The sequence below is a fragment of the Sander vitreus genome, chromosome 5 (genome assembly GCF_031162955.1).
Source record: "Sander vitreus isolate 19-12246 chromosome 5, sanVit1, whole genome shotgun sequence".
Classification (NCBI taxonomy): domain Eukaryota; kingdom Metazoa; phylum Chordata; class Actinopteri; order Perciformes; family Percidae; genus Sander; species Sander vitreus.
Genome location: NC_135859.1, coordinates 30556308 through 30700486, shown reverse-complemented (window position 1 = coordinate 30700486; position 144179 = coordinate 30556308). Strand labels below are relative to the sequence as shown.

The following is a 144179-nucleotide window of genomic DNA, read 5'->3' as shown; positions in this document are numbered from 1 at the left end:
TTGCCTGATGATAAATTTTCCCCTTGAACATGATGTCAATATGTTGATGTGCCTTCCTTTATTAAGATACCATCCAACTGATAACAAGTCCTGCTGTGTGTTACCAACATAAATAATTAGAACAGAGACCAAGGAACGGCAGGTGGCTTTTGGCACAAAGAAATAATCATACTTGATGTGGAAAATAAAGTAAAAGGACCCATCTGTTCACAGCAGGGGGAGGTGAAAAAACACGTTAACATATTGTCAGTAACATTATGAAATACACAGTTAATAATTTAGTCATGGCACATGGCTGTGGACACTTGTTTGAAATAATCTAACCGAAGTGAGCCAGCGCCAGATTCAAGACTTCAAATTAACCGCACATTTGTGCACTCATGACTTGTCCACCGGCCATTTTGTCACACGCTCTGCCAATTATTAACCCTAGGGGTTGATGAAGAAAGAGGTAGCAAAGCCATGTAATGCTGAAATAATCATGTCTGATATAAGATCATCCAAGAAGCAGCAGCAGAAGGAAATGGTTGAACCCCGAATTCTCTGTCTGTCCAATACTCCTATTCACCCCCCAAGATCTCAATTGTCTCCAAGAGCAAAATGCATGACCAATTTACTCAATTTAGCAAAGATTTACTTTGAATTCTCCTGATGTCACCTTGTTCAAAAGCTACAAAAAAACCCACGGAAATATAACAAGCTTTCACTAGATACTTGATAAAACAGTTGCGGCACTTATGATTGATGTGAAGTTATATTGGATGGATGGATTATGAGACAACAGGCACATGCTAAGGGTCTTCCCTATACCTACCAGAGCACCCTCCCACCCCCTACCCTCACCATAACAGTCGCCCAGCCATCATTTTCCATGGTATTTCGTAGATTATAATATTGTTCTGTTGTTAGCTGAAAGCTGCGTCTGAACTTTAGTATATTGTTCGGATAAAGAAAGGCTGTCTGAATCCTATCAAAACCTACTTGCCATATCGGATCCACACTGACACTCCTCAAATCTTTCTGTAGCCTATTATGCAATGTCAAATATATTATGTAGTGAAAAATATATTGATCAGTTCATTCATATCTATACCCATTTATTCTGGCACGGTCACAGGGGGGCTGGAGGCTATCCCAGCACTCACTGGGCAACAAACAACAGAAAATACAATAAAAAAATATTAGTTTATACCATGTATTAGCAGGCACTCCATAATAAAGGATTGGGTGCAAAATGTAATAAAGATATCCTTACTTTTGACTAAGCCGTATGGCTTTTAAACAAGAAATGTTAGTAAGAGTTACTTCAAACAGATGCACTAACCCCTGGAAATCCCCGTATATAATACTGTATAGAGTAGTTTAACTAGGAAGCATAAATGAGGGTTTTAGAAAATATTCTATGTTGTGAATGAATTTATGCCATAGCAAATTATATACTGTATACTGTATATGTATGCACCCAGGCTCAGAAGCCATTTTAGATACCCTGGAAGGCTCAAATTACTAAAATGAAGAGGCCGTCTAGGATGGCCACTTGAGCTAATCAAAGTTCAAGAGGCCTCCTGTCAAGAGCTTCTTGACTGTTGTGAGGAAGCACATTAAGGACACCGCAGGTGCCTGCATTGATATAATTACCTTATATTCTGTTGTGTACCAACAGGTTCATCTGTGGATGACTGTTCTGCTAATGAGATTTATTTACTTGCTTGTGTGAGATGATCAGTATAATGTTTACTGGTGTGTGGAATCATCCTTGGTATATAAATGAGATGATTAAGGCCTCACGGCTTCCCTGCTCAGGGAGTTGACAAGCGGCCTCCAAACACAGCAATGCCTCCACCATGAGACTAAACTTCAATGCACATTGTGTGGCTTCTTTTTCTCTGTGAGTCTGCATAAAGATGCAATAATTTCAATTTGAAAATACTGCAGCCTGCAGTCAAACCACTGATTAACAAACCTCTGCAGATGTATTTTGAATAAGAGGGTATAATCCACTACTCAGGATTCATGTATGTGTCTCTGCAGTATACAGTGCTGCTCATGAGTATAGGAACCCATGCTAAAGTTGACTAAAAAGAGGAATAAAAAAATCATCTTTTGGAAATTGATCTTAATGCCTTAATTGAAAAACATTAGGAAAAATCCAGCCTTTGAGAACACCAATTTTCTTTGTGAATAAATAATGTATCGTAAATAAATAAATGTTCTTCCTTAAAATACAGGGTGCATAAGTAAGTACACCCCTATGTTAAATTCCCATAGAGGCAGGCAGACTTTTATTTTTAAAGGCCAGTTATTTCATGGATCCAGGATACTATGCATCCTGATAAAGTCAAAGAAAGAGAATGTGTATTGCCATCTACAGGAACAGGAACAGGAGCACACAAAGATTGAAATATTACAGAATATCAATTGAATAACTTGCATTTATCAAACTGCCAACTTCAGTGTAGCTCTTACAACAATTGTATCCTTAAAAGAAAAAGAGAGGAACTCTTAAAGCTCCGTCTTTTGAATAAGTCAGAATATGATAAACATAAAAAAGCTGATATTTTCTTTTGTATAGTTCTTTAAAAATAAAAAAGGAAACTTGTTTTGGGGAGAATAAAATTACTCTAGGCTGAGTTTTCCTAGTAATCTTACCAAAAAGGCTCAGGATGCTGCAAATGTTGGTATAATATGAAAATGGCTGGTGGACAAAAAATAATAATTTATGAATGAATCAAATTTGAACATGTCTGTCAGTGGCTTGTTGATCTTTACATTGTTAGTTAATTTCTTATCCTGGCCTGGGCTGGGACACACATTCATACGGTTTGATAAAGTACTTATTGGACTTTAACTTCTCATTGCACTTACAATAACGAGCGTAGCTGTCCTCCATTTAGGTCGTCCTGTACGTCTCATCTCTGGTTTTTCCTGCTTCCACCGTGGGTGTTTGTGTGTGTACGCGCGTCAGTCGCAGGGTAAACTGAGCAGCCACAGCATATGGCTCTGTGAGCAGCAGCCCCGCCCGCTGCAGAGAGCCGACAGGATTGAAACAGCAGCCGCTTCAGCGACTTTAGAGTGAAAAAACGCAGCGTACATTGATGTTGAAATGTTTACAGGTTGGCAGGACGGTCTAAAATGTTTTACATGGTCTTTCGCTGTACGTTTTGTTGGTAACTTGTCCACACCTCTTCTTTTGCGCGAAAGGGAAACACACTGTCTGAGGTCACATACGGGCACCTGACGGGCACGAGGCTACATTGCGCATGCGTCGAACTGTGCGACGCACACACGCTCCGAACAGAGACAAGCGGACCGAATGGCTCAGAGGTTTTTTCATGAACCGTGCCACCCCTAGTTCCTATACTCATGAGCAGCACTGTACATAGTATTCGATGACGTCATTTGAAGGGGACGTCGGCCATATTGTATGGTCAAACCTCAGTTAACCGCATTTAACTTTGGTAGGGATAGACGGTTTGAAACTACACCGATGTGGACAGAAAGATACAATCGAAACATGACAACCAAAAACAACAGGACTTATATTGACACGCTGGACACATTAACAAGTAGGCGTTACGAAGACAAAATTAGCTTTGTTGATGAGTTAGACACATACGAGCTGGACAACACTAGGCTGGACTCTGGTCACTCTGGCCTCCCCTCGATCACAAACGTGTCTTCATTTCATCAAGACTAATATGAATTTCTGAAATCTCTGAATACTCTCTGGAATAGCATCTTGGATGAAGGTAAGTAAAACCATCAAGGTTTTGAACGTTGGAAGACCTGTGTAGTAGTTCACTTTTTTATCATCCCTACATGAGTCCACTGTTATTTTAGTGTGGTCACACTTTTCTTTTAAAGGGGAACTATGCAGTTTTCTTTTAGCTTAATTTACCTTAACTGAACAGCTTCAGAGTCATTGGAATGGTTATTGACTTTTTTGGAGTTGAATGGTGGTCGTCTCGCTTCCCCCTAGCGCCTGTGAGCAGAAAAACCACCCTTGCAACTTTTAGGCGACGAGCCGCCGGCCTCAGCGTCAGGAAGTATCGCATGATATCAGGTCTCGCGATGTAACGGATTGCTTCACGTCACTGCACACATACGCCCATTCAGGAACCGGCTAACAAGGTAGCGATGGAGTTTTTCACACTATCGTCATGGCTGAGCCGGCAAAAAAGAAGCAGAAAGCTAGAAAAGCATTGTCAGAGGAACAGAGAAAGAGGAAACGGCAGACTGACCGAGCAAGGAGTCAGACACAAGTAAACATAGGAGCTCCCAAATATCTATTCTGAAGCTGTAGGGGGAGCGCTATAGAGAAACCTGTGAGCAAAAAGTGAAGAAATGGCCAAAACCGCATAGCGCCCCTTTAAATGCTTGTTTTTAGTTAGTAATCTTTGATATTCAGACTGCAAGGCTCTGCAGGTCTTAGACTGGCATGACGTTGGGGCTCTTCTAGACTTTGCTTGCTGGTATCTCTTCAGGGAGTTTCTGGTCCTGCTGTATCTAGGCTTGCTAGGGCTGGTAGTGTCAGGCCCCAGCTTGACAGAGGGGGCCCAGTCAGGGTGTGTTTTATCATGAAGGTAAGCAGGCTTGCCTGGGGGGGGGTCACAGTGTGTCTGAGTTAAGATACATGATGACCAAAACTTTACAGTTTTAAACTGTAAAGTTTATTTAATGTTCATAAGAGTCAAGTCAAGCCTACCTGTAGACCAGTGATTTGCAACAGTTTTTAGATCAAGGACCCTCATTTAGTCCACATTAGTCACAGATCCCCATTTAATGAGATGTTGTCTCACTGAACCAAATTTTAAATATTTTCTTTGATTGTCAGAAATGTCATCCTGAATTCCATGACTACGAGATGACTGAGACCAGAAACCAGAAGCAAAAAAGTCATTCTTATTCCTTTTCTAATGATTGAATGAATGTTTTGTAAAGGAAATATTGATGATGTTTCACAATTCATCAATTTGCTGGGGTGTGGGACATCTTGGAACCCTCGGACCCAAGGTTGAAAACAAGTCTAATGGCAGGCTAACTGTAACATTATTTCCAAATAATGTAACGTTACCAATACACTGGTGTTTCACCTCGAATTCTTATTTTTACTAAACTTGACAGTGATGTCTTTAGATATTACCTGGGATAAACTAATCTGAACACACCCTACTGTTCTGGGAAGGTTTGAAATTCTTCCAGTTGATTCGGGCTAACCATACATTTCTTCTAGCTTGGCTGACTTCTTTTGTAGCATCTCCCTTGTTTCCCTCACTACTGGAATTCTGTAAAAACGTAACGTTAATTGCTATCACTAGACTTGCTGTGACAGCCATAGATTACACAGGTAGTGACCATTTCCTCCTTAAAATTAAATAGTTTTCGTTTAACTCGGGAAATCCTAATATACTGTATCACTTGACTTATTCTAAGTCAAATAATGTGTGACTTAGAATAAAAAATATGCTAGTGCTCCACACCAGCAAATCAGCAGCTCCAAATGGATTCATCTGCGGTCACTTGAAACGAGTATGACTCTAAACCTGTTAAGGTTGAAGAGCCGGCTATCAGTTCGGTATAGGATTGGAATTCCTTGTGGCAGCTCTTTACCAATGAGGTTGAGTATGGTAGCAATGAAGATGGCAACAGGGTGGGTGCTATGATACACCCCTGTTTGACCTCTGTTGCTACTGTTAAAGGCCAAGACCCGCTGATGCTGAGCACTGTGGCTGACATGCCATCATGTAGTAACATGACATCATGTCACTACATGATGGCATGTCCAAATGGATTTGGCTTATTTAATCCATTTTAACTAAAAAACATTTCAAACTAATTTAAAATAACATAACCCTGTCTATATATCAAGTGACTCCTGCACCACTACTACACCACTTTCCCATTTCCCATTGTTGACAAGTAGCAATTTAATCACTTCAGGCTCCGGCACCTTGATTACGTTTTTTGTCTGTGTGACACTGGGGTGTTAATTGACACAATGTTCCGCAACACATGGGTTGATGAAACTCTTTTAAAACTCAAACATGCATGAGCATAATACTGGAATAGAGTTCCTTACTTCCATGAAGTTTAAACACTGGTTTAATAGATATGATATATAACCAGATCATTTTAGAGAAGAACCACTGATGAACCTCTAACACCCTATACATTTGTTTCTAGCATCTCTCTGGTAATAATTAATTAATTAATTGTTAATGTTAAAACATTTTAAACCTCTCAGCAAACAGACAAGAGTAGCTCAACAAGCTTGCAGTGAAAAGTGCTGTAGGACTTATATGTATAATAGCTACATCTCTAACATGCAAGTTGCTTTTCTCATCTAAGTCAGCTTAATTCATTATTTAAATTTCCCTTACCAACATATTCAACTCAAGGCTATTTCCAATCTTGTTTCAATTAAGGTTGACATGTTCGGACAAGATGCTGAGGTGCAACAGCAGCAAAAGAAGAAAAAAAAAACACCCGCACATCTTCCCTAAAATGGCTGCTCCTGTATCCCTCGGAGGGAAACATTATTCCTAATAAAACTCTTTAATAAATACTTCAGGTCCTTGGAGAGTTCCTTGAACCTGAAAGGAAACACTGTCTATACCCAGGAGCAAAGAAGGCCATTACAGCTTGTACTGGAAGATTTAATAGGTGTCATAATTTATCATGTAAACCGAAAAGTGTTTCTTAATTAAGTGTGAGCGTTAATGAATTTTTTAATTTGATCCCTGTAAGTACTTTGCCATGCTAATTGCAATATTCCACACATTAGTTATCGGCTATTGCCCTTGGCTATTTGCTGTCGTGAGGAGGGGAGCCCTTTTTCCCCTCAGCTTAAGTTCATTACCAGAGTCTGAGCCTCCAGCCCAAACTGCAGAGGCAGTGTTGAGAGTCTCTATGTACAGGTATTTGGGTCTTACATTCTGTTCAACTAACATAAGTCAATCTTATCTGATTCTTTTCACACTGACTAAACTGACAGTGAATTGAGTTTACTGATGTGTTTTGGACCGATAAAGTACAATCAGTTGTACTTCTTTCAGTAGTTTGAGCATCTGTGAGCTCATAACAGCACATTCCTGTACCTCAGACTGAAATTGTCCATGAGGGTAATCACTGAGTGAGCTATTTAAAATGACTAATGTGATCCGGGCTCAGTCTTGATGAGTGCCTTTGTATCCAAAGTCCCGCTATCACTGGTGGCAGGCTCATATTGTTAACTGCAATTAATCTGTTTGAAAAACATAATAATGGAGTTGCCAACTGCTGCCCGTGCTAGTATTTTATTAATCAACTGCAATTAGGCAGTGCCGCTATGTCCTTAGGATGACTTTTCATTCACTTGCAAGGGAAAACTGTGCACCAACAGTGTACTCAGTGAGAAATACAGTTGCTACAGAGATCACAGATGGGCTCAGACAGACATAAAGTAGCAACAATGTGGGGAAATTAACATCAGCCATAAACCAAATGCTAGTGCATTTTGGCTGTGGCTGTAAAGTTTGTCTACTCTATCAGTGATTTCAGCAAATAACAGACGCCATTTTGAGGCTGACTTTCACTCTGAAACTCCAGCTGGCTGCGGAATTTTAGAGGATACAGCTTCATATCCCACACTGCGCTTTAGCAATTCACAAAAGCTTATAAACCTGCTCCCCTGCCATGTTTAGTAGTCAAGTGATCACAGTTTTGGGGAAGTTTATGATAATGATTTTTTTCAGCACACTGGTGGGCCTATAGCCTGGCATAACCAGACTAATATGCATTGAATCTCTCAGATAATTTTCAATTTCATATCAACGGTGAAGTCAAAATGCTTCTGCATGCGATTGAATAGACCTACAACCAATTAGAGCAACGAAACTTACCCAAGGTTTTAGTCAAAGTAGTCTTCCCATTTTTGGCTAACTAAATAAATGTGGTTTTCAGTTGCTTAAACTGTTAACTATGAACAATTATGTAAAAGTTATTCAAACTAAACATTAATTAATTAAAGTAATTGTTGATAATGCACACTGAGTCAGACCTTTATGAGTGACCACACTTACAAAATATTCTGCACAATGCTGCAGTGAGTTTCTCCTCCCTTCACCCCTTGCAGTACAGTCACGGTTAAGATGGATTTGCTAAGCCCTTTAATTCAGCCAAAGCCAAAGGAACACAAGGCCATTAACACAAATTTCATCCTCAAACCCCACCCTCTCTCTCATGACATTCAAGCATAATGGAAAACTCGGCAAAGGCAAACGCTTCCGCATAAATGTTTCATGAAGTAATTCCACCCATATGAGGGAACTCAGAAAAAAAATCTGTTGACATTATCCCGCCGATGTTGTTGGAGCATCTGCAGAGGAAATGTATTTAATATTCACAGGCCGTCTTACACTCTGACATTAGCCGAGGAAGTTAATCCCTCAAAGATTAAATTAAATGTAGGCTGGAGTGTTTAGTGCTGCTATTGTTTTCATTAGTGCAAAAAGGAATTGTACTATCTGCGTATGATATTAAATTGTGCTGCTGGGCGAGCCCTTGACATCCATTCTCCCCCACCCCTCTTATAAAACATGTCATTCATGGTCCATAATCTCCAAGCAGCAGGTTAGCATTATAGTTTTTAACTACACTTAGCGGTTACTAAATATGCATTTGTGGTATTAAAATAAATCTCCTGTTGAGATAAAAGCAGAAGGTGCACTACACTCCCTGGCTGCTTCCAGCCATTTGTTCATCTTCACTTTGTAGAAGAAGGGGGGGGTTACAGTGGATTGTGAGGATGATAATGCAACATTTTACTATTTATTCAAGTAATCAGATGTTCTCTGTTGCAAAGGCTTTTTGGGGAAATGTCAACAGGTTGCAGGAAAGCAACATCTGCGAATGTTGATTAATTATGGTTTGACAGATGTTACTAAATGTCTGCAGAGTCTGGGATTTGAGAAAACAGTAGAAAGCCTTGTCCAATCCTGTTATCCACACACTGAACAAGTCGGGTTATAAATGGACATCAAGCACACTTGGCAGCATGGAAACTTCTCTTAGATATCTGTGCAGAGTTTAGTTATTCAGTTTATCATTTCATTATTTCATTAAATATGCAGGTTTAAAGCTTTAGTGCATAACTTTTTTAAATTAATGAACGTCCGTTTCATTCAAGCCATTGCCATATAAGTTGATACAAAGCTAATTAAAGAGGAGCTATGCAGTTTGGCCATTTCTTCGCTGTTTTCTCACTTCTTGCTGGCAGGTTTCTCTATAGAGCTCCCCCTACAGCTTCGGAATAAATATTTGGGAGCTCCTATGTTTACTTGTGTCTGACTCCTCGCTCGGTCAGTCTGCCGTTTCCTCTTTCTCTGTTCCTCCGACAATGCTTTCCTAGCTTTCTACTTCTTTTTTGCCGGCTCAGCCATGACGATAGTGTGAAAAACATCATCACTACCTTGTTAGCCGGTTCCTGAACGGGCGTATATGTGAGGTGCCGTGAAGTAAATCGATACATTGCGAGACCCGATATCACGCGATACTTCCTGACGCTGAGGCTGGAGGCTCGTTGCCTGAAAGTTGTTTTTCAGCTCACAGGCCCTAGGGGGGAGCGAGACGACCACCATTCAACTCAAAAAAAGTCATATAACCATTCCAATATTAAGGGAAATTAAGCTAAAAAAGCTGCATAGTTCCCCTTTAAGACTCTCAGCTCCACAAAACTCTCAGTATTTCTCAGTATGGCTATGTTCAGAAAATTGTGTCGTCTGATGACTTTCACACAGAAAATCGAGCGAAGATAATTACCTCTTCTGAAGAGTCCAAGTTTTTTGAATCCTCTGTGTCCACCTTGGCTACTAGCAACTGCGTGGTGGAGGGGTGGGGCTGGTACGCAATCACGAAAGGCTTGTATCATGTGGATGCGCCGACAGTTTTGTTGTCATAACTTAGAATTCCTCATGGGTGCGACAGAAACTACGCACTATAGCTCTAAATTAAACACCATTGTTCCCTATAAAAATGAGTCATTACAGCAGCAAGTTGCCAGAAGTAGGACAAACCAGTAATAGTTGAGAAGAGAACAAATCTGGGTTATATAAATATATTCCAATGCAACTTAATGTATGTATTAAAATTTTAAAAAAAAAATGATTTCAGCTAACACAAGATCTGCACAATTATAAAGGGTAGACCAAATGTACAAATTAAAATTAGGTTTTAAAAATGATAAAAAGAAAAATACTTTGAAAGTTGTAGGTGATTTCAGAGCTGCGACACATAACTTTTGGAAAACAGTATCCCTGCTTTTCATGCTAATTTGAAAAAATAATGAAGGAGAAAATCATTTTTTGAGTTCCTAACCAAAAGGTTTCTGAAGGAATTTTTAAAAAGAAAAACAACAAAAACAATGACTAAGGCAAATTTGCACTATAAAAACAGCCCAAAAATCATGCCTTCCCTTCTTTTTGAAAATGCTCACTGAATGGTATCTTCTGGGGACACAGTGTGTCTTGATTGACATCTGTGACAATGCTCAAGGTGCTGCACTGTAGACCAGTTTCAAGGTAGTCTCGCATTGCCAGACCTTTCTCCACAGCGCTGCGGAGGAGGGCCAAGCTAGTCCACACAGCAATCCGGGATGGGAGAAAAACGTGCTCTGGTTTATTGGCATTTCTTTAAACCAATCACAATCGTCTTGGGCAGCGGTAAGCCCCGACACAATGACGGTGCCTCTGCAAAATAGGGTCAGGAAGGAACTTGTTTTAGTGGAACATGTATACATTAAAAAGTTGTTTAAGTCGTGCAACAGAAAACTCAGATTGGACAGATAGTCTAGCTAGCTTTCTGGATTTACCCTGCAGAGATCTGAGGAGCAGTTAACCGTAGTCCTCATAACTCAACCGGAGTTTAGTATGCCAACACAAAGAAAGTGGAATTGAATGGACTGAATTTGTCATGCTATGAATTTAGAAGGCGGAAAAGCGATCACAGCAGAGCATGTAGGTGATTGACTAATGACATTTAATTAATGCAGCATAGAACATTTTTTGAACAGATAATCGATCGCTGTAAAATAAAACTATATAAATTACTCCTGGTGTGGGAAATTCACACACATCTAAAGTGCAATGTTATGTACAAAAGGCCGTCTATAAGTAGTGATTGTTAGAGTGCATGTCAGAGAATAGCGCTGACACGCGCTTCACACTGCGAGTGGGCACTAGGATAACTAGCCAGTGGAGATTGCGTCTGTGCGTCTTTGAGAACTGTAAGTCGTATAACTTATGTTGTCAGTTCATTGTTAGCTGGTGATTTTGTTGTTTGTGTTCTTCAACTGCTAGCTAGGTTGCACGTGGCTGTTGATTCCATATAATGGCGATTGCTGAACGCCCTTGCTCACATTTGTATTTTATGTGCATAATTTACATGCTACAGTAGTTACACTGCATTAAGATAATGTAATTAATAGTGGGTTTATTGTTATTATTTGCTAGCCTATATATAATTCCTATGCATTGTGTATGGTAGTCTTTACAATGTTATTTATTTACAGCATTTGACTGGCATAAAATCGGTATATGTCGCCGGTCTTGGCCGATCATGTGAAAATCGGCCAATTCCTGTCACCAGCCGGTCATTCGGTGCATCTCTAGATCAATTCCATGTTACATTACACCTTGTTTTTTCCATAACACCTTGTAGAGCAGTGTTTCTGTTATTTAGCCTATACTCACTGATATAAACAGAGTGGACAAAATACAAAATAGTCCTTACTTCCCCTGTCCCAATCAGCTGTCTGCTTCTCTACACAAAGTGTTGTGAACACCTTTAAACACTGTAAAGCCAAAACAAGTCCGGGCCCAGACAACATTGGCAGCCGTGTTCTTTCTTGTTGTGCGGAACAGCTAGGCCCCATTTTTAATTATAATTTTAATCAATCGATGTGTCAACAGAAGGTTCCTGACTTATGGAAACAGTCAACTATAGTCCTTGTTGCAAAAATCAGCCGCCCAAAGACTTTAAATGATTACAGACCCATAGCCCTTACGTCACTTGTGAGGAAGTCCTTTGAAAAGCTGATCAAAAGAGAACTGACATTTAGGACAAACAGCCTCCTCGACCCACTACAGTTTGCATATAGACTCAACAGAGGGGTCCAGGATGCAACTGTAACAGTACTCAACCTCATCTTTAAACACCTTGAGGGAAACAAAAACCATGCTAGACTACTGTTTGTGGATTTCTCGTCTGCTTTTAACACCATTCAGCCACACCTGCTGGTTGAGAAGCTCTTGCATCAGGTCCAACTGGAGGCCAACCTTGTGGGCTGGATATTGGACTTCCTCACAAATAGAGCCCAGCGAGTGAGGGTAAATAGTCACCTCTCTGACCTGGCCCTCTCATCAACTGGCTCACCGCAGGGGTGTGTTCTTTCCCTCCTCCTCTATATTCTGTACACAAATGACTGTTGCTCTGTGACTGAAAACCGACACTTTGTGAAGTTTGCCGATTATTGTCAGCTTACTAAACAACGAGGAAACTTCACACGGTCCGGTCATTGACCACTTTGTAACATGGTGCCAGGATGCCTTTCTTGAGCTGAATGCCTCAAAGACAAAGGACATGTGTATTGACTTTAGGCAAAATGTCACAAACACTGTAAAAACTAGTATACATGGCCAGGAAATAGAGGTTGTTAAAGAGTACAAGTATTTAGGATCCATTATTGATGACAAGTTGTGTTTTGAGCCAAATACTAGTTTGCTTTGCAAGAAAGGCCAGCAGCACCTGTATTGCCTTAGAAAGCTGGCCAAGTTTAATGTGGACAAGACCCTGTTGACCCTTTTCTATAGGTCCTATGTTGAATCAGTTGTCACCTTCTCCTTAATCTGCTGGTATGGGTCCATTACTGTAAAACAAAAAAACTCCCTCTCCAGGTTAATTAAGGTGAGCAGCTGTATCACAGGTTCTAGGCAAAAAGGCCTGGAGGAGCTTTATCAGAAGCAGATGCTAAAAAGGGTTGAATCTATCCTGTCAGATAGTTCTCATCCCTTACGGGCTGAATTTCGGATGTTGCCATCCGGATCACGCTTTATACTCCCAAAACTCAGAACAAATAGATATAAACACTCTTTTGTACCTGCAGCCATTCTACTTTTTAATTCTATAAAGAACCATAGATAACTTGATTTATTATTTATGTTTTTAAAAATTGCCTGCATGGTAGGTAATCTCTGCATTGTGTGTATGATTGTGTGTGTTTTTATTATACTATCTGCTGCATAACAAATTGCCCCACTTGGGGACAAATAAAATAACTTGACTTGACTTAACAGAAACACCTATACACGTCAGTATAACGCAATAGAATTCAACAGCACCACACCTCCAAAATGCAGTTGCAGTTGCATACAGTTTCAACAAAAACTAAACTTTATAACTGTCATGTAGGATTTATTGCAGGGATGTTGTACTAGACTCTATTCCTTTTAGCTAGGTGTATACAAACTGGCAACTGAGTGTATACAAAAACATGATCAATTCCATTTTTCCACAACGGGTGCAGAACTTGACCTTTAAAATTTACGAAACTTCTGTGGTCCCTCATGTTAGTACCTTGACATTCTGACATGAAAAACCTTGTACGGAACACTCAACCTGGGTTGGTCGACTGTAAGTAGTCCAGGCAAGGTACTGGATAGTCCACCCCTGCACCAGGGTCGGCCTCTGCCACCTCAGGATCCCTGACACTAAGGGCTGCCCCCTGCGTAAGCCTGGCGTGGCTGATGGCTGGTGGCAAGCTGTTCCAACAACTGGAAGACATCACAAGTTAAACACTCATTATTTTAATTTGATGCTAATCATGTGTTAATGAGACTAATCCTCGCAATGATTCAGGTAATTTGCTTAATGGCTCCAGTCCAGATTACAGCAATCAGTCACGTTTGATAAGACGTCTGTTGTGGGGCAGGGGGAAAACTCGGTGGAGGAGAAGAGGACAGGGAACAGGTGAAGGCCAGCCGGCCTCCGGGAGAGTGAAGACATGCTAGTTCACCAACCCTCTCACCTTTGAGCCGTTAATGTCTCGGCTCTGCATGAAGGGAGAGCTTTTTTGATATGTCCCCTTGTTACAAGCAATGCACTAGGAGTATCGCAGCTGTGTAATCAGGCATTTAGCACCATTTTTTGTTTAGATGATGCTTATTCAACCTTGCTCAGTGACACACAAACACACACACACACACACACACACACACACACACACACACACACACACACACACACACACACACACACAAACCCCTTTGTTGTGGTCAAGACAGTTAGAATTGAAGCTATGTTGTGTATTGCCCAAATGTCTTGTTTTCAGAACTATTGTTAGGTAAACCATACAATAGTGCTTTCACATTTAATATTATGACTCTTTTTACCCAAATTGAAACATATTTGCTTCATATTATTTCCCAACTCAACTTCATTTCACAATGAATTGTTTCCCCATTGATTGTCATATTGTACCAGAGGAGGTTTTATTTAAAAAAAATAAAATAAATAAATAAATATATATATTAATTACAATTCTTAATTTAATGGGCAAAGTGCAAGTTAGCTAATACAAGCTAAGTTAACTAAATTTAAAAATGATAAATGGCAGTGCATATATATTCATACACAGCCATGGCGTGTGTGTGATGCTGGCAGGTCTTTTAGTCAGCTAAACTAGCTAGCTGTCACTGAGGTGGCTATACAGGCTAGTTTAAAGCTGAGCTAGCAAAACAAATATTGAGGTTAGCTAGTCTAAATAACCTAGCCTGGCTAACTAGCTAAATAGTTTGTTTGACTGGCCATAGTATTAGCTTCATAATATACGTTTATTTCTGTCTTACCCCCTTTTCCCCACTTTGGGGCATGGATGCTTCTAGAAAGTTCCAGCTAACGCCACAAGGGTTTAGCTAGCTTTTTTTATTTAACTGTTAAGTGACTGGTGGCAACTCCCACTTCTTCAAAATACAAAGCATCATTTTATATATATTTTTATAAATATGTTCCTAATCCTAATGGCTAATTGCATTTATTAAATGGGCTCAGTGACAATTTTTCAACAATTCCTTTAAAATAAAAGTTTGTTTTAGGAGAGTGATGTTTGATTGACAGGGCCCCTATCCTATAGCAGTTGGATCTAGTTGCTGTGGTAGTTGCTGGTTGCTCCACCCATAGACTGTAACAGTCTATGGCTCCAACTCAGCCTCACCCAGTCTCCCCCAAACTTTTTTTGATTACATGAACAGCAAGGTGTAGTCATAAATATTAGCTTCAAAATGACTTGGTGTCAAAAAATAAATAACAATACTGTGTAATTTAAAAGTATGCATGTTGGGGGAGTTTCTGCTTGATTGACAGTACTTTCAGCCAATGACTGGCTTGCTCAACCCACCTCATTTGCACCACCTGTCAAATTATGATTTTCGGGCTCCAAAAACAGCATTCTTTATTTAGATCCCTATTAGCTCCCAAAAAATGGTTGCTAGTCTTCCTGAGGTCAGCACAAAAATGATAAAAATCAATGTTAAGTTATTTCACAGTATCAATGGAAATAACAAAAACCAAACCAAGCATCATCTGAAAATAATTATACATATTAAAAGGTATATAATAATATAATAATAAAAACTTCCACTTAAAAAACAACTGTCAAAATAAACAACCAGTAAATAATACTGATAAATAATATGTCACGAAAAGCACTGCTGAGATGGAAGTGAGGTGTAACATCATACGAAAAGTAAATGAATAAACATTAGACCTCTCACAATTACAGATGGACCCCTGGTGGGAAGACACATATTGTCAGGCAGATCAGTCAATCCTGAGAGGAGGAGTGGAAGAGTGAGCTCGCTTCTCGACTCAGATCAAGCAGAGGATGCTACGCCCCTGACAAATGGCTACAGCATAATGACCTGTGAGTGCTAACAAAAATAAATCGTTTTCTCTTGCATTTTTACTGTCATCAAAACAAATGCTCATTAGCCTTTTATGAGGGATTGTGTGAATAATAAATAGATCCTAATTACCCCCTATCACAAATGCAAATGTGTGAATTAAAAGCAATGGGTAGTAAAACAATAGAGCTTCCATCCCAGCCTAATATTATAACTCAGTTACTGAGTTATTGAGCAATTAATGGCTTAAATTACTTGTTGTGTCCAGTTGCTTTAATTTACATTATTGTATCCACTGATTGATATTAATCCATTGTGTCCCATCCAACCACTTTCCTCTATTCTAATTATTCATCAATGTGATGAAGATGATTATTAAAGCATTTGCTATTGCTCTGACCTTCGACCCACTGACCATTAATATATATATTTTTTTAATGTTTTCAGTTTTGCAATACATTTAAATCACAATCCATGTGCCTAAACATGTAGGCATTTAGAAGAAATGTGTTTTTTGATATTTGGACTGACCCTATCCTACATATCAGCCACAAAATTTGCATATTGTTCACCAAACAAACAAACAGCATTAGACAGCAATATTATAGAAGCTTTAAAACAATGGCACTTAGTCATCACCATTCATATTTCAATGAAGTGCATTTGTCACCTAAATCAGAGGATAACCTATATTTTACACACTAATCTGAGCTAAAGCATGTCAGATGCCTATACAGGGGGCCCAATCCATTGTTCAGTCTGAGAGCTTATCCATGTTTCACATGCTGAGTGACAATGGACTTATGAGTCAGCCCAGTTGGCCTCTGCAGCTTCTGACTGCACAGTAGCCATGCAGGTTCTTTTCAATGGCAGTTAAAGCTGCTGCATGTGTTAATGCACTCAGACCTTCTGTTAATAGCTCGTTCCACTCCGACCACTGAGTTTAAGTTCAAGGAACACACACTCTCACACATTTATATCCTTGATAGATTTATTCATGTGCATGCACATTTTAACATGTAAAATAATGTGTTTGGCTGTTGAAAGAAAGAAGACACACATAAAGAAGGATGCGGATGAACTGAATAAGAAATTGGCATTAGGAGAATTTACTTGGTCCACATCAGATTATTGAATCTATATGGTGTTCACACTCAGTAAAACCCACTGTTGCACCATTTCATTAAATGGAAATATTTATTTTTGTTCAGGCATCGTATAATACAATTTTTTCCCAAGATTCACCTTGCATGCCTTAAAGCTTCGAAAACCCTGGGACCTTATGGAATTAAAAATTAGGTTCTGCAGGTTTGAATAATGTTTGGCTGCATGGCATTAGTTTGTAGTGATAGGTATAAGCATTTAATGTGTTAGGTTTAAAAAGACAGGGAATTTGATTTTGCATTTGATAATCATGCAAATGAAGTACAAGCATAGAATCCATCCGACATCTGACACCGCTCAGCTTTGTTATCAAAGTCTAATAAAGATGAACAGATATTCTATAGCCCACCTCATGTATGGTGTTTGCCTGTGAAAGAGAGTTCATTTCATAGTTGTAACTAAAAACTGATATTCAGCGGAACTACTGTTAATTTGATCACCATCTAAATATGATGAAAATTTGTTGTGGTAAAAGTAAAACCTCTTTGATTAGCTGGCGCTATAAGGTGCTTGAGATAAAAGCTGATACAAATTCCCGCAGGGATGACGGGGTATCTGACACTGACGTGTAGCAACCCCCACTGCCATGTAGATCAGGCTTTGTCCTACAATAGCAAAGCTCTTTCTCTTACACTTGAACTCATCATGGGGATTATAAAAAGGTAGCTCACCACAATCACTTCCATTTCTGTTATTGTTTGTCAGGCAGCTGCATGTGGATTTAGCAGCCCCCTGCTCAACTTTAACTATGTGTGGATTAGATTTGCCTGATCCATTAGATGGATTGTGATTATTACCGCGTCCCAATATCATTTCAGTTCTTACACCCCAACAGTTTGGGTTAAATATGGGTGCATGATTTATGTAATGGGCAGGCAGAATTCCACTGATATAATGTGCAGGACAGATGTGGCCGTTCAAGACAACCCACAGATTTTCTGCATTCTGCATTACTGATGCACTTGCTCATCATCCCCAAAAGGAATGCCACAAAATAGAGGGGCACCCCACCAATTTTACAAATTGAATCAAATTCAAATTACTCATTATGTGGATTATATTCAGCCTGTGAAAAAAGTTGTACAAAGTGTTCTGTGGCTCTAGTATTGAGGAAGATTTCTGAAATCTGAAATAATAATAATAATAACCCTAATGATGTTATCAAAGTTATCCATCTGAGACATGGATATTTATTATTTTTATTAGAGTTGCATTATGTGAAATGTAGGAGACAGCTTTTTCAGAGCTAGGGACCAGGATATCTTGGTCTCTGCTGCTTCATTTTTTACCTTTTTTAAATCTGTCTCTCGTAAATCACCTAACTTTGTGGAAGTGCAACACTAAACTGCTGAAGTTCCCCTTATTGACCTGTTTTCACTTGTCAGGAGTTGTGCGAATAGTTATAATTCAGGAGGTAGGCCTACATACATATATTAAACAATGGTTACGAATGGTCATGAAGTAATGAGATGGATAGCTCAAGAAATAGACATTTTACATTTACTGAATAGCGCTGATGTCTGGATTCTGATGGATTAATGCATGGCAAGAAACTAATACTAATGCCCACGGTGGCTGGATAGTAGCCATATTTAATAACTTTAAATCAAATCAAACTTAAAAAAACACATTTTTAGCTCAATTTAAGTGAAAATAGTTGCAAACAAAACCTTTAAGGGTTTTCAGTAAAAATAGAAAGGGAGAAGAGAGATAATAATAACAACTATCAGTGCCAAAAGGAGATAGTTATTTAACAGAATATAGCCCTCAAATGATGGTTGGTTACCTTTTGTGGCACATAACTAACATCCCCCCTGTAGTTAAACCCCAAACTGAGAGCCAGAAAAACATTCCCATCAGAAAAGATCCTCTTGTTGTGAATGTGATACAGCTCCCTTCACAGGTCTCTGCAGGAAATGCTCTGTAGCTTCTGCCTCTCTGATCACTGGCCTGATTAATAGGGGGCTGAATTGGAAATTTAATTGGATGTGGTTACAATTATAAAGCCATGCTCTCCCCAGAGCGTCAACACTGACGGTGGACTGCGCCAACGGGGGAACAAGGTATCAGCGGGGGAAACATGTTCTGTCACTCAACCCCTACGTTATTCCAAAGAGAGGGATGTGAAGTGTGTCGGATCAGTGTTGCCCACGGTGGAGCCGTTAAAACACCCAGACTGCTCTCATGGTGGCAGCCGTTGACCTCCATGATGGTCTCTGCTGAATAGCCAATTTATCATAAACGGCCAGTGTGGAAGTTGGATTTCAACAACTTTTGCACATTTGGTGCCAGGTTTACTGCAAGTGAATTTTGTGGTTGTCGAGTTGGAAAATCTTCCAATATGGGAGCATGTATAAGCAACACTTTTCTTCAATTTTACTTATCCAGTGATCATAAAATGCTCTTTTTTCTGGCACAGTCAAACACATCGCACCTGGGAGCTGAATAGAACATAGAGTTTTATAGTGAGCAACTGAGCAGCTCCATTGGAGCAGTTCTGTGCTGTGCTGAAAGGGAGTCTCACCGGTAACCAATATGCTAAGCAGGGCTTGTGCAGACATGCATGTTCCCTTCCTCTCTGCATCATTTTCTCTCCCTCAACATTTTTCTTCAGCGTGATTATATTTGATCCATCCACTCAAATTTTCCAACCGATAAACCCTCTTAGAAATCACACTCTCACTTCCTCACATGCCCCCCCCCCCCCTAACCCCAAGGCCTCCGGAGGTTGAGAGAGCCCTCTTTTGGTCGGAGTCAGTATTACACTCTCACTATACCACCACAGTCAACTCCCATCAGTGAAATGAAAAGGGCTCTGTCACAACCCACAAATCATTCCACCCAGTTCTGGCGCAACCATGCGGGCTGTTAGTCCAGCATACATTATAATCCTTGACATATGTAAGATCCATGCAATACTTTTTCCCCATAAGCTTAAAAATTAAAGAGGATGAATTTGAAGCATCCCCTGCCTATAAGCTGCTTTTAGCAGTCTGCAGTAGCAGCAGCCACCATCACTCCTGACTAAGAAAATGGCACAATTATTATATTTAAACCAAGAACCAGTGATTGTGCACCATTGTCTGTGTTGGGCCCGATCTCTAGTTTGTGTTGCACTACACTCTAGAAAGTAAAAGGACTTCAAGTTCAGATTGTAACTCCTTTATAACAAGTTCTTAAATCATGATTTACATCTGTGAACGTATGTAGTCCTGAACATTTTCAGGGAGTTATTTGAGGAGAGTCTTCTCTTATTTATTAGGCCTTTTTGTTTTTATTAGATTTTCATTGTAAAAGTCTCAAGTAAGAATAACCGAAAGAGGATAATCCTACTGTCCGTAAAGCCAACCATACCAGATTGGCTTGGGCTAAAGTAAAGGTCAGTAAGCTTACAGTAAGCAAGCTTTTTGATAGGGCGGCAATTTATGGCTAATCTATCGATTTTTCTTGATTAGGCAACACATTATTTAGTCTATACAGTGTCTGTGAATTGGAACAAAAGCCTATATGTTCCCAGAGCTGAAAGTATAGGTCCTCCAATTGTATATATATATATATATAGATATATATATAGGTAAAAATTGTTTTACCTTTATTTATTCAGGGAAGGTTCACTGAGAGGAAGCCTCTCTTTTGCAGGAATGCCCTGATCACATTCACACAGTTGCACATTTGGTTTAACAATTATTAAAGTACCCAAAGGTAGTCGGTTCTTGATTACACGAGACAAAGAAAAGCTGCACAGAAGCTGGAACTTACAAATATACAATAGATTTTTATTTGGGAAAAAGCTTTTAACAAGTACATTATTAGTAAATGTATGCACAATTTCCTGCCAATCAACCATTCACTAGTCATTTCCACATTACTTTCATGCCATCACATTCTGCATCTGCAGCATCATCATGTTAAAATATAATAGAACATACAGGAAGTCCTTAATCCTATATCATTTGTCATTAACAATGGGAAAATGCAACCTTAAAGCTTCTCAGATCATTTAGACCAGATCAGCTAACACTCCTTAGGTTGGAAATGTGATACTCTACACTATTTAAGCAATATTTTTTTTAAAATCCTTTTTATATGACGCCATTAATAATCTTATGTTTATATGGCGGGGGCTCTCCCTCCATATGGGCAGAGAAAAGCTTCAATGTCAGTCAGCACAACATGAGACTGAAGCAACAGCGCGTGTGTGTGTGTGTGTGTGTGTGTGTGTGTGTGTGTGTGTGTGTGTGTGTGTGTGCGTGTGTGTGTGTGTGTGTGTGTGTGTGTGTGTGATGCAGTTTTTACATACACGTGCACAGTGCATGTGCATTATCAAGTGAGTTCTCTGATTGGGCTCATGGCTAGTTAACCGGGTGTTGATCTCTCTTTCTCTCTCGATTCCCATCCATACTCTCTCTCTCTCCTGTCCTCAATGAATGTCTCTGTCTGTCTGTCTGTGTCCCCCCGCCCCTCCTCCCCTCCCCTCCCCTCCACACTCTCTCTCTGTTGTCATGCCAAGCTGATAAAGAGAACGTTTCATTTAATGCGGGGCATCGGCACCATGGCTGCTCTGCATGAGCGGGGTCGTCGTCAGAGCGTACGACAACCTCGAGCTGCCAGAGCTGCAACGGATAAAGTGAGATTCAAAACAAATGTGCCAAATACTAAAAAAGACAGAAAGACGGAGAGAGAGAAAGAGAGATCAGCAGGGACCAAACATATGTGTGCATAGGAAAGTCATGTCCTATTTAAGTGACTATTATTAGAGCGGGTCACCATCTGCAAGTCTAGATAAAGCAAATGGGGGAGTGGGGGTGGTGACTCTGCGGAAGATTATGCACCAAAACAAACATATTAGCACAAGCTAATGCTAGCTTGTTAGCAGACAAGCTGCAATCTAACATATGGCCTACAGAAGTCTTTACAATGACTTCTCAGAGACAGCAGCAAACACTGCAGAGGGCCTCATTCATATTTTCAGAATTGTAGATTTTGTTTCTCAGATATTTGAAAGCTTTAATTGAGCTGTATGTTTGTTGTTTCTTAGATTTTAATTGTTATCCATTGGGTTTACCCTACCTGCTTGGTAAACATCCGCATCTTCAATGTCATGTCACGTTTCAATACGAGATGACCCTAATGATATCACAATGACATCCCCAGGGTGATTTTGTTAGGCTCGACAAAGCTCCTTCCAGGCTATGTTAGACTTGAACAAATGCTGAGTAGCACTCCTCATGGCCTCCGTGTGTAAAAACGGTGGAGTGACCCTTTAAAGCTATTCGCTGAGGGGAAAACTGTTAGTGTGTCAAAAAGGAAAAGGTCTGTTCAAATAAGAAACTTAAGGATTCTTTCTTCAATCAAGTCTACCTTCATATTCCATATCATATCCATATAAGTTTCATCTATTCTGCATCTGTGTATGGTTTGACGTTTCAGGACAATTAAAACACGAACAAACTGAGAAACAATTTTTTATCCAAGAGCCATAATTGAACTCAATGCCACTTGAGTTTTGAGTTTAAGGATGAATATAATATATATATATATATATATATATATATATATATATATATATATATATATATATATATATATACGTACACACATTTATTTATTTACCTGCTTTGCACAAATTCGTTATACATGTACAATGACAATAAAGACTATTCTATTCTATTCTATCTTCTTTTCTATACTAAATTATTGCTGATATGGAAATGAATTCTTTCCTGAATACTTTGCAAAATTTATCAACAAAACTCAAACTTTTTTCGAAACAATATCTCTCAGGCATGGAGTCAGAGTGCAAGCAGCAGATGAGCAACGCTGCATTTAAAAGTCCGACCTTTGCACTCGCTCCAGTGTTTAGCTAATCGGAGTGGGTATGTTGTTCTCAGAGCTAATGTCACCTTGCTATGAAGGCACATATTGCGCTGTGTGAGAGCAACTGCTTTTCAGCCCACACAAACAAAACAGATGTTGTGGGTGTCAGGGGTCGGTGTGCAAGCTGCATGGGCCTTAATCAACTATTTAAACAGCTGAGAGCTAATGACGTCATTACAAACACAGATTTACAGGCACTTTCTGCTCCCTCTGGTGCGACTGCACACATTTTCATTTGAATTCATTAAATTATTTTTGCAGTAAGATATTTTAACTGCGTATTATGCCCACAGTGTGTTTACTTGAGTTTATGTCGGTTGTCATACAGTGCGTCGTATCTGCTGTATGAGTTCTTGTTAGGCTTGTGTCAATCATATTGTGTTGTGTCAGCACCCATTAACTAGGTCATCTTCTTGTCAGGTTGTTTTCTGTAAAATGTTTTTATTATTTATTTATTATGCAGATTGTAGAATTACTAACAGAAAAATACAATTATGACAGAAAGAACACACTGAGAACACTGATGTTGTAAGGTGCCTTGGATAACAGCATGTATCACATGGAGTATGTTATTATTAAAGAGCGAAAGCTCTTTGTATCACAAGTATTCTTTCATTTTCTATGTAAGAGACAACATTTAGCTACAAATCTAATTTCTCATGCAAACACATCTGAAAAAACGAAAAAAAGTGTATATAAGCCGTAAACACAACACTGACAAATGATCACTTTTTAAGTTGGCACAGTGTATGTATATATTTATATATATATATATAAATATCTAGCAGACATGGAGCAACATTAGCATTCATTTTGAATCGTGGTTGTGTCCACCTGATGAATGTAAGTTCAATAGTAGTCTATATCCTTGATTTTCCACTTCCGGGATTGCTCCGGTGCCGCAGGAAATTCCACCGGATGCATGTATTTTCGCCAATGTCCGTTTCCTTCCGCTTTCTTTGTGTTGGAATTTTCAGTGGGTGAATCTCCGGTGGATTTATGAGGACTATGGTTAATTGCTCCTCAGATCTCTGCAGGGTAAATTGAGACAGCTAGCTAGACTATCTGTCCAATCTGAGTTTTCTCTCGCATGACTATTTTTACAGCGGCTCCGTGCAGAGCTTAGCGCCGCGCGTGACGTTTGTGATTGGTTTAAAGAAATGCCAATAAACCAGAGCAGGTTTTTCTCTCATCTTGTAATGCTGTGTGGACTAGCCAGACCCTCCTCCGCTCCCCAGCGTGTGGATGGTCTGGCAAAGCGAGACTAGTTCAATAATAACTCTCCTTTTAGCTCCACTATGCTCTCCATTGACCTAAACACCTACACAGGTAGGGTACAGTGTGTTTTAGACCTTTTATTTATTTATTTATTTATTTTTATTGAAAATATATGCTTGCTGGGTCTGGAAATTACATTGATGAGAGCTGGTGAGAATAAACTAAAACAGTAAAGGTGCTAAAAAAAAAAAAATTGCTAAAGCACTCCATATCACTTTGTTGGATACAATGAAATTAGCCATCCTGGTGGGTCTTTATGCAGCAACTCTGATTTAATCATTCAGCTAGACCGTCTCTGTTAAAAATTATCACTCAGGATGCACATTACCCTAGCGTATGCACCTCCTTCTTGTTGCCCAGCCTCAACTTATATTGTAATTGCACCCTCTTCTACTTTAAAGCATACCGCTCCGATCCAGACTGGGAAGTGCTTACAAAGCACCCATGTACATGGATCAGGTTGTGTTTCCCTGAGAATTCCACCACAAACTCAAACAATTAAAGAACAGATAGAGGAGACAGATAGAAAGGGAGGCCACTGTGTGTTCCCCCAGCCTCCCATTGGCTGCTACAACAGTGATGGCGGCGGCTTCCTGCCTTATTAAATGACAAAACAGTGTGGCTGTGGCCGAGGAGATATCAGAGAAGTGAGACGGACAGATAGAGAGGAAGGGAGAGGGAAAAAAGAGCCTGAGGGTGTTGCAGTCAGTTTGTCAGAGAAACGTAACGGCCACCAGAGCTCCAACCTGCGTCACTTTGAATTCCTGGTCTCGGCCCTTTGATATACCAACCCCCCACCCCACCAACCCACAAAACTACCCAACCCATCCTGTCCGCCTGAAGATGCCCTGGCTGCGAAGTAAGGCTGGCTGTAATAACATGTAGGGCCTGACAAATGATTGATTCCCTCCTAATTCCCTCAAATAGGATGTATGAGGATGAGGAGGGAGGAGGAGGAGGAAATGGGTGGCTGAGGAGACTGAGCGGTGGTGATGGTGGTGATTCGATGGGCGGGGTTTTAAAAGAAGAAAAGGGGCGAGCGCCAATAAGTAGGCCACCCTGTGTCAGGTAAACTTTGGGCTTGTAGCTAACTGGATGTGTCAGTGCAGCTAAGTGTTGAGCTGTCGCTGTGGTACAATGGGGTTAAAGATATGGCCTAAAAATCTTATGCTAGCATCACATAGAGAGAGACATGAAGAGGGAGTGGAAGACGGAGTAGGGACCAGGCAGAGGCATGCAGAGAATTCCTATCTTTCACTTTTTGATTTTGTAAGTTCAGATACACAAATTATTGGTTTCCTAGCCAACCTTTTAAACAGTATTAAAACTCTGAAGAGTTGAGCGAGTCTGATAATCAGACTGGAACGTCAATTTGTTTTCACGTCATCATTTAATTTTACATTGTGTTCATGTTAGTGGTTGTTGGGAGAAGTTAACTTAAAGTTTGCTTCTTGAAAGGAGAAATATGTCATTTTTTATTTCTGTAAGTCTACTTTGATACAAAACAGAGAAAAGCAGCAAATCCTCATATGTTAGAGGTTGGAACCAGAAAATCTTTGATATTGTTGAGTGATAAATGACTTAGAACATAATCTATTATCAAAACTGCAGTTGGTAAGCCAGTTATTGACTGTGAGGGTTTTATACATTTCTATTCCTTCCAGTCAGCAGTCTCTAGCTGTTCTAATAAGTCATGTAAACGTATGGGACAAACAACAGTGATCCAGGGCTCCACTACAGAGACTGGGCATCTGCCTTCGTTAATCAACGGCCCCTTCCCCCTCCCTGAGTACGAATCGGAATAATGAGTCAATTAATGTGCTAAAACGTCAATGAAAGATAGCAGAGAGAGAGAGAGAGAGAGAGAGAGAGAGGAGAGGAACTGGAAAAGACAGCGACAGGAGAGACAGGGAGGCCATGTGAAATGAAGGAATTGAAAGGGAAACAGTACTCAGAAGAAATAGACTGTTGTGCCATTTCATTGATAATTGACTGTCTCTCTGTGTGTGTGTGTGTGTGTGTGTGTGTGTGTGTGTGTGTGTGTGTGTGTGTGTGTGTGTGTGTGTGGCAGCCAGCAGTTGTTTGCAGTGCAGTGCAGTTTTTTTTTTAATCACATTCACAGAGCCACACCACAGCGTCCACGCATGACTGATGGTCTCGGCTGACACCCGCCTCCCCTGGCCTGTCTGTCTTAAGTGAGGAACCCCCGGGTTTAATTGCAAAGGGCACATTGGAAATGAATCATCAGAGAAACAAGAGAGAGGGGTAGAGAGAAAAGGAGTGTGTGTGTTTAGTAGACAGTGACAGTAAAGTGGTTTCACTTTTAGTTAACCAGCTCTGCAGTGTTTATTTTGGCACATCCTGTATTTGTGTCAGTAACCTCTATTTCTATGTGACTGTGATGTCTTAAAAGACTCAAATGTCTTTTGTTTGATTGATATTGATAAGAAGTACATTATTTAATTAGTAATGCAATTAATCTGAATCCATACTGCACATTAAATGGTTCATTTGTGAAAGTTAAAATTCTTTGTAGAGGACCATTATTTGGATTTAATCACAAATGTCTGTGTTAAGGTCTCACTATTGTACTCCTGCACCACTTCTGTCAGTTAAACAGTGTTGAAAACACTGGCTTTTCTCTGTCGCTTTTTCAGGTGATTACAAATAAACAAGACTTTGTGTTTAGTGTACGTACTATCTAAAGGTCATTATTGTGCTGTATGTACTGTAGGCTATGTGCTACTACCGGACCTTTTAATATAATCAGTAATAATGTCCCTGAATGGGACACAGATCTACATCAAATATACGGTATCCTGCAACGTTGGACTAAACTAAATTAATTATAAAATTGAGCACTTTAAAGATTATTTTTTGGGGCTTTTCCACCTTTAATGGACAGGACGGCTAGGTGAGAAAGGGGAAGACATGCAGGAAATCATCACAGGTTGGACTTGAACCCTAGACCTCTGCATCAAGGAATAAACCTCTGCATTGAGGAATAAACTTCTATGTAAATGTGCACCTGCTCTACCAACTGAGCCAACCCAGCCACAACATTGTACTTTAAAGAAATCTTTTCACTCAGTGTTTCAAAAATGAATTTAAAAGACTAAATTATCAAGTCGACCAAAACAGAAAGGCAAAGGGAAATTAAGGGGGCCCCTTCAAGGGGTATCAGATGGACAAAACTTTAGAAATACCACAACGCCACCAGAATAGAGAGAGGTACAATAAAACTGCAGAAGCATAGCCGAGGCTGTTGGAAATGGCTGAAAGTTTTGAAAATATTGGAAACATTAAAATGTTGACTTCATGATGGCACTATGAAAAGTCAGGGGCTCAACAATGTATATATGGTAGGGGATTCATCCTCTGTGGAAGATGAATGCCATCCAATTGTTAATGCAATAAGTCAGTCTGGACCAAAGTGGTGGACCGACAGACAGATAGACAGACAGACAGACAGAGATGGTGGTAGTATTAGAATTCCCTTCCTACCGAATAACACACAACATTGTGGCGAACCACAGCTGAATACTTGTATGAAGATCTTGTCTTGAAAAAAGTACAGTACCTAAAATATACAGTTTTCCTGCAATTTTCATTAATCACCTTGTTGGCAGTGACACATTATGAGGAGATTCTTCTGAATCATTTGATGTTACCAGTGTGGCAAGTGGAAATGAGGTAATTTCAGATACATTTAAACAAGGTGACCAGTCATTATGGAAATATAACTGAAGGGTCAAACCACGACAGCCGGCAGTGGAGAGAAATGATCTGGTTTGCACTACCACACTCCAACAATTAACCACACGGCTCTGCAGTAGTTTGTATAAGACACAAGATACACACACACACACACACACACACACACACACACACACACACACACAAATATTTTAGCATTTGGGGGCAAAGGACTGTTCCTCTTACTTCATCTACAGTATGCCTGGTAACCCCCCACTTCTTTCAGTTTGTAACGCAGCCTTTCTGTTATACATTTGTAGTCCCAAAGCTCAAGCTAGATGACATCATAATGATATCATCAGGGTTATTTTCTCAGACCTGACAAAACTAGTGCTCCTCGTGACAAGAACTGACCTTTAAGTGAAAGAGTGTAGAATAAGAAAGCAAAACAATAACAAAAGCAAAAAAACATTGATGATTAAAACCAGGATGAGTGTCAAGACAGACAAGTGATGCACAAGCCAAAGTAAGGAACCACTAATTGGAACTGTAACACCCACTTTGGCACAATAATTGCTTACATCGAAGTTAAACCCACCAACTATTTGTGCCATTATCATTTTGAAAAGTTGTACCTAGATCACATTTGTATGTGGTTACATATACAGTGTTTACATATACTGTATGTAAAACTACAATCTCCTGCTGTTAACCATTAAATACAGCAGCTCTCTTTAACCTGGAAATAGAAAATCCATTGGGTTAAGACATGATCCTGCTTACTGACACCAGCGTACACATGTGGCATTAAGAGATGCTGGTATTACAAATTGGCTGTAAGTGTAATTACCCCTGTTGCTAATTGTCCCAAGTGACACTGCACTGCCCATTCCATTACAATCCGCAGATGATCAATTATTTCCACTCTTGAATAATAAATAACTGCTTAATTGTCCACATTGCTGGCGAAGAGTCAGGGCCTCATTTACATCGAAGGTGGCAGCGTGAGCTCTGCAGGAGGATTCTTTATTCATATTCTTGTTGAGCATGATGTTTCTTTGCGAGACATTGTTTTTCATTACAGCTAAACACACAAACGGAAATCGGAGAGTGTTCACATGGTTATAATCCAAAGCCACAGTGACCTGGGGGATCAATTATTCAAAGCCATTTGCCTTTGAATCAGTCACTGACACACTGCACCGACGACAAGAGCTTGTACAGCTACTAGGAGAACACCAGGGGGTCCGGGCCCCAGTGGAGCTTCAGGTTCAGCTGCCTGCACACTGAATCTCAGCCTGTCACTAGGAGTCACCGACAACCTTTAATGCTCTCACCCGCCCCCACCCCTTCCAGAAGCTAAAGTAAATTAGCATGTGTCTCTGTGGAGCTACATTACAAGAGGAGGGTCTTTTATAATACATCATATCTTATGAATGTGTGATTGTAAAAGGGAAGTAGAGTCGCTGTAGCGTTCACAGTGATTCATTAGGAACAGGCAGGCGGGAGGTGATAGCTACAACACTGCATGGGCACTGGATGGAGGATAAAGAGGGTTAGGGTGTTTACAGACAGGTGAGATACGAAAGGAAAAAGCTAAAAAAACAAAATGGGTGCCGATGCAGATGCCTCCATGACAATGACGTGAATCACGCTATGGCCTTCACAATCACCGAGCTCAACCCATTGAAGACCAATGGGAGAATTGTACAGTACAGTAGCAGCGCTCTCCACCACCATCATCTAAACTGCAAATTGGGGAAATTCTTTTGGAAGAATGGTGTCCATCCCTCCAGTGAATGCTTGGAGAAGAAATATTTATGCTAGTTTTTCCTTTCATTTCTTACCTCATTTCTTTCTCTCTTTCCTTTTTCTCTCATTTCTCAACTGTATATGAGTTACAATAGTAGCCCATATTCTGGATATATTTTGTCTTTAAAAGAACATTTCCTCACATTTTACATACATAAATATAAATCAGTTGCTATGACACATTAAACCCATTGCCAGTTCTGTCAGTATCTGATACTGTAGCTCTGAAAGATGATGCACTACATTTCAAGTATTTTTTGCTTTGAATAAATACAAGAAGTGGTTATAGTTTGAGTAGTGCCTTGTCATTGTGGCTTAAATCTAAAAGAAAGTGCTACTTCTTTTAGTTAGAATAATGTAATTTTAAATCCTGTAGTCACAAATGTATCATGGTTGGACTCACGGATTCAATGTGTTGTTTATCTGTCTCATTGCTCTCAGTGAAACTTTTTACAGTTTTTGCAAGTAAAGTCTGTTGAAACAAGGGCCTTGGCACCAGAAGTGATTGAATTTTTAGGCATTTGTTGTAGGATAAGACTGACTTTATTTTAAAAATTTCATCTGAAGTATTATTTGTGTAGCCACAGCCTTGTGCCTTCATATAACAGCACTCTGTTGAATTGCTGTTGGCATCCATAAACACTTAATAGAGCCATACTCTTGTGTGGGAGACATATTTCATCAGTGTACTGAACATGTCCAGTGTTAGTCTGGCTATCACCAGACCAAGCTCAATCTTTTAAGATTGAACATTAGTCTGGGGAGTCTGCTCTGTATTTTCTACTGCAGAGAGGCGTGATCAACGGGCATATTTCAAATGACTCTGTACGCAACTGGATATTCCTTCAACCAATCAGACCAACGATCTGGGCGACGTAGCAGCGGCATCAACGGGTTGCTGCGCTTCGGTGGCCGCTATGTTGAATGTAAACAAGAAGCTGCTTGGTCGCTTCTCTATCGTCATCGTGTTAAACCCGCCAATAGTGCGCCAGGTGGATAAGCCAGTTTGTGATTGGTCCCCGAAAAATTGTAACGAAAGCAGCATAGATAAATGTACAGGTTTCCAGCCTGATTTGCAGGGCGAAATCAAGAGATCGGGCTGGGTTTACCCAGTCTAGTCCAGTGTTGTTTATTCTAAACAACTCGGTGACAGCATTTTTGATACCCGGAGAGCAGCTCCATGTCAGGTAAATGTCACTGAGCATGCTCGGTGAGAATATGCCAGCGATGAAACGGAATGTTTTTGTCAGATTTATATTAAAAAACATATAAGGATTGGCTACACAGACAACACCTATTAGTAGGATAAATGTATTACTGGTTTTGGTCTTTTCATGGGATTTGTTGATAAAATATCACCGGTCTTATCCTACAACTCATCTAGAAGGGAAATCTTGAAAGCAAACAGTACAGTATAATTTTGCCTCTTTTTCTCCTACCAGTTTACTATTCAAACTATCAGTAGTTGGGCATCTCCCACTCTCCTACTGTCCGTAGCCTTTCAGCCTTTATTAACTCCTTAAATAACACTTTCTGTATCATTTCCTTGATTGCATTTAAACACACGCACAAACTACCAAATAGCAAGACAGAGAGGCCTTGAAAGCACTTTTCCTCGTCCAGATGTTGGTGACATCTCCCAAGCCATTCAAGCCTCACACAGACAAGCTAAGTCGCCCAGAGACCGCAGTCAGAAGGGAAATTACATGAGGAATAAGAGCCAGTTTGTGTGCTTTTCCATGCAGGCTTAAGGGAACAGTGGGGAGGGCGCTTTAATAGACAGTGCGAGAGGTGGTGCGATGGCACTGGATCCATGGCAGCTGTTTCCTTCAATGTTTCATGCTCATAGCCACAGCTGCTCTCCAAATGAGAGTTAATATTGCAGGGGGGCCGTCCACCCTGGGTCGAGCCTTGTCGCATGGTCTGAATGTCAAACTCCGCCCAGCAGGGTGACACCGGCTCAAAGGACACACTGTGTGTTTTTTTCCCCTCTCTCCTCTCTTGCCCTTTCCTCCCTGTTGATGTTTCTTTCTGCCTCATTGGATCTTTTTCCCCCAACTAGACAAGGGTGAAATCTGTATTTTTCATGGGCACACCAATGTGGCTTCAGCTTTAAATGAAAAATAAATGAGGAAAAAAAAGATGGTTGTCTAGTTGTAGCCGGGAGAACTCTGTGTTGGCATCGGGATTCGACAGGTTTGACTGTGTTTTTGAAGGCTGTCACTGATACTGATGTTTCATAGAGAAGCCAAAATATTGCCCCCGCTCAAGTTAAATTGCTTTTATGCAAAGATTCAGTGTCTCGTATATACATTTGAGCACAAACTGGAAAGACTTTTGGAAAAAAAAAGAGTATTGGGCAACTTATAGGTTTACTGCTTTACACTGTAACACACTATAGTCATGTATGCTCCTCCCAAGTATGTAACAACCAAGGCAAATTCCTCGTAAGTGTTACTTACTTGGCAATAAATCCTTTTCGGATTCTAAATCTGATTCTGATAAGAGTAGAAACACTTTTACACAGTTACTTTTACAGTTAGAAACTACGGCCGCCACCCAAAAAGCACCTCATGTGACTCACAAACTCTCATGTATAAACAAATATAATTTGGCACAGATGGGCCAGTGTGCACAGGAAACATATAAATCATTACGGCATGTCAAATATGACAAACCTTATTACATTTTGTGCCACCTCTTTTAAACAGAATGACATTTCTGGCAGAATGGGCCAGGTTATTCCCACTGAGCTGGTTTCATGAGGCATTTTTGATGCTATTTAGCTTTTATTCTGGATATATGTGGAATAAAAGCATCCATGTCAACACAGCCAGTGCCACGCTCTTCCCACACACACACAACCTGCACAGTAGACCTGTGTTTCCTCTGTGCTGATAATATCCATAGTGATAGATGTAGGGTGCCCCTCGACTCTCTGTTGTGTCTCAACTGAAACGTCGGGCACTAGATCCCTTTGGACTGCCAGACACACACTGTGGTGGCAGCGATGAGCATGATTTGAGATGTCCTGTCTGCGGCGGTGCAGCAGCATAAATAAACAGCTGCTGAAATATCACAGGCGGCCCCCCCCGTGTCTCCTAGTATCTATCACACACACACAGTGGCCAGCTCAGCCTGGAGAGAGAGGACACAACAAAGACATCTGCAAGATGGCCTCGGACACACAACCTCTATGATGTGTGCACTGCTGTGATGTCGTCTTCGCTGGGTGGATGACAAGCGTGCCGCTGTGATGTGCTCTTCTCCGGGCTTTATCCCGCTCCTGCTGTTTTCTTTTTGTGTTGTATGGTGAGAGACGGACACGCAAACACAAAATGATGTTCAGAGTCTTTGTTTGTAGCATGAAGAGCGATTTCTGATGCTTCTGATTCCTGACCTCGTCCTCTCTGCTTCGGTTTGTTAATACCTCTGATGGTATTCCAGACCTCCTGGAGATGTCACTTCAGTTCATGTGTGTTTACATCTTGAGTCTAAATGCAATCCTGTAAAATCCTTGGAGCTAATCTTGACCACACGGTGTTCAGCAAAAAGGAGATGATCAAAGTTCTGACATAAATGGCATCCATTTTAAGAAACTACAAAATGGGTACACAGGAATCTTTGGCATAAAACCAACTTAAGAATGTCTATCAAAAATTGGAAACTGTCCTGAAAGATTATACATATCTCTTTTACCTTTTCCAGCACTTCTGGCTTGTATGACTTCTTATGTCCAAGCTTAAAGCAAAAAATGAAAGGTTATACCATTACACACACCAGACCCTGATAGGAATACATAGTGCATAGTGAAAACTCCTTAGGGTACCTTTAATGATACTCATCCGGTTGATGGAATTATGACACCAGAGGGATAACACTGTGAAAAATAACAATACATCACCAAACATCTGGTTCCTGTCAGTTAATGATTCATGTCCTGTTACACTATATCATAGACCAGATATAATAAAGATTAGATTTCTTCAGGAAACACTTGAGGTTTTCATTTCACCTCATCAGCTGTTTAATTCTCAGTGGGAGTTTTAGGTTCCTGGAGTCTTTCAGCTTTAACAATACCATCTTATCACCCTTTGAAGGGAAACAGAAACCTCTGCCAAGTTATTTCTCATAGACGTCTCGTACTCCCCCACACCTGTTGCCTTACAGCTCCTTGGGGGATGTGCCACACTGCTGACAATTACAAGACATAAAGAAAAGTCCATGGCATATGGATCCTATTTGAGTAGCTCTGGAGTTGAGCTCAACCACATGTATTGGCAATCCAACATGCTGAAAGGTGGAGTGTGTTATTTGACAGATGACCCCCATGGTCTATACAAGCCAACAACTTCAATACTCTTTGAAAAACAAATGAAGGTTCCTCTTACTGCTAGCAGGACCCTTCCCTTTCTGTTTGAGAAAACTAGTCCACAGTGGTCATTCATGTATTTACAAGTCCTGCATCTCTTTTCTTGACAGAATGTTCTTTACTTTAACAGACCTTATTTCAAATTCTAATGTATCTACAATACAATACCAGATACTCTCACAACAGCTTTTCTTGGGGCTAATGCAAAGATGTCGAAATGTAAATCCACTTTAGGCTTTAAATAGTGCAGTTGCTACACTCGGTACAAGCAAGTTTCCAGCTGAATGAGCAGTCGCAAGTGGTTTCATGTGCCCGCTCTCTGGCAGCCATATTGGAGGTTTCAGGAAACAAGGTAGATGCTAGAATGTAGTTACCAAAGGACAACACAGGCAGGTGTCAACACACAGGCAGTTATTTGAACCCTGCTACAATGTGACTTGTAATAATAAAAAAGGCCAAACAAGCAGCAATAATCTCCTTTAGAATTCATTATATATGAAGACATGACTCACGTTATAAGTACCGAGTTGTAACCGTAACCCAAACCCTGTCTTATGACCTAACCCTAACCCTTGTTGTGTTGACACTGGTGAGGTATGCCAATTTCGTTTAATGACTTGTTCAGTAACTACAGTAGTAGGCTACATTCTAGCATCTACCACAAAACAGCAACATTTTCATGGCTGTGCTTTGTTGACAAAAATCCATGCCTTTCAGAAATGTGACTTTCACAAATTTAGTGCAAAGTGTAAACACTGCTAGAGGAACAACAAACTATAAGGGAAAAATCTAGTAAGATTTGCTAACCCGCAGACACAATCAATGCTAAATGTTTACAAGCATGTATGTTTTTGATTAAATGCTAATTTATGTGCCCATTTGAGTGCCTTAGCTGAAGTACTAATCATGGAGTTACAATGGGACTTTCACACCCTATAGCCGAGCAGTTGTTTTACAAAACAGTATCTATCTATTCCTCTATCTCCTCTAGCATCATCTGGCTACCTAGCTAGCTAGTTTATGGCCAATGTACACAGCATACTGTATACACACAGCATGTATATAAATGCAACACAGCTGCACAAATCTGGAAACTACATCCATGGCGCTGGGATCTAACTGCAAACTTCATTGAAGGTTTATTTATCAATGAATACTTCTCACATATGGCCTTCTTCAAAGAATGAAATGTCTTTTGGAGCCCGTTTCCCAGCTGGCAAATTCATATAAAGCCTTTCAGAGCAGGGCACGCAGGGTGACGCTGAGCTATATCAACAGTGACAAAAGTATATTGAATAATTATCTTTGAAATTAATACATTAGCCCAAACTTAAGTAAATGTCAGCAGATCCTGATGTCTGCGAATGAGAGGGAGAGTCGAGGAGAAATGTGAAGGACGCTGCGCTTCATTAATCACGTCTTCCAAGTAATGTAGGCAGATGAAATGATTCTTACAGAGAGCTGTCATTACAATCACACTGGTCATTTTAGATATCTAATTCACCACTCACCATCGCAATCTTCCTAACTAGATGGGGGGCAGAAGATTAACTCATTCACAACCTCCAAGAAGGATTTCCATCCTATTGACACACAGGTATACATTAATCAGAATCAGCTTTTTCGGCCAAAAATACTGTACGCATGTACACATACAAGGTATTTGAATCCGGTTGTATGCACTACACAGAAATAGACATAACAGCCAAGAACAAGGCCAACAAATCTGGGCAAATAAAGGTAAAGTTTAGGACTATTATGTACAAAAGTATATGAAAAATAGGTGTATATATGAATATCATATACATATAAATAAATATATATATATATATATATATATATATACACACCATATATAGCACCAATGACAAACAATAAAAATAAAATTACAAGTCAAGTGTTCTGTAAGGTGCAAACTATGCAAATAGTGCAAAGAAATAAATACTGAATGGATATATACATGACTGGATGATTATGTACAGTATGTGCATGTACTGTATACTGTACATGTCTATATACTGGATTTGAATTCACAGTGATTGAAAGTGGTGCATTAAAAACGGTTATATTATAATCTAAAATAATAAAAATGTCTACCGTATATTTTTTTCTATGTCGTTTCTATCACAATGTCAAAAAAACAGCAGCCAAACAGCAATATTTACTGAACTTGGACGACGCTTTACATTCTCCTCCTTGCATGTTAAGGTTATTTTGCGCTTAAGTTCTTAATAAAATTAGAAAACACTCAAAACTTTTAATTTGTCAAGTATTTAGTTTACAGTATGCAAAATAGGCTTTATCATATGCTCATTTTATATATACTGTTGAATTGCCAGAAAACATGCTATATCGTGATATATATTGTTATCGAGATGTGAAATTCCATAAATCGGGAGCCTATGTTAACCAGTAAGACAACAGTAAGAAAACAGTACAAAGAATATTAGATGGACACTGTCTTTGTTTTGATCTCTGTCTTGACTTGGACTCAACCCTCATTTGGACTCGGTCTGGACTGGATCTCAACCCTATTCTGAGTCGGACTCGACACATGATGTGTTTCAATTAGGATACCACCGTGAGTACAGTTACATGTAGTACACTGTGTACTGTGTACACCATGTACTCACTTGTGTAGTGTATACATTACGACAGTGTAGTATTGTCTCAAATTGTGCACAGCAGAAAATTACTCTTTTTCTACTTCTTCTTAAATTGTAACTGGGTGGTGCATTACCACCATCTATTGTCGCCTGCCAGATATATATCTACTTGTTTTTTCACTTTCTGACTACAGTGTAATGGTACTTAATGAAAAAAAACATGCATAAATTACATTTGTATAGTTCAGTTTGCCGTTTCAATTGCAACCGCTGCAGCATCCTTGCCCGCCATATTCACAAGTTTAAAAAGTACGTCGGTGGTCCTGTAGCTTAACTCTGTAGCAAAGACAGCATCTGTTGAGTGCGAGTAATGTCAAGCGTTCCACACTCAATGTTCTGATCATTTTGAGTGCAGCATCCAGGTTCTCGTAGTGCAGTGCATTTGGCCGTACTTTGTCAATGTCATCGCTCTATGTACTCAAAATAGCGAGAGTAAGTACAGAAGTGCGTGATTTGAGACACAGCAAAAACTTAACTTGAGCGTTTCTGACTACAGCTCAAAGGTTAGAAAGCATGCAGTAAAAAGATTAAACTTGCATGGCTAAAAAGACACTACTGTTGCCTGCTTCTGTACAATCATCTAGAGCTAACCCCACAGTGATACGTGATTGATATTTCCTCTGACACGAACATCAGTTTGTCGTGAGCTGAACTGAGTCGCACACACCCGAACCAGACCCTTCTCGCTAGAAAAAGTGTGTTTACATTATTCACTGGTATGAATAAATCACTTCCAACTCTTGATTGGGCAGCATATGTGAGGCCTAAGTTGTGTTCATCTGCCATTCCAAACATCTGTTTAGCCACAGCCTCAGTGGAGCGCTGCTCAGTAGTGACCAAGTGTGAGCTGCTGGGACATGAGGATGAAATATACATGACAAGTATGGAAAAGAAAACACAGAAGTGAGTTCATGGCGGTGGGTTATTGATGATCCTCCATACTGTCTCTTGAGCTGCTCTCCCTCTTATTTTGCTTCCCAGAACTTCTCCATATTATATGATGGTTCCAAGGTCAGGGGATCTTTCTGACATTTCTGATTACACTTTAGTATTGAATGCACGCAATGCTGCTAATCTACAATATACACTCTAACTGTTGCATTCATTGTACATGTAGGTTTGTTTTAATAAATGCTGAGAAATATATATAGATTATCTTGTAGTGTGTTTAATGCCACTAAAAATAGGAACCATGAACCTAAACAGTATTTGCAATGGAGAAGAATATAGATAAATTACTAGTTCCTCCATATTTGGTTTTTCTCATCATTCCAAATACAAACAAAATGCCATTCAAAAGTTATTGAATTGATCCAAAAAGCATAAGGGACTCAATTAGGAAGGAAAACTACTCTACAGTCATTTAAAGCCTCTGAACATCCACACAGGTGATTTTAGTTATTCTGGCTGATTAGACCTCTGCTCAGGTTGAAGTGGGCCAGAGCTTTGACGGGAATTTATTAGGTCACAGATATATTTTCTACCAAAAAGAATGATGAAGATGTCATTTGTCCTGCCCTAACAAGTGCAACAAATCCAACAGGAGACTCAGGAAGATGCCTATCAATCAGTCTACACACACCCACACAGTCCTGGAAAGAGGTCCAATCAGCCAGATGAACTCCAAAAACCTGTGTGAGTATTAAGGGCCTTTAAAATATTCCCAGAGTAACAAGAGATACCATGGACCTGATCCCATCAGATAACACTCATGGCAGGCGTCCTCCTGGCACCGTCTGCATGTGTTAATTTATCTAGATTAAGTTGTCTTGATCCTGTTCAAAGTGTGACCTCCTCCATACAATAGCAGGTGCTGAGGCAAGTGAAATGGCCCTGGATGATTGATGCGTTTTCAATTAGTCACAATGCGAGACCTTCACATGTCACTCTCCCTTTCTTATTAATGACATGCCGCGTTAATACTTGGTGTGTTACAGAGCCTCTGAGTGAGGATTGTAATTAATGAGCGTGGCCTCAAAGACACAAGATGACTGAGGAATCCTCTGATAAGAAGAGGTATTTATGTACTTCAGTATCTACAGTAGTATTAATTCATGTACTGTATGCACACAGTGCATGCACAAACAAAGACTTCTGTTTTCACAAAAGTTAGTATTGCCGTGCGCATTGACTTGTAAATGAAACGAACCCCCGGTTGTGGCATTTGATTGATAGAGAAGAAAGAAGAAGTTCAATTTTTCTCTCCCTGAGGCTAACTATAATTGTGTGTACAAGAGAGACGTCTCTGATGCATTAACATTAAGACATGCTTTTAATGCCCATTACTTTATTACATGTTTTAGCCAACAGCATCAATATACAGTATACTGTAGGTAATATGATTTTGTGTCATAATTAAAAGGATGAAGGCTGGTGATTTTCTATAGTTTTGTTATTGCTAAAAAATCCCACAAAAAGACCAAACCAATAATGAATGTATCTCCTAACAAGTATTGTGTGTGTGTGTGTGTGTGTGTGTATCAAAGCCTGATATACTGTATCTTCTTCCTCTGTGCCATAGAGCGCCATTGTTGTCCTAAAAAGGATTAAAAAAGACACATCAATGAGCTGCACTCTGTTGCTCTGAGTGACATTTACACACACACTGTAGTTTATTTTGCCTCAGTCCAACATACACCGTACTGCTTCCCCAATACTCACTAGAGAACCAAATGTGTCTTAATCTGCTGCTGAAAATGGTAGCCCAACAAATTCACTTTTAACTCTAGTTTAAGTAGTTGTTTGATAAAAACTACAGCAGCCAGCTGTTTTAGGGATTTACTGAACCTTTTTTTCAATGAAAAAACATATTAATGAGCTGTTTTTAAAGATTTACCATCAGCAAGTATTGAAAACGGATAAATACTAAAAATATTATACAACTACTAGATACAGGATAATCTCCAGAGCTGCCCTTTCGGTGACTTCAGAACTGCAGGAGTTAAAGTGTGTAATATGTCAGCAAACATTACATTTAGCTGACGCTTTTATCCAAAGCAACTTACAACTGCTACATACATGTCAGATGTCGCACACTTCTGGAGCAACTAGGGGTTAAGTGTCTTGCTCAGGGACACATTGGTCGATGTATCGCAGCAGGAAGTGAACCCAGGTTTCCCACACCAAAGGAATGTGTCATATCCACTGCGCCATCACCACCCCCGAACAGATCTTTATCTGGCCCTCATGACAACAACAGCAGCCTGATTGCTACCGATCCTCCACTGGAAGTCACATAAGTTAGTTCCCGCTATTGGAAAATACAACAATATCTTCGCAAATGTGTACGGGAGACATGTGTGCAGCTGTTTCAAACCAGCCTCCTGATGGAAAGCTGGATCAACAATCATCCTGTCTGACGCGTTGGGCCACACAACACAATGCTCCATTTAGGGAAGTGTGCACATTAACTCCTCTGTAAGTCTCAGTGACCTACAGTTACAAATAAAATCCTCTGCGTGGATGCATGGGCTTCTTTGCAAAACCATAATTACAAGGCTGTGTTCAGACAGACAGAGCCATGTCAAAAACACAGCCTCTTCTTTCTTTTTTTTAAGTGAGGGCCACAAGAAAGAGGCTCACCGAATAATTGCAAATAAAGTCGCACCAGGCTCAACTTTTGCCATCTGGCAACGCACTGCTTTGGCAAATCAAATATGTGAAATCACACCTTCCTGGTAGATGACTTTGTAACAAGAATGGTGTCATACTATTTACCTCACTTGAGACATAAATGTAGGTATTGTTATTATGGAAGCAGCTGTTTAAGTTGTTGTGCAGTGTTATGGCATTTGATCAACCTTGAAAACTCTTTGATCCATTACTCAAACTGGGCTTCCTGGATCTTAATTCATGCTGTCACTCGTACAGCAATACAAGTACAGCCAATGCAGATCCTTACTTTTTTTAACACAGAGCTATTTAGGTCTAAACTAATAAAATGCAGATTACCGCAGACTGATCTACTCAGGCCAGTGGAATATGTAATTTCCCCACAATAAGACTGAAGTAAGACACCCTGATCAGATCACAAACCAATTCAACTGGCAACATTCAATTGGCAGCTAAATCTATCTTATTATAAAGAATTAAATTCCTGGTGTGAAGGAGCTGAAAAACAAACAAATCCTAATGATTGGCCAATGGTTACATGTTTGAGCCGGATTCAGTTAACTACTACTTCAGTTATTTCTAAAAGGTAAAAAAAAAATCTTTTTTTAGTAGTTGAACCAAAACTTGATTTTGAAATGTTACATGGGGCACCTGATAAGAATTTGTAGTCGATGCCTGCTGCTTTTGTGGTGAAAAAAGAGGAGACATACAGTAGTGATACTGCTGGTGCCAGGCCTGTAGTGAAAGCCTCATATCAGTGAGTGTGTTTCTCTCCAGCTGAGATAGGGGAGTGAAGGTTTGGTAGAGAAATGAGTTGGAGGGTTGTGGATAAGGTCAACCTGCGCCCAGGGGTTTCCACAGGTGAGGAGACATCAAGGGAATATAGAGCTGGAGATGGAATTATTCACCGCAGAGCCATTTGGACCCCTGGGGGCCACTCTCACTTTGTCTAAATGTCTTTCTCTTTCATCCGTCCAGGCAGGTCAGATGATTGAGGCTGTTCCAGGCAATTGTCCAAAAAGTATTTGATACAAAAGTGAGTCAATAAGGAGGAGAAATATCCTGTAATATACATGACAATAATATTGAAAAGGTGCAGCAAAACAGCATAGAAACAAAAATAAATGGAAAACAGTTAATTTGGTTGCAAGTTAAAAGCCGCTTTAAAGAGATGGGTTTTGAGTCTGAGGTGTACTAATGTATATACTGTATGCACACAGCACATGCAACAACAAAGATTTCTGTTTCCACAAAAGTTAGTATTGACGTCCACATTGACATATTGTAAATGAAAGTAACCCCCGGTTGTGACATTTAAATGATAGAGAAGAAAGAAGTTCAATTTTTCTCTCCCTGAGGCTAACTATAATTGTGTGTACAAGAGAGACGTCTCTGATGCATTAACATTAAGACATGCTTTTAATGCCCATTACTTTATTACATGTTTTAGCCAACAGCATCAATATACAGTATACTGTAGGTAATTTGATTGTGTGTCATCATTAAAATGATGAAGGCTGGTGATTTTCTATAGTTTTTTTTTTTTTTTTAAATCCCACAAAAAGACCAAACCAACAATGAATGTATCTCCTAACAAGTATTGTGTGTGTATCAAAGCCTGATATACTGTATCTTCTTTTGAAAGAAAACACATCAATGAGTCGCACTCTGTTGCTCTGAGTGACATTTACACACACACACACACACACACACACACACACACACACACACACACACACACACACACACACACACACACACACACACACACTGTAGTTTATTTTGACTTAGTCCAACATACACCGTCTTGCTCGCACAAACAGTCACTAGAGAACCAAATGTGTATTAATCTGCTGCTGAAAATGGTCCCCCAACAAACTTTTAACTCTAGTTTGAGTAATTGTTTGATAAAAACTATAGCAGCCAGCTGTTTTAGGGATTTACTGAACTTTTTTTTACTTATTTATGAAAAAACATATTAATGAGCTGTTTTTAATTTGGTTACAAGTTAAAAACCGCTTTAAAGAGATGGGTTTTGAGTGCGGTTTTGAAGTAAGCAAGTGATGTGGAAAGTCTGAGGTGTTGGGGGAGAGAGTTCCCGAGGGAGAGGGCAGCAACGGAGAAGGCCCTGTCCCCCCCAGGTCCGGTGCCTGGGGCAAGTGAGAGGGGTAAAGGAGGTTGGCATCTGAGGTTGCAGGAGGTCAGAGAGGTAGGAGGGGGCGAGGTTATTGAGAGTTTTGTAGTAGGTGATAAGGAGGATTTTGAACTGGATTCTGTGTTGGATGGGGAGCCAGTGGAGGTCTAGGAGGACTGGAGTGATGTGGTCTCTGGTGCTGGAATGACTAAGTAGACAGGCGGCTGAGTTTTGGATATATCGTAGTTTTTTGAGGAATTTGGTGGGTGTTCCATACAGAATGCATGTTGCAGTAGTCCATTCGTGAGGTGATGAATGCGTGGATGAGTGTTACAGCGGCTTAGAAGGAAAGGGAGGGATGAAGGCGGGCAATGTTTTTTTTGGGATGGGAAAAGTGCAGATTTTGTAATCTGGTTGATGCGGTACTCAAGGGAGAGGGTTTGGTTGCTGGAAGAGAAGAACCATGGATGTAGAGGCAGAAGTTTTGGCAGGAGATGATGAGGGATTTTGGGCCAATGATGAGGATTTCAGATTTGTCGCTGTTGAGTTTAAGGAAGTTAGTTTGCATCAATGCTTTCATTTCTGTACATGCAGAGGGAATTGTGGCATTTGGATGGTAGTAAATTGTAGATTATACTGTAGGTATTTGTTACTTACTGTATTTACACAGGAAAGATGGTATATATGTTAATTGTTTTACAGCGACAAACAGGAACTGTCTATTCTTTTGAAACTGAAAAATGACTTCATAAGTCTTTTGTACAATCAGTAATTACAACCCATATTTACACTTGATTGTTAGGTGGCAGCGCCTTTATGCCTTTAAGCCTAGCTTAGCATAAAGGAACTGGAAGCAGGGGAAACAGCTAGCTTGGCTCTGTCCAAAGTTTACAAATTTGCCTTTACTAACATCTCTAAATCTCACAAATGGAAAAGTGTGAAAAAGTTGGTCACAAATACAAACAACATGGATTTTTATCTTCATTTTAAGTCTAACTTGGTGACCAAAGCTGAATTCTCAGAAAAATCCCAATTTGTAATATAAACCTACTGTATGTTTACGGGGATACCAAAGTCCTTTTATAACCATTTCCTCATAATCTGCTGGTCTGGAGAGCTTGTCTGCAAAACAGGATAATCATGAGGATAATCTCAATTATTAATAGGACGGTACAAATATGATTCACTGACTGATTGTTTGAACACACCACGGAGCTGAAGCGAAACAAAGGCTGGCCAGTGGGGTAAGAGGAGGAGGCAGCCAGGGAATTATCATGAAAGTGTTGTACATGATGAATCTGGGATCAAGAGTGTGATTTGTTTGGGAATTTTTGCTCTGAAACCCACGCTCCATTGGTCAATTGTTATGTTGTTGATCTGGGAATGTGACCTTGTTTAATTTAAGGTACTTTTCGAGGATTTGTGGATCAGCAAAACGCCTGAAATGTTCATTTAAATGGGAAATTAAATTGATTCTTAAACATCCTAAAGAAATAATACATACTGCAAAACCGAGTGAAATTCAGTATCAACACTCTTCACCACATACTTCAGATGCTAGTATCCAACATCCTGCCAGCCTCATGAATAAATCATTTTATTCCTTACTGCCAAACTGTGCTTCAACGAGCTAGACTGTATTTTTGCCATTTAAATTTCTGAGCCCATTTTCATGCAAATGGGAAATTTATTGTCACAAACCATGTAACGCTGGCAGTAACACCTTATCTTAATGAATATCAAGTGCGGCTGCTGCAATAGCTCACTAATCAACTTTTAGTTGGAATGTGATTCATAAAGGGACGATTCATGGCCTCTCGACTTCCACTCAAGACTCCGCGGCCCATACGACTGTGTTATAAGGATTGATGAAGTCATCCATCAGATTGATCGCCAGCATTCTACCAAATGAAAATGATTATCAAATTACTGTGGCTGAGCCGTTAAAAGACCCCAGACTCGTAAAACTCGGAAGTTAGAGCTTCTCTGAACCCACTCAATTAAAAAGTACGAGGTAATCGCTTATACATGCTGTTAGTTTGAGTTATGGTGGTTAACACAGTCTCTTGTCACTGGTGCTCCTAAGTCTATTGTGCAATTACTTAAGAAATGATATATTAAACCTTTAAAACTAGCAAAGGTTTAAGTTCAGGTGACCTTTAGAAAGTGCAGTAAAGTTAAATAGAAAGTTGGACTGTAAGGGTTTTTCTGTTAAAACTGCTAAGCTGTTGCTGCTGCAAAACATAATCCTTAAGCCTCCCTCCGCTGTCAGTAGCGTGACATGAATTCTCAGTCCATAAGCCAAATATTGTTATTAATCAAAACCTGAAAATGAATTAAGCCTCTTTACTTGTTTATCGATTTGTTTTTGGCCTTTCACACCAGGAGTAAACAGTGGTTCTTGCCTGTTCTTTCCTACTGGCCCCCACGAGACTTCAGATCGAGATCAGCAGTGTGTAAATACTCAAGATATGAATGTTCACTTTTAAAAACCACAGTTAAAATTAATTTCCAAGTGTAGGCTAAACACAACAACCCTGTTGCCTGACAGAAATGTTGAGTTTACTTTTATGTTCAACACACACGGGCATGTTCCTGCAGGAATGTGATCCAAAATTGGAAAGAAAAAAATAAAATAAATAAAAATGTATCTAAATTTAAATTTAACATCTGCAACCAAGATTACAGATTTCCCTGGCATTAGCATGTGGCTACATGTAGCAGTGTATGTAATGTAAACACTTGCAGATAACGTTCCTGGAGCAGATGAGCATATAAAGAAATCTGACCCTAATTGACGCTAGGGCTGTGCATTGGCAAGAATCTGGCGATACAATACGTATCACGATACATGGGTCACGATTCAATATATTGCAATATATTTCGATACTGTGCATAAATAATTGTGATTTTTTTAAAGTATAAGTTTAGAAGAACTAATATTTAAAAAATGACATGATGTGCATACAAGTCAAAGAAGTTTACTTTAGGTAAACAATTCAGTACACAGAAAATCAAACTGCCAGTTTGGGATTGTGGTTCACAGGTTCTTAGTGAGCAAATTTGTATATGCTAAAGTAGGCCAAAGTTCAGTCATAGCTACAATGTTAGCTTCTAGCAAAAAGTCAGGCACTGCTAGGCACTGCTAGGCAAGGACACCAGTGGTTTCAGACAGTGTTTCAGCATAGCCATCTAGCGGTAGGGGGTTTAAACACAACATAAACATGAACCACTGTCTTACATGATTATTTTTGCACGTAAACTGAAAAAGAAAAAAATGTAAAAGTTTAAAAAAGAAAAAAAAAAATCGATATTGTGTTTTTGAAAATCGATACAGTATTGCAAAATAAAATATCGCGATACTCAAGTGTATCGATTATTTCTTACACCCCTAATTGACGCCAGTTCGAGCCGAGAGTAGAAACAACTGTTGGAAGAGGAGTCGTCAGAACAATCTGAAACCTGAGGTTTTTGCTCACAGAAATTACTTTACATATGTTTACCTTATTATTTGAAGCTTTGGCCACGTTTGAACATCAGATATTATAAGATCAACCCATTTTTACTCCTTACACTTGGGCAGTGCCTCTCAGCGTAAGTATGGGACGCAAAAATATTTACTTTAATGATTGAAACACATGACACTGCCTCATTCATTAAAGTCATTCTATAATGTTCTTTTCTGCAGCCTCAATGGATACATAATGCATATTTGTTCAGTCCCTAAGAATAAATAATATCTTGATTTCGTCTTTATTCACTCTTCAAAGTTACAAGGAAACACTACTACCAAAATATTAGAGACATTGGAATATAACATAATTATCTTATTATCTTAATTATTAGCCTTCTACAACAACAAATACTAAAGCAGTATAAATGGGAACCATGTCTGGTGGAATGCAAATATTTTTCAGAAAGATCTCAGGTATTGTGTGATAAAAAACAAAAACATTCACTCTCACTAATGCAAACTAAGCTTTTAATTCCTGTTTTTGGTTAACAATCAAAATGATCTCCCTGCATTGAAGCATTCCTCACCTTTTGTCAATAAACATGCTTTATCTAAAATAAGAGCTTTAGCGCCAACACAAATGATGATTGGCCCATACAGTATGTAATACTCTCGATTTCAGGGAGGAGAATGACAACAACAGTAACTCCCTGAGGGCCTTTGTCCCTTTGTTTTCAACAGATACTTCAATTACAACCATATGACACTGGGGACAAGGTAACTAACATGTTGTTGTCTGTGTGCACGTGAAATGGTTTGTTTGCTTTCACAAACCACCAGGTTGAGCTTCTACCTCACAGCCTTTGGTGGATTAGACAATTTGGGAGGTGCCAATCAGAAGCCCTGCCTTCTACCTTTCCACATTCGCTGAGCTGTGGAGAGAGGGAGCATCACCCTCCACCTTTCCCCCCTTCACTCCCTCTGTCTCCCTGTCCTTCTCTCCCTTCATTCACTGAGGATCAAGCCTCCATAATCCCAGGATTTTATATCCACCAAAACAGCTTGGGCCCATCAGCAAATTGCAACGGCATATGGTATAGGTTTATGATTCATCTGGCACATGCATAGCAATGAGAGCCTCATCATCCGTGGGCAAACACCGGGAAAATATTGTAATGTTAAACGATGCCAGCCATGGAGAGAAGTGGCACCGGCCGTGTGGGAGGGCTGTGTTTGTTCGGCCCAGCGAGTGCGGCATCGGAGGTTGTAAACAGCTTTGCGGATCTGCCGTCCCTCCTGCGGTCCGGGCGTGAACATGTTGGGCCTAGTTTAAAAAGGTTTTAGATTTATAATGCATTAACATCAAATTATTTTAACATGAAATGGAAATGTGAGTTTTTACAGCTCCACTGCATAAAACAATCATTATATAAAGGTGAAAGGTTAATAGAGTCATTGATTGCAAGTTCTTAAAGGCATAGTTTAGACTTCTTGAAGTGAGGTTGTATGAAGTACTTATCCATAGTCAGTATATCATACCTACATGGTGGTCGGCACGCCCCCAGTTTGGAGACGCAGACAGGAGTCCCAACACGGAAGCTAAGCAATGTATTGCTCTGGATGGGGGAAACAGCTTAATGTATTTTAGCTACCTACAAAAAGGCCTACCTAAAAAAAACAGTATCAGTTTAAATGTATGCTATATTTAGAATATTTTCACCGCCTTAACCTGCCGTCAGACAGCCCTTTCCTTTGACACTACATTTTCCCAACCGTATAATTTTTAAAACACGTTTAGCTGCTGGGAATAGGATTCGGTATTCGATTTCGGATTCGGCAGAATCTTAACCAGTGGATTCGGTATTCGGCCGAACCCCAAAAATCTGGATTCGGTGCATCCCTAAAAAAATGTAACTACACATCAGAGCTGTGGTGGCTACAAAGATATCATGTGGAAACAACAAAACCTGTGATTGGTCAGCTTGGGCTGCTTGGGTTGTCTACTTCAAGTTTTTGATGCCGGTAGAGGTTGCTGAAAACCTTCTGCTCAACTCGAGCTTAATTTTCACACAGAGCTTCAAGTTTAGGTAAAATGCATCTAAATTTGATACCTTCCCTCTGCTTTCTTTCTTCCTGCACACATCAGACAGACACAGCAGCAATGAGCCAAATAGTTTGATATGCTGCAGCGTAATTCATTTGAAAATGTAAGTTTAATGTAATAAACAGAATTTTAACTCAGCCAGCAAAGTGTCATTTAACTTAAATCAAATATAATGCACCGCTGGAACGGCTAATATGATTACAGTAACACTTCCATAAAACTGGTTAGAAGACATATTTTATGCATATATTTCTGTTAAAGGCACATTTCACCCAAGTTAACTCAGTGGTCCTTTGAGTTTCTCGCTGCGTGTTCACCCACAGACATAATCCACAACATTAGCACCATTTCCAAACATCTGCTGGAGAAGTCAGAGGCGATCTGTTGCCTCCTCTGCCCGTTCCTCTTTTGAAATGTGACATGATTACATACAAACACCTCCAGCCAAAGTTTCCCTCAGCTTCATTAAAGCGCAAGGCAGAGCGCTGCTGGCAAGGTGACTCGACCCGGGTCTGACACAGCTCCACCCCCAATGGGATGGCACGGGCTCACACAGCCCCACGCGATTGGCTCAGAGGGCCTTCCGTCAGCCTCCGTGCTGGGTCAATATGGGTTCAGACGCGGAGCAGAAGCGACTGCCGCTGCCTGCATGGATCTGCTGCTCAGAGAAGGCCTGCCATGAGCTGACAGTCAGTATGTTGGAGGATTATCATTAGCAGGCTCCAGACGGCCTGCCGACCCCTCCGGCCGGACAGGTGATCTCGCTGGGCCGTCTGACTCAACATATGCCCCCGCGGAGCTTCAACACACATATTGTGCCATCATTATTTCATACCTAGCAGGAGCATCTCTGAGTGCGGCACAGATTTAGGTGCAAAAGGAGGTTGCTGTGAAACGAGTTATTTTTTCTTCTTCTATGTGTGTAGCAATAAGTGGGAGAGGTAAAATGGCTTCGGCAACCTTTTTCATGTGTTGACCATCTGTTCGTTTTCAGAACATTAAACATTAAAGTATTCTTAAGCAAATTATTCAAAAAAACAACCCAGATGTTCTCTTCTAGTGGAAGAACTAATCAGATAATTTACCTGCCGGCTTTGCTCCACAGTATCTCCCTGACCTGCTTATCACATACGACTTTCTTCTAGGAAATATGACTAACTAGGTCATCTTTTAGTTGTTCCAACAGCCAAATCAAGAGCTGGTGAAGTGCTTTTTGGTTTTCACTGGTGGAATACTGCACCAGACTGCATTAGAGAATATTTGTTTTCTCTTGCACATTTGGATTTTTCTCTTATTTTTGTGTTAGATGTTGTCACATGTTGTCTATGTATGCATGTGTATAAGTTCTAACATTCTCGCTTTCGGTCAAGCACACTGCATCTACCCTGGAATAAAGTGTGCCATATAGATTACGTTTTTATCTACTTGGTACCTTAGTAAAAGTAGCAATGAATGTACAAAAAGTACAGTGTGTATGACACAGTAATATCAGCATGATGTACTTCAATCTATGGCACTTTATCAACACTAAAAATATCCTCATGCACCATGGCCCCTTTCAGACTGTTATTTGTACCCAGTATATTATTGAATAATTATTACTGATGTGCTTCAGACATATTTTGGTTGGTACCAATACCAAGCACTATTGTTGGGTAGTTTAATCTAAAACAATGCATCATACTTTATGGGCTCATGACATGTTTTGTATGTAAAATAAATAATGGTATAGTTTTTCAATTTTTTTAATCCCTTAATTGTAGTGGAGTGGGGTTAAAATAGCAGCAAAACGGATAGTACAAGAACTTCAAAACTTCATGCACAAGTACAATACTTGAGTAAAAGTACTTAGTTACCCACATCTGACTTCTAAGTAGGTATAAAGCCTTTGTAGAGACACATTCAATTGTCTCATGGTTCATTAAGATTATGTTTTATTGTATTGTATTGTTTAATTGTCCAAATCCTGCGTGTAATATGATTGGACCTATATTACACATATGTGTGTTTCCGCTTCCTCGCTGCTCTCTTGAAATAACTGTCATACAGTCTAATCATCTTACAGGAGTCCTATATCTTTATCAGCGTATTTAGTATAGTGGGCTTTAAAATTCACAGGGACGAGCATCAAGATAAAGCTCTGAAATCCCGAGCCGTCAAGCTCTCCTAATCCCCCCACCTGCACTTTCCACAGCCGTCGCTGAACAGCAGCCATGCATATCGCCTGAGAAGGGGATTTAGTTGTAATGCTCTCAGAAATACAATGCATAAAATCAAGTGTCAACTCTAACAAGCTGTTCTTAGGGCGGATGGGCCGCCCTCTGGATGCGACAGGGTCTGCGCTCAGGCTTTGAAAGGTTAGCGGCCGTGCAGAGTTGCAGCATTTGATCCCACAGTTACCCAAATTTCAGAGACAACTGTGCAAATCGGAATAACCTGGGAAGCCAGACGGGCTTTCGGGGGGCAACAGCTGCTTAAGTCTGTTCACTGCCTGCCAGTGAAACTTTATCAGGGGAAGTGGAGGTTGAAATTTTATGGCAGCTAAGCCCCCTCCATCAAATTGCGAAAACAGAACCTTGTGGAACAGCTCAGGATGGATTTAGGAGTTTGCTTGGTGTTTCCTTCGCTGCGAGTGTTAATGTAAAAATAGAAGAATGCAAAGACCTTCGGATGCCACTGTCCTCATGTGCCTCTTTTATTCCAAGCAGTATGTTAGACAAGGGATCAACCCGATATAGTGAATTATTTTTCTTCTCAAAGTCATAAAAATTCATGTTTAAACCCACAAATCACTGCAGTGATGCCTGACTTGTGATGGGATGTGAATTTAGTCATAAAAACCTTTAAGATGAATTTATTTTCTACAAATCGATCATGTATCTCTTTTGTATCATATTTGTGAATTTCTCTCCTGCCGAAATAGAGAATATTTGTAGCGTCTAAGCTTCTTTAAACACAAAACATCTTTTGGGTAATTCAGCTGCTTTATTCTTCTTTCAGATGTCTTTTCATCTCCAAAGTATTTTGTTTGTTCAAGTGTGGCAGTGTGTTGCTATATACTGAGCCCGTTTACATTACACAAGATGTATAAACTTGAATGGCAGCATGGTGTGCTGCTCCACTGTGACAAAATGGGACTTCAAAAAAGAACAAAATCGAAATGTGGCACAAAGAGCTTCCACAAAAACAACATATTTGTTATTCGCAAGCAAAGTTTGTTATAATTTTAAGGTTATAGTTTTTTTTCAGAATTTCTTTTCTTATTTATTAGTTATTCTTTGAGCATGAATGAGATGTTTTTTTGCACTTCTTTTCCACCAACTGTTTTTTTTAGTCCATATTATTTGTTAATTCCTTCACCTGCTTGTCTTAGATATTCTTTGACTATTTCTTCTGGGACTTGATCCCGCATTTTCCAGTTCTTGCTCTGTATTAAGCACTGACAAAACTGCACTGACTGAAGACTAAAGCACGACTCTGAAAAATAGGATTTCACAAACCTAAAGAGAAAAACACAAGTTTCCAAAAAGTCTCAGCATATCAGGCCTGATTTGTTTTTTTTGGGCGAGTCTGAAACAGATATATACTGACAAAATGAAATGAAGTCATACATTCCAGCAAACTGAGTGACACGATGAAGATATTGTCGACGTGTTGACATTCTGATCAGCTGATTGTCTCCTCCAGATCTCATGACTATCTGTGTGAGAGCTGATGTAGTTTAGAATTATGTAATTTGTCTCTTCTGCAAAAAGCATTCGTTTGAATTAAAACACATCCACATACATGTAACTCTAGAGGGACTGTTAGTAGACATGTTCAGCATCACATTCATATCCACATTGTTGTTGTTTTTTATGTTTTTGTGCATTTAGTCATTATTTGCTTCAGCATTTTGTTATGCATTTATTCAATTCACGGTTTATTAATTTAATAATTGGTTTAACATAATCTGAATGTGTAATTATTTCTGTTGGAGTCAACACTAGTCCTATAAATATTAAAAAGTTCAACCTTTACTAGAAAAAGCAATCAAATAGATCTTTAAGCATTCAGTGTTTAGGACATAAAAGTGTGCAGTGTTACATTGATAAACTTCAAACTTTTTCTTCCACTAATAATGTTGCCAGTAACATACTGTACAAAGACAGCAATGAAACTATGGAGGGGGGGAAAAAAGCAAGGATGGATTACTGTATGTGCTGTCTGGACAGTGGCCGTGCACCAGACTCCAGTCTAGAAACGTCAGCTTTTGCGGGATGAATCATAAAGTGTTTCCCGCAGCCAGCTGTGTTTAAAGCAACACAGCCTGTAGCTACTGCTGATGATCAGAAGCACAACAGTAAACAGAGAGGATAAGTAGATATTTTGATAAAGCAGTTTATAAAACTCAAGTGATTTTAAACACTTAATGAAACATGCTCCCTAATGTCTCCAATAGCTGGAGCTAGAGGCTGTGTGAACTGGTCAGCAGTAATCAGCTTATGGTGATGATTTAGTTAGCGTAGAGCCATACTGTCTGTGGATCAGAATGACACATTGAGGATGTATTTAGTCCACTTTACACAGAATCAGCAGTTAAAGCTGTGGGAACTTACACACAATGACTCACTGGTTCTATGTTTTTTTGGTTTCATGCAGCTGTTTTTCAGTGAAATGTTTGTAATGAAGACTTCAGTAAACTAACAGACAGGAAACAATGAGCTGATAGCTCGTTAGCTTATCAGTGCAGCCCGTACGCGTTTGTTTTTTCTGTAGTAAGGCTGCAACTAACAATGTTTTTATTATCTTTTAGTATGTTTGTTGTTTTTTGATTCATTGATTGCTTAGTCTACAAAATGTCAGAAAATAAGGACCGATGCCTGTCGCAACTTTCCAAAGATGTTTTTTATCCCACTGCTTATTTTATCGGAACCGTTTGTGTTTCCCTGCATTGGATCGATAAAGTTTATCTCATCTTAAAGGCTTAACAGGACTCAGTTTATACATGTACTGTATGAATATATGAGATAGAGAAAAAACACAAATCCTCAAATTGGAGTGGCTGGAACCAACAAATTGTTTTTAATATATATAAGTTTTTTTGTTAGATATATTATTAAAACAGTTAATTGCTTTTTTTTTTAAAACATTATTTTTTGGGGGCTTTTCTGCCTTTAATGGATAGGACAGCTAGGTGGGAAAGCGGGGGAAGACATACAGGAAATCATCACAGGTCGGATTCAAACCCTGGACCTCTGCGTCGAGGCATACGTCTCTCAGTATATGTGCTCCTGCTCTACCACTGAGCCAACCCAGCCACATTTTTAATGTTGTTAATGGATGGTTTTATCAGATAATTCATTCAAAACTCATTTTCAGAAGTTCAGATGAAACAATGATTTCATTTACAATGATGGATTCGAGAAGTTATTTTGTTGAATGAGAAAATGTGTGAACAGATGAACATCAGGGTCACACACTTAGAACATTAGAGGTGATGATGACACTTTTGAGAAAAGTTATTATGGTTTTATATTTTTATGTTGGTGTACAGCATTAGTATATTTGGGTCTGAAAGGATAAAACACTCATTTAAATGTGAACACTCGTGACAGAAGCTGGTGATGAAGCTGAACAATGTCACTTCCTCGACTGAATGTTTAGTTCTGGTGGATAGTCTATATGTGAAAGGCGTGGGTGTTATTGCATTATAGTTTTCTTTAACTTTGCCCTGATGAAGATGGTTAGTTACATAAGGTACTCATACTTGAATATTCCTATTTTACGCTACTTCCTACTTCTACTTCAATACATTTGTCTGAGAGTTTCTAGTTACTTTACAGATTAACATTTTCTTCCAAAAGCATATCAAATATGATACATGGGTTATACGTTAAACTACCTTACTGTGTATAAAGTAGCTAAAATTAGCTCCAACTTAAAAAATGCTAATTTCATCTTCATGCATCAAGAATAATGCTCAAATAACATCATATTTGTAATATAGCACTCTACAAATCAAGGGCCATTCTGCATAATGAGTACTTCTACTATTGGTATTTTTAAGTACACTTTAATGATAATTCTCCTGTACTTTTATCTACATTTGGTAACTTTTTGCAACTTGTGTTTTACTTGTATAACAGAGTATTTTTTATAATGTAGTATTGCTAAAGTTTAATAAAGTTAATTATACTAGAACCTCTTCCACTGCTGATGTAGACCCTGTAGGGTTAGACTGGCTGGTCTCACCCACTTGTAACTAACATTTTGGATTAAATCAAGGCTCATTATGAACCTCTTCTGCTTTTGAATACATTAAATAACCTTTTATTTCCTGGGATAAGTTTTTCATATTCAGGAGCATTTTAAGGTCATCATTTCTCTTACGTTTACAGAAAAACTTGTTCATGTTTAGCAATGTAGAAAAAGAGTATGCTTTCTGTCTGTGTCTACAGAGCGGTTCATTACTGCTAAGGCAGCTTATTCCTCACAGTAACAGCTTTACATGGCTTTATTATAAAACGTGTGTGTGTGTGTGTCTGGACAACAAAAGTTGATTTCTTGAGACTTTTAGAGGCAGAAATGAGGGGAAAACCTGATTTTGTTAAACAACCATCATGAGAGGAGAGTTTAGACTAGCAAAAAGTGGGAACAAGGACACATCATTCTCCATCTTTTACTTCCAACATGGAGGGGTGATTGTATACACACAGACAGACACCACACAACACAACCACACTCACACACACACACACACACACACACACACACACACACACACCACACACAACACAACCACAACCCCCCCCCCAGCTGGCATCTTGTCACCACATGCAAACGTGGATAAAGCAGAAGGTGTACGAGTGCATATTTTTACTAAATGCAAGACCTCATTTTTGGGGCGTTGAAGACCTTGGAGGGATTTTGAGTGTGTGTGTGTGTGTGTGTGTGTGTGTGTGTGTGTGGTGCCTCAGGTGACTGACTTCACAGGGGGAGAGGCTGCACACTGTCCACTCCTCTGTCCACACACACACTGTATAATCACGTTCCCTGTCGGGCCCTATAAATCTGTAAGGGCCCAATTAAAGATAGCCTTTAGCATGTTCACCCCTACCAGCACACACACACGTGTTAAGAAGAGAAAAAAAAAAACAACACTGTTCGCTTTTCATTGTATATATATTTGACAGACTGCAGTGTAAAACAAGAACAACATAAAAACAGTGTAAAACCCGTAAAAAAAGCTTTGGAAAAAAAGTCTGTTTTAGTATTTCGGTTGCAACTCACACACATATGTGCAGCTTGTGTGACTTGAACCTGGACTTCAAGGTGCTACGTGAATATAAAAAGGCAATATGAAAGACAAAAACTGTAAAACAATTGTTAAAGATAATTAAATGATAAATCACAAATTTTGCACCTTAATTTAGATGTAAATAATGTACTAAGCTGAAAGTCGTGCATGCAAATCAAATTAAACCCAAAATTGAAAATGATGACAAAAAATAAAATAAGTGTATCAACAATTGTGATGATCTACATTTTTAGGTTTTAGTTGGATTTAAAGTTAAACAACTTGGCTGAAGTGAAATTGTTTTAAAATTTAAAAAAAATGTCAACACACTTTTACTTTTGGTGTTTAAATGACATTAAAACAACCTCATTTAACAAGTGCAGAAATACAAAAATACTTATTTTTTCATCAAAGGCATCAATTTATAAAAAGGCACAAAGAAATTCAACAATTTTTTTTTTTTTTTTTTAAATCTACAAAAGAATAGGCATAAAAAAAAGAATACTGTGTGTGTGTGTAATGATGTGTGGAGAGCACACAGAGGGAACTTGTGACGTGTTTTTAGCAGGGCGACTTGTGTTGTGACTGCTATGTAAATATCTCATTAGTTCGGGTTAATAACATTCCTGTGCTCTTGGTTGTAACATTAAAAAAAAGACAAGATCTAAGTGCTAAAATTTCCTCGTCCAGCGACCGTCCAGAAAGAGGCTGATGAGCCTATTAAAAGTCTGCATGCAAAATTATGCAAGAGGCTAAAAACGTTTAAGTCAGACATAAATACCAGCACACCCGGAGGATTTGATTTGAAATTATTTATGTCCCTCCGATTGGAACGAAGAGGAAACAAAGGAATAATTAGACTGGCGTGTTGCGCGCCGCCTGTCCTGCGCGCCCTCGTGCCCACCGAATGTGAGACGGTCACCCATTTCCCCTCAAACTTGATGGTTGTTGAACTTATTTTTAGTGTCATTTGATAAGCTTCCCTGCTTGCACAGAGACATCCCACTGACCCAGCCACTGGTCATTGTCTATACCGCTTCCCGTCAAAGCTGGCGCGCTTTGTCAGGTTTCGACTCGAATATCCATTTTACATCTGAAGTACGGCATCCGAAGTGACTGGATCATTCGAGCCTTTTTCTTCAGCTGCTGCCCCCTTTCCTCCCCCACAGTGTTTCCGCTCACACTAACATCATTTGGGATTGGCGTCATGACAGCATGCTTGAGAAATCCACAATATATATAAATATATATATATATATATATACCCTGCTTTTTGGGGTGAGGGAGTTGGGGGGGGGAGACATAATTTCTGGAAATGAACAATACTTATCCGTCCATCGCATCCGTTGCTTTGGGTTTGCGTTTTGGACGTGGTGCACCATCACCGTGGCGCCGTGTCCTCTTTTTTTTCCTGTGAATAACGCAGTAATAGGTCATTCAACGTCAAAAGGCATAAAAAAGAGACAGCCAGGTCTTCACAGGCTGCTGCTTGCTGTTGCCTTTAATTATTTTAATTAAACTTTGATATTCTGGTGCTGAGTGAACTAGTGAGTTGTGACGCGGCCAGGAAGCCCTCGGAGGATTGAGACGGTGGGCAGAGGAGTGTCGAGGCAGCTCTATCTATGTCTTAAAAGTCTTAACTGATAGGCCGGTTTATGGGCTGTGATGTGCTACGCCTTGCTGAGCACAGAGCAGACTGCACTGAAAACAGGGGCAAAAAACACCAAGCGCCATGTCAAGGTCTTAAAGGCATCAATCCCTCAAACCTAGCTGGAGATCATCCTGGTCAGGAGGCTGTCCTGCGGTCGAATAACGCTCTATTAATTTTCTTGTCCCGAGTGCATAATGAAAGGAAGGTGTCTTAGAAAAAAAGAAACAACAACGCAAAACTACAGGGCAAAGTCTTGGTGCCTTCCAATACCTTGGGGCATCCTGTCTACAATTTGTCATGCGTGTGCACTTCTCAGTGTTAAAATGACAAGATAAGCCAGTCAAAGGGCAGCCGCCAGGCATCCAGCACTGCCGAAGTTGGAGAGGATTTGTGATGAGACATTGCCAAAAGGCAACGGACTTCTGCACTTGTATGGCCCACTGGGATTATTCAGACTTCCACGCCAAAGGCAAACAGCCCCCTTTCTGCAGTTTTTTTTCCCTTTCTTTAGATAGCTTCCGTCTGTGTCCATGAAATTAGGTTTTTCACAGAAGGCACAATATGGTCAGAATATGTTAAGCCTTTGGTGCACACGAAAAGCTAACCGAGTCTGAGTGCTGAGTTCTGGGGCGCCCTGTGCTTCTGCTCAGCTTTTTTTCTTCTTTTTAATTTAAAAGAAATCTTTTGGTAATAGAAAATAGGTAGTAAATAACTTAATGATTAAGAGTTAATATTAAAATGTCGCCCTGTGTGCTTTAAAGGTCTAAGAGCATTAAAAAACAAAAAAAAAAACAAAAAAAAAACAGAAGGAGAAACTTTGTGCACAAAGTAGAGCAGAGTGAACAGATAGTGGTTTTAGCTGCAGGACTAAAGATCTTCAAAAAAAAAAACAACTGAAATTCTTCTCTTGTCCATAGCGATCTGCACATGTTGGTCTTCAAACCGTAGTCCTTCTTTTCTACTGATGCTGCACACGGTTGAAATTAATACACCGACCCTGAAAAACACAGAGAGAAAGAGAAGAGAGAGAACATTACAACCTTTATAGTTAATAACCGCCTCGTAGTTATCTGCAGTTATTCAAGTACAGTAATTAAGACCTTATTTGACATTTGCTCATATTTCTAATAAGCATCTCCTATTATTTCCCTATGATCTAATTTACATAAACAAGTGTAGTCATAATGTTGTATATCTATTAAAATATTCAATATAAAATGATGTAGATAACAATAAAGACAATATAAAGATATAAAAATAATGACGTATACGTATTAAATATGTCTTTTGATACATACACAAGTAAAAACAAACCAGGAGAAGAAACCGTGGGAGACAAGAGGTCGTACATAATTAAAACACATAAAACACAAAAAAACAAACACTTTTCACAGATAATTTACAGACAAATAAAGTAAAACAATCGGCAGAAATTATATTTAAATCAAATCAAGCATCAATTGGTGAAGCAGCAGCAAGTGTTCCTGTTCCCTCGATACCGTACTGAGACTATGGAGACAAAAATAAGACATCTCACTTTCTTATCCCTGTGCATAGTCTCACCCAACGTGTATTTGTGTGTGTGTGTGTGTGTGTGTGTGTGTGTGTGTGTGTGTGTATTTGTGTCTAGGCAGCTGTCTGAGCCTCTCGGTGCAGCGGCAGCCTGCTCACCAACAGTAGGCCGACTGGCACCAAGAGGGAGCTCTCGCACAGCGAATCCCCAGCAGCCAGTGGGCCTCCAACCTCACACTCACAACTCTGACTCTCTGTACCTCTTCACTTCTCTCTGTCTCGGTCAGTGAGTTCACATGTGCTTACTGTAACCTGGTCACATCATCATAAAAAAGGTAGTTAAGTTATTCTGTATTCATTCATCTTTGCTGGGACATGTGTCCTCTGCATCCTTTGACTAGTTATACATATTTAGAGGCAGTGAGCAGCATCATCTGTGGCAGTGATGGAGTACTCGAGTCCTGGACTCGGACTCGAGTCCAACTCAAGTCACTATTCTCTGGACTCGAGTCCGACTCGAGAATCTATTCTCTGGACTCGTGACTTGACTTGGACTCGCGGACTGATGATTTGACTTGGACTCGGACTCGAGGATATATAAAATTGGACTTGAGCGTTCAGACGTTGGATAAAGTTTCTGACTAAATAAGTAATGGTGACTCGGCTCGGACTCTTCTTTGGTGACTCGGACTCGAACACTGAGGACTCGAGACTCGACAGTTGGTGACTTGACTACAACACTGATCTGTGGACAGTGCCCTGCTCAACAGCAATAGCAGGAATATTATAGTGTCATATCTATCCATGCAGATGACCAATGCAATGGGGTGAATGGAATTGTGTTTGAGCTGCTCACTACAGTGAAGAATTACTCAACAGCACACCATGTTTGTTCTCATGAGGACGGTTTCTTAATCCGAAAGAAGTTCCTCAAATGTTTAATAAGTGAGAAGAGGTTTTCTTGTAAGTTTGGGGGAACTGAATCCCTTTTACACATACAGTATGTCCACATAAGCCACACAATCATGGGAAGAAACTCCAAAATAAAAGTCCCCCCCAATCGGTTTTGAACTCAGGACCTTCTGGCTGTGAGTGTGAGCCTCTGAGTCACCATGCAGGTCAAAGGATTAGACACACCAAGTTAACAGAGCCACATTTCCGCTGGAGAACCCCGTTTTCATGGCCACGGAGATGCATAACTGAATCTCTACCTGGTAAGTACACAGGTACATGATAAATACAGAGAAAGTATCCCTGTGGCAGAGGGTGCCAGGATGAGAGAGAAAAAAAGATCAGGACTTGTAGCGGTGCAGCCTTGTAAACCTAAGACTATCCAAAGTCCCACTGGAACAGAAGTAAATCCGTCTGAATAGGATGGTTTCCACAGCTCAAAACAGAGAAATCTGATACAAAAAAATGGTGTGCTTGCTCTAGAGAGACTGTCCTCTCACTGTGTCGTCTATACAAATGCTCTGACCAAAATAAATCAAGCTGCAGATTCCTATCACAAAAGCAGCAAACCTTTAATAGATTACAAATAAGCCAACGTTGGCTCAAACATTGGTTAAGAGGAAGGAGAGAAATGTGATTACTGACCGACTGCATGGTACAGTGAAATAAGAGTAAATTTCTGATTTTTCTCATTTCTAATGTGAATGTTAATGTACTCTGAGTGTCTCTTCTCTCTCATTGTGTCTCTTATTCTCTGGATTTCCACGTTTATTAGTTGTTATTGTCCAGGCCTGATTTCCAGACACTCACCATGTTGGCCGCATTTGGTGATAGTACTACTTTAGTTGCTGATGCAGACCTTGATGTAGTAAGGGTATGTTTAATGTCCAGCACTTCTCTTAGTCAACTACACACTTAATCACTGTAATCTTGGTTTACCAAGAAATGTCAAGACTTTTTGCTTTGGTCCTTAATAAGGTCTGAGTTTTACGAGATCCTTCTGCATGACGACACTCGTCTGCAGAGGGAGAATCATACTGGAGAAGCTGATTTGTTAATGAAATTCTGTGATTATTAGTCGACTAAAAAAGGTGTTGAGGGAAATCACTGAAATTTCAATTTTTGTTTCAGAGGTGTGTGTAAAAATTTTGACCGTTTTGAATTAGCACAGAATGTGGTATCAAGAAGACACGATTCATGTGCTGAACTGAATTTGCATTTAAATGTGCACATATTTGAGCTGCACATCTCTTTCCTTTTCTGTTTTTAGGAAAACAATAGCACATCCTTGCACATACAGGCCTCGCGCAGTCCAGGTGGATGCTTCCCATTGAGGTATTATGGACAGAAGTGACCAAGACATTGGCTCCTGAGCTGCAGAGTGAATACAGAAGTCAGCAGCCAGTTCCTCTGCTGCGGGAGCTCTTACAGTATCTGCACTACAGTCTGGCTCGGGAGCAGAAGTGTACACGGACCGACTGTGATGAGGGCTTTAGACAAGCTGGAGAATCTTCCATTTCTCATTATTTGGCAGGGCTGGTGGGTGTTTGACGGAGGGGTAGGGGCTTCGCTCCATCTCTGCATGGTAAGCCCCTCGACGTGTACCCTCTGCAACTAATCTCACACAAACAAATAAGGCACATCAGATGCTGTTTTGGCCATGGCCAACTTAGCGGCTAAGTTCAGTGGATTTTACGGGTTTTACGGCGTAAGGGCTCGGTGATGGAAGAAGTGCTCTGTGCGGCGGCAGAATGGCAGGCAGAGCCGGGGGATCTGGTGCGAGGGCGAAGCAGGTGCAGCACAATACGGTCAAACCCATTCCAGCTCCCCTGTTCCCAGATGAGCGGGGCCTGACTTGGCAGGGAGCGCCGCCTAGTAACTGGGCCATGTTGGAGAGATGGAGGCCCACCTGTGCCACCCGAAGCGGCAGAACAATAGTCTGAATACGTCAGCACGGGATGTCAGTGAAATCTCATCAGACGGACGGGAGCGTGACTGCAGATAGATGGGTGGATGAGTCAGGTGGAGAGATGGAGAGGTGAAGAGACAAGAGGAGGGGGTTGGGTGGGTGGTCAGACAGAGGCATCCACTTCCACATAAAGACTGTGATTAATAATGTTCATTACAGACACTCCACTGGCTAATGGGGATATATTGAACCGAGATATCAAACTAAACTGATTATAACAACATCCAATGTTGATACTGTATCGTCCAACAAACAAGTAGATGAAAATCAATCCTTAAACTGATGATTGCTGCTTATCAAACATTAGTAGTTACTCTGAAATTAAAATAGTCATTGTAAAAAATAAATAAAAAAAAGATTCAGAAAATGATGATTTGAGGCATTCGATTTACCGTTTACTCCAAATTCTGTTCTGGAAAAATTGTTAAATCTTGCGTAGTAATCTCACCATCTGAAATAATCCTCCCAAGTCCCAACTCTGCATGTTGTGGAATACATCACTATCTGACCAGAGTTTTAGCCATCTACACTGAAGTCTTGTTAGCGGGCCTTTGCTGCTTGTTGACAGGAGCAGCAGAGGTCCACATTTGCCTAGTCCTCAGACAACATGTTTGTCACTTGGACTGTTGGCTTGTAACTTGAGGCAGAGCTCCAGGAGTGAAGTGGGGAGAGTGTGACTGTGTGTATGTGTTTAATTTTTTCCTTCTCATCTCTCGCAGTGTTCGCACCGTGAGCAGCTTGAGTCTAGCCTGGTCCTACCAGACTCTCGTACATTTCATTTGTACAGAGAGTCTGGCCTCTCTCCATTGACAAGTGTTAACTTCCTTGAAGGCGGGTACTCTGTTGAAGTTTAAAACTATTGGATCTGCCCAGAGCCACTCTGGATCTGCCATAACCAATCGATAACATTTGGTCGTGACGTATGTCATGCGCATGTGCAACAAGAGGGGAGACCGACAACTATCGGCTTATATTTAGCATTGCTAGTGTTAGCCTTAGCCAACTCCTTCACCACTAATGGAGCGAGCTGGAAAATCTAACTTTTTCCGAACCCCGTGGGGAGGAGGGTCAAAACATCACGGCTACCAACACAACTCAGCAAATATTGTTCTTGCTCGGGCTTTAACTTCTGGATATTCGGCTGCGTTGCCACAACGGACCGAATGGCTTCGCTCGCATCTTTCTAGCGCACGTCCTCAATGTCATCGTTCTCAGCCACTCCCTCTGTTCGCTGATTGGACCGCCAAATATTTGGCCGGAGAAAACCCAACAATATACCGCAAACCCAGACGGAGTACTGAAGGAAAATGAAAATTGAGCGGAAGTACGTAGGAGGGCGGAGCCAGGCTAGCTTGAGTCCCACAGAGCTGCAACTCTGAGGAGCTCTGCTGATTTAGGAAACAGACAGCAACCACTTAGAGCTCACACCAAACTCTGGGCCATTGTATGTTCTTTTGTTCTCTTGAAGATTGTAAATATAAATGATAATGGTCTTTAAAATATTGTTTGGAAAAGGATCCTGACCGTACTGAGGAATATTTTTTCTTTCTAGTAGTAGTAGAAGATTTGAAGTGAATAACAATCTAACTACAAATCAGTTGCCACATGTCTGGGTGGGGTTTTAAGACCTATAACAAGATAAATTGAACAACTGGTTACTATTTGCCTCCTTCACTTCATTACAGAGTATATTTTTTATTCTGCAAAACATTTGGGGTAGGTGACAATGTCTGCACCCTTTGTCTGATGCCCAAAATAAGGGATGTTGAATGTGTATAGGTCCAATTTCCTGACCTCAACCTGGGAAAAGATCACTTGAGTCAACAAAGGCTGGGAGGTTGTGCAAACATTTCAAAAGACATCATTTAACGACAGGAAATGCTGGCTAGCTTAATGGTTTTAATGATATGTGTGTACACTGCACTCATGTCCAAACACTGTTTCAGCTGGGTGCACCTTTTTGGCCACATCTTCAAAAAATCATTCAGTTATCAAAGAAACAACCTAAAGTAAACAATGTCTTGGAGACAGTTGAAGATGAAGCGTTTGAAATGTTTGTTCTGACATCTTCAGAGTGCATGAAATGCTTTTAGTGAGCGGACACAGCTGTAGATTGCAACTGGACATGTCTTCCAACTCACCAAAAAAAAATTAAAAGTGAACATTAGTCATATTTTTATTCACATATTCTTCTAGAATTTGGAAAACAATCTTTGGTAATCTATTAGTTCATCAAAACTACAACTAAAACATGAAGTTGCCATGTGTTTGTCTCTTCTCAGAACCAGTTTAAAATGAGTCTCCACAGCATTTTTTGGAAGACTCATGAAAGGAAATGAACACAGCTCCCTTCCAAATGTTTGTATTGGCTTGTCGTATTAATTGATTGCATAGTTTGTCACATTTACAACTAGAAAAACCAAAATAAGATGCACGAAAGAAGGCATCCATTGAGGTTACAGAACGAATCTCCCATCTGGACTGTAGTGTGAAAACACTTGCAAGCATGAGAGTTGTAATCCAGTTGCAAGATGCTTATTTTGCAGTGATAAGCTACAGGCTTTGAAAGATTTTATTACCAGAACAGAGACTTTTTTCCACATTAGAGCTTTGCAGCCTATACAGTATCTTAGTTAATCTAGGGCTTACTTAATCCAACAGCAACAGGACGACTGCAACACATCACATTATAACTAGGGTTGGGTATCGTTTGGGTTTTTTCTGATACCGGTGCTAAAACGATACTTTTAAAATGGTGCCGGTGCCTAAACGGTGCCTGAACCGATACTTTTAAAAATATAAAGTATATATTTAAAAAAGAAAAAAAAGGAGCAAAAAAAACTTGCTAAGGCGATATGGTCAAAATTAAATGACTTATTAATAATGTAATAACAATAACTTAATAACGTAACTTATATAAATATAATAATTTATTTCACCAGTAAATTGCTGGTAAACGACAAAAACAACCACTAGATGGAAAAAGGGTATTTTACAATAACTTTGAATGCACCACGAGGCTGGCGAGGCGAGTTTCAAGTGAACGCACAGTCTGTGTTGTTTTTCTGACAACGGCAGACTCTTAGGTGAAGTGAAATACAGTTACAACGTTTAACGTTAGCTGTCAGCATTTTAACCGTGTTTAATCCAGCTGCTAGCTAACGTTAGGCTAAAGTTACCTGCTGCCAAGTGTATGTTAACTAGCATCACATGCAGCGATGCTTCTGTAGCACTGAAATGAGGCACCGAAATCCGCGTTACTATTCGGTCCGGTAGATACCGGGTTTCGGTACCCAACCCTAATTATAACACAGTTGTTCTGACAAAATGTTAATGAGCTGAACAGCATTTCAATACGGCATCATATAGCTGTTGTAGATGTTCCACTTTTTACTGCATGAACTACCTATAGTATGTTCTGCTGCTTCACTTCCACCTGAAAAGATGTGGAAAAAGTGTTTGTTTCTCACCAGGTTTCAGGACACATCCACACGTACCAAAACGATCTTTTTTTTACCCATCTTCCCTAGATTCGTTTCAAGGATTTTTGCATCCATACGGATCCAGAACGTAAATGACTCAACGCGCTACTTCATATTCCAGGTCTATAGGTGGCGCTGTTTAGCGCGCTAACGTTAGCTATGCTAACTAGCTAACATCGGCAGTCAAACAAACATCAACGATCCAATGTCTTTTTGCTAATCTACACGTTTTTCTTGCAGTAGCTTTTCTACAATAAGCCGTTCAAGGAGTTGATAAGCAGACAGATTAGCTAGCTAGCTTCCACTTTATAAACAGCTAGCTAACCACAGCAGCGAACGTTAACGTTACGTCGCTGCTGTAGCGGTCAGCTACTTTAGCGGTCAGCTACTTTAGCGATGTTTAACGTGAGCTACATAACGTTAGCAATATATCTTGTGTAGAATCCAGGACCGGCAGGGCAGAGGGAAGTGTCAGGGAGCAGAGACAAACTATTTAGCTAGATGAAGTGAGCTGGTTTGACCATTGAGATGGGATATGCTCGCTTAGCTTCACCGCAGTCGTGTGTGGCCATGCACTAGTGCGGGATTGCGGGTAAGAGGTCGAGGGGTGTGGCGATGACATCATCGATATGATAAATATCCGGCTTCACCATCCAGACGAAAGAGAATCTTTTTCGAAACCTGGGACCCGGTTTCAAAAAATTGCGTTTTCAGGCAGTGCGTTTACTGGATTTGTGTGGACGAGGGGCCCAAACGACGCTAAAAATGTGCGTTTGCACCAAAAAGCGTCTCCGTGTGGATGGCCCCTCAGAGATCACAAGGAATGTTCTGGTAATGACACACAAAGAGAATCATTGCTCTATGTGTAAGATAACATTAGGGCTGCAACTAACGATTATTTTAATAATCGATTAATCTGTCGATTATTTTTTCAATTAATCGATGAATCGGATAAAAAAAAAAAAAGCATTAATTTACATCAACTCAATACATACTTACATACATACTTGTTTTAGTTAATAGTTGTGTAAAGGTAAGTAACCCAAAGAGCAGATACAGACGACAACACACACACACACACACACACACACACACACACACGTTCACTTGAAGCTTATTCATTAAATTATTACCATCATTGTAGTAAGTGCAAGTTAAGTAAATGTGGTGTACAAATGAAAACACAGTTTAAGATGACCAAGTGCTATAAAATAACTTTAAAATGAAATTAAAAAGTACAACACACACAAATATATTTGTCAACAATAACTGATATGGGACAAAGCACAGAATATATACATGACAATAGATTGAAAGATGAATGGGCCAAAAAAGGCGAGTGAATAAAAACGTGTCTTTAGTCTTGCAAATTATACCACCCCTGCTTTACTACGGTTATTAACGAGCTAACGCTAGCTTGTCATGCTTGTCCAGCTGGATAACGAGTAAATACCACACCAGCACCAGAAGAGCTACTGGAGGGACGTTACGTTCCTCACTTCAAAACCGAACAAAAGTAGGATTCTGTAGTGACTTTACCCTGCTGTTGAACTCCCTTCCTCCTCATCAAGGACTCCAACATGTTTACGTTTTAGGTGCTGAATCATCACCGTGGTGCGCCTGTGCCATGCCATGTCGCTTGTGCTTATCTTGCAATTAACACATTTTTGATTTATTTAGTGTGAAATGCTCCCACACCTTGGATGACTTAGGTCGTACGGATTTCTCTGCCTCCGCCATGTGTTTCAGAACAACGTTACGGTTCTCTCCGGTCTCCGTATTTCAACCCGGTCTCACGGCAGTTCGTGTAAATGTCACGTTATTTTTAATCTATTGATACGTGTTCACGGGAAATTTTTCTCATGGTGGCCAGCACGAAATACCCTATGGGGAAAGGACGCCTCACATGTCGGGAGACGGCCGAAAAAGATGCCTCATATGTGGGGAGGCGGCCCGCCAGGCGGCCGCTGGGGATGCGGCTATGGGGCTCAACTCAATTTTTTTTTTTTTTATCTCCGCGACTGAGTGGCATATTGATACAACGAATCGATAATGAAATTCGTTGCCAACTTTTTTAATAATCAAATTTTATCGATTCGTTGTTGCAGCCCTAGATAATATTAGGCACATCACTTCTTACCTAAGTGGATATGTTTGAGACATTTGGGGTTTTTAACAGGTACTAAGAAGCTGACTGACCAAAACTGACTGGTGTATCCAATTGGTGCATCACTAGTTATGCTACTGTTTCACCTTTAGGATAGATGTGTTTGCATTTATATTTCTTTCCATTTTTGCATAATCACTAATTATAGCTTTATTTACTCCTGGAGGCTGTAGCAGTAATGGTGCCATTTATGGGGTTTTTGTCAGTGATTATTTCAATCTGGAACTCATTTATCATGGTCTATATGGTAATAATAGTGGTTTTAACTTTAAATCCTTAGACTGAGTTTTACAATCCGAGGGTTTAATTTAAAGTGTCAATTTTAAATATGTGTTAATAATTTAAATAAATGAGTGGAGCGCCTTTGTAGCCAAGTGGTTACAGCGCCTGCAAAATTACCGCATCGTCCCGGGCTTGATTCCAGCCTTGGGACCTTTGTTGCATGTCATACCCCAGTTTCGGTCGCTACACTGTCAAATAAATGGCAAAAATGCCAACAAAAAAAGTAACCCCTAACCGCAATTTAAGTTTAAACCTATCCATGCTGGTGCAATCCACCCTAAGTACAAGAAATAAAATGTCTGGGTCAAATTAACATTCATCCTCTATGTTGGAAGCAGCAGACATTTAAGTAAAAAAATAAATAACTCCACACAGTGTCATCATCCCTCCTCAAGTCACTGCCTGTCGAGCCTCAGCCACCAGACATGTGTTCTGTTTTACTCCGTGTCCTCTGCCACATATTGAACAAATTAAAAGTTCAAGTTGGACGGAGAAGCACAGCTGCACGGGGACAGAGGAGAGAGCCAGGGTGTGAGCAATCCTCCCTCCACAAGGCTCTTCTCACAGCCCCTCGACCGCGCACACACACACACACACACACACACACACACACACTGCCCACACAGCGCTGCCATCTGGCCTGCTGGGAAATCAGAGCCACCTGAGACTCGGCCAAATACATGATGCTCACTGACAACTCGGGCAGTTCTTCTCATTGTAAAGAGATGAATAAATATTATACAAGCACATAAGGTACAGGGGAGGACAACATTCTAAAAAGAAAAAAAAAACATTCCTTTCACTACTATGAAGTTTAGCAGACATCTTGGAAGGTGCTGGAAAAGAAGTGATGCCTTCTGGATGATTTTCCTGCTCCAAAGCTGCTATACCAGGCTCCACTCTTCTGGTTTCAGCCTTTTCAACAGATTTTGGAACCTGGCTGCAGGGATTTGCTCCCATTCAGACACAATAGCATTAGTATGGTCCAACAATGCTGGGAGATAACGTCTGTTCCAGTTCATCCCAAAGGAATTGGATGAGGTTGAGAGGTCAGGGCTCTGTGCAGACCAGCAAAGTTCTTCCACACCAAACTGGGAAAAACCATTGCTTTATGGAGCTGGCTTTGTGTACGGGGACATTGTCATGTTGAAACAGGACAGTGCCAAACTTGATCATGCTATCAGATTGTAATCCAAATCCTGAGCAATAACAGCGATAACAAAGATCTACCATCAAATCAGATTTTCCTATAATTTTCATATAATCAAAAATCCAACCTAAAAGCAACACTGCCTCCAATAGAGAGCCTTAGTGTGATTAAAGTGGTGGATGATGGGATATCAAGCTGTGATGGCTACTTCAGTGACCCAGGGAGCAGAGAGGGAGTGAGTGACAGCTTGCAGTAAAAAGTTATGCTAGCAGGCAGCAGCATATGGTCTGCAGACTGTCAGAGCATCGCTGGCTCCCATTTCCTGCAGACAGGAGAACATTTTACTGAGTGGCGGAAAGAGAAACTGATGGTGAAGAAAAAGGTCCACTTCTCTGGTCCGACCCAGCAAGCAAGTGTTTCGGTTTGTCGTTTTCTTGAGGTCTCTACTGCCATTTGGAAACAATGTTGGTCCATGTAACTTTTAAGCTTCTTGGTGCAAAACTTTGTAATTTCTCTTCTTGTTCATTCATATCAGTGTGAACTGTATGGTGACTTTATGATAGTTGAATTAGAGCATTATATTGAAGTGCTTTTTGACTTTAAATTACAATTTGTCAAGATATCTGCTCTTCCTTCTTAAATGTACAAATTCTTGCATCTTAAGGGCATATTCCGTATTTATGTCATTAACCAGATACTATTGAGATCTGTCACTGACTCTAATATTTGCTCCCTTGTGCCACAGCACTTCTGTAAACTGATCTGTAGAACATCATCAGCTGAGAGTGTTCAGTCTGTATCCTAGGTATTGTGCAGCAAGAGCAGGTCGCCAAAGAAAAGGATGAATCTGTTAAAGCAGGGGTCTTCAACGTTTTTTAAACCAAGGACCCCTTAACTGAAGGAGAGAAGGAGCAGGGACCCCCTACTACTAATATTGTATAAAATGAAGTTGCATATTAAACTGGGCCTACAATAAAGTGTAGGGCAGCCTAAAGCATTTATATATACACACCTTTTTAGTGCATAGAATACTAAGATGTCAAAATAATAATTGTTGCCGTGAGTTTATAACTATTTTAATGTTAAACATACATGTGGCACAGTGATTCCTTAGGATTAACTGTATCTGTGCACAGATGGCTACCTTAATGACTACCTTACCAATTGGCCAGAAACCCTATCATCAGTGGGGATTAATATTTGCTAATAATGTTAGATTCATGTTAAGACATTTTAATTTGAAAAAACTTTCAAAAATGAACAATAATTTGGAGGCCCCCCTGCAGTGACTCTGAGGACCCATTAGGGGTCTCGGACCCCCTGTTGAAGATCTATGTGTTAAAGGGTAAGCCATATGGCCAAGCGACAAAGTTAAGGAAGATTAGAATGCTCGCTTACACCTTCTGATGCATGATGAGCTGGTGGTTGCAGGTTTTATTATATTTCCTGTTTCCTGTTGCAGAATCTGTCAACCTGTACCTGTTCACTCATGCACCCAGTCATTGTGCATATTACTGCTAGCAAAATGTCTAAAAGGACACAGCTCTTGACTTTGTATCAGCTGTCTGTTGTTGCAGAGATAAGTTGTATCTCCTGAAGCTTGAACATGGACGCCACAGTACTGTAGGTGCAGCTGTTTCCTGCCGGGGCCTCCTGCTTGCTTCTTTTACCCACCCTCTCTGCTTTTTTTCAGAGTAAGTGCACATCATTGGCAGCTAAAAGCTCTGGGCACCGTCCCTCTGGTTGTTCCAGAGAAATGCCAATCGTTTTGGCGTCGATGGGGCCCTCACAGACGGCGCAGGAAGGCACAGATGGCACTAATGGACGAGCAGAATCCAACCGAGGGACCGGGACAGAGCCACACCGGAGCGCCGTCCAAATAACTGTAGTGTGAATGTACTGTATGGCCAACGTGCCGCTCTGCTCTAGCGGGGACGATGCCATGGCAATGCGGCATAAAGAATTTAAAAGGATGAAATAATCATAAGAGAGGGGGATCGTGGGAGGATTGGCGTGGAGCGGTGCCAGGAGGATCAGACAGAGGAGGGATTGTTCTTGGGCTGATATGTGCTGAAGTGAGTTAGACGGCCCTCGTCCAAGTCAACCCACTCCAGCCAGACAACTGGGTTTACAGCTATTGGACTGACTGAGACACTGTCTGTCAAGGAAGAGCCAGTTTATAGACAGCACCTTCTACTGATACAATGATACCTTTGTACAACATGTGAGCCAGCTATAGCCTGTTGTACGACCCGTGAGGCGACAGACTTACATTTAGACTTTTTTGTCGCCCACATGCTGCAGATTTGGTTATGCAAAGCACAAAAACATCCCTGTCTCTTCTGTTTTTAGCTAGTAGTGCTAAGCAGATGCTTGTAGGAAGAACTAGTCACAGCTTTTAATGGTGCTAAGAGGCCACTGAAAACCAGTTTGGAGCTCAGTGTTCTTTTGATAAAAGTTTAAATACTTCTGAAGGGTCACGATACCTTAAGTTTGAGCCATTTTCAGCCTTCTGTGTGGTTTCTAAAAATGCAAATGGCTTTGGGAGCTGGGAGAAAAAGCAGCTAGGTGGGCAGATTGGACAAATTGTAGTGTGACATTTTAAAACTGCAAAACAGCATACTATAGATTAAAGTTTCTCAGGTGCAAGTTGGCGATAGAAAATACAATAAAAAGCATTCGAATATTAAAAGATGACACAAGTAAGATACTAAGTTGTAGCACACTTTGCATGAAAACGTGCAAACTGGAGCAGCAACCGAATTCCACTAAAAGAAAAAGGAGCCAGTTCTGCAGTGAACACACAGCTGTTGAGTGTCCCAAAAGCTCCATCTGCCTTACAACACGCTCACACAACATGTGCAAGCCTTCTGAACAAGGACTCCAAACACAAACCAAAAATAAAGAGGGGGCCATTTGTTAATTTTTCTTCTGGGTGCCACAGTGTATCAGCATCCACAAAGAGCCAGTGGGCTCATCTGTACTTTTAAATTACGTGTCATCGCCACAACTGTCCTCCCAGAGAGGCCAGGAGAGACGCCACAAACACTCAGAACTGCACTTAAAACATAAGCTCACATCATGTCTCCAGGCCACGGCCCTATCAACCAAACAGCTCTTGTATTTGGTTAAATAAAGTATGTGTAATATTTGCCTGTTAATACTTCACTATAAAATGTGTCTGTTTTATGCTAAATGGAATAAACCTTGCTGCTGCTTAAACCTCAGGGTTTTTAGACGCATACAGGACCCAACACCACTGATGATGAAATATGTATTAACAGCATCCATGATTTCAGTGCCACACAGAAACAGAGCAAAATGTATCCCCTATAGCAAACAATTCCATTTCTGCAGACAAGGTGTTAGAGGATGGATGAAGAAACCCGTTATCAACTTCTCTGATCATGTACACTGATTTTAATCCAGGACCTTCAATAGCAGTAGCATTTTACTGTCTGCATCTTCAATGAGATAGCCTTTAATATATTAAAAAAACAAACAAATACAAATATGCTGAATATCCATTTGGTCTAAAGTTTGTAGCCTTTAAATTCATCTGTCAATATTTTAAAAAACACAGATGATTCAATCTTCAAAAACCTATTAGTAAAAACAGGTTTTAAGATGACTCATTAGCAGCAATGTGCTTTACTTTGATGCCAGTCTTGTCCGAGTAAGCAGATATATTTTCAAGTGCTGAAGATCTCATTTTGGAATGACACTCTTTGATTGGCCTCAATTTTTGGAGAGTGTCCCTTCAGTAAGTGTAAATGTGTGAGTGGGTGTGTGTTACTACTTGTGTTCCCTGCATGGTTCCCCCTCTTCCCCCTCCACCAGCGGCATACTGGACAGGGTCACATATGATCTGCTCTAAGCGGAGATGCAGGCCATGCGACAGGGAGGGCCAGTAATTGGAGTGAGCTGTCAAGATGGGGCGGTGTGTTTGTGTGTGTTGTGCACGTGCCAGATAGGCTCCCCTCCTACAGGGTGGCACATATTAAAGTCCCTGATGAGACTAATGCAGGAGGAAATGGGTTTGGCGTTGCGCCCTGTCGAGAGGTGAAAGGGAAGGCTGGTACGGGTCGACAACGACCTGAAATGAATCTGTATAAGTACAAGAAGAAAAATATGGCAGAAGAGAAGCTTTATTTGTATGTTTCTCTTCCGTGTGTGTAAATTGTTTTTAAATTGTTCGACCGGATTTGATTTCCAATGAATATTCAGGTTTTTTTTCTCCAACGGATTCTTTAAAAAAAAAAAAAAAAAAAAAAGGAACTTTCGGTTTCCCAAATAAAAAAAGAAAAAGCAACATCTCATATTTGTTTCATTACTGAATCATTGATCCTTCAGACGCAATTAGTGAGAGAGAGATCACAGCCCGTCGTTTCTCTTTTAAGAGTTAATCAACAAATTAAAGATGCAGCTTTGCAGCTAATGACGCGCCGACGTGAACTGCCAAAAACATGCAACGCTTTCTTGCAATTGACATGATTAACTACGATTACAAAAAAAGGTAAAACAAAAGAATAAATTGGGAAATTGTGTCTAATCAAAGACACAAAGAAGATAATTGCGTTGCGGGTTGATGAATTAATTATTATTAGTTTCTCTGACAATTTTGGTTTATTTTATCTTTGCCAGTAGATGAACATCTGTAGCTGCCTTATTAGTGTTCTGCTCTGACAGACAGAAAAGTTACTTCTGAAACACATTGAATCCTTTTTAAATTGTTTAATCAATTAGTCTACATCGTTTTGGGTATTTAAGGTTTTCTTTTTTATGATTTTTCCTTTTGATAATTATGATAACCCCTGTTTATTCCCTGTTCCACAATAAACTGGTGTTTCTTTTCAAAATATAAAATTTTAAGATGTGTTGATGTGAATCTACTCATTTTTACTCATCTTTTAGTATCAGTTTAAACATTACATATCATTTAAAATATTGCATAATTCCTTAAATTTTAAAAGTCAAAGTGTTTTGACCCACACATGAGATTTATTTAAAAGGATGATGCCCTGTACCCTGTCAGAAAAAATAAATAAAAAGTTAAAAAGGCACAAAGTTTAATGCAAAATACACAATTTTAATAATGACTTGACTGACAGATAGTTGATTTTTTTTTCTTTTTTTAGCATTTTGAATATTAACTGTGTTGTTGTGCTGTATATTTAAAATGTGTTCTGCTTATTTAGCAGAGCTCATAGTTGATTTACATTAAAGGTTCTGGGTTCATAATTCACAACCAAAATCCGTCTTCATGTTCAAAGTTAAATCTGATTTTACTGCAAAAACTCCAGCTTTAAATCTCAACAGGAGAAAAGTTGTTATTTACGAGGCTGTAAACTAACAGGGTGGAAATACGAGCTTGCAGCGGCGGCCTGCAACGCCGGGTGGAAAGGCTCGGTGATAAAGCGTCTTGTTAGCTCTACTGAGGAAAATATGCTTATCAAGCCGCATGTTAATACAAGCGGTAAATAATGTGATCATCGGCCAGCGATGCTGGAAATATAACAGCGTGAAGGAGCCTGAAGCCACACTGACAACAGGGAGGTGTTGTGTGTGTGTTTTTTTTTTTTTTTTCCCCAAACATGGGCTACAAACTGTGAGAACTGGGTTAATGTGACCTGAGCATTGAAGACATGAGCAGCAACACACACTGGGTGGACCCACAACAGGCATTTTACCAAACACACACACACACACACACACACACACACACACAAACCCTCACACTGCTGTGTAAAGGCAGGGTACATCATTAAAAATCAATGTAACATTATAAATCAATGCTCAATACTAACTAGAAACTGATCTTTAATTAAGAGCTTGCTGCACTCAGGTCTTGTGCTGTTCAGGAAGAGGCGAAGCCGCAACAGTGAAATAAAACTGAATAATCTTTATGCCATTTGTGTACGTGATTCAAGCATATATTTGATTGAACTCTGTCTGTTGAATGTCTTCTCTTTGTACATGTTTCCTTAATTAAATAAAGGTTATTTAAGCATAAAGACTGCATCTTAGTATGACTACCCACCCATGTTTGCATAATGCATAAGACAAAATAAGCCTGGAGGACACCATAAGCACAATAGTTTTTAACACTGACAACTACTACCTTTATACTAAATATTAGTGGATATAGGAGGCAGGACTCCAAAACCATCTCACAGAAACATCAAAATTACAGCCTGGCAGTTGTAGGCCTGTATTTTGTAAGTTGCAGTTTACATCCATAACTGTTCAGACTCGTATAATATATGTAGTGAAGACTTTGAAGACATTTATTAAAAAGATATGAAGTTTATTTTTTGGTGCGATTAATGTTATCACAATATTCACATGTAGAAACGCGTTTTTACAGAACATTATGATGTCACAGTGAAGTTGACCTTTGGCCTTTTAGGTATAAAATGTCATCACTTCATTATCTTATTAGACATTTGTGTGAAATGTTGTCATAATTGGTCTATGTATTCTTGAAGTAATGGCCAAAAACGCGTTTTGTGAGGTCACAGTGACCGTGAGCTTTGACCACCAAAATCAAATTAGTTCACCCTTGAGTCCAAGTGGACGTTTGTGCCAAATTTGAAGAGAATAGCTCAAGGCATTCCTTAATATATCTTGAAAATGCGACATACAGACGGACAACCCAAAAACATAATGCCTCTGGCTATTCCAATACTGATACCAATGACTTGTTAAGTGGTTATGGCTAACATTCCATCATTCACTCTCCTTTTAGTCTCCAACTCCTGAGACTCTTTAGTTGCTAGATGATCCCCTTTCTTCACCAGCTAGTTGCTTAATTTGCCTGCTGTTCAGTGCTTTGCTGGTGAAAACCTATTATCTATCTATGTGCAGCTGCTGTGACAACACACAGAGGCAAACTCTGCATAGAGCTCCTGATTGATTGAAGCTCTTTAATTTTGACTTAAATAACCCCATTTCCTTACTTCTATCACAAGTGAGGCTCTTTAACTTCTCGTATCCTGCTCAGCATGTCTACTATCCGGACACACTAATTTCCCCATCTTCTCAGTTTATGGAGACTTTCTCAAATCAGCCCGACTGCTGTGACGTCACCTCACCGCCTGCCATTGTGCTAAGAGTGTTCCCCCTTTACAGGAACTCAGGAAATTCACAGGCATTTTGACTGTAGAAACATACCTCTAAGTTTTGGTTTCTGGGTGAAAAAAATAATTGCAACCATTTAAAAGGAAATGGTCACATTTCTGACTCATTTGCCTCCTCTTTATGGTTATTCTTGTGGGCTTTAATTGCAAAAACGTCATGCAAAATGGACTCTCAGTTGCTGGTTTGCTTCCGAGTTTGACCAACAACACTTCCTAATGTTTTATTTTTGTATAGTACCCAATAGCCCATCCAAATCCTTTAATTTCCTCCCAGCTCACTGTTAATGCTTTGAGACAAAACTGTGTTGAGTTATGCACAGTAAAGAAATCAGGGAGTGTATCTTTAAGACTGACACAGGGTGCTACACATTTAGCGGAGGTCTTGGAGTGTGCTCCATCTATATCAACCCGGATGATATAAGATACATCTGCTTTTTTAAGGGACCACCCTCTTAAGCTGCACTGCAGTTCTCACAACTGTCCCTAGTCAACGCTCTAGGCTACGATGGTGGAAACGACGACTGTGAACTTGAGTCTACTCTGGTTGACCTGGGAGTTAGAAGAATGGGGGTGGGAGCCTTGACTTGCAGTACGATGAATTGTCACACAGCATGCTCATAGCTTCCCTGAGGCCCACCAGTGAACCTAACGAGTTTGGCAGGCTGACGCAGCCCTCTCAGGCGCTCGCACTGTGTTGCTTTGCGAGAGGAGGGCGGGTACTGTACTAATCTTGGGCGGACTGTTTGTTTGGAGAAGGGGTGTGAACAGCGCGCAAGTCCATCAAATCAATTAGAGTCTTTTGCAGAGACGGCCTGGCTTAGCTTGGGCTGAAGGAGCTTGGCCAGATCTTTTGTGAGGGGTTATGTGAGTCAGAGTGTTGCCACAGCCAACAGTCATGACTTGTGTACTCACAACACCAGTATCAGTGGGGGGAGGAGGGGTGAAAAGCTTGCATATGGCCAGAGCCAGTGTGTCACATTTGGGCTAGAGTTCACATTGGGCTCAGATGCTCACACCAATGAACTCGTGAGAATTGTCGAGCTGCAGCACTGCGGTCATGTTTGCGGGTGAGATTTACCAGCTTAGAAGCGATGGGTAGAAAACGGTAGTGTCTGTATCCACTGTGCAATATCAACTGCATGCTTTTAGCCTCCAACTTCTCCTGAACAAGTATTGCAGACAGTGTTTACGTTCTACGGTTGAATCCTATATTGGGAAAGAAATTCAACTAAATCGGAAGAAGAGTGGACAGGAATGGCAACAGGAATGTTAAGTGTGAGTAAATGCATGTTCTGAGTGCATTTCCACTGAATCCACAGAATGTAAAAAGAGAGGAGTGGAAAAAAAATGCAGGAACTACAAACAGTTATGAAGTGAACTGTGTAAATCATCGCACCTGCAAAATGAGAAGTCATCTGAGGTTTAGGACTGTATATGCAGAAACAAGTATACATTTACATTTTCTGTGAAAGTACAAACTCTTTTTGTTTATTTCTCTTTGTGTAAAGCTCCATACTTTACTCATATTTTTATGTTCCACTCACAGTGATCCTGGATGACTAGAGAGAGAAGAAGTATTCCTGTCAATAATCACACTCGGATCCTTTCCAGGTAAGTGTCAACCTAATACATCAACTAACAACCGTGTGATATCTCAGGTGATGGAGCCTTTCTCGCCTTGACCTACTACTTCAGAATATACGCAAATTAGCCTGTTCGCACTTTCCAACGTGTCTGATTTTCTTTTTCCTTTCTTTAAAAATGTGGAATCAACAGACAAACGTTTTTTCTGCTATAAACAAATGACTGCCTTTCATGAGCAGACGTGTGTTTAAGTCCAGCAAAAGGAGGCAAAGTTTTGGATGCAGCTATAGTTGTTGTACTGTTATACTGTACTGTATATTTAAAAAATGATGTTCCCCTATCCTACAACCATTCAGTAGAGCCTGGTAAAGAAAAGTGGGATGCTGTAGAGTTTGTCTCATTGTGCAGCCAAATTGGGCGTGTGTGGTTTCAATGTTCCATTAAGGTGTCACCTAGCCTGGTTGACACAAGACCCTTCTCAGTTGTAACTGAGAGCGGGTCTGGGCAAGGTTTATTCGCAGCTCATTTCCAAAGGGGCGTCACCAACGGACGCCGCTCAAATGCCTCTGGGCGCAACTGGATAGTCCTTCAACCAATCAGACCAACGATCCGGGTGACGTAATCAACAGGTTGCTGCGCTTCGGTGGCCGTCATGTTGAATGTAAACAAAAAGCTGTTTGCCGTTGCTGCGCTATCGTCATCGCGTAAAGCCCGCCTCACCGGTTGTGATTGGTGTAAAGCCCGCCTCACCGGTTGTGATTGGTGTAAAGCCCGCCTCAACGGTTGTGATTGGTGTAAAGCCCGCCTCACCGGTTGTGATTGGTGTAAAGCCCGCCTCACCGGTTGTGATTGGTGTAAAGCCCGCCTCACCGGTTGTGATTGGTGTAAAGCCCGCCTCAACGGTTGTGATTGGTGCCTCGATTTGGAAAAATTGAAAATGGGCTTGAATGGGCTCTTGGCCAGACTGACTTGCCTTGCCGGAAGTTCGTCAGGGTTTTCCCAGGCTAGGTGTCTACAAGTTTTTGCAGCATATACTATTATCATATCATATATAATAATAATAATAATAATAAATCAAATGTTTTTCTAGTGCAGTCCTTTCCTGCTATATCTGCTGCAATGTGCTATAACAATTAATCACCTAAATAATTACTTAATTGTCAGTAAATCAATCAACACCTATTTTCATAATCATTTTAATAAATCTGATCATTTATCAAGCAGAAATACCTAACATTTGCTGAATGCACAAATTAATCAATCAATACAAAAAAAGTTGAAGCCCTGGTCTTCCGTGGGAAAAAAAAGAAAAGCCTTTTAAGAGAACTATGGGTCAAATTACATTATACATTTTTTTTTTTTTTAAGTATATGCCAACATTTAGGCCAAGAGATAGATATGCTTTATTTATCCCAGTGGGAAAGTTTAGCATTACAACAACTTAGAGCAAAAAATAATATATATAGATTTTACATTTACAGAGTTTCCATTTTTGCTCTAAGCTGCTGTTACAGTATCGTGGTGGAAGTGCACAGCTACTATTTTGCCCTCAGGTTGTGAGGATAACATTTTTTGTGGCCCCCTCCAGCATCAATGTTGCCCATCCCTGATATAGAACACTATTTATACTGAAATATATCACAAGCTAGTATCCTTAGCAACTCATAATTTCCAAATGTCAACTTCCACATGTGCAAAAGACGTTTCTGTTACTGTTCTTTTCATGATTTCAAGCCTTGCAGAAACACTGATTGCACTGTTTAATTCAGCAGGTTTTCAAGCTCTGCAGTGGGTCAACACTCGTTTCAACTTCTACTGCTACCATGAGCACAAATCTGAGTGCGATCTGCATTATGTTAATTTATTTGCATATGTTGGGAACTACAGACATTCCCTGTTGCCTGAAGCCTAATCTAAAACACTCAGTACTAAGTGTAATTATTCAACAGTGTGGAGCGGCTCCGTTCTCTACTTCAAGGCATTAAAAAGGCTAATATAACTGCTGTTTTCCTAATGGCGACGTTGGTGGCAATGCAATTCATTACTATGTGCACAATGCAAGTCTCAGAGGATATTTCACCAGGAGGACCCACATATGATGTTACATTAACTGGCCGAGAGCATTTTATTGCAAGTTTCCAAGTTTTTTGGGGAGTCAAGCTGTACTGTTAGGATGACATGCATGCTAATCAGCAACGCCTCATCCTCTAGTCCTTTATTATGCGCTTTTCAACACAGTGTGTCAAGATTATTTCGGAAAACGCCAGCTGTCATGTTTTATGCATTCACTTTTCAGTTCACTTTCTCTTTGACGCTGCTGTTGGAAAATGCAGCCTGACTTGCGCTTCAGCTTTTACATTCTACAACGTGCAGGTTTCATACATTCACTGCAGATGCTTAGGCCTTAATCGTAAGCCAGCAGACTAGACTACATACAAATGGTAAATGACAACAATGTAGCATCTGAAACTCAGTGTTTTGGGAAACAACTTAATTGTGACTTAACAGTTTTCCTGAAGGGGTAAAGCACACGCGATTTTCTGGCTGACTTAATCATTCAAATCAATTTCTAGAGTATAATACAGAATGGCAACAGGTGTGTCTTCAATCTAAGCATTGTTTTGTTCTTTGCAAGACGAAACTGAACCACTCTGACAAAATGTTATAACCTCACAGTATGTTGTGTGTATATCGACATAGTGAACTTTCCAGATCCACAGCTATTCTTGCAATGTAGTCTAATAGCTGTACAGGTTGAGCTGTCTCTGCTCAAAGTAGAACTTAATACATTTTTGACAGATGATTCAAACATTCTCCTAGCCAGTATTTGTGGCAATTTTCAATATCTTTGCATGCCACAATAGGTCATTGATATTAAAATACAATACGTGAGTTCCAGTCTCAATAGTACATAGCAAAATACTTTTAAACTTTTTAGGGATGGAACCTCAATACCCCCAAGTATCAAAAAACCATGCACAGTAAGCTGGCATTAAATACTTTGTCAGATCTTCTTTACTTATTCTTGAATTATATATTTCTTATACGAGTGCTTGTGTACAGCTCGATAGACTTATAAGAACTCTTGACTGTTTTCTTGAAAAAAGGAAGTTTAGTAAAAGGGTTTGGAAAAGAAACCTACAGTAACACATATTTATAGAACTTACACTTCACGTTTTTTTTTTTCCATTACCTCTGTCACAGAGGTTATGTTTTGGTTCGGTTTGTTGATCTGTCAGCAGGATTACGGAAAAACTCCTGGCCCACTTTCCATGAAACTTGGTAGAAGGAAGAACATAATAAATTTTGGAGCGGATCCGAATCACGGGCCAGATACACAACTTATTTTTCACTTTCATTAATATTGCAAGATAGAGCATGGCGTTGGCGGAGGTCTGTGCACTACAAGTGCCCTTATAGTCTTATATGTATTACATGTGCAAGGCTTGCACGCTGACTCCAAACCACATATTTATGCATTTAAATGGGCAAACATTTTGGCTCTTTGTCAGATCTAAATGTGTTTTTTCATTTAAAACAAAAATAAATCTGTGTTAAATGAAGAAACATACCTAAATGTATCTGAAAGTTAGTTTAAGTTTCCATAATTTATATCAGGAAATATCAGTTTAAAGAATTAGTAAACAAGATTCTGACCAAGCATTTACATACAACTTACCCAGCTCTATCACAATATTGTAAATGCTATGTTTCCACTATCATATACTTATCACTATATATATATATATATATACACATATATATATATATATATATATATACTATATACATATATATATATATATATATATATACATATATATACATACATATATACATACATATATATACATACATACATACATACATACATACACATACATATATATATATATATATATATATATATATATATATACATACACACACATATATATACATACACACACATATATATACATACACACACATATATATATATACATATATATATATATATATATACATATATATATATATATATATATATATATATATATATATATATATATATATATATATATATATACATATATATATATATCATACATACTACATATATATATATATATATATATATATATATATATATATATATATACATATATATATATATATATATATATATATATATATATATATATATATATATATACATATATATATATATATATATATATAAACACACACACACACACACAGGGTAAATTAACTCTGTGTGCACTTTGATAACTATTTGACAAATGTACTTGGAATCATGAACTTGAAAAACGGAATTTTGTAAAATATGATCACATCATCATATGATCCCAGTGAAAGTCCGTTAATTGTGAATTATCACCCAGCCATAAGAATGATCTTACATCATAAGAACAGTAGACAGCAGGACTATCAGATATACTGTATGAGAAAATGGATATATCAGTCTAAGTGCAGGGCAGCAACTCGATCTGTCTAATTGACTCAAATATTCTGCCTTGAAATCCCAAAGGCCTCTGGAGCAAAACCTGCACACACACACACGCACGCACACACACACACACACACACACACACACACAGAGGCCCCCTGTCCCCTTCACTTTCTCCTCCATAGCCCCGGCTTCATTAGCAGCGGTTTGCATCATCCCCGGTGAAAACGTCACATGTCATCAGTGACTCCATTCTTTATCACTTCCTGTGGTATAGACAGTGTAACCTTCAGAAACCTGCTGCCCACAGTTTTACGTCTTAATTAGGAGCACTGTCACAGGCGCCCAGTGCCCCTCGTCCCAATGTGAATGGACAGAGAGGGATGGAGACGGAGAGGGAGTGTTAAAGACGCAGGAGGAGGACAAAGTCAGACGCCAAGGCAGCAGACAAAGGCGGTGAGAGGGATGGAAGGAAAAGATGTACAGTGGAGGAGAAAGAGAGAGTGGGGTAGGCAGAAAGAGGAGGGGGACGAGGGCGAAGACACGAGACTGGAAGTTGTGAAAGTGTGTGATAAAAGGAGACGAGAGAAAGTAAGTAAGAAAGAATTTTGTGTGTAGCAAAGTTTCATCACAGTATTCATAATTCTCAAGCATTTGAGAGAAAAGTATACACATAAATAATATTGTGACGAAGAAAGAAACACTCAAAATAACTTAAAAAAGGTAGGATATTTGGCTACATATAATTTAAAATGCTGTGCCTATACAGTACCTCAATTAGGGCACAAAACTGTACTTTTTAATATACCTTACTTATTAAATATGAATGATTTAAAGAATCCTTTTTATTTTTCATTTAACATAAGAAGCCACAGTTCTAACATGTTTAATGGTGTCTAAACACAAGCAATCATACAAGAACTTAGCCAACATTTTGATCCAAATCAGGAACCATTCAAAGTTTGAATATTCTAACAAGATTACGGCTCTGATCAGATATTACTGTACATGCCAAATGTTTTCACTTGGTACAACAGGCAAATTTGAGTCTGTACCAACAAAGTATTGAGGTTTAATAGCCAGCCATATTCATGTCAGCTGCAAATGTTCCACAAATGCATAAATCTGAAACACCTTAACATTTAAAATCCAAAAAATGTCCTCCAAACACACAAAACAATGCTGACACCAGGTGCTTGATCGGTTCCAAATGCAGTCCAGGAACCTTAAGGTGCTCTTGAAGTTGAAAGAATTGGTGATTAAACCATGTAAGGTCGAAACCAGAGGGTGTTTTAAAGCATTACGTTCAATTAAAGAAAGGCTTCTAATATGATGTTCTTCCTTGCTCTGGCTAACAGAGCCTGAGAACAATACATACACACAAAAACACATAAAACAAAATCACATCTGGAGTTGCTTTTGTCAAAGACAGCAGCCGTCAGCAGGAAATACAGAGAGAGAGAGAGAGAGAAAAGAAAGGAGGAGGATGGAAGACGAGCAGAAGCGAGTGGACGTTCTGTTGGCTACTTGCTCGCAGGGAAAGAGTGAAAATCCGGCTTAGCGGCGAAAACACTGGAGACGCTTGTGTCCTCAGTTTGGGGACAGCTGACGGGTTAACACTATTAAGACTGCAGAGAACACAGGACTGAGTGTGCATCTGTGCTCCCAAACAGTGGGATTGAACGGCGCTTTCGAGGCATTCGCTTAGACACAGATAAACAGACAGACGGACCGCAGAGAAGCAAAGGGACGACTCAGGAACACCCATACTTTTTGTTTTGTTACCACACTTCTATGACGGCTCCATCTTTTTTGGGAGTTCATCAGCAAACACAGCTTTAAGAGGAGTTATTGTTTAATTTGCTTGAACAGTATTGTGCCTGAATTTCATATTATTTGTACCCTGTGCATCTCTAACCTGAGACAGCCTATGGGTGAATATCTGCTATTGTGGCCCAAACAAACAGAAATATAAATAAACAACAAACAGTAAAGGAAGCCGCCAGTGAAGCTGCACTGGCAAGTCTCTATACAGTCATGAAAAAAGCCATTACAGCACTTAAGCATTAATTAAATCTGTATCATCATTACTCAGTATAATTGAAGGTGAGACAACCTATCAATTGTAAAAGATCACACTGTCATTAAGGTTAATAAGCTGTTTTATAAACTATCGTCATTAACATCAGATACATCTATTATAATGATAAATGACATATTGATAAAATAGGCGGTAAAATTGCCGTCTTCTTCAAAGATGGTGTACGGCGTGCATGGACGAGGTGAGACAAATGAGACGGAGAGACGAGTGAATCAAAGTTTTATCAAGTCGAATACTTCTGTAGGAAAAGTCTAAAAAAAATAACCGTATTAAGGGTTATTTCATGAGGTGGGACAGGAAAAAAAGAAAGGACAACTACATCTGGAACCCCTTCAAGAATGTTTTCAATTAGCCGCTGGGCCGTTTTGCCAACTATTGTCACATCTGCATCTTTTCTCTCAATCAATTATGAAACAATGTAATTTATTCATGGGATACTCAGGCACCAGTTGTGAGAATGTATGAAGAATTCAACCCCCGGAATGACAGGGGGAAAAAAAGCATTCAGCAGCATCCTTAAAGAAGACATCTGTATAAATCACAGCACAGAGTGAAGAGTCGCACAGAGATTATTTTCAGGAAATAAAATCCACCGTTTATGGTGTGACCGCAGAGCTGCTGATGTGTTTTTAACTGATTTTGACCACAGATCCTTTCAACCACACGACATTACAAAGACTTTTGTATAACATACATATAATTACCAATCACGTGTCGAGAGATAAAACCAGGAAGCAAGGAAATCTCTGAGGCTTTTTTCCTTCTTAGCTGAGGTCACTTAACACAAAATTAATCAGTGTCAAATAGGAATTAAAACGTCTTTAAATAGCTGTTGAGCCTACAGTTTAGGATGAAAGAGTTCGGGCCATTTGCATGCTTAAGCTCATTAGCATAATTAAGCTCATGTTCAAAAAATGGCAAAGCCCTGGCGTTGAAGGAGTTAACGAGGTGGAGCCAGTAATTGGACGAGGAGTGACCCTTTCACAGCGGCTGACGGGGATGCGGCTAATTCACTTAAATGGTCACTGGAGGCCCATTCAAACTGATGCAATTAGCATCTCGGGGTGCTTTACTGTTTAAAGACAAAAACAGTAACAAAAAATAATAATGACCTATTAAAAAAAAAACAACATGAAACACATCAATGATCAGCTCAGCTCAGCGTTATCGAGATAGATGTCAAAATGTTTGTCTGATTTCAAATGTGTTCGTTACCGCATGTCTTAACCATGACCAGTCACTTCAGTTGCGTGACAGTAAGTCGTTACTCCTCTTTTAAGGATTCAACAGTAGAAACATCATACAAGAAAAAGATCTTGAGTATTGAGAATATGACTGCTTACGACTTAAAGTTTACATCCATTTGTCACCTTTGGGTAAAGACCAAAAAAATTTCCCAAAAGATGCTTTGAAGAGCAAAGACCTCGGGGTGAGTGACATTTTAAAACTCTGTATGTCTAATGTATTTCATTTTCTAGCCCCCCTTCCCTTCCTCTTAGTGTTTTTGCCACTTGTCAGGCTGCCATTGTAAATAAGAACTTGTACTTAATGACTTGCCTTAAAGCTCCAATGTGTAGGAATTTCTCCCATCTAGCGTTGAGATCATATATCGCAATCAACTCTCTCGCAACCACGCAGTTCAAAGTACGTATTACAGCTACGGTAGCCTTCACGCTTCAAAAAGCCGGTCTCTTGCTCTTTTCAATATCCTTTTTCTTTTTCTGGGCGAAGAAGAAGACTCCTGTTCCTGAAATTTGGATTTTGAATACATGTGGTCCTACATGTTTCCTTCTTCAAACTTGCCGGGGCCGGGAAGCTACGATACCCATTAGCAGCACCTGTGAGTTTATCATGTGACAGTGAAAACGCGAAAGGTGGAGCAGTATGTCCTGTATGTCCCTTACCGGCTAACGTATTTCAAGATGGCGCATGAATATGGAGCGTCTACCCCAGTTCATGCGAATGCAAATGTAAAATTTCAAGCCAAAAGGAATACTTGGAATTGATGGTGGTGGTAAATATTCATGAAAAAGGACAATTTAATGGGTGTGGTTATTGCACAGGCTGACATCTGCTAACTAAATCGATCACAAGATTCTTAAAGATATAGCTGGCTTATCATCTCAGCTACCAATCAGATATTGGCAAACATTTAGACATTTGGTTCATGGAAGCACCTTTAGAGTACTTGTGTCTGGTCCTTGTGCCTTAAGTGTGGTACCTGTTGAGGTTGGAAACTCCAGCCTTTTCATTTTACACATTGTGTATTTAGCAAAAATAGTGGAGACCTACAGCATTAATTACATCAATCCGATTATTGTTTCATTTGGCATTCATTTGCAGTACTGTGATATATCAATATGACTAAAATATTCAAATGAATATTGTAATGCAGAAGTCAGCTATACAGATCAGGTCCTCTGCAATATTAAGCTCTGATTGTTCAGAGATAGATTCGCCTTTCAGAAAGCAACTTGTCTATATCAATGACGTTCCACTTCCGGAAATTCCGCCGGACGTCCCTCTTTTTAGGCCGGATGTCCGTCACCTTCCACTTTCTTTGTGTTGGAATTCTAAACTTGGGTGGATTTATGAGGACTATGGTGAACTGCTCCTCAGATCTCTGCAGGGTAAATCCAGACAGCTAGCTAGACTATCTGTCCAATCTGAGTATTCTGTTGCACAACTAAAACAACCTTTGAACATACACTTTCCACCAAAACAAGTTCCTTCCCGAAGCTATTTTGCAGAGGAACTGTGGCTCTGTCCGGCAATTGTGATTGGTTTAAGGAAATGCCAATAAACCAGAGCACGTTTTTCTCCCATCCCAGAATGCGGTGTGGACTAGCCAGACCGCAGCGCTGTGTAGGAAGGTCTGGCAATGAGAGACTAGAAAGCGAGTGACATGTAAGAGTTTTATCATCCACCAGCTTTAGAGGAGCAACAGGACGACAGCAGAGAGAGGGACAGACTCAGGCCTGCAAACCAACGAATAGAGCCACGTTAGTGACATTTCACTGCTCTGTTCACAGTGGAGGAGAGGGGCTCGGTGGGGAGACGTTTACGTAGTTTAAGAATAATTATATTCATAATAACCCTGCATGACTGTTTTGCAGACGAAACCAGATTTTTTAAAAGAAAAGATAAGAAAATTATAGAGATGTATTGAAATACATCTAACCATTATTTCTAACATTATCAATAATGGTAAAGCTTGAGGATTAAAGTACAAAAAAATAAATAAATGGAAACAGTCATGTTGTTCATTCAGTATGAGAATTACAATCTGAGGTTCACATTATTCATAATGCACGTCTGTGATCAAATGCACACATTTTAAAGCGGACCATGTTACATGTAGCTTCATCCGAGGGCCCTTCACTACATATTAGCCGCCACCGTCACATCGTTACATTCACGTACACAAAATACAAAGTAGGCTAATTGAATATTCACTGTGAACATATTCGCTGCATAACATGACTCCCTGCTTCCATCTTTTTAAAAATTCAAATCGATGGGAGGGGAGGAGGGGGGGGCATTGGAATACATTACTGCATGTATGTGTGATCCTCAGCCCCCCCTCCTCCTCCTCCTCCTCCTCCTCCTCCTCCTCCCTCCTCTATATGTCTGTCAGGAGGTGAGCCGGGTAGGAGGAGGGCAAAGTGCACGCGACAGAGCCGGCCTCGGCAAAGCTGACGTTAACAATAATGTAATTTAATTAAAGCCAAGATCCCAGCGGTCCTCGCCAAACGACGAGGCTTTGATTTTAATAGGTGATGAAGAAAAGGCTCGGCACACGGCGCCACCGCCACCGCTCCAACCAGTCTGAGGGGTTCTGGGAAAAAAGGCACCGGCAGGACATCAGTTTAGATCGTATCAGGCAGAGGGGGCAAAAGGGAAGGCGGGGTACTGGGTGCAGGTACCAGCCCCGGCCACCCAAATACAACAACACCGATCAGTTAATGGAGAGGAAAAGGGGAGTCCTCCAACACAGGGTTAACAACACCAAGGAAACAACAACACTGGAAAATACTTGATTGACTCGCAAAATACTTTTGTAGGAAAGGGAATAAAGCTGTGTTCAAAGTGGATTTCACTGCAGACTGAGATTTAGAGGAAAGAGAAAAACAAGAGCTAATCCAAAACTGACCGAGGAGAGATCAGAGTAAGAATCTTCACATGCACATAAATTGCATTAAATCGGGAAGGATATTAAAATATCCAACGAACAGCTTGTTGTGACTTATTTTGTTTTTTGGGTGACATGTTGCTCGCAAAACATTATTTGCTTTGTTGTTGTTGTTTTTTTGTTGTAAATTCAGTTATATAATAATCATTTTTAAAAACAACGTAAAACCTTGGAAATAAAATAATCTGTTTTGTCATATTTGTATCTATTTAATGACGACGGACATGTTATGTCTGGGCTGTAAAATATGTGCCTGTGTGTGTGTGTGTGTGTGTGTGTGTTCAATGTATACAAAAAAGTTGGAAGATCTTTGAGTAACATACTTCATAGTTCAATGACATTTTCAGTAAAACTCTAGCTGCTCATAAAAAAATAACTAATTAAAATGGAGTGTTAACAATTTGTGGACTACATTTGAATGCATTCTGAAATGAAAGTGTTTCAAATGGTCGTTTTTAAGTGAAGCCTTAGATTCTGAGGGATCTAGGAATATCTAGAAGGGATTTGGTCGTGATATCTCACTAATCATTTTTCTCTTTTTCCCCACATTAGGTTACTTTTCAGTTTACTGCTCCAACCAGCCACCACCAACAACAATTAGCTTCCTTTTTCCTGGTCTCACACACACACACACACACACACACACACACACACACACGCCTGGACTTGCCGTGCGGGGGCATGGATGAGGAGGGGAGGATGGAGGGGAGACGGGGGGATTAACATGGCGGTCATTATCAAATTTACAACCAGTCATACAGACATCTGCCCTACTTTTCCTCGGTTAATGTAAAAAGAACTAATCTGGTTAAGAGAGCACGGGCGCGGCCCATAAATCGGCGGTGCTCTCCGCAATAGTTAAAGCTGTCACTTCTCTTGTGGGGGAGCGGCGGCTGAATGGAGCTGTCAGCTGGCTACTTGTTAGGGCTAACAAGGCCGTCCACTGATAGGACTAATGAGGCCCAGGGCTCACCACTTCCCCCGCACAGCCCACCGCCACCACAACTGCTGCTGTTGCTGCTGCTCTACGTGCTAGATAATGTAAAAACAGCTCCAAGGACACAGATAACTGCAACATAAAGCAGATCACTGCACTACATTGTAGTATCAAGAAAATGACACCTACTGTTAACGTTTTATTTTTTTTTATTTTTAGGGGAGATAATCTCACCTTACTGGTAGTGGTTAAGAACAATTAGATTGTCATATCAAAAATACTGTAGGCTAAATTAGTAAGGAAAACTTTGTTTTGCAGTGCACTTTATTTTACAAGCTGGCTGTAGAAAATGCATCACATGGCTTGAACAATGTTTAACAAGAAACCGAGACAAAAATAGTTTCTTATTTAAGAAAATGTGGCATTGATGACTTGTAGCCTGGGTGGAGGTCCATTTTAGATTGTTAATGCTGTGTTTCTTTTAAAGAAATTGTTTTTATTTGACATTTTTACACTGAATGTATCTGAAGAATGCCTGAACATGAAAGGTTGTACAGTATATCCATGGTTCTAAATGCACAGAATTGGTATTTTAAAGTGCTAAACTATCCAAACTGATGTTATATGTATGTTATATTATTAGCGGTGGACATTTGTTTGAAAAGATTGAATAACCGGGATGCTTGAATTAGCAATGAGCCACTAGGACCAATAAGACTAAGCAGCAGCTAGAAACTTCAACATCCTTAGAAAATCCAGGGGGAATTTGAAAACACTATTTAACTGAAATTATATTTCTTGGCTAAAAAGTGACAAACCCCTGCACTGAATTGATAGATTTTACAGCGGTAACAAGCTATTAACCCTGTTGTCCAACTCCCTCTCGAGTAAAAACCCACACAACACATATGCAGTGCAACAAAGAAGGAAAAAATAATAAAAAACTAAATAAATTCCTCCCCCCCTCTCAGCATGGAGAGATAAATGTGATGATGGGGTTAAATGTCAAGCACGAGTAACGTCTGATTGTTATTTTGAGCTTTGTTTTGCAGAGCCAACTTCAGTCTTTTCCAATGAAGCCTCATCTCTTCAACCAACGCTTCATTATTGGCGACGCTATGGTTTTATTCCAATTAACCCTGTCAATTAAGAAATCTCATGCTCTCTGATCTAGGGGTTCGTTTCACCTTAATGTCATTTGCCAGGTTGTTTACTTTCGATTAAAGCCTTTTATTGTGAAATTAAGTGTTACATTTCTTTCAACGAAGTATTTATCTTTGAGATGCTAAGCATCCTGACTGATGACATGTAGAAGTCCTCCTGCATGCATCACCCTGTGTTTATTCTTCATTAGTGCTGCTGTCAACTCTTTCTTTAGGCATATATTAGTACCACATTAGCATATTGTCTAATCAGATGTTTAGGTTCCAAAATATTCCTTTCAACGGCTGTGGAAAGAGCAAAACGTGGGCCTTCTGTAATACCGAAAACCTTCAAGAGTGTGTCATATTTTGGCTCTTCTTAACACTGAACAATACAGTTTGACGGCTTTTATTAGTTTCAAGAAAGATGTTCTCACCATACTCAGTGTGGCATTGTTATGCGACAAGAGGAAGCGTGAAAGGATGAGTATGTGTGCATCAGTTTACGTTTTTTTAAACAATTTTGAACAAATGTTTGCTCTGCTTTACATACTGTAGATCAAGTGATAAAAGATGCAAAGAAAGAAGCTGCTAAATACTTCCCTTATGTATAAGACTGAATAAACAAGTCAGTTAAATTAATTCCAATATTGAGCACAACCTACAACCATTCTCACTGTTCTGTGGCCATCACAGATATTTCACCTCTTGCATTATCTAACTAGGTCATTGTTTATCTCTCATGCAATAATCAGTCTGCCTAATGTCCTGTGAGGCAGCCATTTCCTCTCTTGGATCATTTCCATGTGACCAGCCTGCTTAGTACATACTGATACACCAGTACAACCAGTATGGTAGTTTACTGCTGAGCCTATGGCATGGCTGTAGTCCAATATTTAAATATGTATCTAAATCTGATTCAGTGGTCTAGTGAGTTGGGTTTAGCTACTCTGCTACTGGTGATATTAATCATCCAGTATGTTTGTACAGTATGGCAACAGATCATGGATACTTTGCTCTTTAAATGGCTGACATGTTGCCTTCCAAAAACCCATTCATCTAGAATTTATATCTTCGTCTATCCATTATATATATATATATATATATATATATATATATATATATATATATATATATATATATATATATATATATATATAAAAATTACATGGCATATGATTTTGCTTGTCAAAATATAAATGTAAGGCAGTGGTTCCCAGCCTTTTTTCCTTGGCGCCCCCCCTACTTATGTCTAAGAAAAGCTGAGACCCCCCCTCAACCGAAGTGGAGGTAACTCTCGAGATAGAGCCTTACTTTCTTTTTTGATACAGAGGACTTATCAGCACTTTTACGTTTCTCCGCCATGTTTCATTCATGAAACAGTGATGCCGTGGCGGCAGGAGAAACGAGGATGATAGCAGCTAGCAGCTGACCTGATGACAGCAAGGGTCCCAGGTTAAGAGGTCCCGGAGGTTTGGCCTACTAAGTAGCCTGCCTACAATTTTAAGCCAGAACAAAAATATAGTTTTTATACAGACTTTTGTATACATTATATATTGTAGTGTACTATCATAATTTGTTTAACGTGCAAATATTTTATTTTTTACCTCAACCTCAAATCAGATAAAGACTTGCGCCCCCCCTGTGATCTTTGCCGGACCCCAGGTTGGGAACCACTGTTGTAAGGTGTACTGTTTTGCAGGAGTGCCTTTGTCTGATGAAAACATGTTGGAGCAAGAGGAAGTTATGATATATGACACACAGTGTCAAGATTTCCAAAGTGGTTCAGTTGCCTAGCAACGAAGTAGAAAGCAGAAGTTGTGAAGACCTTGCAATGGCCCTGTGTGATATCAACAAACAAAGGTTAAAAGGTGCAGTCTGAGACAACTTGAATTGGTCCCAAATCCACTCAGGCCACTGGGGCCAGGCACAAGCACCCAAGAAAAACTTCACCGTTCACAAACTTTGTGACTATTTCATGAATATTTACCACCACCATCAATTCCAAGTATTCCTTTTGGCTTGACATTTTACATTTGCATTCGCATGAACTGGGGTAGACGCTCCATATTCATGCGCCATCTTGAAATACGTTAGCCGGTAAGGGACATACAGGACATACTGCTCCACCTTTCGCGTTTTCACTGTCACATGATAAACTCACAGGTGCTGCTAATGGGTATCGTAGCTTCCCGGCCCCGGCAAGTTTGAAGAAGGAAACATGGAGGACCACACGTATTCAAAATCCAAATTTCAGGAACAGGAGTCTTCTTCTTCGCCCAGAAAAAGAAAAAGGATACTGAAAAGAGCAAGAGGCCGGCGTCATCAGAAAAAAAGAGTGAAGACTACCGTAGCTGTAATACTTTGAACTGCATGGCGCGAGAGAGTTGATTGCGATATATGATCTCAACGCTAGATGGGAGAAATTCCTACACATTGGAGCTTTAAGTTACGTAGCAATAACGAGGCAGATACACAAATTATTTTTCACTTTTGTCAGTGATGGATTAAAAATCTCAAGTCAGTTGGAAGACTAGAATGTAGAAGTAAGGATATCAATCTAAATCGATGCCTTGCTTTAGAATCATGGTAGAAATAATGTTAAGTACACTTGTTTAGAAGGAACAAAATCAGTGGCATTGCTCCAAAAGTCTGCATCCTCCTCAGTTCTTGTTACAAAGATGATGTTTTGATCACATTTTTTTTTTTCTGAAGACAAACACATTAATAATGAATAATTCATTACATGTATATAGAGCTTAATCATAGACACTCAAAGCGCTTCAAGGGGGGAAGGGGGGGCTACTCTCTACCACCACCATTGTGTAGCACCCACCTGGGAAATGCACGGCAGTCTTACGACGCCAGGCGCTCACCACACAGAGAGGGAGGGGAACATGTTTTTAGTGGTGGGGGAAACAGGAGCACCAGGAGAGAAAACCCACACAGACATGGGGGAAACATGCAAACTCCACACTAAAAGGCCCAGGACGACCAGGGTTCAAACCTGGTACCTTCTTGCTGTGAGGCCACAGTGCTAACCATTGGGCCACTGTGCCTTTAATTGTAAATGAGATTTTTCCCCATCAGCTGTTCACTCCTCTACCATCTGCCATTGAGAGAAACTCTGATAGAAACTTGAGCTCCATTTGCGCTGGTGGTACATTTCCCGCAAAATGTGACCCGTGGCTCACAATGTACAAATGCAGTGAAGAGGCTAAAGAGTGGCTGCCTATCCTCTCAGACACGGGCTTGTTTGTTTACAGTAATTATACTCATGTCTCAAAATTAATGTGGTAAATGCTGATGACTTACTGATGTTAAAATGCTACATGTAGCACCTTCATGCCAGTCCAATACTGAAACTTAAAGCAAATATCTTCGTCTAATGATTTACTTGGCTCTATTTCCATGCAATCACCTCGCAGCACCCTAATTGAGCCCTGAGAACCGGCAGGCACGACACTGAGCTGTATTACTGTGACCTTCAAGGACAGCTCTGCCATGCCATGCCATGCCATGCCATGCCGTGCGGTGCCAGGCAAGCAGACTGTCACCTCTAGCCTCGGTGGCCCTTGGCTTATGCCAGCCTTGTCCTTGTTTTCCCCCCCGTTTTTTTTCTTACACCTCCCTTTTACATCCATCCTTTTATCTCTCCTCCCTCCATCTGACGGGATTCTTCCAGAGCAGGTCCGTGGAGTCCCTCTGCTTACAGTCACTTAATTAAAACACTCCCACAGCACCGACAGCCGTTAAATTAAGATGCTGTCACAGCCGGGACACCGAGCGCTGGCAGGGAGAAGGAAAGATAAACCAGCTGAGGGAAGAGCGGCGGAAGAAGAGACACAGAGAGGTGGGAAGCAAGCTGCCTCTCCGACTGTAGTTTACAGCCTCACGTGTTATTCACCTGTACAGTTTTTAAAATGCGTTTTAGGGGGGGAAATCTTGCCCATCTTACGAGTCCTCAGTCAAAAACTAGTATATGGCTGGATCGTGTATATGTGCCAATTGTGGCCAAATTGTTACAGGAATATTCCGCTGTAGTGAACTAATAACCTACACTGCATATTACTACCACTTGACAACCTTTAATGCTGTTTTTTTTCTCTGCTCTGATCCCCAACACCTGTCTGCGCTCAGAAAGTCCACATCACTTTTTCTCTCTATCGCTCGACCACACATTTACTACGCCCACACTACACACAAATGAGGCTTTCTGGGCTTTGCAGGTGGAGTAACAAACATGTTGTGCAGCAACAACAACAACCGCATATGTATTGAGAAAGTGGATCAGATGATGATATTGGGGGCAAAGACGTTACCAGCAGAAACACTGTCGTGCAGATTCATTTTGAAAGAGCAACGGCCAATGGGGAAACTCCAACTCATCAGCGAATGGTCTAACTAACTCACTTCATAAACTCAACAACACACATGGTTTAGCAATCAGTACAAGGTCCATCAGATAATACCTCCACACACCAGCATACTCAGCCCACACGTGCCCTTGGTGAGGAACAGATGTGAGCAAGAGGAACAAATGGAAATCCACATGGACTCAGAAGAACTCCAACGCCTGTCCTCGGTTTCTGGCGTGTGTCTTCTTCTGTAGGAGGACACGGAGGGTTTAATGTATGGTGATGCATCCGTCATAGCACACCTCGGTTGGACATTTTGTTGACAGCTGCTTTTAGAAAACAATACCTAAAGTGTGAAGGTATGGGGGGGGGGGAATTACTGAAAACGCACATGCAGGCACACCACCACCTCTTTAACAAACCTGAGCTCGCTCTCTCTCTCTCCCTCTCTCTCTCCCTCCCTCCCTCTCTCCCTCCCTCCCTCCCCCCCAGTCGATACCCAGCAAAACTTGGCGGCAGATGTTGCTGTGCTAAGTTGGCTCTGAAGTGCCTCCCCAGCTCCCTGGTCTCACCGACAACACAGTCAAACCACATTAGATCTCTTTATTTGTGCCTGGGGCAAGTTCGGCACTGCAGCTGTGTCCACCCCCATTCTACCTTTGGTGTTGAAGGCCCTTGGGCGCTAAATGTGAGACCAGAAAAAAAAAAGAGAGAAAAAAAACTGTTTCACTTTCATTTTCTGTCTCTGTCTCTCTTCTGCATCTGCTGACAATCCAGCAGTCTGGCTCCGGGCAGCAGCACTGAGGGAGGGAGGGTCAGGAAGGGAGTCTGCTGAAGGAGGGAAGAGGGGTGAGGATAGAAGCTCGGCAAGGAAAGTGGGAGGTGAGGGGGTAGTATGGACACCGGGTCCCCGTGCTGAACAGATGTCTGTGACAACCTGCTTCCTTACACCTGTACGAGTCCTTGTAACCCCGCGGATGCAGCCGCTGAAAAATTCATGACCCTCGTGGTTTCCTGTCTGCCATCAAAGACCACTGCCCTTCCTCCCCTCCCCTTCCTCCGCTGCTCCTCTCCCTCATACACGTCACCGCTGCCCACTCTGCCATCTACACCTAACCTCCCAGCAGAAAGTCCAGACTCCTCTCACTTTGATCAAGTCAAGTTTATCTGTTCAGCCCAATATCACACGCATGTCTCATTAATACCAGGCTACTAACTCACCATCAGCTCTCTAAGAAGACAAGACGTTGGTTATTGTCTTGCTGGAAATACTGTGTTGAAATTAATTAAAAAACATCATGACTCACTTAAAAAAAACAAAAAACATTTTAATTTTTACCAATATTCAGTCGTCTACTGCTCCGTTAGGATGTAACTTCAAACACACACAAGCACCGTGGCCTCCTGTTTGATTGGCCATGTCTGCTGTGTACAGTCTTAATCAAAGACTTAAAAGTGGAGTTTGGCGCAGTGATCGGCATGTGAATGCAGTGAGCCAGCGGTGCCGAGGACTGCACTGACAGCTTTTCTTCCATGTGTCCTTCGCTCCTGAGTACTTCGACATAACTGTGTTTACTCACCAGTGGGCTTCACTCCCAAACAGTTTGCTCGGAGCGAATGAGCTGACCTCTTGTGTGGGAACATCCATCATCTTTTACACTGTGGGAGCTGCAGCCATGATGTTTCCACATTCTGCCCTTTTTATGCTTAAAAGTCAAACTCAGTTGGATTATTATATATTGGGCAGAGGATTCGTTGTCATTTCAACACGTCTTTCCAACAAGCATACTGCAGGAAAATATGCAGGTCTGGTCAAACCTTGTCCTCAAGACACAACACAAACGGCTCCAGCCCATTTGTTAACAATTTATCATGGCAGTGAAGCCAACTCACATCATACTTGTGTCCTTTTTGCCTTTACAAGGAGCACACAAAAAAGACAAAACGCTTTTGAGACAGACACTTACGACTGGCCTGCACTGGCATTACTTGAGACTAGCAAAGAAAGCATTGAGTATGTGATTAGTAGGTCAAGAGATGTCTAGGTGACTCCTAGCCAAGTTTAAACGTGGTTAACGTGGCTTTGGTTAAAAAGTTGAAGTTTTCTAAAAGGTCTAGGTTACATATAACTGCTGTTGACAGCATTTCAGTTATTATATGCACTATACTGTATGTAGCAGGTCCCAACTACATGTTGGAATATGGCCACTGACTATACAAGTTTAAAAAAAATCATACATGTCTAAAAACTAGCATTTCAACTGAATTTTGCTCAGATTTAACCATGATATCTGGACATCTTTTGACCTAGCATTTGTTCATGTTTACTTTTTAGAGTGCATCTTCTGGCATTCTGAGTTTTTCTAAAGAGCACTGGGTAGCAACTGGCAGGCTCGCAGCTGGCCGACCGGCTCAGTTTTTTCCATGTTCTACAGAGCAGTAAACGTTATTCCACTTGAGACTTTTTCAGTCTGACATCATTCTATGAACCATTAAAAAACTCTTCTCAGACCACTGTGTGAAGAGGAAGTGCCCACCAAAGTGGATAAAAGACATCAGGGATTACGTTTATACAGTAGGTATGTGTGTGCAGATGAGTCATTTTTTTCCTGTACAGCTTATTCAATACTTCATTTCATTTACAAACTACTGTACAAAAGTGTGTAGGAGTGACTACATAAAAAGAGATCCATGAAAATCAGTTTCTGGGCCTGAAATCTGGTTACAAAAAACGAAAACTAAATGCTCCACCTTCTGCAAACTGATTCTAATGTATGTTATTCATTTTGAGATACAGCTCAGTGTTTTACACCCTGTGCTGTGGTTTGTTGGATCAACTGCTGCTGTAAAAAAGCTAAGAACATTTCAAAACATCTGGTTAACTCTGACTTGGTGGCGGTTTGTGAGCAGCGGGCTGTCCTAACCGCCTGCAAGGTATCAGGTTTCAGTGTGTCTGTTTGTGGAGCCGATATGCCTCCTCTTCTCTGACGGATGTTGAAAGAAAGTCAAGAGTTTGACCATATTAGGTTGTCCCTGTCATGCTTCCCTCGGTGAGCCGTTGCAGCTCACATCGGTCCAGTTAGGTAACAACAACACAATGCTTAACTCGTGCCAGCAGCTTCCTGTGCTAAGAGCCAGTACACAGATTAGTGTACCTCCACAACTGTAATTCAATACTGCAATAAAATAATACGTTCTTAACTCTAATTGTGGTGACTCAAAAGATTTAGAAGGATCAAATACTCAAATTAGGTCATTCCAAAGATCACAATAGTCACTATTAGGACTTTTATAGAAGGGTTACAACAACATTAAAAAGTCAAAAAAGAAGAAGACCATGCACACTGCTGACTGATGCGGGGAATACTCTATTTATATCCCTGAATACCACAAACTGCATAGCGGACCACTGATGACATTTTGACTCATGCCCTTCAGGCTTTAGGTTTGTGCAGCTAAAAACGCAACACAACACTCTGACGCTGATTAACTATATCCCACATACACCCTACAGTAAAAACACCCACGTACACTTCCACTGTTTATTCAATCTTGCATGCCTCTGCATATTTGCATGGTTTGTATTTTAGGCGTCCCTGCAAATAAATTTTTCCACTGGGAACAGGAGTGTCAAGAGCTGAAAGCGTTATAGGTTCTTTTCCCTGGCTTACCTTGTCTGAATCTGTGGGTCGCATGAGGGAAACTCTGTCATACTGCCGCCCCAGCAGAGCCCACAAAGCGTCGAGACGACCCTGATAAAAAAGAAAAATGGGATTTTAGTTCAGCAACATGACATTTTGAGTGAGTACTGAAGTTTTTTTTTTTTTTTAACTCTTTGTAACAAAATAATATACTGTAAGCTCAAAGGACTAATTCCTAGCTTTTAGGTGCTGAATGAAGACGACAAGAGGCTGTTAAATGCTTGAAAGCGCTAGTAAGTGGACCCCTGACCTGATGATTCTGTTACATAATATATCAAATGACAAACATTGTTAGTTAGAGGGAAGATAACTGCAAAACATTCACACTGAAAGACAACAAACCCCCAACATCTTCAGTCCAATCAGTTGCTGTAGTAACGCTCACCTTGATGGGAGTGTACCATTTGGTCTCGTTTTGATGGTAGGTGGGGGCAGCCCTCGGAGTGGGACGTTTGATCATCGGCTCCTCTACATCCTCTGGTATGGACACTACGGCGTTCTTGGCTTTCTCCAGCCTGGCCCCCTCCTCGGTCGAGCCCTTCTCGCCCCAGCGCACCTGGAGAGGTAAAAACCACACACAGGACCAGTTTAAGAGACACAAATAGCTCATTCTGGTTTTTTTTTTTACGTTCATACTTTACAAAATATCAAAATTACATTTGTGCTGAACCTATTAGTCGAGTAACTGGTTAGTCAATCGTAGGGCTGGGCAGGTTATCTTCAATGAAAAATAAGTCAATGGCAAAAATGCCAAACCTTTCCTGGTTCCAGCTTCTCAAATATGGGGATTTGCTGCTTTTCTCTGTTTGATATAATTGAAGTACTACTACTGTTTTGGTTGAAATAACATCTTGAGGACATCCGCTTGGACTTTGGCTTATAACGTCCACCACAATTTCCCAAAACAAAGACAAACAACCGTACTGCAGCAAATTAGGATTTCACTTTCATTAAATTGGGGAATAAACGAGAGCTAGACAAAAAAATTTAGAAGAATGATCAAAATTGAAGCCACAGAGCTGGATATATCCTGTCATAAACTGTAAGTGTCATAAACTACTAAATATCATCCATAGCAGCCAATAACGAGGCAGAGGAGGGAGTTGGACTACTGCTATCACTATATTATCCATGAGAAAATGAAATGACTTGAAAACCTGTTTTTGCTTTTATTAATAAGCACATTTGCATGTGGTATAATGTGTTATTGTGTGAGCGTGTGAATGCAGGCCTGTGTGTTAGTTAAGCTGTCCTGCTTCTTAATTGAATTCATCACATCTGTTGCAGGGAGGAGATAAAAAAAACAAAAAATCCACCGTCACATAAATGGGGAGAGGTGATTAATTAGCAACACAGTTTTCAAGCTGTAGGTTAAGCCGTGACAATATAGAACAGCTTTTCAGAATCATCTCTGGGATACATCTCTGGTCTGCCGCATCAACAAAAGAGAAGGCTGCGATGAATAAAAGATACGTTGTCACCTCAGCCGGCTCAATACGCGGTTGAAATATTGGCAGCGGCAGATCGGTGGAGGCGGTTTTCTCAGCATGATGTCTTAAATGTGGATGAAGAGGAGAGTGCAGGTTGATCTTAAAACGCACCTCGTTCTCCATCTGCAGGGGAGGGGGGGGGGGTTCCAGAAGTGGAGACGGGCCTGTCGGTGGGAATCAATCTGCTACAGATAGAAGGGAGCATGGGATAGCCAGGCTCGCAGCTCACCAACACTCGTGGGGGAAAAAGTTAAAAGATTGGAGCTCCCTGAGGCTGGTTGGAAATCCCTGCAACGCCACCAACTTCCTCGGGGCTGAGAAGCGCTAGGGGGTAAAACAGCGAGGGGGGAGGAGGGGAGCTCGCCTTTAAACCTGGATTCCCTTCGGAGGAGGCGGATAACAAAAGGGGCTGCCAAGGTTTGGGAGTTGAGAAGGGGGAGGTGGAGAGGAGAAGTGGGTGAGGTGGATATGTCAAGATGACAGCCGCACTCAATCCTTCATCATGGCAATGACTTGATCCAATCAGGCCCAGACGGCCAAGGACGAGATGGCAGGGCCTGTCATGTCAGAGGCATCAGTGGACTGACGAGGACAGCGGGCCGGCCGGTCAGTCAGCCGGTCCCTCCTCTTGCTGCCTGTGTTACTCAACAAACTTGTAGCTTCAGAGAAAACACTGCCTGTCAGCAGTTTTTGTCTAAACATGGTGCACGTTCACAGGATACCAGCTGTCAGAAATGTGACTGCTGTCAGAAATGTTCCTGCTGTCTCGGATTTTTGTAGGATTTCAGCTCCTTTTAGCTGGTTAGATTTGATAAGAGAAGATTGCCCTAATGTTTAAACAATTTGCAGCTCAAATCACTTCACACGGAGACAACTTCAAGGAGATTCATGTGTCAAACACAATGGAAGAGACTTTGAGTCTTTGTGACTGCGATGAAAGTGTTTCATGTTCCTGAAAGCAATATGTCGGGGGATAATATCTAGGCTCTGACCTCCATGCGTTTGATCCCTCCAGCTCCTCTTCCTCCATAGTATGATGCGTCCACAGTCGGCCACTTCTTCTTGGGAAGCTCCTCTGGCTCCTTAAAAAGAAAAAGGGAAATTAGAGACTCATACTCATGTACACTATAAATAAGTGTATTGTAGTTGGAGCCATGTGAAAACTTTATTCTTGTAAACGACATCTATCAACCATAATACGTGGACAAAAAGGAAGGTAGTGCACTTGCTATTGTTCTATTTTCTTTCAATTCCACGTATCAATATTTGAATGTACTTCACAACAGGAAAGACTCATTTTCGTCATTTTGTCAGGAAGGAAGAGACACTCATGTCCTTACTTCTGCTACAGCCATCAATTCTTACTACATGGTTTAAGAAATTTAAAATATTTAAACTAAATAACAAGTTAATTTCCTTCATTATTTTTCATTTCTCTGCAGATGAATCGAGTTTTGCCAAGGGAGCTCTTAAAATCTAGTGTTGATTAAAGACCCAAACCTGTTTTTGCATAATGTTATGATATGATTTTCAAGGACAAATGGCTTATTCAACATTAAAAAAAGGTCATTAAACACATTTGTTTACTTTCATTCAGAGAGTAAGAAGAAAAGACCTCCAACACTCTCATGTCTGTGCAAGTACAGAGCTTGGGCCAGGAAGTGATTAGCTTAGCTTAGCATTAAGACTGAAAGCACATGAAACATCGAACCCGGCTTTGTCCAAAGTTAAGACATCCACCTACGAGCACCTTTTGAAGCTCACTAATAAACACCTTATATCTTGTTTGTTTAATTTGTACATAAAACAGAAATGTATGGCTCTATAGCTTCATACACAACACAAAATAAAACGTGAGTGGAAACAATCTTCTCATCAAACTCTTGGAAAGAAAGTCAATAAACCCAGTTTCAAAAATTGTGGAAATATTCCTTTAAAAATGTTTTGAAGCTAAATTAATGTTGATGATATTCTTGTTTAAGTCATATTCAACATGGTATATTGAAGTGCAGTATATAGTCTGGGACTTTGTTTGATGATCATTTTTTCAAAATACTGTAATTCTACACACTTTTGAAAATATCATGGCATTAATTTGAATATTCTGATATTGTGACAACACTATAGCAATGTACTCACAGGTGGTGGAGGACGGGACGGTGGAGGAGGTGGCGGCGGGTCTTTGATGACCTGGAAAAACAGAAAAAGCAAAAGAGCGTCAGCACAAAGTCTATCAGGGGACGTATACACACACACACACACGCTCGAACCTTGTCAAACCGAGCATAGACGAGGCTGACGGAGGTGATTCGTGACAGGTGACTGAGTCAAACAGAGACGTCCCCTGAGCTCGTCTCAAAGCGGAGATGCTGCCGCTGCCAGGACGCTCTGTAACTGCAACTGGCACCCCATCGCCCCGCTGACTAGTGATTACAAGGATTCTGCTTGTAAACCAACATCAGGGGCCCCCCGTGCAAAATAAAGAAAAGCAGAAAATCAACTTGTTGACAGGGGAGTCTTTGGGGTGAGCACCGCTGCCCGTTTAGCTCTTAATTAATTGGATTGGGTTCAGTGCTCCCAAGCAATCCCCCCAATCATAAAGTCCTAAGGAGTTAATTAGCTCCAATGAGATACAGAGGAGGAGGCTCGGGCTCAGCTCCAAGCCCCTGTCTGCGTGGAAGATGTGTGCGCACGCGCACACACACACACACACACACACACACACACACACACACACACACACACACACACACACACACACACACACACACACACACACACACACACACACACACACACACACACACACACACACGACCAGCGGCATTGTTCATGACAACACTGGATGACATGGCACCTGAGGAGCAGGTTGTCCACAATGTGATTCCACTCAAGGACAAGATGCCTCTACTGGGTTTTTCAGATGTGCATCGCAAAGCAAAGAGCCGCCTGACACTGACATTTGTCAGGTGTCAGTCAGACGCTTCACATACTGATGTCCAACTTTTTACTGCAAGATTGCTGAAGACACCACTGCCACTCACTCCATCTGTAAGAGGGATCACGCTGGAAAGATGTGTAGCGTTTTCAGGTTTCAGGAGCTGGAAGTCACAGTCACTACAGAGAGCAGGGCTGTAACTCCTAAAACAGAGTCCCTTTCTGTGGTGTCTGAAGATTGTGGGATTTAAGTAACCATACATGCATAGCCCCCAATTGACAGTACAGTAGCTGGCCTATAAATACTGCATCTATAATTACAGTGAGGACATTTCTCAACTTGAGGAGTGCGGCAAAGTGGAAGACAGACCTTTGTCCATTAGTCATCAAAGACAGATACTTCACTGTCATCACTGGTTATGCATTTGCTAAATTGGTTTTGGAGGAAGAAACAAGCAATGTAATAATGGCATATCATAGATCCTAACAGCTGTTTCATTCACTGTTAAGCACAGGGATACCATCACGCTCTCCACATACTGTTGTCATTAGAATAATGAAAAATTATCAATTAGGGTTAATTAATTGCTCTCTGACACACAACTGGCGGTAAGCAAATCCAGTGAAGGTCTACTGGTAGCCTCTCCATACGCTGATTAACGTCATTTCAGCCACACCTTCCGTTGACAGGATTATCTCTTTTTATTAAGTAATTATGCAGCAGATTTTCTGGACATATTGTGGGATAAATAAAGCCTTATACAAATGACGGGGCTCTGCTGTTCTTTCCCAGCTACCTGATGGACAGATGTGAAGAGGAGCGCTCAGCGGCGTAATTAAAAACTAAACCGCAGGATACTTAGCCGCCTGACATCAGCCCCAGCGGCTCGCCACAACAGCCACGACTCCGGAGGGAATCGGACCAATCAGAGGGGCTCGGAGCACCGCTCCCATATGGCTGTCTCCAGAACTGTCCAACTGGACTTAATCCGTTCGTTCCCAACCTACAGCTCAAACCGTGTTGTGTCAAGCTGTTTCAGGAGGCTTATCGTGATGGATCAGTGGTAGGTAGCATATTTAGAAATTTAAAAATTATTTGTGTTTTTAATGAGGGGCAAATTAACCCGTTTGTAGAAAATATTGATTCTGAGGGGAACAGAAACAAAAGAAGATAAAAGTTCTGCATCGGAGAGCAACGCTGACAACTTTGAGCATGAAATCACATGACGTAATCTGAGATTATTAACATATTAAGCACCAACTGAGTTGGACAATAGTCCAAAAGTGCATCCAATTTAGCAGTGAATCATTTGCAATTTGGAAAAACTGGCGATGTAATTCAAAACTACATCTCCGATTCTCAATCCTTTGATTTGAACTAAAGGCTATGCCATTCTGAGTTTAATTTCCAAACAAATCATAAACAAAGAAATTACCACTCCACAGATTGTATGACCTCTCTCTTGGCATCAATCCATGTGGGGGAGAGAGAGGGGGAGAGAGAGAGAGGGGGAGAGGGAGAGAGAGAGAGAGAGAGAGAGAGAGAGTGTGGGAAAGAGGTTGGGCGTGTGCGTGCGTGTGTGGGGCCTCATCCCGACTGCTGAAACCTGGCAGACTGGGGGTTTAAATATTAACAAGCCACACATGGCCCTCCTATTCTGCCGCGTCCCTCGATGGAAGGCAACAGCAGCTCTCTCCACCAAGACAAACACGTTCGCGGCCAGACATGCTGCAGGGGGTTTACATTTTAATGCCTTTGTTGGTTCTCCAAAATATGCTTCCATCTCATCCTGGATGGGCTCCCTTCAGGTCCACAAAGCCAGGTGACGTCTATCATTTAAGGGGCGGCGCGGGTGAGCGGGAAGCGGTGGTGGAGGGCAAATTTGCCTTCATCAGATCTCGGCAGAAAAAAAGCAGAGGCACAGAAAAAGACCAGGGTGTACCATCTGCAGCCCCTCTCTCATAGCCCCAAACGATAATCTGTTGTGGATATTTGTAAATGGTTAAGTGGGTGAGGCTGTTTTTCCAAAGGGGATGAAAGCAGTTCTCATGAATATCCAGACTAAAGAAGTTTAAACAATGGATTACAGAAAGAAATACCTTCCACCAAGCACAATCAAGTTGTTGAAAGGGAAACAATAAAAAGGACAGCTCAGAATTTCAAGATTCATTAATTACACACAGCCTCAAGTTCCACCTTAACAAACACTGTCCACATGGGACCAGTGACGTGGCGATGTGTGGAACCAATGATAACCTAACGTCCACATTTGCAGTTACTAATGAAATTCTCTTTAATCACCAGAGCCTCTAAACCTGAGTCAATATTATGTATTTTGTCCTTTCAAAACTCCTGCATGCTGCCATTTATTTGTACTTAGTCTCGCTTTGCCAGACCTTCCTCCACCGCGGCACTGCGGAGGTGGAGGGTCTGGCTAGTCTGCACAGCATTCCGGGATGGGAGAAAAACGTGCTCTGGTTTATTGGCATTTCTTTAAACCATATCACAATCGTCTTAGGGAGTGCTAGGCACCGGTAAAAGCTGTGTTGCCGCTGCAAAATAGACTCGGGAAGGAACTTGTTTAGGTGGAACGTGTACGCTCAAAAGTTGTTTTAGTCATGCAACTCAGATTGTCAAACTCAAGATTGGACAGATAGTATATAGCTGTCTGGATTTACCGTGCAAAGATCTGAGAAAGGGTTAAACTAACCCTAACCTAAACCCCTATGCATGGGCGCCTGCTCCACCAGGTGAGCCACCATTTAGCCAAACAGCACCGGGAACATAGCTATGTACAGCAACAGCAACTCCCTGCATTCATACAAATTCATTATAACTATATAATGAGATCTTTAGCCAATATTGACTTGCTTTCACAGTTTTGTTTATACCTCAAAAGGTGGAGTCTGTGATTCTGGAGAACAATTATTGATATTTAAATAAATAAAAAAATAAAAACTCTCCTATCAGTTCTTTTTCTTACCATCCGTCTCGCTCCCACTGCCTTTCTCTTTATACATCCATGTTCTTTCCCGTGTCCTTGTGTTGCTCGGACAACTTTGTTTGTTTCCCATTTACAGAGCCAGGGCAGAGTATGAACATCGGATGTTTTTTCCACACACACACACACACACACACACACACACACACCGAACTGACAGTTAGAGGTCCATGAGGCGATATTGGCTAAATTTGACAAAATGTGTATTGGATTGGAATTGCTGACTCCACCTTTAAGGGCCCTGAAAACACATTTTTTTCAAACAACCTCTTACTTTAGTGATATATAGTGAGTTTGACAAGAACACACTATTTTCTGCCAAAGTTATAACAGTTTGGGTTTCACATGAGACATTTCTGTTTGTGCCGTTTTCCTCTGCGCCATTCTCACTGGCTTTAAGTGGAAAGAACTTGCGTTGAAAAAAACATGACGTCACGCAGCACTTTGAGCTGCATTTTATGTTATAAAAGTTGCTATATAAATAAAGTGTATTATTATATTACTAGTATTGCCTCCGTGCACCAATCAGGGTTTAACAATATGACTAAAAATGTTAAGACAGTTGGTGGGTTGTTTGCTTATGTTTCCAGCACCATCAATTAAATCTGATCAAACTCACCAGACCCACACAGTCCTGATGATGCAGGTTTGTTTCTGAGTAACAACTAAGGAGGTTTTCCAACCTTTAACTCTGATTGTTGCATATATGGTCAGGAATATTTAAAGTTAAAGAGAAATACTTTAACTTTAACTAATCAGCCACCCTTTTTCACAACGTCATTATTTCTGTTACTTTGGCTGATTGATATAGTTTAAAGCAACATAATGTCTGTGAATCTTTCTTTAGTATAATGTGTTCTTACTGGAAATAAAAAGAACTTCGAAGAGTGCATTGGCCTTCGATTGCTATGTTTCTTCCCAGTCAAATGTATATGTATGCTGCTAGTGCAGCTGGAAAAAGTCTTACTTGATGAAGAATTGAAAATCAAATTGTGTGCCTGTTAATAAGGCTTTATGGTATGCAAGAACTTTGTTGTAACTGGTATGTTTTTCCCCTTCTAATTTGGTCAAACCCAGATTTAGCAAAGCAAAACATGCGTTCTGCCCTTTCCTCACCAGATTTAGATACTGCCTCCATTCCTGATTAAAAAAGGAAGTTAGAGAAAAATAACAATAATTAGAGCTGTCAATCGATTAAAAAATGTAATCTAATTAATTACATACTCTGTGATTAATTAATCGAAATTAAATCGCATACATAATTAACTGTGCCTGAACCGATACTTTTTAAGAAAGTAAAAAAAGAAAAGAAAAAAAAGGGTACTAAACAACAGTTGGTGACATTAAAGAACGGCTTGTTTATTGCTAAGGCCATATGTTTAAATTAAATGATTTAATAATAATGTATAACTATAACAATAACTTATTTCACTAGTAAATTGCTGTTGAACGACAAAAACAACCACCAGATGGTAAAGGACATTTACAATAACTTCAAATGCACCACGAGGCTGTAGTTTACCAGTTTCATTGAACGCACCGTCTGTGTTGTTTCTCCGACGGCAGCTGCAGATTGTTACACACCGGTGTTGAATCCTCTACAGTAAAACACAGTCACACTTTACACCGTTTAGCGTTAGCTGTCAGCATTGTAACCGTGTTTAATCCAGCTACTAGCTAGCGGTAGGCTAACGTTAGCTGCTGTCGAGTATAGCGTTAACTAGCGTCACGTGCAGCGGTGTTTGTGTTGCCTGTATCGTCTTCAGAGCATCAGAGAGAAGCGCAGACATATCAGTGGCACCAGATTTCGGTAGCCATGGTTGGCAGGAAGAAGATTTTTACAAGTAAATGTTCTAATTAATGATCCAGGCAGAACATTCTCGTCTCCCTCCTTCATTTTACAGTCCAATGGTGGCTAGAACGGCTCCGGGTCAAACGTCAATATGGAATGGATTAATCTGAGTTATTTTTTTTTAACGCATTATTTTTTCTCAGATTAATTAATCGAAATGAACGCGTTATTTTGACAGCCCTAATAATAATAATAATAATAATAATAATAGTAGTAGGAGGATTCAGAGGCGAAGAATCCAAGGGCCAAACACAAAGTGCAGCTGAAATGAAACACTGACTGACAGGATTAGGGGAAAATTTTTGTGTTTACCGACAGAGTAAGTATTCTAAGCTGGAGCATGGGCATGAAAGATTCAAATGTGATTAAACCATTAATATTCTCTGTGATTATTATTAATCACTTCAGTCCCCAGGTAGGCCCAATATTAGTCCTGGGCAAACAGAGATTTTGTTAACTTCTAGGCAATCTGTCACTCACATTATTCTCTGGTTTTGTTTTTTAACATAGTTTGTTCACATGAAAATTACTTCATCTCGTCTCAGAACGTGTGTGGATCAGCCACTGATGTGCAGGATGTGGGCTCTTCACTTCCTGTTTGAGGTTCTTCCTCTGTGGTGTTGTTATGCCACCGTGGATGAACGAGTTAAACCGGATGTCAACAGATGTTTGACACCACTTCCCTTTGCAGCCAGCTGATGCACGATGCTGAGCTTGCTGTGTACGAGCAGCCTGGAACACAGTTAAACCAGGCACTGACCTGGTTATCATTGGTTTATGGTTACAGCTTTGGGCTTTCTAAGTGCGCGTAAACGTCACACGCTTTGAACTGCTTCCCCAACTACAATTTATTCTTAGAAACCAGTTTTCATATGAACTCTGTGCTCACAAAATTATTTTTTTTGACTTGCTCACCAGATCTAGAAGGTAGCAGTGAGTATGATTTCCATTATTTTTTATTGCAGGCCAAGCAGGCAACCTTTAAGTTATTTGGCATGTTTTGCCAGCACAGAACCTGCTGTTGTTTCCTGGTTGCCCAAAGTTGAAAATGTTAAGAGCAGTGTAGCAACACTCACCACTGTGCAGCAAAGAGGCCAGAACCACCACATGAGGGCCAGAGCGGTGAGGATCAGCAGCACCAGGAAAACAATCGCCACCGTCCAACCATCTGACTAGAAGGAGAAAATTACAAAAGTAATCAGTTTATTCATGCTAAAAATTTATTTTGGGTTTCAGTCCAAAGACAAAATGGTCAAATGAATCAAATCACAGTTTTTTGGTACTGGGCAGTAAACAAAATCTCTGGTAATTAGCTGATGGAGAAATCTCAGCAAAGATGAGATGCAGACAAATAAAGATTAATAAAATAACTAAACCCCCACAATCATTTGGTTTTAGTTGATTACACACAGGGACGCAAAATGGTCCAATGATGGTACATGTTACGAATAATAATCATTTGGATACAATATGTACACATGAAGAAGCAACTAAATGGCAAAAAGATGATCCTTAGGGCTGGGCAATATGGCTAAAATCTTCTATCCCGATAAAGGTCATTTCAAATCTCGATAACGATATATATCATATATCATTTCAATAAATAGTCTACATGGCAAAGCCAATTTTTCCTGTGTGGCAAATATATATTACCTTTATATATTCAGGGAGGGCCAATTGAGAGAAATCTCTCATTTCCAATGACGCCCTGATTACATCCAATATAAAATTACAATACATATAAAATTACTAAGCATAGTAATTAATATACAACTGCAATACACAGTAAACACATAAAACAATTACAGAATGTTAAACAACTCAAAGTGCACATGTACATTCTGAATACATGGCTTCATGAAATGAAAAGTACAGAGTTTTTACTCATTTTAATAAGAACTTCAGTGCAAAATGAACATAGCAAGAGCAAGGATTAGAACGTCAAGCGTAGTCCAAATTATGAAAATATCATTTGGACTTAAATAAATAAACCGCTGGTTTTTCTGCATCGTGACATAGAAAAATATATACAATAATCCATTTTATATCAATTTGACGATATATATTGTCATATCACCCAGCCCTATTTTGCAAGGTTATAATGTAAACTGCAGGTATTTTTACCACTGTGTTAACAATTTCATAAGTTTCCGTGCTTCCATATTGTGTGCATGACAATCATAACTGTGAATTAATATGACTGGTGGATAAACACGTAACAGGATGAGGTTGTTCTGCTTCTAAGGACAGTGACGATCACGTTCTCAAACCACAATACATGAACTGAGGCAATGAGGTTAAGGTTACAAAAAATAAAAATAAAAATAAGAAGTGCGAGGGAATAAGCTGTTTTCAAGTCAGAAGTGTGTTCTATAAAACGTAGACATTTAAGATGCTTCAATTTTGTTTCAAATATGGAGGTAACTCAGACTCACACATGTGGAAGCAGTGATGGTGTAGGCGCTGGAGATGAAGGACTGGCCGTTGTTTAGGCTGATGAGAACATCCATAGTCCTGTAAAGAAGAGTTTAATTAGGGTCACAATAATATGTTCAATTAACTGTATGAGATACATACAAAGTGAACTCAATAGGAGAGAAAACAACTGTTAGAGTCTCCTTTCATCAGTTGATCCTCCAGGTGTCCCACATTAATCTTGCAAGAGATACACGTCATAACATGACAAAGACATCTAAATGTACACAAAACATGAGCTGATTTACCAACAGGTGTAGAAATTACATGCAGAAATGTTTTTCTATGCTGCATGTATAGGTATCAATATCAATATACAGCTATTTACCTTTTAAAAGAGTGTGTTGTATTTTATCTTTATTTACCATTTATAATGATTTCATTTACAGCTGAGGATGTTAGCTTTTACAGTCATATTTTGGCTGTCATCATAAAGGTTACTCTATAAACATTATGCCTCAGTTGATATCTTTATAATCTCCAGGAGGGAAACGCATCGTAATATTTTTGCAGTTTTTATATATAAAATCGTACACGAAAAAATATTGTGTGCTTCTTTTTCTTTTGGATAGAGACAACATCAGCAGACAGATGTATGGACAAAATTGACAAAATTCTTTGTCAAGTCTACATAGATTTAAAAAGATTGGTAAGGAATGTCCAGGTTTTCTTTTAGTAGATATCTTTGTCAGAATTCTTTTATTACTGAAATATGAGGGATAATAACCAAAAATGTTTGTTTCTGAGTAAACTTTTTTCCAATATCAATACTCGTAATTTCCTCAAAGGACATACATCCATACGGTCCTACAAAACATCTACTATGACTTCCAGTGACAGAAAGAGAGTTAAATTGTAATATTTAACATGGAATATAAAAAAAAATGAGTAACAAGTCCAGCGCTTACATTAGCACAAGGCTTAGTAAAGAAAACAATGGGTACAAACTAAATGGTCAAACTCAGAGGGAGGAAATCCTGTCATTATCACAGCCGTCAGCGTGTGGATGAAGTAACCTGATGAGCAGTAACAAGGCCCGTGAACTCCTAGGACTTATTTAGAGGGGGGTAATGCGGACGCCAAAATAGGGGCAATTAAAACCCTAATGATGAACGGCACCGCAATTTCCATATGTCTATTACGCCCAATCCAATTACCACAGGTTTAATGAGAATTCAGGATAGGGAACGCCTGAAATCCTCCCTGCAACACAAAAAAAGAAAAAAGAGGAGAGAAAGAAGTACGCATAGTGGTATTGTGTGTGAGGGGCCAGCTGTGAGTGTGTGGTAGCGTACAGGGGAGGCCTGCATAAAAACTGGTGCTGCGGAATAATAACAAGAGAGCTCTTTGCTTTGGATTTTGCCCGAGGCTGTGCCTTGGGCCACCAATTCTCCTGTGGTTCAGAACAGATGAGCAACCAGACCTTGTGTCCATTACTATGCAGCGGATTCTAAATATTCTAAACTGACTTCTTTGCACCTTTCCTAATCTACCCATGCTAAATATTTAAAATTCAATTCAGAGCTTTAAAACCAGATGAACTTTGACACTTAACTCAACTTGTTGATGCTTCCACTTATCTTTTTTTCCCCCCCCATTTTATTTCTTTATTTGTTTATTCCATTATGCTATTATTCAAGTCACTTTTTACAAGTAGAGGACAATTATTCTGAAAGGTTTTGACGTTCTAGAGATATTTTATGAAGTGTGTTGATTTTTTTTGATAAGGTGACACACTAACACTCTAAAAGGATTTAAAAACTCTTTAATTTCGACTTTGAACCAGTTTGTTTCGATCAGAAAACATCCCTTTGTGTCCGATGTGGATTCAAGGAACGCTGCACGCCTCTGCAGCTCAGCGAAGCCGTTCCAGGTCCTTGCATGTTAACTAAGTGCTTGTGCTGAATGGGTGAGGGGAGAGGCTAATTTAGCTGACACTCTCAATCCGTGATAATGGTGGGCAGGTTGTTAATCAAGCTGGAGGTGTGGACCTCGGTGTGTGAAGGAGGAAAGCTCCCAAGCGAGTTACACTGACGAACGAACGCCCGACCCCCCCTCCTTGCCTGACATCGCTGGACATCCTTAACGCACCACAACCCAACCATAGTCAGTGAGGCCTTTTTTCTTCCTCCCCGAGACATTTAGCGAGTTACTGTTGAGTAGGCAGAATCGGCTCCAGCACGCAGGCATAAGTCATGCTCTTCTTATTTTCACCCTTTTATCTCCAGGAAGATTAACAAAAGAATGATTAGTAGCTGGGTGATGTCTATTTAAAGTGGTTATTCTGTGCCACTGTGTAAAAATGACTGCTCGACAGAACATTATTCTACGATGTTGATAATTACCTAATTGTTTAAATCATTTGTCAAGAAGAAATGACAAAGATTTGTTTTATATCTGTAAATCAAAAATCTTTAAGGCTTTAGACTGTTGGTCAAACAAATAAGGAATTGGAAGACATCACCGTGTTGCTCTGGAAACTTGATGGGTGTGTTTGATGAACTGCTTAATTGAGAAAAAAAAAACCAGGCCGATAAATTGCTAATAGTAAACTGTAAGTAACAGTTTTTTGTGAAGGCCTACCATGGGCATATCTGTTGATGGTGCACCAAAACATTTATGCTCTAAAAATCAGTTTTTTTTCTTGTTGCAAAACCACAGTGAGGGCCATTACTGATTGTTAAATAGGAAACATCAAGCACAGACAGGAAACTAGAAGGGCAGCCAGAGAGCTCAGACCTCGCCCCAATTCACAATTTTAGTAAAGTGTGAATTTCCCTAGTCGGGAACTTATTTTTCTGATTCTTCTGACACCACAGGAATGCAGCACAAGTGCTTTATCTCGCAATGTTAACGAAAGTGAAAAATAATTTGTGTATCCGCCCGGTGAACGCGGATCAGCTCTAAAATGATATGGGTTCTTCCTAGGTCCATGCTAGACCCTTCCAACAAGTTTCATGAAAATCGAGCCAGTAGTTCTACCTTTATCGTGCTGACAAACAAAACAAACAAATCGAGCCGAAAAAAACCTCCTAGGCGGAGATAATGAAGAGCATAAAAAAGGGTTAAAAAGAAAGAAAAAAGGCAACTAAGTGACTTTAAAAACGCTCGCTGTCATTTAACTTTGCCATGGTGAAAGCCAGTAAGTGACACTAAGGAAAGGGCTGCAGCTGCTTGGTGGGTCGATGGTTATGTTGGAATAAATGGGAGATGAGAGGGCAGATTGTCATGGGGCCGAGGGATCAGTCAAAATTTGGGTAGAAAGCCACACAGGCTCCCAGGGACACCAGTTGAATGGCAGAAGGCTTCTTGCCGCTGCAGATCTCTGGCCCGACGTTGGAAATACTTTGTCCCCGGGCTCGCTATAATCTGTCACAAAGTAAGCCCACCGTGACACTAAGCTTTGGTGATGCGATACAGCTGGAGCGGCTGACAATGGTGACGCTAATGGCTTTCAAACTTCCCTTAAAGATGTGAAAATTGAGGAGGCTGAATAATTCACGGCAGAGCATATGCAAGGCCTGTCACTCGGCATCCAGGAGTCATCACTCTGCACCAGTTTGTGTGGCAGAAGTTCTGACGGAGGGGAGGAAACTCGGCCACCTCATGAAGCCTGGGGACCAGATGAGAAGTTGTGAGACATCCACCATTTGGAAAGAGTGACATGCACTCTAACAAACTGACTGATGCTACACAATTAAAGTGATGTTTTCTGGCAAGGACCATACCAGTGTGTTGCACGATACAACTTCTTAACCACAAATGTTTACCTTTTATCCGACTATTTCAATTTAGAACACTGCAAAACTTACATTTACCGTACATTTTCAGATCATACAGAAATTAATGGAAACCCAGCTGCAGGATTTACAACTGATCAGCTGTGATGTAAAGTTTTGTTTCAAAGAGTCTCTCAAGATAACTCACACAATGATTAAAAGAGGTGAGAAAGGGAAAACAATCGTTACTCAAAATTCTGTTTATTTTTCAGACTTGCTGGTTACTTAAGGCCTTGAAAACCCTTCAAAATAAAAAAATAAAAAAACTCTTGTTGGTTTAACTGCTCATAATATCCACAATAAAAGCATAACCAGTGATGAACGGTCACAAATGGACATCATTTCAATAGGTCACAAGCCAAAAATGTCGGGAACCATGATGTAAACTAAACGTGATTTGTAGTCAGCTGGCTAAAACAAGCATCCTGTGCATTCGAGAAATGTCACAAAGTAGAAGTCAGATAAGGAGATTTTTCAACTAAAATTGATTCTTAGTCTTGTATAGATTAGCTTTTCAGTTGATCTAGAGAAAGTGTTGGACCATAAGATTGTCACCTAGAAATTTCAGAATTGTATCTTTCAGTTTATTGCAAATTTGTTTTCCAGTACCAAAGAGAGCTTGAATCGTCTGACATTGCCCATTTACTGTAAGATCTGAAGCTGACACGCTGCTCCTTGCATCCTTCAAATCAAAGAAAGCTAGTTCCAATTTCATCATGTGGCAATCACTGCACATCCAACATGTCTGTCCCACAACATGGAGGACAATCAAACAACAGGACATCTCCATACCCACACTGGAGCAGATGGAACGATGCCTCTGCCTGCAGCAGCCCTGGGACAGCGTGTTTAATTATTGACGAGCATTAGCATTAGCTACTGTACCTGCTTCGTAAAGCAGGTGTCAACTTCCCCCTCAGTTGTTTTTTGCCCTCCACCGTTATTGTGAAAACACCAGGTGAGGACATGCTGCAGCAAGAGCGCAGCCACTTAACCTCTCGATCGACGCCCCAGCAGGGGATGCTAGGACTCTTATTGGGGATACACAGAGGGGGGAGGTAGCAGGGTGGTGGGGGGGCATCAGCAGATGCCAGTGTTTCGAGCCGGATGATGCAGCTGTCAGCACAGATGATGCCTCCGCCGTGAGTGCTCTTACGCTGCTCGATGACCAACTGAGGACACCGATTCCTGGACATCGAGGCTGAATGTGGAGCTGCCTGCTCCAAGCTCCCCGCTGGGACAGGAAGCTGCAGCTGAGCACCTCAACTCGGGTGACTGCTGCATCTGAATGTGTTCCCTAGCAAACCATGTTTATGAGGTCAAGACATAAGTTCAAGCAGCACTGAGGAGAAGGCCTCGCGTGTATAAAACATGGTTAACAAAAAGGGGAAACGGGGAGAAGGAATGCGCAATGAAAAGGCGATTCTTTTTCGGCTGAGTAGAGCCATGTTAACGGAGCGCCCCGTGCGCCGGTAGCAGTGATGGAGCAGAAGCAGACAGATGGACGGAGACGGAAGTTTCCAGGCTCCGCTGTTCCATGCAGGTGGTCCTGGGTGCAGGGATTGTCAGTGCATGGTGAATTATTTAAATGGGGAGCGTGGAAAAGGGAATGGCTGCATCTGTCGCACATCCTTTTAAAGCCCCTCCAGCAGATGTGTTTACTCACCACCCGTACCAGCTAACTACTTAATGGGTCACCATCGGCAGCCAAGAGTTAATCAAGCAGGCCTTTTGCAAATGGTGTGCACGTAGCATCAGCTCAGGTCCTACCAGGTCGTAGCAGGCGCTGCAGGCCTGTAGCTTACAGATGTAGTCGATCCAGATCATCTTTTTACTGCATCCTTGGCGAGTTGGTTGATAAAGAAGATTTCTGGCTAAAGCAAGAAGTAAGTCCAGTGGTTGCTACTGTAAGCCAAGTTGTATTAAAATGTGAGAAAAATCAGGTGGTTGCACTTCCACTGCATTGTGGGAATTTCCAATTTTACTGAAAGTGATGCGTGTGAAAGTAAAGTAGCAGAGCGAGCGGGGCAACTAGCTTCTCTACTCAGGTATCTCTCCAACATATACTGTTTACAATATATTTTTTTCCTTCAACCCATCAAATGATTTGTGTGTTTATTTCCTGAGTGCTGAGTGTTTACAGGCAATTTTCACCACACGCCAGCTGGAACAAGTATCAAATACAGCATTGCTAGCAGCTGGATGAAAAGAAGCAGTGACCTGCTGTAAAACAAAATCAGAAAAGAAAAGAAAGAAAGAACTCTGAGGCTACAAAACTTCTTCGAGGCTGCACAATCTGCACATGCAAATCTGCATCAAAAGGCAAAAAGCAGCTGAAAATGACGTGTCCGAATTTTGCGCAATGTCATAAGATAGGTCCAGTAAATTAAAAATAAAAACATTGCACAAGCATTCTCCTTAAACCATGTTTATCCACTAAATATTTTCGACTATCTTCCCTTCATGAGGGTTTTTTGTGTGTTTGTTACCTTATTATTCCTTATTTTCTTAATACTGTACATTAAATATGACTCGCACCTAGATAAGTATGCAAAACAACAATAATATCTTTTAAAAAAATACAATATTTACTCTTAGTGATAATTCCTATGGACATGCATTAAATATCACACTAGTCAGCATGTAATGTATGCATTCTCAAAGTTAGAAATGTTTTTGTTTTTTTAAATGCAATAACTTGTAATATTAAAAAACTAATGATCTGTTTATGCTTTATTTTGGATTGAATAGGGACATTACAGGTAGATGTACAAAGTGTGTGTATAGAACATGTAGCTGAAGCTAATTCCAGCCACTGGTCACTGGTTAGACTTTTGAATACAGGTTACGGTCAAATTGCAGTTTACATCCATATCTGTCCACACTCATATGATATATGTAGTGAAGCAATTTAACCAAAAGGTATTAAGTGTATTTTCTGGCGAAACATGGACGCCTCACACACATTTTCAACCCGGCAGCACAGAATATCTAAACAATCACCACAGTTTCAAGATTAGTGTGACCAATTCAGTGTCTGACCAAATGTCTTCTCTTCTGTTCCTGAGTTATGGCGTTATATTAATGACCAGAAAAGTGTTTCTGCAGAACATTATGATGTCACAGTGAAGTTGACCTTATTATTTTCCGATTATAAAATATCATCATTTTATCCTATTAGAATTCTTTCTAAAATATCATAATTTGCATATGAATTCTTGAGTTATGGCCACAAATGTGTTATTTTAGCTCACAATCCTCATTTTTTTTATGTATAGGAATATTTATATGTATATGCTGATTTGTAAGATTTCACTTTTGTATATTCAGTGCTTATGAATTTAGTGCAATATACTGTATATAAGAGTATATGAAGAGAGGAATATGTATAGTTACGTTTGCGAGAAAGAATATTGTTAGTTATACTATTCTTATTTTTTTTTTTTTCATGTGGTTGTTTTGTCTGAAAACGTCTCATCTGTTGTCATGTTTTATGTTGACCCCAGGAAGAAAAGCTGATGTTCTGCATCAGCTAATGGGGATCATAATAAAATAAAATAAATCTTAAATCCATGTGGATGTTTGTGCCAAATTTAAAGAAATTCCCTTAAAGCGTTCCTGAGATATCGCGTTCACGAGAATCGGACAGATGGACAAGCCAAAAACGTAACGCCTCCGGCCACGGCTGTCGCCTGCGCGGAGGAATAAAGACAAACGGAACTAAATTCATATTTCATATTTTATATTTAATAAACTCAAGTTCCTCTTTCAGTACTGTTGGTCAGCATCTGGCAGAAAAACATGTTACTATGAGCAGTTTAAAATGAGAGGATTATCTGAGGTGAGGTTCAAGTTGGTTTGGAGTAGTTACAGCATCGCCGTCATCATATGATACATAATCTGTTTTAGAGCTGAAAAACCTTCAGGAGCCAGCGGCACTCATAATCATACATTTTTGATTGGATTGGAGTCATCGAGGACATTCAAATCTGTTGTTCCATCTACAATGCCTTAGCTATCATCTGTTATGGTTTGGGATTATAAGAGATGACGTTAAAATCAAACAATAGCTATGCAGCCAGGAATAAATGCATATTTACACTGTTTGCACTTAAATCTTTCTGGGTTGTATGTATGGGGTGCTATTCTGTCGGGCTACGGCTACAATGTTTACTGCGTTCTACGCTACACCAAACTCTTCATCCCTACATCTACTGTTGTAACATAGAGCTAATCTATAGATTTAGGAGTTGTTTATTTGCAAAAAAGAAAAAGTAGAACACGAGAAACCAAAAGGATTGAAGCATCTTATCTAAATATAAGAGGGATATGGGTGATTTGAGTAAAGAACAAAAACACAGAAGAGCGCAGGAAAATGTTTGAAGAAAAGGGGAAATAAAATTAGTTTGAAAAGTCCTGATGCTGGTATAGTAAGAGAGAGGAAGTATCCGTCTTTGTTTGTTTGTTTGTTTGTGTTTGTTTTTATAAAAGACATGGTTCACGGAGATAAGCTTCTTGATTTCTAGACGCAGCTGAAAAGCACAAAGTCCAGACATTTACACGAGACAATACGGCTTTTCTTTTTTCTTCGCTTTTCTATGTCAACATAGCGACTTATAGGACGACATATTAAATCTATTTAGTTGCTAATATTTACATGGTCTATATTTACATGGTAGTATCTGCCCAATATCGGATATCAGTATTGGATCAGTGCATCCTTAAGTATGCACCGTAAAGTATGCAACACAAATATGCTCCACCAGCACTTTCCTCCAATAGAAATCCACTAGCTACTTACTGTCCCACTTCATAGAGCTTCGGTGCAGGACACAGCAGATAATCATTACGCACCACACTCGGCTTATGATCTGTGAAAAACACAAAACAGAAGACAAAAAACAGTGTGTTCTCAATAAGCACTGCATCAGGAAAGGACCAAATGTAAATGACAGCAGCATTAAAAATCTGTTTACTAAACAGTATCCAAAAACTTTGCTTCATTTTCATAAACATTTCTTGAACTATAAAAAAATACTACTACTGATACTGAGCATCACAGATTTGTAATCCCAACTGGCAAAAAAATGTTAGTTGTTTTGAAATATTTAAACCCCAACTATCATTTTATATTAAAGAAAGCCACAGCTACTATGAGCAATAATAGTGGATCTTATCAACTCAGTTTTGGCAAATTTAGGCAAAAAGAGCCTTTTAACTTCAAGAGCGTAATAAGCTAACAATACACATATGAACTCCAAACTTAAATCGTATTTCTTATTGGCCGTCAGGAAACTATTATTAAAATTGATGTCATAGTTTTGATATTTCAGCAGTCTATCGCTGTGAGTTGCATCAAGGTTACAAAAGAAAAAGAGATGATAGATTGAATTATGATCTTTGTCTGTGTGTGCACGCGTGTCCTGATGCAGATGAAGTACGAGAGAGGAAGTGCGTGCGTGCGTGCGTGCGTGTGTGTGTGTACAGGTTGACAAAGGCCTGAAATCTTCAGCCACTGAGGTCGTTCATATTATTGATATTATTCTGCTTGTCTGCTCAGGGTTCCAACTGGTTTGGTGATGGAGAAGACTGTAGCATCTGTTCCACATATGTGGTGTGTGTGTTCCATAGTTGCCATGATGCCTGTCCATAATTATAAGGTGCCCCACTGTTGGAAAGGTCTGGGCTGAACACATGCAAAAGCCAATAAGTGAATAAATAGCCCCAAGTGGGCGAATGTGAGACAGCCTAAACTGAGAAAGGACTAACAGGAAGACATCTGCTAATAGCCACTTCCTGATTCAGATGAAGTTTTTTTTAAAAAGCAAAACACACACACACACACACATATACATACCCACACTCAAGTGTTTTAGTCAAGTTGAAATGTTGAAAATCAAAAAATAACTTGTGTGTTGTCATTGGCAGTACTCAATCCCACGGCCAAATGAGAGCTTGAAAAGATTAGCTCTTGGTGCCAAATCCTGTTTGCATCCTGAAAAAGGATTTCTAGACAGAACAGACTGCAAGCTCAAAATAAGGAGCCCAGTGACCTACATAGCCTCCTTTCTTCTGTTCTGATCATATAGATAGGCAGCTGCTAAGAGATAACAGGATAGGGGTTTGTTTTGTCATATCCTTCGTTTAAAACACCCACCATCAACTCACAAGTTGAATAAGTAAATGTGGAGAGAGACAGAACAACCCACAGGCCGGATTATGTATGCGTTTGGTTAACGCGCAATACCACAGTGATCGGACAACGATGGATACCCGTCAATCACACACGGGTATTCCACAAGCAGCCAAAACCTGTCCGTTAAGCCGTTAGCCGAGTAGCGTTTGGTGTGATTTGAGTTTTTGTTGGTCGGCTCAGATTTAGTCTGGTCAGACTGCGTTAACTCTTTGAACTCTGTTTATCATGTCACGTCTTGCCATCGCTCGATCTGACCGTCAATATTTCTCCGACTGCTGAGCTCCTGAAAAACTCCGGAGTCGGAAAGTTCGTTGTGTTACTCTGACGTATTTTAAGACGGTGATTTTGGTAATTATTGATTTTTTCTTCTATTTTGATATGTTTAAAAACACAACATAAAACGTAGTTAATGGCGTCCATTTTTTTCATATGGTGAAATGTTGTTAAAAAACACACAATTAATGAACAATGATATGATAAATCTTGCAGCACCCTTGGGCCGTCCTCAAGGGACCCACTTTGGGAACCACTGCTTTTGGAAAAAACTTCAACCACGTTGGAGGCCGACTACGTTGCAGAGTTTCAAGGGTCCAGTTTTTTGTCCCAGAAAGTTACCGTATTTTCCGGACTATAAATCGCACTTTTTTTCATACTTTGGCTGGTCCTGCGACTTCTAGTCAGGTGCGACCTATATATCAAAATATATGTAATTTAACATGTTTTTAAATGTTATTTCATGCTGAAAACATTACCGTCTACAGTCGTGAGAGGCGCTCTAGGCTTGTGACAACTATATGCTGCTCCTAAAGACAACTGAGAAAGAAAAGAAACTGCAGGCGACTGCAGGTAGTAAAATACACAGCCGAAAACGGTAATCGAGCAGCAGAACGAAAGTTTGGAGTGAGTGAGAAACTTGTGAGGGACTGGCGAAAAGGTTAGTCTTACTGCAATGAAGAAAACAAAGAAAACTAGTCGCGCGCTGAAATCCAGATGGCCAGAGCTGGAGGAAGGAGTCCACAGATGGGTGCTTGAACAACGTGCTGCTAGGAGAGGCTCGTCAACAGTGCAGTTACGTTACGTTAACATACCGGACACCTACCGTCTTCAGCCCTTTGTTCTGTGTGCTATTGTGTAGTTTAATAACTTGCCTTTCCAGATTAAATGTCTGTTCTTGGTCTTTGATTTTGTGATAAATAAATGCGACTTATAGTCCAGTGCGACTTATATATACGTTTTTTTCCTATTCATGACGCATTTTTTGACTGATGCGACTTATACTCCGGAGCGACTTATAGTCCGGAAAATACGCTAAGTTCTGCAGAAGAAGTCCACATTAGAGCCTTTGCAGATTTATCGTAATGCATGCCATTCAAACCGCACTAATGACTTTATTTGATCAATTTAGTAGCAATGAATCCTTTCTGTTAGTTACTGTGGACATCATGGCTAGAGGCGAACTGTAGGCTGTGTGACGATCAGATGTGTAATTAATGTGAGGCAATGTGGACCATGTGGGTCTTTTTTGGTGAAAAAGATGAAGCTTTATTGACACAGAAGACTAACTTCAGGTCAGAATTCAGCTCACTTAGGGCAGTTTACTCATCCAGTCAAATCTCTGCTCACATCTGATAAACTAACAGCAGTGTTCAACAGAGATATTGTATGAAATGTAAATGATTTTTAGTGCATTTATAAACATCCTGCTTCTTCCAAAAGCACATTAAAGCTACAGAGTTGCATTTTGGGTTTTGACTAAATCTCCACAAATACTAATAAGTAATTTTTCTTTCTTTGCTTTACTGGCTTTTGTTGTCCTCCGTGCTCATGCTTGCCCAGCCTGATGTCGATTTATAATTTATTTACTGTCAAAACAACACCCATAAAATCCAGTTTGACTATTTTAATTTGTGCATTATTTGATATACCAATTTAGAGCACATATTAATGAGAGCCAGACAAGAATTATTATCTGACTCAACATTTGGCTTCCTTGCATTTGTTCATAGTGATTAGAGAATATCAGAGCTGTGCTGAATGAACAGTTTAAGCGGAAGTGTAAATTCAGCCTCAAGAGCCTGATATGTGGTTAAGTGACTCTGCTGTGGATATGACCAACTGAATGCAAAGGGTACTATAGTCACTAGTGATGATTTCCATCACTTACTAAAGGTTTGCTGGCCGACTATGAAGCTGCAGACAACGCCTTCATTGCTGCGGCCGAGAGCAAAGCCGTTCCCTCTGAGGACGATGTCGAAGGACTCTGTGGAATGTAAACAAATGGGAGATCAGACTGGGAGGAGCAACCTACATATACAGTAGTTTATATAGTATATACAGTATAGAGAGGACTTTGTCCTGTATGACTACTGCACACCGACACCATCCCGATATTATCTGACATCATGTTGTTATTTGCTGATATGTTCCTCTTAACCATTGTGTGGTCTTTCCCGTCCACCATGAACTTGTTGTCCTTTCTGGGTCAAAAAATTAAAATGAACTGTATGGGTTCCATACAACGTACATCAATGCATCTATGTTATTTTGGGGCAATTTGCTTAAAAGGACAACATAAGGGTTAACTAAAGTTCTGTAGAACTAATAAGAGCAAATGTATTCCTTTTCAAATTATATTTGAATAAAAACAAGAACAAAATGTTTGAACTTCATGTTCTAACTTCTGTATCTTATGTTGCGTTTTGCACAGCTGGACGTAAATACTTCAACACTTGAAAGTGTTTGTTCCATCTCACTGACCGCAAGAGCCTTTGGCGCCATCCAGGATTCTTAGAACTGTACAGTAGTTACATTCGTAACTTTCACTTTCACTGATATTGAGGTTTTTGTGGATGTTTAGGCATGTTATTTACACCAGTGGTTCCCAACCTGGGGGTTGCAACCCCCTCATCGAGGGAGGTAAATCAGGGACAATTAAAAAGGGATAAAACAGAAAACATACACGTTTATTTTTTCTGACTTTTCTCTAACTTTAGGTTTTTTCAGGTGAAATAATGGATATTTTAATTTCTTTAGGCCTCTAAAAACTCCATGACCTAGCCTGAGAAGCATTATATAGCTTCATGTTTTGAGGTTACCATAACCAGTGATGAAGGGTCACAAGTACACATTGCTTTATTTTTACGGAGAACCACTGATTTAGGTGGAATAAAAGGGATAAAAATAATCTCCAAAATGTGAAATTATTAAAATGATCTGAGGTTCCGTGGGGAGTTTGATTGTCCAATGATGGCTTAAGTGATTGATCTACTGCCTGCCTCTAAGCAGATTTGCTACCTCACCACTGCTTGAAACTGAGAAATATTTCCTCCTGGAAAACTGTCATAAGTTCAGGAAGCAAACAGTAAAAAGAGGGAATCCTGCACAGAATGAAGCTATCTGTGCAGAGCTCCAGGGACTGACTGTAGCAGGAGGATCCACTCACCGTTCACACAGACACTGGAGGGCTCCACACTCAGGATCTCTGTGCACGATCGCTTTAATATCTGGAGGATGAGGAAAAAAATGAAATGGGTACATTATCACTTGAGGGCCAAGAATAAATACATCAAGTCCTGGCCGTTATCAGCTCTGTCAAGTTTAGAAAACAGATTAGGGTGCAACACCTGAGAAATGTCTCACTCCTGATCGGGGCCTGGCGGCTAAAGGAGGGCGCTGAATATCAGCGGCGAGGAGAACACGAGGGAGAAACGGCAGCTGTGTCAGCCTTTATGGGAAAATTATGCAAGACTATTATATTTCTCAGTTCTATTAAAAACCTCCGGGATCCTACATTATCATATAAAGAGGCCTGTGTGAGCCCACTGTCATAGGGCTGCACTATCCGCTGTGATTCAATAAATCAACAAAGGACAAACTATGCAAATCCCAGTACACAGTCGGTAAAAAGAAGCATATTAACTGCAATATAGGACACTTGAACCTTTCATTTAATGTTGGGTGGAACTTCAATCTGAGGAGAGGAAGAGGGAAGTGTTTACAGCGGCCTTATTAAATGATGGTTTGATATGGAATCATTAAAAGGGGAGAGGGTTGTAGATGACAGCTGGGAGGAAAAGGATCTGCTGCTGTTCCTCTGTGCCACTATTTTCCCCGTCTAATTACTTCCTTGGCAGTGCCCGAGAAAAAGAAAAAGAAAAAAATTTGACTGTTTGCCTGCCTAAGCTTAAAATGATAAAAGGGTCCAGAGGAATGACATTGTTTTCCCATTAAGTGTAGAAATGTGAAAAGTTCTGCTCCAAAATGAGAAATTTGCCATGTGCAAAAGTAGCACTTATACTCTTTGGAACTTTGGGTAAATTAAGTAATTCATCAGGGTTTGAGACATCAGTGTTTTGGAGACAATAAAATATAAGCTTTGAACGCTGAGATTAGAGGCCTCAGTTTGGTTGAACTCAAACAGTAGCTATTTATTTCCCTGGGATCTAGCGACAACATTATTTACAGGCTGCAGGAGGAAAAGGAGGCAGTCATCCAAATACCCAAAGTCATCCGAATCTCTCAGCCAGCATTGTAACGGGTGGGCTTTCCGAAAGGATGAGGCTGGTTTTGTCATTTAATGGAAATATTTAGGTGGAAAGGTTCATAAGGGTATTTCTATCATACATTATTTAACAGGAATGCGTCAAAACATCCAAAGATGTTTAAGTCGGGTCGCTAAACTGTACAGGTTGTTAAACTCGGCTGAATGTGTTCAGTAGCCAAAGGAAGTTAACGATAACGATGTGGCTACTTTGCAATTTGGGGTTTTCCCAAAAGGCCTGCAGCTCAGACAACAAAGACAGAGTGTGGAACAGAAAGAAAAAAAAACCTAACAGGGTGCAGAAACACAACTTTGCCGAGCTCTTTCTGTGAGTTTTTGTCGTGCTGGTCACAGAGGCAGGGCGGATCCTGCAGCAAAAGGCTGCACAGATGATCTCAAATCCTCGAAATCCAACAGAGGAGTGAGGAGGCCAGCTAGTCAGGAATCCAGTATTACTAATCAGAGAAGAATGCTCCGCGTTTCATTTGGATGCTGGAAGCATCACTGTGCTCAGAGCCTCAGAAGGACTGAGGGGATGAGCTTTTTCGTTGTTGTGTAGGCTTTAAAACATTTTGGAAAGACAGAAAAAAATATATATAAATAACTAAGTGGAAGGACGACCTTGTGAAAAAGACTGTGTGCATGCTCTCAAAATAAAAAATAAAATATCTTCCTAGCTCAGCACAAACAGATTAGAAGCATATTTTCTTCTAATTATAAAGAATCAAACCCAGCCTATCAGAGGCTTTAAACACATTATAATGTTAATAAGTACGAGCTGGATTCACACGCTCCTCAGAGATGATAATATTCTCGGTCAGAAGTGGGGCGTCATTTTTTCCCTTTTGCCTTTTTCAGGGTGCTAGTCATGGTTAGCCATGCTTTATAATGATCCAACAAATATTACACCTGTTTCAAATTAATCCTGGTGGCTTTGTTTATCACTTCTTTTTTTTTCATAATTTTGCTGCAAAATATATCAAAGATGCATTACCAAGACTCAGTTTAAGGCATTCTAAATGACAATTGCGGGTCATGCAATCTTTGGAATTTAAAAAAATATATATTTGGCATACATACATTTGAACTCATGTTTTAATCAAAGTGATAAATTGTTTAAATAATTTAGGCGATAAATGAGAAGAGATTTAAAGTGTATATTCTGCACATTATTGTCTGCACCCAGGCATCGTTCCACTTTAACATTTTTGAGACAACAGACTGAGAGCCACAGTTAGACCCTCCTTCACTTGACCGTCATGTTAAAAGCAATAATCAATCATAGTTCTTGTGCTTTGGATCCCACAACAGAAATTAGACACACCCTTTGGCTCTGCGTCCCTCCAGCTGCATGTCTGACAGCATCGTGTAGGTTCTGCTCTTTTTCTGAAACACAGCCGGCTTTGTCAGCTTTGATACAGATGTAAGTCCAGCTCAGGTCAGAGTGCTCCGCAGGGCTCCGGGCTCAGATTCATATAAAAATGTTGCCATACAAACCCCCGCCTTAGCTGACAGCGTTTAGGCTAAAAGCTGCAGCAAATGGAAAGTATCACTAATTGGCTGGCAGAAAAACGAGGAGGCTGCATGGGAAACTTCAAATAAACACCGTTTAGGGGACTCTATTCACTGATTAGAGCATTACACTGATGGGTTTGATGCGTTGCGCAGCATTTTATTCTGAAGTTTTCATCGAAAATAGCATGAAAAAAGCATGAATTGTATCAAACTGCTGCTGCTGCACTGAGAGTTTCTGACACTCAACACAATAAAAACACTGAAGAGGATGTCATATGGACAGTGACTAACTGTCAAACTGCTCCAGTTCTAGCGTCGTATTTGCTACCGAGTGGCGAAGACAGTTCCTTCTTCGTCTACAAACGGAGGACACAAGGAGCAGTTATTTCCACAGACATTTTCCATGCAGCTTAGCAGGTAGTTCACTGAGGTTTTGCTTTAAATTTGTGACCAACTTTCATAAAGCAAAAGGAAGGAAACTAATTCCCAAATTAACCAACAATAGGCGCCATGGTACCACCTTCAATTATATCTAAAATAAGTTTAAAAAAAAAAAAACTTTCAATGAAGACCAATTTTGTGCATAAGTGTTACATTCTACTTATTAAACTCATACCTACACACCTCAAACCTGAGCTGACTAAAACTCGCAGCCCGACACACACACACACACACACACAAAGTAGGCGCACTTACAGAATTGACGATGCCTTTGAGTGCGTGGAAGCCATCTTTGACAGGAAACACTTGGTCCTTGGTGTCCGCAATATCAGCAAGCTGCCGGTTTAATCAAAGAGATGAGTTAACAAGAAGTACTGCTGATTTAAAGCTGCTTTCTTCTTTTTCGGTTTTCCTCTTTATGACTGAGCACTGTCTTTCCTTTCATATCATGGGCAGGAGGAGACATAGCAGATGGCATGACTGTGGCAAACACTTTGCTCAACCATGAAAAACAAAAAAACAAAAAAAAAAATCACTGCAGCACAAACCGGGAGAAATATTGCCTTTGTTTTTGACTTAATAAGAGCTCATCACAGGATGGTTACCCATGGTTACAAGGGACAGGCCACCACGTTGGAAGAGAGACAGTAAAACATACAGAAATCACTGACATGAGGAGGAGAGATTCTGACTTCGGTGCAGCTCAGACATTCTGATATCATTTTATGGAGTGAAGATTATATGTTGTGGAGACAAATAATAAATAAAGTAGTGATCAGATTGTTTTTCTGGCTGATTACATTTGTTGATTTCGAAACAGTGTGATAGGCCAATACCGGATTTAACAGCCAACGTAAATGACACCTTTAATGCACACAACATGCAAATGTTCACAGTACGCTTTAATAGTTACACGTTCGGGTATAGCACTTCACTGAGAATCCCAGCCTCCTTTCCCAATACACATCAGTTTTCAACAGATTCTTGGATAGATGACCCTGCTGGCCTGTCTACATCTAAATAGTATCCAACAAGAAACTACAGTCTTGGCGAGTACTGGAGACAATGTAATATTGTGATTTTTATTAGGATATTTGTGAAGACTTATCTGACTGAAGCCATGTTTACACTTTACACATCAATGCTCAGTCACTTAGATTCTTAGGAAGAACTTCGTAGGCCCAAAACCATCTTTTTAAAATGTGGTCATTTACTGAACTCCTGCAAAATGGAACAAATATCAGACTAAAAAACTATATCAGAGAATTGTACTACTCCTATCCTAAACCAATGTAAATGTAAATGCAGAGCTATTTGACAGACTACACTTACATTTTGTTGTATGATGTTGATGTATTGTCTCGGTTTTTGTTCATGGCTGCACACTGATTTTTTGTTGTTGTAATATTGTTAGTATTCAAAAGGTTGCTTGGTCTGTTTTTTGTTTAGTTTGTTTGTTCAGTTTGTGCAATGTCATTAACTCGTGTGTCGTGTCATTTGTTGTTACCTAATTGATGCAAATCCTTTAATTAAAAATGTATAAAAGCAATCGCTAATGGAAAACCATAAACTAAACTAAAAGTCAGACTTTATCCTGAACACCTTTCTGAAATATACAGATACAGCTATCCTGGGAGCTCCAGAACTCAACTGGAAGCAGCATATTTCACATTCTTTCTACAAAACACTGATCATGAAACATGATGAACATCTGAAAGGTGGATATTGCTGCATGGCGAATGGTTTCAGAGAGTTTGTATTTATATCACTTTATGACATGTATTTTCCATACAGGTGATGGCACTCGCATTGCATGTTCTTGTTCATGTTCTTGACACTCTTCCAACATGGCAACATGTTGCTATGAAATTTGCTATTCAGTGACAGACTTCATTGGTGTTTTGACTGCAGCAGATTAAGACTAACGCTTTCTTACCTGCTGCTCATCGAAGTCCTTAATCCCCACACAGTAAACACGGGCGCCGAATTTCCTCGCCTCATCAGCCTGCAGATCAAATACATTGTGTGTTGATGATGTGCAGCAGGTGGGATGTAAAGAAAATAACTCAATACATGCAGGGTGCCCAGGCTCTAAAATCACATTTAAGAAAAAATAATGAATATGTCCCTAACTAAATAAATTATTTTTTTTATTTAATTTAAATGAACAAGTGACAAGTGCTACGTGAGCTTTTTGGGAACCAGCATGAATTCTGTTTTGACAGCAGAGTTAACACTGACATAAGAAAACTTGTATAACTGTTTGATGATATCAGTCTCACCTGTTTCACTGTGAGCTCGTGAACGTAAACTTCAAGTTTCCCGTCCGTCAAAGCCAGGATGATGCTCGAGGACTTGGTCGTTTGTGTCTGTATCTGAGCTGAGGCCTTCAGGTTCAAATGACACGAAAAGTTTGGTCACATCTCAATGGCACAATCGTGTGCACATTTGTAAAAAGCTTACTGGCTGTAATTGGATTTATTTGTATGAGTAAACTGACCTCTTTTATTCCTTCATGCATGTATGTTTCACCTGCTGGTCTCACGTCCCGCAAGAGCTTCAGACCCTCTTCTATCTGGTATCTTAAAAACACAGAACATAATTGGTAATTGATAATCAATCGTCTGTACAGCTACTGTACAGTAGGGGTGTGGGGGGGGGAAATGTATACAGTATAGTATCGCGATATTTTCTTTGGCGGTTGTGGTCATGCTGACAACCACATGTTCCAAAAAGAGACTTTACCTAATGGTCACCATGCAAACATTTCACTAAGGTGGCCTGCAAGAACAGGCCAAGTTCATAGTAAACCGAAATCAACAAAATACTTTCATAGTATGCAACTACAAGTTAAAATATAATAAGTATAAATACAATCATATCTTTTATAATAACATGCGTGTCACAGCTTTGGATACACAGCTATGGAAAATTGTTCTGGTACTTAACTTGCACATATGCAAATTATTGATTTATTTTTGTTGTATATAATGAAAATGAAGCACATACTGATACTTGATACCATACTTTATTATCATTCATAGCAATTTATATAATAAGCTAAACTGGAATCTTACCAGCGGTTTAAAAAGAAAGGAAAAACTGTACAAAGTAGACAAAATTGACATCTTTAGACTCCTTAAGGTAAGGGACAGTAACCATGGAAGCAGCACTGTACTTCAAGAGTATCATGAATTTATTCCAGAGATTTATTACCTGTCTCCAGTCAGAGGCAGCAGGACTTTGGCTTGGGCCGAAAAGACGATGAATGAGACTCTCATTCTGGGGCTGAAGAGAAAAACAGAAATCAAACATTAGAAATCAGAAATGCTACGTTTTCTCAAAATGTCTCATTCTTAAAATGGAATAGCACTAAGCTAAGACAATATATTATAACGTTTGTCATATTTGTACAGGTTTTCTCCTTCCTTACTCCATAAAATGGTCACTTCCCTCCTCCATTCTCTTTATCAACCACCCATGCAACATGACATGTGACACAATCAGAATGGCTATTAAGGAGTCAGTGTGACTGACAGTTTTATATAAAGCTCTTTCAGGGGTTCAGTTTGGTTCAGGAGAATAAAAGAGGCACGTATATTTAACCAAACAGAAGGGGCTCTTTTAATGTCAACTAATATTAGTGTACGACTTAAAGCAGCTTCCGTGGGACTGAAGGATGTGATTAATCACTTCACCGACAGGAAACATCTTGTGATGATGAGTCACACATAAACACATAAACACACACACACACACACACACACACACCGTTGCACAAATATATACTTTGTACCTGTGACTGTTTAAAGGTGTGAACTCACACTGTGTCTCTGACCACTGGCATCAGACTGAGTCTTCTCTGTACAACCAGTACTGTTGACATTTAGTATCGTTCAGTATCAAAAAAACAAGCCAAACTGCCTTTAAATTTGTCTTAGCACAAGACAGTTGTACAACAACTTTGCCAATTTAAGAAAGAGACTGAAAATAAGCAAAATGAATTATTTTAATTATAACCCAATAATTGGGATAACCCAATTTTAATACTTGTTACTGCTACACCTTGACCCAATCTCACTTTTGTTTATCTACCCAATATTGTCATCCTTTTACTTCATATTGTAATTCTACACACTCACTCCTCTACAGATCAGGCTGAAAAGAAGGCTTCTTTTTTTTAAGTTCCTGAAAAGATTTTTAACCAAACAAACAGTCTTTGCGGCGATTTTGCGTCAGAAGTGGCGTACGGACGAAACATAGGATGCGAGTGCGCACAGAAATATTCGGATTTATAAAACCGTGCGCACGCACGTCCTATGCCGGATTCCCTTTATAAATCACAATCGACTCTAAATGTGGCGCAGCTTTGGCAGCTTCATGTCACGCCCATAATTGCCCTTAAATTCAGTGAAACACCCCAAATTAATATTCATCCATACCAACATCATGCACACAGAGGAAAACAAAGCAAAGGACTTTCACTCAATGTGAAGTTGTAGTTCTTGTTAGAGGAAAATGTGAGAGAAACATGCTTTAGACCTACAATAAAAACAAACATTTAAAAAACTAAAATAAAACGATCTAAAGCCATAAAAATAAAACACTACGACACTGTATATGATGACCATATTAAAACGACGTGCTCCGCCAGACGGAGGCATCGACAACAGCATCAGTGTAAAGCTTATTTGTCCAGTTTATCTATTGTTCATGAGAATAAATTCCATAACATGCCAATATAATTACAGAACATTTGAGTTTTTTTTTTTTTTTGCAAATATAGCTTCATTTGAATTCACGATAGTTTTGTTTTGTCCGTTTTTCACCGCAGATCGATCAAACAGGTGTTTGTGTAGGATATTAATTCTAAGAACGGCTTTGTGAATTCTTCATATCATCAATGAGAGGCAATATTTCGATTTGTTTAACACAATGGTCTCAGTTTCACGTGTTTCATCAATCTGCTGTCTGTGTCGCCGTTTCTCATTTCACCCGTTGTGTGCGTACGCCTGGGTCACAGTGTCCGTGGAGGACCACACATTTTCCAGTCTTCCGTTTGCTTTTTATAAATCCCCAATTCTTGCGTAGAGAGCGGAGTACGTCTTCTTTTGTGCGTACGCCACGTTTATAAATGATGCCCCTGGTGCTGATAATGGCATTATATAATGGGTCCAGTATGGGACCGATGTGATCAATACATAAATACTTTTTCCTTTGAAACGCAATGTAACAATAATATAATAAACATCTGCACAAGTCTAAAAAGAATGTTAGGTGCATAGTTAGAGATTAAGCTTCAGCTTACACATACCTGTAGGAGAATAATACCAATCATTTATACACAGTTCACAGATTTTAAATTTTAAAAAGAAAGTAGTAAGTAGTAGTAAAGTAGCACTGCTATCAGAATTGGTATATGAAGAGAAAAAGTAGGATCTGTACTTAAATCTTAAATGCTATAAGTAACCAGTAACTCATAACATCAGAGAAAGTACAGGACTTAAAGCGTAAATGTACTCAGTTACATCCTATCTCGGTTACAAACGCACAGCACACGGATGCCATCCCACAAAGCAAGTTAAACTTCAGAGAGTTAAGCGCACAAGTGTTTCCTTTAGAGATCCAAAGCCTTTGGAGCATAAGGAGAGGTGCTGATATTTCTCACCCACATGACACATGGCCCAGTCGCGATCCTCCCCCGCAAACATAGCACAATCTTTAAGCCACACGGCCATATTTGGCTGGTGGCAGTAGCAGCCGTATACGTCCACATCCTGTCTGCAAGTTTCAGAGTCATATGTGGACTAAAAACTAACCACGCTCAAGTCACAGATGATAAATCGTGGGTGGTAATTTAACATCCAACTTAAGGCTCTCAGTGGAGTATATGATTGTATACGTAACCGCTGAAGCAGTATGGAGAGACTACGGATAGAGTGATTGCCAAGGACATATCAGAGGGTGGTGGTGGGATTTATTTTTCTTTGGGGGGGGGAGCGGGGGGGTGATGAAGTAGTCCAGTTTGCTCCACATGGCGGAACAGAAGAGCTCTTGGTGAGCGAGCATTGTTTAGCAGATTGTCCTCGTTGCCTTCCAGTGTTCTTTTGCTTTACTGTACATTGTCTGCCTGTCAGCCGTTCTGTGGTGGAAGCAGGGGATAAGTGTGGAGCCGGACCCCCCCCGGTGCAAATGGCCATTCTCACAGCCCAGAAGACTGCTCCTCTCTGCCACCCACTCCCACCTGGTGCCTTTGCTATTTTCTTCAACCAACCACTTCATTCTGGCTGGGTCGCCACCGTCTGTACTGTGCTGGCAGGCGCCGTTTGACTCAAACGTTATGCAAGCCGAACGTTTCAAGCCGGTTTCTTTGGTTTCGTCTTTTTTAATGAATTATGTGCAAAAAGGGTGTCATAGATTTTGCAATTTGATAGTTTGTAAAACAGGTGGGAGCTGCAAGTAATGTCATTGGCTCTTTAATTATAGCCATTTATCCGATAAAGCAACCACGGTAATATTAAACAGGATACTTTCACTTCATGTATTTTCTTATTTCAAAAATATGAGCATTACGAAACCCTGTTTTTGTTTCCAAAGAAAATGTCAATGGCGACTTTGCACTCACCTCACAAATCTGTCGGTGAGGTTCTTCACAAACGAGTAAATCTCGACCCAGTCATTAGCGACACTTCCAGACCTGAAACAAGAAAATAACAGTCAGTTTGCAGCTTGTGAGTGGCAGCAGATTGCTGCTGGGGAGTAAAATACTGTACAGTATTTGTGCTTTGTACCACAACCACAGTTGGACATTAACACCAGCCACATGCTGGATAATTGTGCTGATAAGACTGTGTTCTATAGTAGCCACTTCAGCTGTTAGATCACTCACATGTTCACAGGAGCTTTGCCTTTCTACAAATCTACTTGGTTGGTACAGTTAGAATTTATTTCCCAGAATAAAAAGGTAGGCAAATCAACAAAGTGATACTACAGTAACTATGTCTAGCCCAACATTAGCAATGGTTCCCAAATCAGCCACTCAAAGCCGATTACAAAAGACAAAACGAAACTGTGCAACATAAAAAAACACGAGTACAATGCAAACAGCTATACATGGATAGACTGCATTTATATAGCACCTCTTTACCTTACCTTACCAGACAAAGCACTTTACAATTTGCGTCTCATTCACTCAAACACATTCATACAACGATGGTGGTGGAGTTGCAATGCAAGGCTGGTCTTCCCAGCAACTTGAGGTTCAGTGTCTTGCTCAAAAACATCGGGATCGAACCGCCAACCTTGTAATTAAAAGGTCTACCCGGGAATATTTAGCATGATTCCAGCAGGGTGAGTCCAGTAGAATGGTTCAATTTGTGCTGGGATTGGGATTTATTTATTTATTTATTTTATTTAGAGCAAAATTTTATTTTATATCCTTCCTGGTTTCATTCCTGCTTTTCTTCAATCATTCGTTTGCAGCTTTCTTTTGTCTCTTTTTTTCCCCTACTTCCTTCTTTCCATGTGCTCGTCCATCAATCCTTCCTTTCTCCAGCTTGTATGAAAGAATTAAAACTGGTAACAGGAGGTTTTCCTTTGAGGTATTGCTACCTTTATTAGAGCAAAAGCACGCAGTACTTCCTCCACTACTGTCTTTTGTCTCATTAAAACTCAAGACTTAGTAATTTTTGAAAACGATGCATACATTTCTCACTGTAACCAAGGACAAATGTTAGATGGGTGTCAACCTGTAGCCCTTGGCCCTTCTCACCCCTCGAGAAGTCAATTTGACCACAATGAACATTGTGTGTAAAATGTGCCCTTGATGTAACGACAAGGAGGTAATTAAAGAAATAATTACAATTCAATATATGTGCGGAGAACATAAAACAGAAGGGTTTGAACGTTAGGAGGCTCATCTTTCATGCCACCTCTCTCTCCTCCCTGCTGCCCAAAGACAAGGTCACAGAGTGGAGGGCAGAGACGACCGTGAGGGCATTCTGGCTTTTTCTTATCTGCATTTCCATAACTTTCCATCCTAATCTGTTGTGCATTGCTAAATATCCAGAATGTTTATCTGTTCATTGCAAATAGGACAGGAACCAGAAAGGGGCAATAAATCACTGTAAGTTATGTACAGTACAGTGATAGGAGATTCAATATCGTCTGAGATTTGGTTATCGTCATTTCAAGATATAGGTCTATTTTAAACATTGACTTTTCCAGGACTTTAAGGCTGCGTTACCACATGAGCACTAAGGCCTAGATATACATCTGTCATCTAGAATTCAAAGAACCATAGTTATATTACACATTATCTCTATAAAACAGATATCTGCATATGAATGCAGAATCTGTAGGCAAGACAAGATTTCGGCATCGGAACAGTTTCCGTTCGTAGTCCGAGTAGCATTGACCAATCACGTTTGAGCGGGCTTTGGTTGCTTGCAGGTAAACAGTCCGTGTGGTGAGCAAAAGAGGTGGAACGCATTGACCAAAATGCAATCCAGGAAGCAATCGGCTATTGTCTGACAACGAATTTGCTTTTTTAATTTATTTATCTGCATTCATACGCGGATATCCATTTATAGAGATTTGCCAAAATGTCATCTGGACCTAAAACGCCAACAATCGGCTCGGACTGTAAACAATGACTGCGGAAGAGGAAGTCTTGGCATGGATATCCGTTATCCGGATATTTGGTAGCTACACCGGAACCCCGAAAATATTGTTCCTTGCCCCCAGAGGCTAAATCGTTGTCAACCAATAGCCGATGGGTTCCGAGATTGCATTACACATAACTCTTGTTTAACGTCTATATCGGCTAATAGCAGCTCACCTGGTGCTAGATTCCATGTGAACACTTGACCTACAGCAGTTTCTCAATTGAATTTCCAGATAATGTATATTGTTATCTTAAAAATAAATGATACATTACAAGATAGAAGATTTGTATTGTGACCAGATGATCACTAGTGAGATCCCCGGACCAGCAGGATAAATCCAGGTGCAAGAACAGCGCTTACCAGCACATCAGATTGGGACTGTACTGGTCAGCCTCCAGCGTGATCAGGGCTTTCTCGCAGGGAAACTTCCCTGAATAAATAAGGTTTAGTGACATTAGAAGTGTCACCACCTCACAGAACATTTCCTTGGAAAGAAAGAGTTACCTGAGTGTTTCGAGAACCAAACAGTAAAGCTTTCATGAACTGGCCTAAGACTGAGACATAGCTTAGAATACTAAAAAGGACGTTTCTTTGTACAGAAATGCTGCACATTACTGCTGCAACAAATCTTGCAGCAGAAACTGCTGATATTAGGATCTTAGTCTTATCAGTACAGTCACGAAATCTAACAGTAGAGCTACTTTATCTGCAGGGACAAAGTAAACATCCTTCAAAGAGACATGCTTCTATTTGACACGCTGACAAACTGATGACTGAGCAATAACTGCAGATTAGGCTTTTTACATTTCACAAATATAAAACGTGCATATGCAAATCAATTATGTAAACAACTTACAATATATGCAATGTATACATACCCTTGCGTCAAACTTGTGCCAATAATCTCAGTCACATCCTGTAATTTAGCAATTGAGGGTGGGGTAGTTTAAAAATGGGTCAGGGAGCTGTGTTTCAACTCAACGGCCCTGAGTAACAGCATGTTTCCAAGCCGGGAGAAGACAGGATTAAAAACAGTTGCTGTCAAAGCTGTAAACTCTATAATATAATGGAGACCTTTTTGCATGACACTACTGCAAAGTGCTGCTGAACTGACTGCATCTGGCTGTGTAGTATCTGTATGTTTGATGCCTGAGGCAGCAGTTTGAGTGAATCAAAAACACAGGAAGTGGTACAATGCCAAAGTCTGTTTCAATTGGTGATTTGATTCTTTCTTGCTAGGTTGCATGATTAACACACAACATTCAAGGACTTCTCAGTGGTGTTTAAGGTCTTATTATGTTACGGTAAAATCCCTGCTAGTTGATCATATAGGACAGAGAAGATTAAAGATACTGGGGTTCAACATTGTAGACTTGTAAAGTTTTTAAATCTACAAACTTTCAAGAAATTTAAATGACTGACGGAACCCTGTTTTCACTGATGAGACGGATCATGGCTATTTCCATCTCCATAACTGCTGAAATGATGGAACCTTCACAAAACATGGTTAGATATATATTTATAGAAAAATATTTTAAAGTAGTAAGCATTTTCTGTTATTGTGAAGGAGGAAAAGGTGACAAACATCCATTCTTTTGTTTTCATGGTCACCTCCAGACATTGGCAGCATGTCTCATGTAAGGGAAACAATATCTGGACAAACCTCATGATACCATGTGACCAACTATGCTCCCTAGAGACAGCATGGTTTAGCATAGCCACATAACACTACTTGGTTAGTGTTAGGGAAAGGTCATGGTTAGCCTTGTGTGGTTTCATAAGGTTTGGCAGAGTACAAACTTCCTCCCATGTAACCACTGAGCATCACAAGACTCCAGCCAATCAGGGACAGGCATCAGTTATCTATCAGATCGGAGTAGTCACAAGTCAGGCTGAGTCTGGCTAAGATCAAGCCTGACCAGTTTAAGAAGGTTGCATGCATCGATTTCCAACTTTGAGGGACTGTACAGGTGTTTTCATGTTGTAGTTTACACACTACGTATATTTTACATTACTGCTAGCTTTTCAAACGTTTGCTGTACTGTTACCAAATGTGTGAATGTGTTTTATTTCCAACTTTCCAGGCAGGCATGGTTTTAAACTATTTTCCTGAAATCTTCAGAGACTTAAAAAACTTGAACTGAATTTGTTAATGCATCCCCAATGAACATCATGATGAGGATGCCGAAGATGAGCACCTCTGTGATAGTTATTGAGGTGGATAAACGCAGTCTTAAGCCCATTAAAAAACATGTGCTGGAGAAAATGTTACACTGAAATCTGTGACACAAGAATAAAAAAAATGGGTTGACCAGACATTGACAGGCGAGGTGTTTTGGGCTCCATAGACAGACTGATACAATATGGCCACTGGATCTTATTATCACAGCTACACTTAGGGCTGGGCAATATATCGATATTGTGATATGAGACTAAATATTGTCTCAGATTTTGGATATCGTAATATGACATAAGTGTTGTCTTTTACTGGTTTTAAAGGCTGCATTACAGTAAAGGGATGCACTTTTCTGAACTTACCAGACTTTTCTAGCTGTTCTATTATTTGCCTTTTCCCCACTTAGACATTATGTCCACATTACTGATGATTATTTATCTAAACTCTTAGTGTGAAGATATTTTGTTAAAGCACCAATTGTCAACGCTAGAATATCGCAGCAATATCGATATCGAGGTATTTGGTCAAGAATATCATGATATCTGATTTTCTCACTATCGCCAGGCCTAGCTACACTACAGACGTATGCGGGCAACCAAACATGACACCCATATGCGATTGTTGAACGTGTTATTCCAAAACCATGGGCATTAATCCACAGCCACAATAGGTTATAACCTGGCTGCATGGATTTGCTACCCTTCAGACACAAGTGCATGATCAGGTCTGGCTCACAGACTGCATTCCAGTTCATCCCAAAGGGTTTGGATGGGGTTGAGAGGTCAGGGCTCTGTGCAAACCAGTCAAGTTCTTCCACACCAAACTGAGAAAAAACATTTCTTTGTGTTGTCATGTTGAAACAGGAAAGGGCCTTCCCCCAAACCATTGCACTATCATTGTCTTGGCATACTGTAGCATTCAGACCTCCCTTTAGTTGTTGTGTAGGGTACACCCCATGTGTGTACACCCATGTCCACATGGTTGTCATATGTGGAAAGGACTGTCCATATAATGTTGGCCAAATGCGTTACCCAACCTATGGTGTCACCATTTCAGGTAAAAAATATATACATAAAAACAGTATGTGACCATGCATGTGAGCTTTCTCTTCTCACTCCACATGCAAACTCAACCGTTTATAAGAAAAACAACTAGCCTACTGTTACATTTCATGATATTGTTTTGCGGGATGCAGCGGTCACATTGTTTCCATCGTTAGCTTCAATGAGAGAGGACAGAAACAAAAGCTGACAAACTTTTTTTTTGCTCTACTTACTTGTCTAAAACAAAGTAGAGGTCGTAAGCTCCGTGACAGGATGCTTCTTCTGCCCAGCAAGACGAAGCAAACAACCCCAGGAGGAGCACAGCAACCGCAGCCGAAGTCCACCGACTCTTTCCATGAAAAAGTTCACCGTCCGTGGTGAAATAACGTAACAGCTTTTCCAACATTGTTGCCACCAAAGTTCAGTGAAGTCTCGAGTTGAAAAACAACAAATAGCCTTTAGAGAGTTTCACAGAGCGCAGAGAAGGTTGAATATATAGCACGCATCCCGCAGTGCGAGGAGCTAACGTTACATGGCAAAGTTCCTCCAAAACCAAGTTAACTGATTGAGCTGCGAAATAAAGGAAATCACCGCCTGACGTCAACAGCTGTGTCGTTTCTTCATCTTCCTGACTCAACGTTTACTCACTCCCATCCTGAATAAAACCACACTGACTCCTGAGCTCATATCGAGCCCTTGAGAAGATAAACCTTAATCACAGCTAACAACAAACTTCACCGTGCTAAAAGTACACAATCCGTAGAAAAGTTGGCCTGCCTTCATGTGCTCCTCCAAAGCTCGTATTTCTGAGTACTAGAGGAGGGACTTTTTTTAAACCATAGCTGGACATGATTTAAAACTGTCCCCTTTTTGTTCAGAGGGTCAAATTACTGATAATGTGTAATCAGTATTGTTTTTTTTTTCTTGGGGATAAGTTTTATTACTGTTTTTCATGTAATTCAATGTATAAGTAGTGACACGGTGTTATTTGTTTCAAGTTCCAATCCAATCTTTCCGCCCTTTAAGGTATCATCAGTTTCCAGTCCAGTGCGCCTGCCCGAGGTGGAACCAGCTGTTGAACTGTACAAACCCAATAACATCTGTATCATCTTTTGTACAAGACTACTTAATAATGTTACATTAACAATATTCACACAGGTCAGAGCTCAGTTTAAATACTTGAGTTTAATTGTTCAAGAGCAAGGCACTACCACTGCTGCATGGGTTGGGGGTTTGATTCCCAATGGGCTCATGCATGAATGTTTAAACCTTTTTGCTGTAGCATGCTTTACTCAGTCAATATATATTATTCATATTTAAAAACTATGTAAAAATAGTTCTGCTAATATTCTATATGTTAGGCCAAAATTATTTTTTATTTAGCTAAATTATACACAGCTTTTGCTCCAATAGTATATACAGTATACACCTTATATGTATAGACAAAATAATTATGGTATATTTTTTAAATTTGGACCAAAAGGACTAAATAACTGGCCCTCAAAATTGCATTTGTGTTGCACTTAAAACCATATAGTTTGTTGATTTCTGGCCTGCAAACTCTACCTATTGTTGTACTTTTGGAGTTAACATAAAGAGAGGACCTTTGATACTAAAAGACCATTTCCATTTAGTCATTTTCAAGCTGTTATGATTAATAACATGTAAGAACCACACAATCTGTGCAGGCATGGGAACAAGCAAATGTTCTTTGTAATCAACATTGAGAGCCTCTTTTGAAGCACATATCTCCGCTGGCTTGCGCTAGGTCTGTGATAGACTTCATTTAAAATAGTATGAATGAACATGTGGCAAACAGCGAGCATCCCAAACTCTTTTCCCAATACAGAGAAAATACTCACTCTAAAGGAAACAGAGACAACTATTTTGGCAACATGAGACCAGGGAAAGGCTGCAGATGTGAGGTATGCCATGTGTGAAACCAAAGATGTTTCAGAAAAGATGTTACATCAGGCAGCCTGTTCTCATGAAGAATGCATTCCATCAGGACAAATTCTGAAATTAGGTATTAAAGTATTCTTTACAAATTGTTTCTGGAGGATGAGAAGTGTTTTCATAAGCCTCTCTGTGTTTCTTTTCTCAACCAGTTTGTTTCTTTATTCCTTCTTTTTCCATTTTTATAACTCATATGTGGAAAACGACCTTCATATGTAACCAAGAATAACTTTGGCCTAGACTACTTCAATAACACGCAACAGAAACAGACCCTAGAACGCAATAAAACTGTTGAGAAAATGATAAACAATTCCTTAAAGCTAACTGGTAACAAACTATAGAACAAATGTAATAAGTACATTTTCAGGAAACATCTGTTTTCATTTTTCCATGGTAACACAAAGCAACTTATTGAAAGCTTTGTGCATCACAGATATGACATGCAACAGTGCAAGAGCATGGGGAATTTTCTGTTTAACATTTAATTAAAATTCCCTTTTTATTCAAGGCACATTATGGAAGCTGCATGTGTCTCTATCCTCAGCATGGATGGCTCATTGTGTGATTTAAATCCCCAACCCTGGCAGACTTAGTGCATTTCTCTACTCATTGATCTACACAGGGAGCTGAACCTCTAAACCTGCCAATGCACCATGGAGCTGTATGCATAAAACCAAAGCTTTCCTCATCTTATTGCTGCTACCCTCCACCCACTGAGCTACACACCATTACCCAAATGCAATATGAACATGTGGCCAAGTGTCAACCAAAGACGGATGATGCAAATCACAGTCCTCTCACATCTACATTTACGTAACTTCTGTCTATCTGACTACCTTCCCCTCAGGTTACAATAAATGCTAATGATACAGTTCTTCAGGTAGTATATTCCAGGTCGAGGTCATACAGGAAATTCCCAGTTTGGTCTTATCTGATCACTTGCCTGTTGTTTGAACAAGGTGTGTGTGTGTGTGTGTGTGTGTGTGTGTGTGTGTGTGTGTGTGTGTGTGTGTGTGTGTGTGTGTGTGGGTGTGTGTGTGTAGCTGGTGGTGGATGTGACTTCAGGCTATGGCGTTAATTAAAAACACAGACAGGCAGTCAAAGTGAAAACAGCTGTTGTTAAGCTACCTGGTTTACCTGTATCTGCCGCAACACATGTTCTCAATATAGGTAGAGTTAAAGGGCTTTACACATCTATTGCAATTCCTGTAATTCATGTAGGTATATTTCTTGGCTGGTTTTACAAGGTATGTCACTGTTATGGATGGCACCAGCATTGAAATCTATGTAAATCTAGCAACAAAACAAAGGTTTGTAGTCCGTATTCATTTGGAGATACTGCCTTTGAATTCTGAGGAAATCAACACCTGTTTTTTTCCGTAATCACTTTAACATATATTAACTGTATTGACTGAGCTATGAACTATGACAGTTTTCTACTTGCTAGTTTCAAGTCCTGGTTCAAGTCCTGAAATTTGAGTTTTGAGTTCAAGTCAGAACAAATCCTTTTCTGCCTTGCACCAAATGAAGTGCCATTTTAATTTTTTTAACTCTTGTGTTGTCTTCTCGTCGACCATAACCTTGTTGTCCTACCAGGTAAAAATTTAAAATGTTTTTTTGAAAACTTTTTTGTCACTTTTTTCAATGTTTTTATTTTAATTCATGGTCAATAAACCTAATTTTGAGTTAAAAAAAAAAGCAAAGATTATGAATTATTTTGACTAATAGTTAAGATGTGAGAGGATGTCAAGTGGATCACAGACTGGTATATGTCAAAGTTTAGTCAGGATGCTGTTTTGAAACCATTTAAACATTTTTTTCAAATGCTATGAAATTTCACATGTGGCCCATATCCTCTTCCATAAGGACTCATGTAGTAGGAGCTGAAGAAAAAAAAGTGTGGCGTAACGTGTAATATTGTAATTTATTTTTTGTAAAAATGGATTTTATATAGTTGGTATTGAAAGAAGTATCGTTTAGGAACCAGTATCGAAGTCACGGTATTGGTATCGGTTTCGAAAATTCTTGAACGATACCCTGCCCTACTGAATAATACCATAAAGATGACAGTATGTTTATGCTTTTTTAGGCTGTTTGGCTGTTGCACTCATACAAAATATATATACTGTACATATCATATCATGACAGACAGTGATGTCAGTCTTTGATATGGTCAAGATTCCTCTGTCATAACAGTTAATTTAATCGCTCAATATTATCAAATATAAGTTATTCATTTTAATATTTTGCCGATTTTCTTGCCGTGATAGAATGTTTTTATCCCTTTACACTCAATTACATATTTGTCTGTGTTTCAATAAAGAGCTTTAGTTTACAAAAATGGTCTGACTACTGACGTGTAGATTGTACTGTGAATAACGCACTTGCATGTTTTGTCATGAAAACCTAAAAATGTAAACATACAACTTGACTATATACCATGTTAATAGAACTGCAATTGTTTAAATCCTGATTGCTTTAAACTCTTATTTTGCTCTTCTCTCAGGAAGTTCTCTCAGCTTATTCTGTGTAAGAACTTACTTAAACCATAGCTTCGACTAAAACATGGATCATACAAAGGAACTACATTTTCTTTTGTTTTGCCTCAGTGTGAAAACTGCGCTGTCACACATCTCCATATCAGCGAGGTAATTACCACTAACACACCTCATCAAATCTGAATAGTCCAGAGAACAGCGACACACGAGTATAATTATCTGGCAAATCAAAGTCTAATTAGATTTTAATTAGAATGTTAATTCTTTTGCACGCCATTTGGTTTCAGTATATGCTACCTAACTTGCTGTGTCCCGAGCAGGGCTCCATAAAACAAAGAGAATGGAGAAAAAAAACAACAAGCATGTATTTCCCATTATTTGGGAAGTACGTGTATATGAGAATCCAGTGGCTTGGGAAAATAGTTGTAGTGCATCAATTTGTCATGGGGCTTTTAAGCTGGAGGAGAAATCAAAAGTGACAGTTAAAACAACAACACTAATTTATGGAAGCAGTGAAGTGTTGAAGCTAATCAAGAGATAAACCCATGACAAAATGCAAAAGTGCAAGAACAAACAAATATTTCTATTTGTTAAGAAAGAAGCATAGCAACATTTTTTAGCAACAATCTTCAAGGCACCTCAAGAAAACCAACCAAAAGAATATGAGTAGCCTAACAATAATAATAGATCCATCGAGTCCTAATAGCATCTAGAACTCATATTGCCTTAATGACTGTTATTTTAGCAACATTTCTATCAACTATATTGATTTTGTAAGATTTCTATAGAACACCTATGACCTCTTTATTTTAAGTGATTACTTTCTCATGCAGATAAGAGAAATTGGCTTCATCCTACACGATGATAAAACAAGGAGGGGATGACCCATTTCAATTTTACTTACCAGATCAAACAAAAATGGTTGATAGACTTTTCTCCTCAAAACTTTACACAATAAAAAATGTCAACGCATTCTCATGAACGAGTCCGTATGATATCGTACGAAAATGTATGCACACCAAAACGTATAATATCCTACAAAATTAGGAGACCGCCAGATGACTCCGGCTTGCTACGAGCTCCATGACACCGAGCGGCAGTTGCTAGTTGAGCCGCTATAGAGCTTCGTGATGCTGGCTACAGACCTCCGTTGTATCAGCGGTAGTTGGTGGTTCAGTTACCCGAGAATAGGGGACTTTGAGCCAGGTACAGAGCACCGCGAGTTGCCGGTAGTTTCGGCGGACATTACGCTTAAATTTAGTCCACAAAATATGACCGTTTTGCCGCGACGATTAAGATTATGCACCAAAATGACCAGTTAAAGGGGTGATTGAATACAAAACCGATTTTACCTTGTCATAGTTGAATAATGACAGTTTAGTGGGTAACTAGGCCATACATAGAACCTCAAAATCCCATTGATACCTCTTTCCTCTGCAAATCTCACAATTTGAAACTGCCTCTG

General features: G+C 40.1%; 1 protein-coding gene across 1 annotated transcript; it reads right to left on the bottom strand.

Annotated features, from left to right (window-relative positions):
• Positions 1-55246: 55246 nt before the first annotated feature.
• On the bottom strand, positions 55247-139048 carry antxr2a (ANTXR cell adhesion molecule 2a). The gene is made up of 17 exons (XM_078251445.1): positions 138494-139048; positions 133001-133072; positions 129592-129663; positions 128876-128957; positions 128658-128762; positions 128312-128380; positions 126631-126711; positions 123322-123382; positions 122044-122139; positions 118485-118554; positions 109865-109943; positions 108506-108601; positions 101778-101828; positions 100631-100720; positions 98534-98704; positions 98119-98199; positions 55247-58028 (listed from the first exon to the last, which is right to left on the bottom strand). Exons 1-17 carry the CDS (start codon positions 138664-138666, stop codon positions 57990-57992), a joined length of 1488 nt encoding a protein of 495 aa, XP_078107571.1. The 5' UTR covers positions 138667-139048; the 3' UTR covers positions 55247-57989.
• Positions 139049-144179: the final 5131 nt, after the last annotated feature.

Excerpts from the sequence above, each read along its gene's own strand:
- antxr2a (XM_078251445.1), bottom strand. The coding sequence starts at position 138,666 with ATGTTGGAAAAGCTGTTACGTTATTTCACCACGGACGGTGAACTTTTT. Across the intron at positions 118,555-122,043 it reads AGTCGGCCAGCAAACCTTTA|ATCATAAGCCGAGTGTGGTG; the intron begins GTAAGTGATGGA and ends TGTTTTTCACAG. Across the intron at positions 101,829-108,505 it reads GGCCTCTTTGCTGCACAGTG|GTCATCAAAGACCCGCCGCC; the intron begins GTGAGTGTTGCT and ends CTGTTTTTCCAG.